The 112,796-nt window shown below is 33.8% G+C and overlaps 5 protein-coding genes across 6 annotated transcripts; 1 reads left to right on the plus strand and 4 right to left on the minus strand.

Moving 5' to 3' along the window:
• Positions 1-38,787: 38,787 nt before the first annotated feature.
• Positions 38,788-39,497, minus strand: LOC120206568 (probable calcium-binding protein CML44). The gene has a single exon (XM_039206186.1). The coding sequence runs from the start codon at positions 39,418-39,420 to the stop codon at positions 38,809-38,811; it is 612 nt and encodes a 203-aa protein (XP_039062117.1). The 5' UTR covers positions 39,421-39,497; the 3' UTR covers positions 38,788-38,808.
• A 7,858-nt stretch (positions 39,498-47,355) lies between these two features.
• On the minus strand, positions 47,356-74,086 carry LOC120207178 (UDP-sugar pyrophosphorylase-like). Its single transcript, XM_039206694.1, has 18 exons — positions 74,082-74,086; positions 73,375-73,378; positions 58,797-58,934; positions 58,607-58,711; positions 58,340-58,456; positions 57,990-58,130; positions 57,739-57,838; positions 50,524-50,651; positions 50,377-50,448; positions 50,219-50,283; positions 49,722-49,782; positions 49,521-49,638; positions 49,042-49,166; positions 48,627-48,703; positions 48,419-48,524; positions 48,113-48,253; positions 47,748-47,987; positions 47,356-47,534 (listed from the first exon to the last, which is right to left on the minus strand). The coding sequence occupies exons 3-18, from the start codon at positions 58,902-58,904 to the stop codon at positions 47,367-47,369; spliced, it is 1,872 nt and encodes a 623-aa protein (XP_039062625.1). The 5' UTR covers positions 58,905-58,934; positions 73,375-73,378; positions 74,082-74,086; the 3' UTR covers positions 47,356-47,366.
• Positions 64,435-65,279, minus strand: LOC120206314. The gene is made up of 2 exons (XM_039206004.1): positions 64,868-65,279; positions 64,435-64,668 (listed from the first exon to the last, which is right to left on the minus strand). The coding sequence occupies exons 1-2, from the start codon at positions 65,036-65,038 to the stop codon at positions 64,435-64,437; spliced, it is 405 nt and encodes a 134-aa protein (XP_039061935.1). The 5' UTR covers positions 65,039-65,279.
• A 12,233-nt stretch (positions 74,087-86,319) lies between the features above and the next one.
• LOC120206577 lies at positions 86,320-87,788 on the plus strand. The gene is made up of 3 exons (XM_039206191.1): positions 86,320-86,967; positions 87,024-87,129; positions 87,363-87,788. Exons 1-3 carry the CDS (start codon positions 86,678-86,680, stop codon positions 87,519-87,521), a joined length of 555 nt encoding a protein of 184 aa, XP_039062122.1. The 5' UTR covers positions 86,320-86,677; the 3' UTR covers positions 87,522-87,788.
• Positions 87,789-91,015: 3,227 nt separating this feature from the next.
• On the minus strand, positions 91,016-103,983 carry LOC120207187 (histone-lysine N-methyltransferase ASHH2-like). Of its 2 annotated transcripts, none has more exons than XM_039206714.1 (19): positions 103,829-103,983; positions 103,647-103,701; positions 100,622-103,481; positions 100,226-100,430; positions 99,620-99,789; positions 99,402-99,481; positions 98,552-98,683; positions 98,310-98,426; positions 97,490-97,582; positions 96,648-96,725; positions 95,866-95,922; positions 94,255-95,020; positions 94,120-94,175; positions 93,850-93,929; positions 93,666-93,748; positions 93,484-93,563; positions 92,590-92,669; positions 92,454-92,499; positions 91,016-92,310 (listed from the first exon to the last, which is right to left on the minus strand). In XM_039206714.1, exons 3-19 carry the CDS (start codon positions 103,425-103,427, stop codon positions 91,195-91,197), a joined length of 6,045 nt encoding a protein of 2,014 aa, XP_039062645.1. In that variant the 5' UTR covers positions 103,428-103,481; positions 103,647-103,701; positions 103,829-103,983; the 3' UTR covers positions 91,016-91,194. The 2 variants fall into 2 exon arrangements, with proteins under 2 accessions (XP_039062645.1, XP_039062638.1); XM_039206707.1 differs by having other exon boundaries at positions 100,226-100,442.
• Positions 103,984-112,796: the final 8,813 nt, after the last annotated feature.

Genomic DNA, 112,796 nt, shown 5'->3' on the forward strand with positions numbered 1-112,796 from the left:
GGATCGGGTCACCACAAAGTCGAATCGATATTAGAAATAATAAATAAATAAATAACAATGATTAAAGTACGATAAAATAAAAGTAATAGTAGAAATAAATAACATAGCAGAAAAGTGAACAAATTAAAAAGTTAAAATTTGCATGGATATTCGAATAAATAAAAAAAATAAGTGACTAAAGTGCCAAAGGAGTATATGAGAAATGATAAATAAATAAATAAATAAATAAACAAAAGTTAGAATGCAATAAAATAAAAGTCATTAGTTAGCAGAGTCTGAACCATAATAATGCGGATCATACCCCGGATCGGGTCACCACAAAGTCGAATCGATTATTAGAAATAATAAATAAATAAATAACAATGATTAAAGTACGATAAAATAAAAGTTAATAGTTAGAAATAAATAACATAGCAGAAAAGTGAACAAATTAAAAAGTTAATAAAATTTGCATGGATATTCGAAATAAATAAAAAAAATAAGTGACTAAAGTGCCAAAGGAGTAAAATACAGGGGGCTTAAAGGTAATATCCCCCGATATTTACCAAAGTGTAAATCATGCAGAAGTTGAGAGGACCTATGGGTAATTAGCCCCTAAAACCAATCACATAAACGTAAATAGAGTATACATAAGAAGGACTAAAACATAATTTACCCAAAAAAACAAAGGTATTTGTTTCATTTCTCTACCTCACGAACAGAGCTTTCCCAAGCCAAGTTAAGCTCGTCCACCACACGTCGGCCCTTGCACACCAGCCATTGAGTCGGTGACACAAGCACTCCAACCGGCGACCACGACCAAAGAAGGACTGACAAAAAAAAAACTCTCCCCCGTAATCTTCCTCTCTCACCCTTACTCGACGAAAAACCACAACCCCTAGGCGTCATACGAACTCCGACAGTAACTCCGACGGCCCAACTACCCCGACGACGCTCTCTCCGGTGATGGTAACTCGACAGACTGACAAAACCCCACCCCTATGAACAAAGTTTACCCAAAAAATAAAGAAAAATGTAATAAAAAAAGAAGAAAAAACAGTCTTTTTTAATTTCCAAACTTTTTGGCAAATGGGGTCTACAAAAAAAAGGAAGAGAGAGTTATAGGTAATCTCTCTTGTTTACAAAACACGGGACTTCCTAAAAAATAGGGGTTCTTGTTTTCTTTCTGGTTTTTCTCAAAACAGGGGGAGAGTTGTTTCCTGCTTTTGATTGGCTTTTAAAGCCCCACCAAATTATAAATGGTAATATTACAACTTTAGTCCATGGTTTTGTTTTCTATTTTTTTAGGACAAAATTAGGGTATAACAGTTGCCCCTATTTCCTCGTCTGTTGTATAAACAATGACAAAGCAAAGACAAGTATTGGCCTAATTTTGTCTAGCTACGATGTTTGCTTTGCATCTGGAGTTCTAATTCTTTGTCTGATCGGGCGAGTTCTTCTTATTATGAACTCTTCACTGGGGATGTCAATCAACTTCCTTCTGTGATGGAATCACCAAGGTTGAACAAATTCTTGTCATTATGAACTTCTTTTCCCTCGTCGGATGAGTTCTTCTTATTATGAACTCTCCCATTGAAAATTATTGATCCACCTCCTCCTGCGATGAAATCAAACAAACTGATGACGCTGATCAAATCCATATGGGATGAATCGAGCTAAGGTTAAACAAGTTCTTCTCATTATGAACTTCTTCTCCCTCTTCGGATGAGTTCTTCTCATTATGAACTCTCCATTCGAAATGATGATCCACCTCCTTCTGTGATAGAATCGAACAAAGATTGAACCAATTCTTCTCATTATGAACTTTTTTTATCTTATCGGATGAGTTCTTCTCATTATGAACTCTCCACTGGAAATATTGATACACCTTTTTCTGTGATGGAATTGAACCAAGGTTGAACAAGTTTTTCTCATTATGAACTTTTTCCCCCTCATCAGATGAGTTCTTCTCATTATGAACTCTCTATAGGAAATGTTGATCCACCTCATTCTGTGATGGAATCGAACCAAGGTTGAACAAGTTCTTCTCATTATGAACTTTTTCTCCTCTTCGGATGAGTTATTCTCATTATGAACTCTCCATTGGAAATGTTGATCAATTTATCTTCTTTTTGAAGATTTTCAAACCTGCAAAAGATTATCATGTGTCAGTAATAATTGTGTTTGAAGTACCCGAAGGTATTGACCCGAAGGTATTGACCCGAAGGTTCTCGAATCTTTGTTGAGATCCACTTCTTTCCAAAATGAAAACGTGAATCAATTTTTTTTCCTGAAATCTTCTTCTTCAACATAGAATTGTGAAACGAAACCTATACTAACTTTGGAATTCCTATCAAATATTCAACATTTGGATGAAAATGAATAAGAAATTTATTTTAAGAGAAGCTCTCTCTAGTGAGATAAATTTTGTTTCGAGGGAAAACTGCCTCAAGCGAGACGGAGTTGGTTTTAAGAAAAACCATCTCGAGTTAGATAAATTTTGTTTCAAGGGAAAACTGTCTCAAGCGAGACGAAGTTGGTTTTAAGAAAAACCATCTCAAGTGAGATACATTTTGTTTCAATGGAAAACTGTCTCAAGCGAGACGAAGTTGGTTTTAAGGAAAACCATCTCGAGTGAGATAAAATTTTTTGTTTCAAGGGAAACTGTCTCCAGTGAAACGAAACTGGTTTTAAGAAAAACCATCTCAAGTAAGATAAAATTTCTTGTTTTAAGGGAAACTGTCTCCAGTGAGACGAAACTTGTTTTGAGAAAAACAATCTCAAGTGAGATAAATTTTGTTTCAAGGGAAAACTGTCTCCAGTGAGACAAAACTTGTTTTAAGAAAAACACTCTCAAGTGAGATAAATTTTCTTGTTTCAAGGGAAACTGTTTCCAGTGAGACAAAAGTTGTTTTAAGAAAAACACTTTCAAGTGAGATAAATTTCTTATCTTTGCTTGAAAATGTTAAATCTGAAGATGATTGCTCCTTCTTGCTGAAGATGTATGGTTGCCTTTAATTTTACTCTTTCCTAAGAGATCTGTAAAAATGTGTATCTGAATGCAACTATCCTGAAGATTCTCATGAGAAGAGATAATGTATTTGAAAACGACATGATTTCAAGAGAAATCTTAATGGAACCCTCGTGAGAAGGGAAAAATTGAAGTTTTCATTGCATAAGATGATGGATGTTTGATGAAAAAAATGCAAATTCATATATGTGTAATGAATGCTTTTCTTGATTAATAGCAGTGAAAAGGTGCTCATGCAAACTTGGTTCTCTTCTTGATCCGCTCATCTTCATTCCTCCCACACCACGGTGTACCGTCGTATTTCTTTGTAAAAAAAAATGCTTTTCTCACTCCATAACATTCCAATTGTTTGCCCCACTTTCTGATTCTAAGCTTCTAGGTCTGAGGGACCTTTGTCAATTTCCAAGCTAGAACTCTCTAGAGAGATTGTCCTGTTTGAAAATCTTTTCTTTCTTTTTATTTGAGAAATGTGAAAAGTTTGTTGAATAAATTTCAAAAGTGTTTTCATTTTCTTCCGGCTCACAATCAAAACAAATTGTAAAACAAGAGTTCATTGAATATCAAATAAGTAAAATTCTATTTTAATCCTTCAAAAATCATATGCATTTTTTACAAGTGTAAAGATTAATGTTGATATAAAGCTTAGGTTAACTTGGAAAGGTAATGTGTTTCAAGTTAATTTGGGGAGGTAATGTATTTCAGGTTGGCTTCTTACATCCTTAATTCTGGTGTTCATTGCCCTGATGAAGCAGTCGTCATACTTCTCTTCTGGAAATGTTCACTGGTTATCAGCCCTCGTAAGGGGTGTAAACGAGCTGAGTCGAGCTCGAGTATTATTGAACTCGACTCGACTCGAAAACTCTGAAATGGAGCTCGAATCGACTAAAAAACTAGCGAGCTTAAAATTTTCAAGCTAGACTCAAACTCAAAATCCTTAACTGAAGCTTGTGAGCAGCTAAAAAGGCTCGAAATGAAAAAAAAATCTTAAACTTAACTTGATTGAAGCCTCAAACTCGAACCTGAACCTTAAATACATGAAAATCTTACTGTATTTTTAAAAAAAATCAATACATAAATGTTAATATTATTAATAATTTATTTTAAAAAAATAAAATCTTAATATATTATATTTTCGAGCTGCTCAGGAGTTTTTCGAGTCGAATATCAAGTAGTTCGTTTCGGCTCATTAAGAACTCGAGTCAAGCTCGAGCTCGAGTCGATTCCATTTGATCTGAGTATTTATCGAGCATTGATCGAGTCGATCTCGAGTAGCTCACGGTCTCATTTACAGCCCTAGCCCTCGCGAGTGTCCTTGGGTTATGTAGTGTTGTATCAAAATGTATAAGATCGTCTTCTGTGCAGTGGTTAACAATCTTCGTACTCGAGCTTCCTTTTCAGGTTTTCAACTTGAATTCTCTTTTGGTTTTCAAGACGTCATCTAAAATTTTACGTCTTGAACCCTTATTTTACTATTTTTCTATCATGCATTAAAGATTTTAAAAACCATTTTTGCAAATAAAATTAACCATGAGGGGCGGAATGAAATCCGAAGATAGTCTCTTCACTTAGAAATCCATATATGATCAGAAGGGATTTTTCAGGTACGTAATGTAGGTCGGGGCTCATGGTTATGAAAGAAAAAGGATAAATAGGCCCAAATAAGTGTTTAAGGGTTATTGAACCAAGGATCAATTCTTCATGTTGTCTTCAATCTTGTCTTGCTCGATTTGAATTTGCTCGTGCGACTTTTATTCTCTTCTTATTTCCCTTTGGTATTTCATGATATTCAGGTGAATTGGTTCTAGATCTTTGAACAGCTCGTCTTGAAGTGTTAGATCTGTCTATTTTCTTCTTTTTTTCTTTTTTCTCTCTTTTTTTTCCTTATTTTTCCTTTTTCCTTTTTTCTTTTTCTCTCTTTCTTTTTCCTTTTTTCCCTTTTTCTATTTTTTCCTATCTTTTTCCTATCTTTTTTGTTGTTGTTGTTGCTATATCTTTTCTTCTTTCTCTCTGTGTCGTCAACACGATTTGATTTTCGAGCACTTCATATTTGGTCTTCTTCAAGGCATCTTGTTATTTCTTACTTTATTTCATCATGACTCGCTTCTGTAGTGAAATTTGGATTGATGATCTTCCCTCATGCGAGCAGATGTCATTCATCTTTGCCCCCAGTATGGAGGGTGATCCTTGGTTAGGGTTGAATCAGAAGAAAAATATTATAAGCTCAAAAGGGGATAACAAGTGATATATATATATATATACACGTATATTTGAAACGATAAATGAAACAAAGTCGTTCATCATCTCATACATGGAAGTCTTTGTAAAAGAGGTATCCCCAGGGGGACGAGTATTCAAGATTAATCTTATTTACATGAAAAATGTAATTAATGCATGATAGAATTGTTTCAATGATTCTCTTTATTTCTTCTTCTTCCATTTTCTCCTAGTATGTCCCAATTATTCAAATTCTCAAAAACTAGATGCGCACCACTCCATATTATCTTTATTGCAAGAAAGGTCCTCATTATACCCCTAGGATTTATTGAGGTTGGGAAATAAATGTTGGTTTTTGGTCTAGTAAGGGAAATATGTGACTTTAAAGTCGTAATTCTAGAAAAGGTGATGTCATGGAAAGATTGTTTCTGTCTGGGAAGGTAAAAATACAAGTTTTTGTGCCTCGGGGAGGATAAGAGCATGACTTTATTGTTTCCGGGGGAAGTGATGTTAAGATTCAGTCATGTGTTGTTTCGGGTAAAGAACCAAGTAGTGTTCTTTCGGCTTTGGATGGTGTATGAAAGGCCTAATCTTGCCCCTTGTCAAATACCTGTAATTAATGAAGTAGTAAAAGAACCTTTAATTCATTCGATATTCAAAGAACTACAAGATTAAAACTTGATTTATCGCTCATAACCTTGGAAAATGACATAAGTTCAATCAATAAAATATTTATTGAGAAAACAAAGAAAGAACAAAAACACGTTCAAACAGGACAAAGCTAGTGCAGTAAGGTTTCACGGTGGGTGGAAGAAATTCTTTTTAATTGGCCACAAGATGTCTCATTTGAGTTAAAGGTCAATACCCTAGGTCAAACAAAATCTGGGCCTTGCTTCTTAATGCCCCACAGATCTCGACGACATGCTTCGAACTTCATACGACGCTAACATCACATCCATAGCTCTCAATCCTTTGCTAGGTACGTATGGGGTGGCTTCATCTCACCTTAAAACTTTTATCACAAGATTTTTCTCGTGTTACTCCCCAGGTCCGTGATCAATGCATGTTGAGATGCAATGGATGTAATGTACAATGTATATATGATAATGAAAATATGAAAATATGCACATGCAAATGCAAAATAGGTGTATTAAATGCGAGATGCAAATGAAGCAAGGAATTGATCCAAAAAATAATTGTTCCTTGAACAATTCTTGAAAAACTGATAATGACTCAGTACACTGAGGAAGTGAAGATCTGGTTCATCTGTAAGTCATATAGCTCCTGCGAGCATCTGGGTACTGCATCATCTTCAAAGCTTCTACTTTGTCTTCTACTTCTAGAAATTTATTGAGTTGGTTCGTGATCTGCAACTGTTGGCTTCAACGTCGAACCTTCTTGAATCCAACTTGTTACCTCAGCAGGTATACGTCCGTCTTCGCAGTAGGTAGACTCTCCCTTGATGCTACTCGATCTACGTGGAGCATCTTCGAAATCCTATCGATCCCAGCGAAAGGCATTGTTGTGACATTGTTTTTCAAGAACCTTCTAAACGATCAGTTATTTAGGGATCAATACATTTAAATGATATATATGCTCATGCAAAAATGTAATAAGAGTAGACAAAAAGAAATCAATGTCAGTAGAAACAAGACAAAAAGAATCAAGTTAGTTGAAATAATTAGTAAAAAAAATGTAATCTTAGCAGAAATAATTAAATTCAACTCAAAGTTGAACTGAAAAATAAATCATATAAAAGAAATTAATAGTCCTAACTGCATGCGTTCTAGTTCTCCTAGGTTATCCACATGGCTCTAGCGGGGTATGTTTACAAAATTCTCTACATGAGGTTGAGTTCTAGCAAAGGGTTTCCAAGCCATCTTTACAACATGCTAAGGTTGCCCTCGATTCTGGCCCATTACAGACTTGTGAATCGATTTCAGCTCAGGGGATCACACCGCTAAAAGCGTATCTCGGAATTGATATCTAGATAGGCAACATAGGATGCTTTCTAGAGATACTTTATCAGACCCACAAAAGGAAGCACAATGTTCCTCGTGAGGTGTGACGTTTCTCCTTACTTAGGTAAACCGGGTTTGAGCTCGGGTTTAGAGCTATGATATGCAGGAATCATAAATATTCACAAAAAGTGTAAGCATTAACCAGAGAGAAAATCTATTGTTTCTTTTGAAATAACATAATGAACCGTAAATTAAATAAGATCAAACTCGTAATTTCCAAAATCATAAATATAAGGTAACCCACTCGTGGCTCGACTCTCAATTTGTTTTAAAACCAAAATTCCCCAACGGAGTCGCCAAGCTGTCGACACCATTTTTCACCTGGGTGGGGAAAGATCGATACTGACTCGGGGGTTTCTCTTTGAAAATAATTTTTGAAATGTGAGGAGTCACCACCAATCATTTAAGGTGCGATTAGAACACCATGAAATCGGGTTCGGGAGTCAGTTATGCGTGGGGAAGGACTAGCACCCCCATAAGCGCCCAACAATTGGTACCTAGTTGATTACCCTATATTTAAAATCAAAAATTTTGAGTTCGATCTTTATTTAATTTGAAAATCATTACGGATGCAAAGTTGAAAAGGGTATTCATTTATCGAGACCGATAACATTCGCTCTCAATCGTAAATGTGGGAGATTAGCTATTGTGTCTAAACCGAATATTGCCTCATTTTAGAAATCATGATGTGGCCTTTGAAAAGTATGTCGACTTATTTCGGGAATTACCAATAGTCACCCCCGAAGCTTGATTGCGGGAGATATACTATTAATTCCTTAATAAGTAAACATTGCCTTATATTTATAAATAAAATGCAATAAGACAAAATTTTATTCATCTAATTAACTAAGGTAAATTAAAGGTTTTTTCTAGCTTACGTGTCAAATTATGAAATTAAAGGAACCTAGAAGCTCAAACCTAAAAATGTATAGGCTCTAATATTAATCCTATTTGATTTTAATCAATTATTGAATCGAATAGCTGAGATAGTCCCTCGAGCATTTAGGTAAAGGTTAACTCGAATTATTCCCTAAATTAAAGAGACTAAATCAAAATCTAGCTAAAATGGAGGCTCTATTTAACCTATTTAATTATGTCAAAATTAAGGATCTAATCAAAATTCAGTGACTAAAAATGTCAAAAGACTAAAATACCGGACTCTAAAAGACTTAAAAGAATAAAGACCTAAATCAATAATTTCTAAAGTTGAGGACTAATTTGAAACCTAAGTTTTATCTAAATTATTAAACCTAAAGTATTTTTAAAAATTATTAATTATTAATAAATTTTAAAATTCGAGCAATCGATTCGAGTAATCGGGCATCTTATGCGAAAACTTGACTCGAATTGCTCCCTAATTAAAACTTATATGAAATCCTAATTTCTAAGCTTGATTTAAATATTAATCTAATTTAAAACTAAATCTAAGAAAATAAATCATGAAATAAAACAATTAATAATAAACTTAATTAAAATAAAATAAAAAAATACAATAATAAAAAACAGTAAAAAAAACAATAAATAAAAAACTTAAAATAAACATAAATTAAAGGTGAATAAAATTACATAAAAAATAAAATGCAATAAAAATAAAATGTTAATATCGAATTTTATTATGTATCTCGTACCATAAATGATGCGAGTCATACCCTGGGGTGAATTGTGGCAAGGTCGTACATGGTTCGAACATGAAATAAAGCAAACAAATAAATAAAAGGTTAACAATTAGTAATTAGCTGTTAGAAAGGTTAGTTGTTAGAAAAGTCAGCGATTAACATAGTCTGAACCATAATAATGTGAATCATACCCCGGATTAGGTCACTATAATGTCAAATCAAATATTAGAAATAATAAATAAATAAACAAACAAACAAACAAAAGTTAGAATGCAATAAAATAAAAGTAAGAAGTTAGCAAAGTCCGAACCATAATAATGCAGATCATACCCTGAATCGGGTCACCACAAGATCGAATCAAATATTAGAAATAATAAATAAATAAACAAAAGTTAGAATGTAATAAAATAAAAGTCAATAGTTAGTAGAGTCTGAACCATAATAATACGAATCATACCCTGGATCAGGTCACCACAAGGCCGAATCGAATATTAGAAACAATAAATAAATAAATAACAATGATTAAAGTGCAATAAAATAAAAGTTAGTAGTTACAAAAAAATAACAAAGCAGAAAAGTGACCAAATTAAAAAGTTAATAAAATTTGCATGCATATTCGAAATAAATAAAAAATGAGTGACTAGAGTACCAATGGACTAAAATACAGGGGGCTTCAGCGTGATTTCCCCCGATATTGACCAAAGTGTAAATCACACAGAAGCTGGGAGGACCTGTGGGTAATTAGCCCCTAAAACTATTGACCTAAACGTAAATAAAGTAGACATTGGAAGGACTAATACGCAATTTACTCAAAAAAACGCCGGCCCTCGCACACCGGCCACCGGCCGGTGACATACGCACTCCAACCGGTGACCACGACCACGACTAAAGGAGGACCGACCAAAAAAAAACTCTCCCCCGTAATCTTCCTCTCTCACCCTTACTCGACGAAAACCACAACCCTTAGGCGTCACAAGAACTCCGACAGCAACCCCAGCGGCCCAACTACCCCGAAGACGCTCTCTCCAGTGATGGTAACTCGACAGACCGACAAAACCCCACCCCTATGGACTAAGTTTACCCAAAAAATAAGGAAAAATGTAATAAAAAAAGAAGAAAAAACAGTCTTTTTTTATTTACAAACTTTCTGGCAAAGGCGGTTTACAAGGGAGAGCTGTTTCCTGCTTTTGATTGGCAAATTATAGAATGGTTAAAATATGAGTAATTCGAAAGTTAAATGATCAAATTATTTTTTTCTAAAATTAAATGATTAAAACAAGAATAATGACAAAGTTGAGTGATGAAAAGCAGAATGATATATTATACATGAGAATTCCAAACAAAAACCGCTTTTTGCTTTGGTTCTGATTATATTCCAAAGCTCATATGCTTACTTGTTGATGTAATTGAAAATTGAAAACAATAAGTTTGAATAAATAATTATACAGAAAATACAGTAAAGAGAGAAAAAAAAGGAAAGGAAATAAAGAATAACATATGTAATTTCCTTGGATCAACTAAATAAATAAATAAACAAGTTTATAATCTCATGAAAATAATGACAGATTCAGAAATATTTTTAAGGGTGATTACACATATATTAATAACATAAAATATTTTAATGGAATAGCCACACATATATTAATAACATAAAATTTTTTAATAGGATGAACACAAATAAAACTTTAGGTCGGCACCATCACTTAAATAGGTAACTAACCAAAAGTTATAAAGAGATATTGGATTCTGGATGGTTTAAGTTTTATTTCTTAGGGTAAAGTACATAATTGGTCATTTGATTATAGGGTAATATTTTGTTGAGTCTATCGACTATTAAAAGTTACAAAATGGTCCTTTGACTATAAGATGTTGCTTTGTTAAGTCGATTGACTATTAAAAGTTACAAAATGGTCACTTGATTATTCATATGTTCCAAACTCATCATTTTCTTTAAAGAGAATTGACGGTTGTCTGAGCTGGACGATAACATGCTAACTGAGATATGATAGTCGTTTAAGATTCTGAGATCATGTTTTATCATATCTCAATCAGCAAATTAACGTCCAGCTCAGATTGTCGTTAATTTTTTAACGGAAAAGGACAAGTTTGTAACATATGAATAGTTAGGTGACCATTTTATAACTTTTAATAGTCAGAGGACTCAACAAAACAATACTCTATAATCAGGTGATCATTTGTGTACTTTATCCTAATTTTTAATAATAAATTGTATAAATTAAATAATATCTTATTAATAACATTTTATGCCAATAATGATATAATAAAATAAGACATCGTCGTTAAATAACAATTTGAAAACTGATAATTTAAAAGTTCTAAAATATTATAATTATAATTGTAAAGAAAAAATGAAATGTTAAGAAATATTATTATTATTATTATTATTATTATTATTATTATTATTATTATTATATTATTTTAATGTAAAGAGGTCAAAGGCCATTACAAAGGCTTAGAGCCTTAGATAAGGGAGACCATGAAGATCTTTATGCATGCAGCCAAGAACTTGAGGAGGAGGAGCCAAGATTAAATTTGTGGAGTGGTTGGAGTTAGGGGGCATCTTCCCAACGGAATCAGCAGCGCAGTTTGTTTCACGGTGGATAAGAGTAAAGTCAACCATCCAAGGCTTAGAGGCCATGTTTGATATTGCTCGCACTATGACAATAGGGCTAGCGTGAGAATCACTGGAGGAGACGAGCTTCGGCACAGTCGATTTGGCATTGAACATGTTCAAAGCCAAGATCTCAAGCAATGTTGAGGCCAACAAGGATGCCCTAGAGTATCGGCATGGAGAGTTTGAGAGATCCCAAAGTTGTAATTGTGAAAACTGCTAGACAAAATGTTAATTTGAGAACAAAATAATAATAAATAAATATTATTATATAATTAAATGGAAAAAATAAATAAAAAATTAAAATAAATGAATAGAATTGTTACTCGTGTGTAGACATGAAATCGATTGAGTGGAGTTAGATAAACGAAAGAGGAAATTTTGTTGAGGCCTGTATGAACAGTTTCCTTAAGACAGATTTGTCATGTCCTCGGTGTTTTGAGTAACGTTGGACATCGGTCTCCCAAGATACAACAATAAACGATCACAACAGTAAGCACAAACGTAGTGATCGTGATCAGTCGAACACATCTTTCCTTTCTCTATCACCGAAAAGAACGAATTAAAAGTAATTTTTTAAGTGTTTTCTTAATTCAATGTTGTGAATTGTGTCTCAAAGTTGTTGTTGTAACCAATTTTCAGCGGGAAGACTGATATGACTTTTTTGAAAAATAAATTGTATTTTAGGAAAAGATGGGAGTCCCCTCCAATCATTTTTAAGGTGAGATTGAAACACCTAAAAAACAAGTAATTTTAATAAAATATTTTATTTTATCAAAAATACCAAGCTTTTTTTGGTCTGTGAAATCATAAATCGGATTCGAAAGTCAGTTACTCATGGGGAATGATTAACACCCCCACAATGCCCAAAATTAGTACCTAGGCAATTACCCTATATTTTAAAATTGGATATTTTGAGTTCGAAATTTTATTTAATTTAAAACCCACTATGTATGCATATTTTTAAAAAAAATGTCGATTTACCAAGATTAATAACGATCACTCCCAAGCAAAAGCGAAAGCTTCGTTATCAATCACAATATTGCCTTAATAATTTATAAATAATGATGTTGAGTTTTTAAAAGGATATTGATTTACTTCGAGGATCAATAGCGGTCAACCCCGGACAAAACCGGATGATACACTATTAACCTCTAATAAATTAACATTGCCTTATTTTTAAAATAAAATGCAATAAATCAATTGGTTATGGAACCTAATTTTACTAAATAAATTAATTAAGGATACCCTAAGGATTAACCTACTCAATTTTAATCAATTATGCAATTCGAATAATTAAATTGGAACCTCGAGCAAAAGAGAGGACCAAATTAAAAATTCTCCTAATTTTAAGAACTAACTTTGAAATTAGGCCTAAGATGGAGGCTCTAATATTAATCCTAATTAATTTTAATCAATTATTGATTCGAATAATTAAATTGGAACTTCGAATAAAAGTGAGAACCAAATTAAAAATTCTCCTAAATCAAAGGACTAGGGACCAAATTTAAGGCCACCTATATATTACAGATTAAATCTAAAAATCAAGTGATCTATCAAGGACTATATTATAGGAATTTAAAATTAAATGCAAAATAAAAGTAATTACCAGGTGTAAAAGGCCTAAATTAAAATAAATTAAGAACATAAAATTAAAATTAAGACTTCAAATAAGGACTAAAATGAAAGAAATTAGAATATAGAACTTAAATTAAAACAGTGCAGAAAATTAAAAGCTGGAATTGAAATGACTAAAATGTAAACAATTAATAATTTTAAACAGAAATTATAATAACAGAATTTTAAAAGGCAAAATTATGAAAAAAATTAATTAAACAATCAAATATAAAATTAGAAGTTATGGGTTAAAATTAGAATTTTACCCGGACCATGAATAACGCTAATCATACCCATGGGTGGGTCATCACGAGGTTGAAAAATGATTCAAATATAAAAAGGTTAGAAGTTAGAAATTAAGAAATTAGCGGTTAAAAATTAAAATTTTGGCTGGACCATTAATAACGCGAATCATACTCCAGAGCCGGTCATCACGAGGTTGTATTAAAGTTCAAATATTTAAAAGAAATAATAATAAAAAATGACCAAATAAAAATAAAATAAAATACAATGCCAAATTCAAATAATAAACAACAAATAGAGACCGAATTAAAATAACATCAAACAATGCATCAAATTCGAATAAAAACATATGATGAGAATGCAATGAATTAGAAAACAATAGATCAAACCAAAATATAAAAAATATCAAAAGTGACTAAAATAAATAATCAATAAAATCAGTAGATCAAATTTGCAAGAAATTAAAAGAAGGAGGTCCACTGATCGAAATAACAAAACACATGTAAGTTTGGGGGCTAGGTGGTAAATAACCCAAAAACCAAAGTATTAACCTAATTTTTAAATCTAAAAAAAACCCCTAAAATTAAACCTGAACCAAACCCCCATACTCTACTCACTCTATTCCTCTCCAAATGCGGCGACCTCACCCAAAGAAAGCCAATACTCGACGACGCTACGAACGGCCACCATATATTGGTGGCTCTCCTCGCTCCAACCCTTCACTCTACTCTCTCTCTCTCTCTCCAATCTATGGGGCACCGCTCGTCCAAAGAAAACCAAGAGGTCTTTCAACGGCCGACGACCCACTTGGCAGCCACTCCTCATTCCGACAATCGCCGCAAATCGGCAGAAAACCCCACAGTGACCAAAAGTCGCGACCCTTCGACTTATCGTCGACCACATCTCCAGCGATGAGAAACTCGAACGCCCCTTAAAGCAAGGTAAACACACTCTTTTCCTTTTTTTTGTTTTTATTCGGAAAACAAACCAAAGATAGGAAAAAAGTTGCTGAAAAAAGAATGAATCACTATCTTTGGATTTTTTGTTGTATTGATTTCGTTTTGAAATAAGGAAGAAAACAGTTACACAATGCTTTGTTTTTCTAGAGAAATTATAGGCCAGAGCCAGGGAGAGAGCCCTTTTCCTATTTTTGTGGGTTTTTATATCCCTTTGTTGTTACAAGAAAAAAAATACAATTCTTTTTTGTTGTTTTGTTTGCGTGATGCTGATGGAACTCTTGGGGACCACGTTAGGCATTCGTAGCAAGGCTTAGGCATTTGGGACCATCGTTCGGTGGCAACTTTGGCGTGGACGAGCGTTGGGGAACACTAGACTGCTAGGGTGTGGCTTGAAGAAGCTGGCAGCTGGAGGCTTCATATCCCTTAGGGGTTGTTTGTTTACTTCAGAATGATTAAGCGTTGAATGATTCAAATGTTAAATGATTCAGAGGCTCTGTATGAATTAGCTCTGAATGTGACATGTTGTTTGATAATGGCTCTGAATCATTCAGAATGTACTTCTGTGTTGAATCATTCATCACTGTTTTGGTGAATCAGTTAGCACTGAATCATTCAGAGGTGTGAAACAAACGCGCTGAATGATTCCATTAAGAGGCAAATAAATAACCCCTTAGTCATTTAGGGTTAAGTTTGTTGTTGGGTTAATGTAATAGGATTGGGCTTTAACTGGTGTTTGGGTTGAATGGTTCTTAATTTTGGGTTGCAATGTAATGGATATTGGGACATTGGACTGTTTAATTTGGATTTGGTATGTAAAAATGGATTTGGGTTTTAATATGAGCATTGGTTTGGATATTTGACATAATAGGTTATATTTGGATTTTGATAAAATGCCAAAATTTAAATTTGGGCACAAATAATCAACAAACCCCAAAATTACAATTAAGCAAAACCTTCATCACCTACTAGGATCTCTTTCATCTAATTGAATTGTTTTTTAGACAAAATGAGGGTGTTATAGCTGCCCCTCTTTACTTGTTGTTGTGAAATAAGAACGAAGCAAAGACAAATAATAGACTAATTTTGTCTGATTTGCTTGCAACTCCATTCCTGGCACCAACATTCTTCTTCGATCTTTTATCGATTTCTTCCTCATTCTTCAATCGAATGCTTTGCCTCTATGCATTCGAAAATCTCACTTGGTTCGCCCCAATCTCACATGTGATCAACCTGCAAAGACATTCACCATTAATTAGCACCCTTGAGGATTCATGTTCATCTATTCATTTATTTTCTTTCTTTTTCTATTATTTTTTTTCTCTTCTTTTTTTTCCAATTTTTCTTATTTTTTATCAACTAAAAATTAATCTTTGATAATTGACTCATCCAAAAGAGAAAATCAAAAGATTTCGCTACTCTCTTCTTGAAAGATTATGCAAGTTATCCTATATGAACTGTAATTTCTTCCATAAAAGTCAAGTTGGGGTCAAAAAATATCTTATATATGAACTTCTTCTTCCCTCGATTGTTCTAATCCACCACTTTTTGTGATGAAATCTAGCAAGAATGAAAATGTTGATCTACCTCCATCTTTGATAGAATTGAACAAAATGTTGATGTCGATCTATCTCCTTCTGTGATAGAATCAAGCAACATGGTGATGTTTATCCAACTTCTTATGTGATGTATTTGAGCAAAATGTCAAACAAGTTCTTCTCATTATGAACTTCTTCTCCCTCTTCGGACGAGTTCTTCTCATTATGAACCATTTCATTAGAAATGACAATCCACCTTATTCTGTGATGGATTTGAATCAGTATGAAAATGAATAAGCGAAAAGAAATTTGTTTTAAGAAAGGCTATCTCAGGTGAGATAAAATTTTGAGTGAACAATTTCAAATTTTGTGTTCCAAGGGAAAACTTTCTCAATGAAGACGAAATTGATTTTAAGAAAAACCATTTCAAATTAGATAAATTTTTGTTTCGAGTGAAACAATTTCAAATTTTATGTTCCAAGGGAAAACTGTCTCAAGCGAGACGAAATTGATTTTAAGAAAAATCATCTCAAGTGAGATAAATTTTTGTTTTGAGTGAAACAATTTCAAAATTTATGTTCTAAGGGAAAACTGTCTCAAGCGAGATGAAATTGATTTAAAGAAAAATCATCTCAAATGAGATAAATTTTTTTATGAGTGAAACAATTTCAAAATTTTTGTTTCAAGGGAAAACTGTCTCAAGCGAGACAAAATCGATTTAAAGAAAAATCATCTCAAGTGAGATAAATTTTGATCATTGCTTGAAGATGTTAAATCTAAAGATAATTGCTCATTCTTGCTGAAGACGTCTGGTTGCCTCTAATTTTATTCTTTCCTGAATATCTGTAAAGAATATGTATATGAATGTAACTATCCTAAATGTTTCTTCGAAGTACAAATGAATTTTTGAATTTGTCATCATGAGAGGAGAAAATATCATTAAGAAATATCCTTTACGAAATTTTAATGGCATCCTTATAAGAGGGGAAATCCAAGTTTTATTTATTTATTTATTTTATTGCACATTATGATGGGTGTTTGATGCAAATATGCAAAATCATGTATGTGTATGTTGATGCATGTTTTTCTTGATTAATAGCAGTGAAAAAGTGCTTAAGTCATCTTTATTCTCTTCTTGATCTGCTCGTCTTCATTGTCTTTCTACACCAGAGTGTACTCCTGCATTTTTTGCGAAAACCTACTCTTCTTTCCCCTACAAAAAAAATGTCCCTAACATTCTAATATTTTGCCCCAGTTTCTGATTTTGAGCTTCTAGGTCTAAGAGACTTTTGTCAATTTCCAAGATATACTCCCTAAAGAGATTGTCATGTTTTGAAAATATTTTCTTCCTTTTTTATTTTCAAAATATGGAAAGTTTGTTGAAGAGACAAAAATAGTGTCCTTCTTTTAGGCTCACAATCAAAGCAAATCACAGAGCACGAGTTCACTAACTATCAAAAGAATCAACGACTCTTTTAATATTTCAAAGTTATAACTATTTCACAAGTGTCAAAGTTGATGTGTTCGTTTCAAGTTAGCTCCTTAAAGTTTCTAAGGTTTCGGTCATCAAAGATGTTCTTTATTTCTCGGTCCTTGTAAACATTACAACATGCCCTTTTTCTTGGTTTGACATTTTAATCAGATGTGAAAAAATGACACAACTAGCACAATCAATTACTAGACTTTCTAGAACACTTATACTTCGGTTCTTTAAAATCTTCCATTTGTTCAAGCTTCATATACTCCTTTAGCAGAGGTAGTGTAGAGACATCGGTCTAAAAATAGAATTCTTGAGTGCTTATGTGAAGTTGACTATAATAGATGTTTCTTAACTCCCTTAATCCATTTTCCACCAAAACTCATTATTAAATCAACCATAGGCATTATAGCCTTTATTTATTGGAATTTATTTAATTTGCCCTTATTCAAGCATAGTTAAAGGGTTCATCTCGGCACAAAGTCTTCAACTTGACAATCGCTAGAACAAACACCAAATTGCCATGTATCCGATCAATGTCATGATTTAAATGCAATCTATTCATAAAGCCAAGGCTTTTGAGTGGCCTTTATAACCAATTGCTTTAGTGGAATAGCTCAGGTTTATTATATTTAATCTATAATAATAATAATGATTTATTAACCTTTTGAGTATTCAGACTTAGAATTTCTTAAGCTCATCGAGAAGAACCTATTATAGTCTAGGTGTCCTTGATAGTCAGGAGATCCCATATTTAGAGTTCAGTTCCCAAGCAACTAACCTAAACTAAATTCATCAACTCCACCATTCCATTTGTGAAGATTAGGATCATTACTAAACATCCTCAAAAAAGTGTAGTCTAGTCAGTTTTGCAATGGCATACAAAAGAAATGCCTCATATTCTCATGAGATGAGAAGGCTATATTGGTCCATGCAAGATAAGGGTATGGTGTTCGAGTGTATCTTCTGGGTAAAATCAAAGGTAATTGTTTTATCTGTTTTCAATCTTATCAATTTGTCAAAGATCTATAACTCTAATTTTTTGAAAGATCTTCTAATTCAATTAATACTTAATGAATTTCAAGATTAAAATTTAATCATTGATCATAACCTCATAAGGTAGTATTTTATTCAATATGTTTAATTGTCAAGTGATTTACAAACCCTTAAATAGAAAAATAGAAAGGAAAACAAATTCAAACAAGGCAATATGCAAGTGCATAATGAACCTTGAACTTTGAAGGGAGAATTAGGTCGAGAACCAAACTTATATCTTTAGTGTCAAACCTATAGAATGACTCGACTATCTCCCTAGATTTTATTATCTCTTCTATATTTTTTAGTTGTTGGGTGAATCTCTCATTCTTAGCTAATTCATTCAAGTCAGGGACCTCATTATCAGCACATAAATCTCCTAGTTTCAACCCAGATGCATCAGGACAGTCAGTGGGTAATGATGCTCCAATATGATATTGTGGTGGTTTTTCAGCAGTGAAGAAAACTGGTGGTCGAATTTCCTGATGCCTAGAGGTGTACTCAGGAATACATACAGGTGTAAAACCCGAAAGATGTGTGGGGTCTTCAACAAGACTATTTCCAGTGATCATATGCCTTCTAAAAATCTCTTCCATCTTGTTCAGTATATCGAGCTGAGAGCTAGCGATATTAGCCTCAATTTGTGCTAACTAGTTCCTCACTTCTTCTTGAATCTCTTTATGTTCTTTCTTAATTTTGGCTATCATATCCTCTGTTTCTTTAGGCATTTTCCTTGTGTCGTGCGGGTGCTGAGTGTTCTTGCTACTAATAGGGGTCTGGATCACTACGATCAGAAACCTTATCTCATTAATTTATATCTTTAAATGAATGAATGTTTTAATGCATGATTTAAAGCGCATCAATCAATACAAATGCAATGCAAAATAAATTTATGTAAAAGATATTGATCCAAAAATAATTGTTCATAAAATAATTCTCGAAGAACTGACAATGTCTTTGTACAGTGGGATCAAAGATTTATAGATAAAATAGTTTTCTCCTCCAACTATTCGACTCCTGTGAATTTTTTATAAAGCATCGTTATTCGCCAAGCTTTGGCATCACTAAAATTCATAGCAAAGATTAGTTGAGCAAGCTCATGGTCTTCAGTTTCTACCCTCAGTATTGAATCGTGTTGGGTTTGGATCGTCTCTTCAGCAGATAGATTGTCTCCTGATTGAAGTTGCTTCTACTCTAATCACGGATGAATCTGTGAAATTCTATATAACCCATTGGAAGAAATTGTCGTTTCAAGATCCTTCTTATGTAAACAAATATTTTGGGTTCAATATCTTTGATGATATGTCATGTTTATGCAAAAATGAAACACAACAAAGCACATAACAAGACAAAATGAAATCAAGTTAGTATAATTAAAATAATAATCAAATAAAAGAATCGCGGGTTGGCAAAATTCAAATACAGTTCATAAATAAAACAACAAATAATCATTGAGAATAGAACACTATCCGCGATTTGTGGGTACTAAATATGGACGCGAAATATGTGCAAGTATACACAATCGAACAAATAACATAATGATGAGTGAGTATCATATCCACAGGGATTGGAGGAAATTTATAAGTTCAATCAAAGCAAAGAACTACTTTATCTGAGTATAGTTAGTGTGATGGTATGTACCAATGAGAATGCTGAGGCAATGTCAAATGTATGTTGTGATGGAATGACAGTGAAATGTGGTAGCAATTGAAGATTTCGTGGCAAAATAGAATTCTTTATACTGAAATCAATTCAGAATGTAAAGGCAAAACAAAATAAACACTGAACTTTAAATAAAACGACTTGACAATCCTCACACAACAAGCTATTACGGGAATGAATGATATGAGTCACTTAGGAAACTTAAGCCTATCTTCTCAAGATGGTCTTACTTCTATGCCTTACTTGCCCGACAGAGTTTTCAAAAGGTGCCCTATATTATCTCTAGTCAAGGGACTCGACAGGTTGAGGATGCCATGGCAATACCTCTCGGCGTTAGCAGGTGTAGGGAAATTATTGGTTCATATCATCAGAATATGTCACAGTAATACCACTCAACGTCAGCACTAACATCTAACCTCTCGACTGAGCACTACTCCTTTTAGTCGATTGAAATCTTAGCATTATGTCTAAGGGTAGATTAGGTATAGTTACTATTTAAAACTCGTTGATTATGTTGATCCTCATTAGTTTCTCTCGAACACTAAAGATGAGTTACTTAGTTTCTCTCAAACACTAAGTATTTTCCTAAGGAATGACTACTATTAAAGCTCCTACAACCTTAAGACATTAAGAATAATAAGCAAAACAAATAAAAACATAATGAAGAAATAACCATTCATTAAAGAAAAAGTTTAAGCATCCATAGTAAACTCCTACCAAATAAAACTAGTTCATGGTGGGGTTCGAATAATCCATAAAATAAATCATAAAATCTATTCGTTCCTTACAACCCAAATATGATAAGTGAGAAAAAACAACAAAGGAATGGAGGAAAAGCCTTAAACGTGCACTGTCGGGACTTCCCTCAGCCATCATGAACCGCCTTAACTCTCTAGCTCCTCTCGGATGCCTAGCTTGCCACTCCCTCGAGCTTGTTAATGGAGGAACACCACGTAAAGATGAACAGAAGAAAAAAGGTGGAACTTTTCTTCCAGCCGCCTCCCTCTCAAAAGTTTCAACGAAAATATCAAACATTAAGCTTCCCAAATATGGCGACTTCATATTTTATTTATAGTTGGGAATAAATCTAGGGTTTTGTTTCAAAATTCCCATAGTGCCCTAAAATTCATTCCTTTCACGTGAGAGATGGTAATGAAGTGGCAATGGGCCCTTACTATGTGGCTGGCAGAAGAGAACACGTGTAGACAATGACAACTGGCTAATATATATATATATATATATTTCTTTTCTACCCAAAAATGCCATCCGAGTTACCGTATCATTCACATTTTGCTTATCATTTCCAATTTGTCACGACAATTCTCCTCGCGCATCCTTGCTCCCAAATCCTACACATCATTAAACAACACACCTTCCCCATAACGCAACTCCGTTTTCCAAAATAAAATGCCACAACAAAATATATCCACCACATGCAACTATATACTCTTAAATGTATCTTTATGATCCTATATGGGCTTTTAGGAAATCAATAACTTAAGTGAAAAGACCCTAAATATAGTCTTTTTATAGAGTTATCATACCCCTAAACTTAAGCTATTGCTTGTCCTCAAGCAATGGATAGTACTAAGCAAAACAAAAATATCATGGCAAGTTCAAGTTCAAGATAGTCATATGGGACAAAATTTTTCAGCCCTTAGAATAGTTGACTTCAACACGCTAGACTAGTTTGAGGAATCAAATATTGTTCCTTAGGCCGAGATTTTTATGTGTGTGTGTGATTGTATCCAGTTGTATGCTTAACAAATTTAGAAAATTTATAAGCAAGCTCTCTTCTTTTGCCACAACATTTATTAGTCACTTAAATACAAGTTTACTCCTACAATGTTTTCTTTTTTTAGACAATGCTACGAGGGGAGTCAACTCATCACACCTACCATCCCACACTCTAGGTGAAAAGGAGCATACCTTCCATCCTCGAGCTAGTCAGGTAGAGTCATCTCGTGACTATTATCATTTACTCATATGTTGTGGCTGCCATTTATTTAAATGCAGTATCCAGGCAATGCCATGACATAGTGGAGTGTCCCTCTATATTTATGCCAAAGCATTTATTCACAATTTTATTTTTATTTTCATCATTTTTTCTTTTTCTTTTTTAAAGAAACAAGTGGGGTTTTCATCATTCAAGGACATTGTCAACGTTCTATGCCAAGACATGCAAGAGTTCTCTTATAAAAAAATTCTAAGTTTCTTAAGCATGTAAAATATACAATCGTGTATCAAAAAGTTACAAAGAAACAAGTCCTAGAGTTAGTTATATCATTCTCAATAGTCATGTACATTTAATTATAGTCATAAAGAGTTCATCATCATCAGGCATCATTAATTTATTCCATAAAACTAATTCGAACACTTACTAATGTCATGGCATATTCATTTTACTAATACTATGATGCAATGACTTCAAAACCCTACCTCCCCCAAACTTGAGAGAAACATTGTCCTCAATGCTAAATAAAAACTAAGTTAAAACTAGACTATATGTTATGCAATGCAATGTACCTTGACTATGGTAGTGGTGCTATGGCTATCGTGTGACGTGGACACTTGTGCAAAGGTTCCTTAATATTATTATCTTGTTGCAGCTCACTCCTAAGTCTTAACCGTACTGTCCTCACATTCCATCTGTGTGGGTCCCTAAAAATTCAAAAGAACTCAATTAACCAAAAAATAACTGAAGATAAAGTAAAATAAAATAAAATAAACATTTATTTATGCTCAGTAGTAAATCTAAAATGCCATGGTATCTTCAAATTGCTCTGCAGATTCCGACATCTTGCAAGAAGAGTGTTGATTTGTCGCACAAGGGAGGAGCTCCTTGGTAAGCCTTCAAACGCTGACCGTTAACTTTGAAAATGGTCCAATCATCTATATTCCTGATACCAACAGCGCTATGAGGGTAGACATGGTGTACTTCAAAGGGTCTGGACTATCGTGACTTTAGTTTACCGGGAAAGAGCTTTAGACTCGAGTTGAAAAGGAGCACATGCTGGCCAATATGAAAATGCCTTGGCAAAATCATTCGATCATACCATTTCTTGGTTTTTTCTTTGTAAAGCTTGGCATTTTCATATGATTGTGCTCTAAATTCTTCTATTTCATTCAGATCGAGTAATCGTTGCTCCCCAGCTAGTTGCGTGTCAAAGTTAAGCTTCTTGATAGCCCAATATTCCTTATGCTCTAACTCCACAGGTAGGTGACATGTTTTCCCATATACCATCCTAAAAGGTGACATTCCTAAAGGTATTTTTAATGTCGTTCGATAAGCCTAAAGTGCTTCGTCAAGATTCGGGGACTAGTCATTCCTTCTAGGATTCATCACCTTCTCTAGGATTTGCTTAATCTCCCGATTGGACACTTCATCTTGCCCATTAGTTTATGGGTGATATGTCCTGGCAATTTTATGTCGTACTCCATATCTTTGTATTGACTTGAAAATTAGCTTATTATCAAAATGAGTGCCCTCATCACTAGTGATGACTCTAGGTGCTCCAAATAGGGTGAAGATGTTCTTGTGAAGGAACTTGAGCACGATTTTAGAGTCATTCCTCGGTGTGGAAATTGCTTCAATCTACTTAGATACATAGTCTACTATAAGCAAGATATACAAGTCTCCAAAAGAATATGGGAACAGTCCCATGAAGTCAATACCCCACATATCAAAGAGCTCGATCTCGAGAATGTTTTGTAATGGTATTTTGTATCGTCTGGAAATGTTCCCAATGCACTGGCACCTATCACACGCTTTGCAAAACTCATGGGCATCCTTGAACAGTGAAGATCAATAAAAGCCTGATTTGAAGACCTTAGCAGCAGTTCTTGCACCTCAGAAATGGCCTTTATAGGGGGATGTGTGCCAATGATGTAGAATGTCTCTTTGCTCCTTCTTAGGGACACAACGTCGAATTATTTGATTAATGCGTTATTTAAATAAATAGGGCTCGTCCCAAAAGAAAAATCTGGCATCATGCTTGAACGTCTTCCTGCCCTGGTTGTTCAATTCATAAGGCAAAATACCACTAACAAGAAAATTGACTATGTCAGCGTACCAACAATTGTCGTGGCATATAAAATTTTCTCATCAGAGAATTCTTCTTGAATATCTAAAATGTCATGGCATTCAAAATTATTCTCTAGCCTAGATAAATGATGTGTAACATGATTTTTAGTATATTTTCTATCTATCACCTCTAAGTTAAATTCTTGCAGTAGTAATATCCACCTAATGAGTCTAGACTTGGTATATTTCTTGTTCACTAAGTATTTTATAGCTGAGTGATCAGTGTGAACAATAACTTTGGTGCCTATCAAGTATGACCTAAACTTGTCAAATACAAATACCACGATAAGTAATTTATTCTCAGTGGTTGCGTAGTTCATTTGTGCTTCATTCAAGGTACGGCTAGCATAATATATAACATGGAAAATTTTACCTCGGCGTTGCCCAAGTACAACTCCCACATAAAAATCACTTGCATCATACATTAGCTCAAATGGTGACGTCCAATCGGGGGAAACCATAATGGGCACAGAGATATATCTTTGTTTCAGCTCGGTGAACGTGCCGTGGCAATTTTTATCGAACACGAAGGGTTGATTTTGTTGAAGCATGGCACATAAGGGCTTGGATATCGTGGAGAAGTCCTTGATGAATCTTCTATAGAACCCAACATGTCCAAGGAAACTCCTAATGCCCTTGACAGATGTTGGTGGGGGTAGCTTTTAAATCACCTCGATTTTGGCTTTTTCCACTTCAATTCCCTTATGAATGATCTTATGGCCTAGCACGATGCCTTCAGTCACCATGAAGTGACACTTTTCCCAATTCAGTACGAGGTCGGCCTCCTCACATCATTTGAGTATCTTTTCCAAATTACCGAGGCATTTTTCAAAGTCATATCCATAAACGGAGAAGTCATCCATAAAGATTTCTAGGAAGTCCTCAACCATGTCAGAAAAGATAGTTTGCATGCAGGATTGAAAAGTTGTCGGGGCATTACATAGTCCAAAAAATATCCTCCAGAAAGGATAAGTGCTATAGGGACACATGAACATAGTCTTCTCCTGGTCCTCTGGTGTCATAGCAATTTGATTGTACCCCGAATATTCATCCAAGAAACAGTAAAATGCCTTAACTGTCAATTGATCCATCATTTGATCGATGAAGGGCAAAGGAAAGTGATCTTTCTTGGTGGCCTTGTTTAATTTGCGGTACTCTATGCATATCCTCCATTTGGTGACAGTGTGTGTTGGTAATAGCTCATTGTCCTCGCTAGTCACTATGGTCATGCCTCTCTTCTCCGACACACATTGGACAAGACTCATCCATGAACTATTAGATATGGGGTAAATCACTCCAGCATCAAGCCATTTGAGGATTTCTTTCATCATTACTTTCTTCATTATTGGGTTTAGTCTTCTTTGTGGATCTATGGATTTGTCGTGGCATTTTTCCAATAGGATCTTGTACATGCAGATAGTGGGACTTATCCCTCTTCAGATCCACCATTAATGGTGACACATTGGTCGGCCACGCTTATGGTAAGCTCACCCTTCTCACAGTCGATAAGAATACGCCTAGTAGCTAGGAAAGGTCTCCCTAATATTATGGATGTCGTGGCATCAACCTCGCAATCCAGTATAAGGAAGTCTACTGGAAACACAAATTTGTCTACCTTTACAATAACATCCTCAACTCACCCCTCGGGACGAACATAAGAGGTTGACTAGTTACAAGATAACATAGGTGGGTCTCGCATTTCCTATTCCAAGCTTCATGAAGATTGACTTAGGCATTAAGTTCACGCTTGAGCCAAGGTCACATAGTGCCTTTCCAACATAATTTTATCCTATCAAACATGGAATGATAAAGATGCTTGGATCTTATCACTTTGGCGACAGCTTGCTTAAGTCAGAGCAGTATGCTTTTACCGTGGCAACTGTCTCGTACTTCTCAACTTTTCTTTTCTTGGTAACAATCTCTTTGAGGAATTTAGCATATTTCAACATTTGTTCTATATCTTCAAGAAAATGAACATTGATATGGAGTTGGTCCAGAATGTCGATAAACTTCTTGAATTGAATGTCATAATTATGCTTCTTTAGTCTTTGTGGGAAAGGAGGTGGGGGTCTGACTTCCACTAATGACGGGATAAGAATAACATTTGTCGTGCATTTTTGTTTTCTCCCTTAGTTGCTTCACTAGATGAACCATCATCCTTATTTTCCTCTATTTGTGTCTCTTCTGGCATTTCACGCTCAGTTTGCACGGTTACATGGGATAAATCATTCTTCAGTCTTCCCCAAACTTGTCTTGTACATTGATTTGGGTGCCACTCCGTAGAGTAAGTACACTGTATTGCTCATTTCCATGAGGTGTAGAGACTTCGGTGTCACTCGACAGATGACCTGGTTGACGTTCTTGTAATGCCTCAACAATTTGACCAACCTGGCCCTCTAACGCCTTCAGATATGAGTTATGGCTTTGAAGCATAGCTCATTAGTTTTTTATAGAGGTTGCTTGGTCTTGCATCATGGTCTTCGTGCTTACTATAAACTCTTACATTATGGCCTCCAAAGAATTTATGTTGGATGAAGATGTCACTCTCTTGTTAGAATTATACCATGGCATATTCGTTTGAAAACCTTGGGAGTCATTGAAATTCTGCAGCCTAACGGGCAGATTAGTATTGTTGGTTCCTTGATTTTCCCACGATAAGTTTGGATGTTGATGTCACCCAGGATTATAGGTGTTAGAATAGGGGTTGTTGTTACCTCGATTATAGTTTCCTACATAGTTTATGGATTCCTGATTGGTCAAGCATTCACTCTCATGGTGATTTCCATTGTATAATAAACATGTTAAATTGGTTTCCTTCACTTATTTCACCTCACTTGGTCTTTTCAAATTCGTTAACATATTGGTGATAGCAGCAAGTTGGGCGGACACAGAATCCTCAGTGTCTAACTTGAATGCTCCATGTGATTTTCGTCCAATTTCAAGCCTTGTAGATGGTAATTGATAATCATTGTTGGCAATCCTATCCAGAATTTCGAATGCCTCTACAGGTGATTTATCGAGCAATGTCTCATTTACCGAGGCATTTAGCATCGTCCTCTTGGGCATTTACTCCATTATATAACATTACCACTTGAGTCCAATCTTGAAACCCATGATTTGAGCATTTACAAAGGAATCCTTTATATTGATCCCAACATTCATACATTGATTCATCATAAGCTTGACAAAAAGAAGCGATGTCATTCCTCAGTTGGGTGTTCATGTTCGGTGAATTATACCGTAACAAAAAACTTTTGCACAGATCAGTCCAAGGCTCCATCGAACCTACTGGAACACCACTCAACTAAGCACTTGCTCGTTCATACAGAGAATATGGAAATAACTTTAACTTTAATACATCTTCATGAACTCCTTGTTGTCGGAAAGAATCGCACACCTCCAAGAAGTTACGAATATGTTGTATGGCATCTTCATTTGGCATGCCCCCAAATTGCCCTATGAAATTTAGTATATTGAACATGACATGTTTAAGCTCCAAATGGGTTGCTTGAATTTTGGGTGCCACAATTCCCGGATTTAAGTCATCCAATATAGGATTTAAGTGATCACGAATGGCATGAGGCCTAGCTACATTCCCAGCATTCGAAATTGCCTCAACATTTGGATCTTCGGCTGGACCAATACCTTGATTTCCAATTTGATACATGTTTACACGTTGAAACATATTATTTGCCTAATAATCCTCTCAATCTCAAGTTCAATTGGTTCTAATGGTTCGTCAAAGTGTCTTCTAGTCAAACACCAAGAAAAAACTAAAAAAGACAAGGAAAATAACAAGTAAACTATATATAAAAAATGAAGAAGTAAAATAAAAATGCTATGACAAAATTAATTAACTTCCAGTTGACAATCCCCGACAAGTGTGCCAAAAACTTATCCACGATTTGTGGGTACTAAATATGGACTCGAAATATGTGCAAGTATACACAATCGAATAAGTAATATAATGATGAGTTAGTATCGTATCCACAGGGATTGGAGGAAATTTATAAGTAAAAACAAAGCAAAGAACTACTTTATATGAGTATAGTTAGTGTGATGGTATGTACCATTGAGAATGTTGAGGCAATGTCAAATGTATATTGTGATGGAATGATAGTGAAATGTGGTAGCAAATGGAGATGTCATGGAAAAATAGAATTGTGTATAGTAAAATCAATTCAGAATGTAAAGGCAAAACAAAATGTAAGCACTGAACTTTGAATAAAATGACTTGATAATCCTCATACAACAAGCTATTACGGGAATGAATGATAGGAGTCACTTAGGAAAATTATGCTTATCTTCTCATGATGATCTTACTTTTATGCCTTACTTGTCCGATAGAGTTTACAAAAGGTTCCCTATGCTATCTCTAGTCAAGGGACTCGAAAGATTGAGGATGCCATGGAAATACCTCTTGGCATTAGGAGATGCAGGGATCCTATTGGTTCAGATCAATAGAATATGTAAGGAAATACCACTCAGCATCAGTACTAACATCTAACCTCTTGACTGAGCACTACCCCTTTTAGTCAATTGTTATCTTAGCCTTATTTCTAAAGGTGGATTAGGTCTACTTACTATCTAAAACCCGTTGCTTATGTTGATCCTACTTAGTTTCTCTCGAACACTAAAATTGAGTTACTTAGTTTCTCTCAAACACTAAGTATTTTCCTAAGGAATGACTACTCTTATAGCTCTTACAACCTTATGGCATTAAGTATAATAAGCAAAACAAATAGAAACATAATGAAGAAATAACCATTCATTACAGAAAAAGGTTAAGCATCCAAAGTAAACTCCCACAAAAAAACTAGTTCATGGTGGGGTTCGAATAATACATAAAATAAATCATAAAATATATTCCTTCCTTACAACCCAAATATGATAAGTGAGAAAAAACAACAAAGGAATTGAGGAAAAGCCTTCAACGTGCACTGTTGGGACCCCTCAGCCACCACAAACTGTCTTAGCTCGCTAGCTCCTCTTGGATGCCTAGCTCACTACTCTCTTGAGCTTGTTAATAGAGGAACACCATGTAAAGATGAAGAGAAGGAAAAAGGTGGAACTTTTCTTCCAGCATCGCACTCTCAAAAGTTTCAGCGCAAATATCAAAAATCAAGCTTCCCAAATATGGCGACTTCATATTCTATTTATAATGGGGAATAAACCTAGGGTTTTATGTCAAAATTCTCATAGTACCCTAAAGTTCATTCCTTTCACATGAGAGGTGGTACAGAGGTGGCCCCTATTATATGGCTGGCAGTAAAGAAAACGTGTAGACAATGACAGTTGGTTGTGTTAACATGTGTATCTCTTCCATCTCTAGACTTGTATAAACTTAATATTCCAGAGTTTAGTAATTTCATCACCAGTTCCATAGTTATATTTTGTTAACTACTTAAAAGCTTGAATTTATTTTGTTTCAAAGATTGTTCTAAATAAGGTATTGCTTGTGGGAACAAAAACAACTACATATATTGGAAAACATGTGGTAACTAATGTTGTTGTACACGTTGTTGTTAAGGAGAAAGTATATAACCCCTTGATATTGTGGGTTATCATTTTAATTATACTGGAAAATTGATGTCTTCTCTTTTTACTTGCAGGGACTAAAACCAAAAGTAGTTGTCTTCAACTACAATAAGAAGAAAAATTATCGGAGAAATATTGGACATCGACAGGCATGACATTTTTGGCTTAACAAATTGATTGGTGAACTGGCTGCTAAATATTGAGTTTTGTTACTCACATGTTCATATTCTTGAGTTTTGCTTTGCACCAAGGTAGCTACGTCATCGTTTCTTGTGTTATTTTCTTCATACATCCTAATGTTTCGAGCGAACTATAGTGTTTAAGTCCATACTACTACTTCTACTTGTTTTTTGCTTGAGGTGTTGTCAGAAATCTAACTCAGCCACTCCTTGAAACTCCACTTTGTGCTTTGCGAAGGCCAAAGGTAATGTAATTTTTACTAGACTGCTTGAGAAAAAAAACAATCCTTTAGAATGTGTATACTTGATTATACATGGTTTAGACATAGTGGACAATGTGGGTTGTTTGTGATGTACTTGTTATATATCATATGTCTTGTTGGTACATAGTTATGATAGTGTTCTCATGAATTGATTTTAATTTTTCAATGACATTCACATGATTATAACCTTTGAAAAACTATAGCGTTAGATTTTGAATTTGTTTCCCTCTAATAAAATTTGGTAAGTACTACGCACCGTGCAAACCTCTATATGTTCGTCACTTCACACGAAGACGTCTTATTGTTTTATGGTCAGGTTAAGTAATTCAGACACTTTTTATATTCTTCATTTTTTCGGTGTGCTTACCTTTCAAGTGGTCCTCCTCCTCTTTCGTTGTATCTTAAACAGTCTTTATTTAGCTTCTTCTCAAATGTCTAACTATTCTGAATCATGACTTCTAACTCTTTACATGAATATTGAAAAAGGCAATAGAATTTTGTCTTGTAGTATTCTGAAGCTATAACAAATAGGTAAAATAAATGTTTTATTCCCTTATGTATATAGATAAAAATAAAATTTGAAATTGATATTTCAAAAATACGAAATGGATAAGAGTTGGATGGATTTGTCAAGGGTAAGCGACGAATATCGAAATGGAGTCGAAACTTTTCTAAATTTAGTTTTTCTGAATGCAAGCGAAGAGAATATGATTCTTTGCCCTTGTAAGAAGTGTGCTAACATTAATTGGCACATTTGTGAAGTTGTCTACGAGCATCTAGTTGTTTTTGGCTTTGTTTGGGGCTATAGAAAATGGATATTTTATGGAGAGTTTACATCTCATAGATCTTCTTCCACAAGTTATTCGACTTATCCTTCTAATTCTCACCAATGATATGTTAGAGAAGATGACATGGAAGAGCCAAATGGAGAAGCGACAAAGTTTTACAAGTTGCTTAATGAAATAATGAACAACTTTATAAGGGATCAAAATATTCAAAGCTCTCTATTTGAATTCATCTTTTCCACTTAAAATTCTTGGGAGGGTGGACTGATAACTCTTTTACGTAATTATTAGTGTTTCTATGAGAACTGTTTCTTTTTGCAAAAATCCCTTAATCATAAAAAATATGAAGAAAATGGTAAAAGAATTGGGTCTTGGTTATGAGAAAATTCATAGTTTTCTGAATGATTGTATGTTGTACTGGGGTGATCGAAAAAATAAGGAGTTTTGTCATGTATGCAGAGAATCTTAATGGATGACTACAGACGCAAAAAATGTGAGTGAGGATGAAGTTCAAGCATGATCAAGAAAGAAATCGGTAAAGATTCTACGATATTTTCCTCTAATACATAGGCTTCAAAGACTTTTATGTCCTCAAAGACTGCTGAGTCCATGAGGTGACATCATGATAGAAGAACCGATGACAGATTATTACGGCATCCTACGGATTGTTTAGCTTGGAAATAATTTGACCACAAGTTTCCAAGTTTTGCAAGAGATCCTTGAAATGTTAGGCTCGGTCTTGCATCCGATGGTTTTAATCTTTCAAAATCATGAGTACTTAGTATAGTACTTGGCCTGTTATACTTGTTCCATACGATTTGCCTTCGTGGATTTGCATGAAACGATCATCTTTTATCTTATCTATGCTAATATCTGGCAAGAAAGGTCCCGGAAATGATATTGATATTTATATTCAGCCTCTTATTGAAGAGTTGAAATAGTGATGGGAAGGGGTCGAAACATATGATGTGTTGAAGAAGAAGAACTTTATTTTACACACAACTTTATGGACAATTAATGACTTCCCTGCATATGCAATTTTATCTGGTTGGAGTACCAAATGTCACTATGTTTTTCCTTTTTGTGCTGCACAAACATGTTTGAAGTTGTTGTTTAATGGAAAAAAGTTCTCTTATATGGGACATCGTCGGTAGTTAGATGAAAATCATAGATTTAGAAGTCAAAAAAATATGTTTGATGGTACTGAAAAATTTCGAAAAGCTCTTGAGAAAACAACTGGGTCTGATATCCTCTCCATGTTGAAACATATAAAGTTAACTTATGGAAAGATTAATCAACCACCAAATACACAATCAAAGAAAAAGGCAAAGCATGTGTATGATTGTGATGTTGACCAATAGATTGATGATTAGTATAAAGAAGAGGATGATCCAAATGAGGTAAATTTATGAAAAAGATGAGTATTTTCTTCGAGTTGCCTTATTAGAAGGATCACATTTTGAGACATAATCTTGATGAAATGCACATTGAGAAGAATGTTTGTGAGAATATTATCGGGACCATTATCAATGTTAACGGAAAATCTAAAGATAATGTAAAGAGTCGACATCAGAATTCGACATGATCTTCATCCGCAATTACAACCTAATAGAAAATATTTCTTGCCGCCTTCTATTTTTGCGATGTCGAAGAAAGAAAAAGAAGTGTTTTGCACATTGTTGAATGATATAAAGGTCCCAGATGGGTATGCATCAAATATATCTTGATGTGTTAGTGTTAAAGATCGAAAACTTTATTCTTTAAAGTTACATGATTATCACATATTAATGCAAGATTTACTTCCAGTAGCTTTACACGGTTGCATGTCGAGTAAGGTGACGTCTTGTATCATTGAAATTTCTAATATAATGAAAGTTGTGTGTGGGAAAGTTTCGATGGTTGAAGAACTTGAGAAACTACAAGATAGAGCCATCTTGACTTTATGCAACTTAGAGAAGATATTTCCACCTTTATTCTTGAAAATTATGGTGCACCTGCTAATTCATCTTCCTCATGAAGCAAAAGTTGGTAGACCAGTTTTCTATCGATGGATGTACCCTATAAAGAGGCATTAATTGAATTATATGTATTAAATGACTAGTGATTATACCTTTTCATCAAACCTATTTACATAATATTTTGTTTTGTGTATATGTTCTTGTGCAAGTTGAAGTCTTACCGTCGTAATAAGCATTATCTGGAAGGATAAATTACTGAAGGATATTTGACAGAGGAATGTATGACATTTTGCTCTAGATATTTGGAAGATGTTGAAACAAGATTGAATAGACCAAATAGAAATAATGTGTTCAATACTAATGAACTTATTTGTTTGGAAGTTATGGTGAACCACTTGGCAAAATTGAAATTGCACACTTAGATTATACGTCTTGGGTACAAGCACACATATATTTTCTTTTCCATCACGATTCAATAGATACCTTTCGCACGTAAGTTTTACGGAATAAATCCCAATGTATTTACTTAATCTTTTATATTTCTCATTCTTTAACGACATAATATACTTTATAGTGAGTTTAAAGAAGTCTTGAGATCTGGTGCACGCTCCCGAATATTACATCAACGAGAGATACATAAGTTATTCACAAAAACTTTTCATGAATGGTTAGGGCATACTGTAGGAAACTAAATCATTTCACATAGTTATAAATAATATATAACTCTTGTTTAAATATATCGACATAAATGTTAATTAATTCACCTTTCACGTGTAATAGGTTTGGAGTGGGAGAGAAGTTAGTGAAGATGTTAAATGGCTCTCTCAAGGTCCGAATAGAATTGTTAAAAGATATAATGCCTTCCTCATTAATGGGTTCAGGTTCCACATGAAATCTATTGAAAGATTAAGGAGGACAGAAAATTGTGGAGTAGTTGTTACTTCTTCAACTACAAGTTATGCTAGTGCCAGGGACAATCATCATTTGGAGGGAGATGTAGAATATTATGGAATTTTTACGGACATTATTGAGTTGGATATTATGGAAAATGAAAGATTTTGTTGTTTCGGTGTGATTGGGTTGATGTAAACAATACTCGAGGCATAAAAAGAGATAAATTTGGTTTTACAATGGTGAATTTCTCTCGATTAATTCACACTGGTAAACGATTGATGTATGAGCCGTATGTATTTTCTTCTCAAGTCAAACAAGTTTTTTACTATCACGATCCAATGGATGAGGGTTGGTATGTTGTGCTCCGTAATACCTCCAGAGACTTGATAGACATCGGGAATGGAAGTAGAGATGACATTGAAACAAGATCAGAATCTTTACCTTTTTTAGCACAAAACTTAGATGAAACTATCAATAATACTACACAATTTCAATGGGTTCGGGAGGAGATTTTATATCTTAATTTATTAATTTATAATATTATAACTTATAACATGTTATCCTTCAATATATTCCTTAATTGAATTATTTTCTAACTAAAATTGTTGTTTGTTTATTACAAATATCATGCCCAAGAGAAAATTAAGTGACTTGCAGATTTTTCGAGCTTCTCAAGAGGAGGAACAAACAAATAATGAGGAATCGACTACTGTTGACTCTACGGAAGTTCCTATTACTATTAAAGAAACAGTAGAAATTGAAGGTAATGTCCGACACTTTCTTTAATTGTTGGTTCATTTTGAAAACTTACATTTAATTATTTCTTATATAGTTGAAAATGACTGAACATGTAAGACTAGAGGACATACAACGTTTAAGGTATTATATCAACTTCCTCCTGGGCACCGTGTGAAAGTTTTAATAAATGATGTCGGTTAACCTATTGGCCCAGAAGCACGTGTTCTATCCGGTTACTTAGGTATGGTTGCACGTAATGCTAATCTTTTACCAATCAATTATGAGTCATGACGTGAAATGCCAAATAGTAACAAAAATCATGCTTTGGATTTTATTAAGGTAATAATGTCATTATAATAAACAATCCATAATAGTTCAATAGTAATTTATACTTTGAACACTTATGTTATTTGTAGGAGAAATTTTCTTTAGAGGTCTCAGACGATTATTTGAAGCAAGTGTTAGGAAAGAGATGGAGAGACCACAAGAGTTCATTAGAAAAGAAATACTTCAAGAATGATCTCAGCCTTGAAGAGAAGCTACAAACGTCCCACCTGGAATGCTCAGGTATCAATGGGAAGATGCAGTCAGGTTTTGGAGTTGAGAGAAAGGACATGTATGATGTATTTTTCAAAAATAATCTAATGTCATTATAATATTGACTTTATAAGTAAATAATTCAAATTGTAGGACCGAGAGCATGTTGGTGTTGCTAGCAGACAACAACAAAAGTTTACTCACATAGCTGGATCGAAGAGCTTTGCTTGTATAGCTAATGATGAGGTATTTTTGATTATACACATAGTGATTTACAATTGGTAACACATACTAACGAAAATTAATTATATTATTAATTAAGTTTTTTCAAGACTTAATTTTTCTTTTACATTGTAGGAGAATACGTCTGGTTCTAAAGTTGGACGAATAAAGTTCTTCGACATGACACATACAAAAAAGGATGGCACTCCTTTGACTGATGAAGCTGCAGAAATTATGGTACATTTATTGGACACATGATTTGAATTATGTTATATTTATATATATATAGTATGACATTCTTATTTAAAATAATTATTGAATTGATTATTAGGAAAAATTGAGGGATAAAAAGACAGAGTATGAAGCTACGGTTTCTAGTCATGGTATTGTTAATGCGAATGACATCGAAAATCAAGTTATTAATGAAGTTTTGGGTCATGAAAGATATGGTTGGGTTCGCTGTCAAGGATCATTCGTTACTCCCACAAAATATTTTGGATCTAGTTTATCTCAATACATGTCATCACAGAGTCAATCTTCTCAATTAGAAGTTGGTCGTTTGAAACAACAGTTGGTTGAAATGGATCAAAAAATGGCTAACATGAAAGCCGAAAATGAAGCGAGGGAAGCAGAGAGAGAAACAACATATCAGCAAAAATGTCAAGAATTTGAAAATCGACTTGAAGCTATGATGCAAATGATACGAAAAAACCAACCTCAGAATACACCATCTTAGGTCTTATTTTTTATATATGTTTTGTTCATTCTAGTTAACAATGTTGAACTGCATTATATTTTACGTTAATGTTAAGTTTGATTTATTATAATGGATTTAAAGTTGGTTGTTATGGATGCTATGTTTATTGGATAATGCTACAGGTTAAAATTTTAAATTTGGGTAACAGAAAAGCGAGAAACACCCTTGGAAAAATATCTGTTAATTAGCGGCATTTGTATAGCAAACGCTACTAAATACATAATCAATACCAGCGTTTTAGAAAAAAATGCCACTACAATTCTAGATCATTTGCGACGTTTATAAAAAAGCCACTATAGACACAGTGAATTGTGGCGTTTTAATTTACAAATGCCGCTATATGTCACAACCTTTACTGGCGCTTTTGGGAACAAATGCAACTATATGTCATAACATTTAGCGGCGGTTTTTTACAAACGCCACAAAAGAAAAGGATATATAGCGGCATTTTTCAACAACGATGCTAAATATCATAACATTTAGCGACGTTTATGGAAACAACGCTGCTAAAACTCGTAACCTTTAGAGGCGTTTGTAGACAAAAAATGCTGCTACCTTTTGCGGTGTTGGTTTTAGCAACGCTTTTGGCTACGTTTTTTTCTTTGTCACAAAGGTTTTTAGCGGCGCTTAAAAATATCGCTATATAACCGAAAAAAAGACATTAAAAATCTATTTTTCTATAGTAATAGGGAGAGAAAATGAATTGAAGAATTAAGGACTTACTCTTTTTATAAAAGGGCTTAACATTTTTATGAAATGATTTAATCTTTTCATGAAAAAAATTATTAATATGTATGATTGAATGAATATAATTTTAAATAAAAAATTAAGTCTATTAACCAGATGATATTACTTATTATTAATTAGTTACAAATAGTATCTTACTTTTCCAACCTAAACCAGCAAAACAATCGCTGTCAAAGTTGCGAAGAAGGCCTCTGACAGTACCATGATTGCTCGTGGAATTGAAAGCCCCATCGGTATTTAACGTGATCTATCCCGTAAGGGCAGACTGCCATTGAATTTCCTTGGACTGGTTAAGCATATGGGGGCTCGAGTAGGAAGGATGGATCAATCCTCAATTTGATGTTACATCAATTGGTTAGTCTTCAATTTACCCCCTTTCGTGGATCAATCCTCAATTCAATGCTACAGCAATGGGTCAGTTGCAATTGAATTGATGGTACCAACGCTAGCACACAAGGACACGGTGTTATTAAAAGTCTTGAGGAACTTCGCAGAAAGCACATACTAAAAGGTACATGGACCGTACATGTACATATTCAATAATAACCCCCTTTCAATTAGTCAGCCGTCCAAGTATTTATTTTGTATTGTCCTCTAGGTTTTAAGACTTCGTCTTAATTAATCCAGAATGATCCGTATCGCACACATAGTTTTAGTAAGTGAGTATTTTAACATAGATTTTTTGCATATACAATGACTTAAAACTCGATACATTGCTTAAACTATATCAAACTACTTACCACTTAAACTAACTCGTATTGGTGGCCGTCCAAGTATTTAAATTGCTCTCATTTTCATTATTTTCTATTTATATTTTATTTAATGGTCGGTGAAGATATTTTCACAGTTTTATATTAATAATTATATATTAATGTAATCGTCTCGTAAATAGACTTATTTAAATTAATGTTCAAAATGATGAACAAAATCCCTTTGAAAAATATAATAAAATGAATGAATTAAACATTTTATGATAATCAAAGATTGATGCAAGTGGCTCAACAAAATGGACCCAAATTTAATAAAGTCAATGCAAATGTGAGGAAATAAATACAACAAACTTCCGATTATTAAAAGTTATAAAATGATCGTCGACTATTTATTATGTTTCAAATTAATATTTTTTTGTTAAAAATTTAACAGTATCCTGAGCTGAACGTTAATATATTAAATATAATAAAATTTGTCTCATAATCTAGAGTGATTACAATATAGTATCATATCGACAGCCTGAACTGTATGTTAATCATTTATATTTTTTTCATATTTCAAAAAAAAAATCATATTGATATCTAATAAAATGAATCATTTTAATATTTAATTTTAACACTAATATATTTGAGTAAAAAAAAGCCACAAATGATTGTACTATAAGTACTTGACCGTACGTTTATCGTGCCGAGTGCTTTCAATTATTTGGTAGGAATCAGTGGACCATATATTTTGAAGTACCAATATATGTAAGTACGATTATATATTATATGTAATTATATATATATATATATATACACACACACATTAGAATATATTATTCAATATTTTGAAACATGTATTTTACAATATTATTCACTCCATCCTTAATATTTTTCCTAATACAATCAAAACTATGTTTGCAACAACAATGGAATAAGAAGAAACACACAGAAATAGCTAAAAAATGGGAAGCCAGGGCAATCAAATGAGACATTTCTTCGTAAACCAATCGAATGATCACTTATTTATATAATATTTTGATCTGATTATTGATATTGATATAATAATTTTTTAAATTATATTGTTTAATTATTTAAATAATATAAATCAATTATATGTCGTTATCTAATGGAAATGACGTGAGAAATAAAAATTAATATAATTGCATATTTAATTTTTATTACTTATACATTCTATTAAATGAGGACGAAACGATGATTCTAGGGAAAGGAAAAAGAGAGTGTTTTTAGTAGGTCTAGAACTCATAACTCAAGAAAAAAAAATGAGGAAAGAAAAATGAACAAGTTTACCTACCGACCAAATTTATTTAGTATTTACTCCAACCATTAAGTTACCATACATGTGCTTCACTTTTTTTTATGTTGGAAAAAATTAAGAATTAACGGAGTGCAACATCATGTGTTTGAATTCTTGAAAATCAACCATGCCGTCCATGTTGGTGTCGTAAAACCAAATCATTTCCCTGCAATCTTTGCCACTCTTTTCGTCCCACAAACCAAGTCTTCCCAACACCTTCTCAAGCTCCTCACATGAGATGAACCCATCTCCGTTCAAGTCAAACACCTTGAAAGCCTCCGCCAGGTCACCGTCTTCGTCCCCATCGCCACCGTGTACGACCAATTCTTCCTCCTCGTCATCATCGCTCGATGTTGAAGGATTACTCGTCGCCGTCATCGTCGTCGGGTTGGAGATAGAATCGTAAAAGAACAAGAAGTCGTCGAAGTTCAAGCAGGGTTTTCCGACTAAGGGCTCCAGTTCTTGGAGGCTAAACTGGACTGATCCGATTCTCTGGAGCAACCAGTTGAGCTCCTCCAGGCTAACAAAGCCATCGCCGTTCTTGTCGAGCTTCTCGAATATCCGTCGCAAATCGTTCTTGCTGAGGGGAGACATGTAGTCGGAGAGGATATCACCACCACCAGTAACATGATGAAATGTTGAAGCTTTATTATTTAGGGTTTCTTGCAAATATGATGATGAAAACATATTGATGAAGAGGCTGGGGGTTGCTTTGTATTCAGATATGCGAATGGCTGAAGAAAGTTATTCTTCTGATTTTAATTATTGCCATTTATATGGTACAGAAATAGCTAAGCAAGCTTCCAAGAAGTTTCATGGAATGTATATTTTTATAGATAAAGATAGATTTTTTTTACTTTAGTCTTATCATTCAAATATTCCTTAAAGTTTGATAACTTAGCTTAATTAAAAAAAATCAATTTCCTATATTTAACTTTTCGGATTAGCTCGATCTCGCCTCTATAAACATACGAGAAATATTTAGGAGTGATCAATCGTCGATTTAGTCAAGTGATTGAATCAAATTATTTAAAATTTATTAATATAACTTTTTGTCTTTTTACTGTCAATTGAATTGAAATTTCTAAGAAAAAGTTTAACCGGATCGAACAAAATTCGTATTAACATAATTAATTGAAATTTATAAATAATATATATGTAATATATTATTTTTTTAATAATTTAAATTATTTTATTAATTAATTGATTTCAATCCGAATTAATTGATAATTAGGATTTAAAAAATAATTAATTGATAATTGACTAAACCTAAAATTAACTGATTAACTAATTTTTTTTATTTGATCAATTAATTCGAATTAAATCGAAGTTTAAATACCCGTAGGCGCATCCGATGTAAACTTTCCAACAACTCTCAACTGAATCTAGAAGAGAGAATTTAAATTTAAAATAATATTAATTAATAAAAATTGTAATATAATACAAAATAATTAGTGGTGAAAGAATATTCCCAATAACCCATTTTGGGTCAGTGGTTGTTGGTGTAACACGTTTCCTAGACGAAATGGCCCCAAATATTTGTGGACCCACTGTTTTGTGTTTTTCTTTATGCTTCAAGCTTGATGGGCTAATAAACTCTTTTTTTATTCTCTAGTTTTAAGGTTTTACCCTAATTAATTCGGATTGATCCGTATCGCATACTTAATTTTGGTGGATGAATCTCCTAACAAGAATTTTTTGCATACGCAATGACTCGAATTCGTATCTTACTTAAACGATATCAAGTTGCTTATCACTTAAACCAACTCATTTTGATCGATTGACTATTAATTTATTAATAGATTTTAAAATTTCTAACTATAATCATTTTATTTAATAATGTTTATAGGTACAATAATAGTAATAATTATATATAATTTTAGTGAATATAAGTTCACTCTTTATACTAAAGGACGAACCCTATAAAACCACCTATCAACGCCCCTGTAAAACCACCTTTGCAACATTAACCCTATCAATTACAAATATCTCAAAAAGGATTGCATCACAAATTATCTATTTCGAAATTTTATAGCTCAAACTATAGCTCATGATATCACTTGTTAGGAATTTGTAAGTGAAAAAATAATTGAAACTATATTAAAATAAAATAAGGCATTAAAACATAAAAGATTTAACGTGGTTTGACCTTACCTATCTTTACAGGTGAAGAATAATAATTCACTATTAATGTAGAGATCACAAATGATACAAATCTATGATATCACATGTATCTTAAAATATGATATCTATACGAAGTATCTTAACTCACTCTCTCAATATCCCTACAAAATCATATTTGCAACATAAACCTCAAAAGTTACAGAGATCTTGGAAAAAATTATATCACTCAGAAATAATTCTCTCATAATTCTAAAGATTAAAATATACTTTCTATTTATAGAATCAAATACTTAGTCACCAAAATTTTTTTATAAATTAATTAAATAAATATAACCACAAAATAATCTTTAACCAATAAAATTATAATAAAATTAAACTTAAATATCAATTATAATTTTAGTCGAAATGTAACATTATAATGCCGCATTCACCTGGAAGTATATTATTATTTTCACATAAAGTTCACCAACATTCATATATATTGAAACTGAGGTGATTTAACGACAAATCAGATAGGTGAAAGTTGAAGAGTCTTCAGCCTTTTCGTCGAGATTTAAGCATCCTTTTATAAAACAAATGTCATATTCAAGCTCCGAGCAATGAGGCAAAATCACCCACGAAATTTGGGCCCAAAAGGCCATTGTCGAGAAATTTTTTATAATAATTACAAGTAAAACAAATTTTCAATATAAATATATATATATATATAATTTAAAATATATAATAATTTTAAATTTTCGGAGAACAACTGTCATACTCTTCAATGCATATCTGAATATATAACCATCTTATATCACTTTTCTTGACAACAATTTTGACCATTGAAACTATTTCAACTATTATAGTTTAGACATGGTTTACATTCATTCACTCACATATTATTTTTCTAGGATTTCGATTCAAATTTGGAGCATTTTCAATTGGTTTATGAGACATGGCTATATATGTATGTAAACATTCAAGAGTCGAGAATCCTTCGCTATATACGTAAAGTATATGAGCGTCTAGTTGTTTTAAATAATTTCAAACATACGTGTATCCACTCTAAAAATATTTTTAGATTCATCACCGACTCTAAAGGTAATTAACATCCCCTTAACGTAATTCTTGACATACTTATATGATTAATCATAACTCAAATATATTATATAACAGTCATATCTATAAGTATTGTTAGTCTTATATGTTGCTTCTTCGTGGATCCATCCTCAATTTTACGTTACATTTTTCATTTTTTTTTCTTTTCTATTGAATTGCTGATTTCAACTCGAGCAGACACGTGGTGTTCTTAACAGTCTTGAGGAACTTCGCAGAACATACCAAAAGGTACAGGATCGTACATATATATTTAATAATGACTGCTTTCATTTTCAATATATATATATATATATATATTATTTAATGGTCGACGAAGATAGTGTCACCTTTATTCTATTAATAATTATATATTTTAATGTAAATCATCTAGTAAATAAACTCATTTAAAATAATTTTCAAAACAATAAACAAAAATTCTCTTAAAAAATAAAACGAAAGCAGTCGACATTTTAGAGTTAATAATAATCAAAGATTGATGCAAGTGGCTCAACAAAATGGACCCAAATTTACTAAATTCAATGCAAAATGGAGGAGGAATAAATAAAACAAACTTTCTTTTTTTCCCTTCCAATTCTAAGGCTTCGTCTTGATTAATCTGCATTGATCCGTGTCACACACCTGACTTGGTGGGTGAGTCTCCCAATAAGAATTTTTTACGTACTCAAGCAGCTTAGCACTTGAACCAAGCCCCGTTGATCAACAAACTTCCTAACTAGGGTTAAAAGAAATATTTTAGTTTATTAGCCCTTTCATCTTGAATCCACGACCTTATTTATTTAAAATCTTAAACATTGAATTATAACCTCTAAATAACAATTTAAAAAACAATTTTTAAATTTTTAAATCTAAATAAGACACATTCAAACAAGTAAGATTGTGAATCTAAATTTTACACAATTTTAATTTATATATCAAAATTTTGGGATATAATACCTTTCAATTGAAAAATAAATAAATTAAAAATTATAAAATTATTTATTTATATCAATTAAATCTTAATTTAATTGATATAATAATAAAATTTAATTTTAACGTGAAAATATTGGTTGCCGCACTCTTTAAACGTATTTATTTTTAATTATTTTTTGTGGTTGATTTGTTTATTGGTCACCATGAAAGAATCACGAAAATGCGGACATTAATGAAGTTGACTTTAATAAAAGAGGATAAATGGTGTAAAAGTCTAATATAGATTCTACCATGGTTTTTAGAATCGGATCGGTTAGCGAATCGGCCATGCTATCGGTTCACTGGTTTAATCGGTCGAATCGGTTCGACCCGTCAGAAGAACCGGACGATGTCATAATTATTTAAAAAATTAAATAAAAATACCAAAAATATTTAATAAAAAATAATTTTTATATCACAAGTCATATTCAAAGCAAGTCATAACATATATAAATTAAAAACCATAAAATTAAGTGAAACAAAATGATTCAAATTAACTACAACATAATATTTAAGGTAAAACATATTAAATAATAAATATAATTATATAACTATAATTAAAAAATAAATTTGGGGCTAAAAAAATCATAACAAAATGATATTGTTTGGTTTAATTTTTTTTTAAACAATCTCACATGGCTAAGAAACATAAAAGAGCATCCCAAAAATCTAAAGAGTAAAAATATGAGAACAAAACAATCCCACATTGCTAAGAAACATAGAAGAGCATCACAACTAACTTCTATAAATAATAGTGGTAATTTGACATTCAAAATCATGGAGCCTTTTGGTGAGCATTGAGTGAACTATTCTTTCACTTCAATCAAGCTCGAATTTTAGGCTTCAATTGAGCTTCTAAATTTTTTTTTAGTTCAAGCCTTTTTGAGTTCAAGTTTCAATATTATATTTCGAGTTCGAGTTGAACTTGATAATTTTTAACTTGTGAGTTTGAGTGGAGTTGAGCTTATTTAAAGTTTTCAAGTTCGAGTCGAGCTCAGTAATATTCGAGTTCGACTTGGCTCGTTTAACAAACGACTTTTGGTTTAATTTTTAAAAAAAAAAACAAAATTTTTGGTTTTTTCCGGTTTTCAACCGGTTCGGTTCAAATAGTTCAGCGGTTCTGCCCGATTCACTAGTAGCGGTTCAACCGGTTTAGATTAACCGGACTAGGCAACGGTTCCCGGTTGAACCAGTTGAACCGACTGATCCGGTCCGATTTTCAAAACAATGGATTCTACCAAAGAAGTGGGCATTAAATTTCGGTTTGGTGTAATATTTCTATGGGTAAACTACAAATTTAATCATTGAACTTTACTCTCTCTCCTATTTTGCTCAATGAACTTTAAAAGTTTCCAATGTCCTCAGTAAACTTAATACATTGGATTTTTTGGTCAGTGAACTTTACTATCTCTCCTATTTTAGTCACTACGCTGTTAAATAGTTAACGGCGTTAAAAACGATGTCATTTAAAAAAACAAAATTTTTACCAAAACGACATTATTTTGCATAAACATAACATCCCATTTTAACGCCATTAACTGTTTAACAGCTAAATGACAAAAAAAAGTCACATGTATCAAGTTCAGTGAGGAAATTGAAAAGATTTAAAGTACAATGAGTGAAATAGAAGATAGAGTAAAGTTCAGTTACCAGATTTGTAATTTACCCTATTTTTATTGGGGGCATAAATGTTAGTAATTGATATAATATAGTATATGAATTCTAATTTAATATAATTATACATATAGTTGTAATTTTGATTTAATTATAACTATAAAATTTTAATTTCATTTTAACTGTATATAATTTAAAATAAATAGATTTATTTATTTTTATGTTAAACAAATACAATTATGTATACATATAATATGTACACTTAAAATTAAGCTACATTAATAGCATGATTAGTGATGTATAAAAATCCAATATGTTGAAAACATTTTGATGTTTCGATATAACAAATTAAGTGTTAATGAATTTTAAGATTTTATATTGAATTTTAAATTATATATTCGATTAAATTATTCAAATATCAAAATATTACTCCAAGTTTTTCAAATGTCGATTTCAATCCTTACTCAAGTGTAAGATTTTGTTTTAATCTTAAAATATATTTTTAAACAAATTTTACAAAGTATTTCGAGCCTTGATCGAGCCAAAAATATTTTCTTTTTAAAGGGCTTCAAGAAAAACCAGATTGCAAAGAGGGAACAGATTCCCCCCCAGGTTTTTGGCTCTGAGAGAAAACAGAATGTCCAAAGGGTACCGATTCCCCCCAAGGGTACCGATTCTCCCTATGTAATGATCGAAATATTTGAATTTTACACTGCAGGAACTGATTCCCTATGAGAGGGTACTGATTCCCCCCACGCTCCAAGCTGTTTTATTAATTGATTCTCATCCCCAAACGGCTCCAAAACATCTCCAACGGCTATATACGACTTCAAACACATTCCAAGCTATAAATACAAGCTAAGGACACTTGAAGAAGTAAGAGAACAACTATCCAAGCAATCAAACATAAGAGAAGAGTTTTTCATTCTTATTTCATCTTTCTCTTGTAAATATTTTGTTCTTGTGAACTTAATTCTTGTAAACACCTACCTTAGAGAGGTTTTCTTGTTTACATTTCTTATCCTTTTGTAAAGGTGAAAGGTTCTAGTTCAACCTGGAAAAACTAGGGAGTTGTAAGGTTATCTCTTTGTCCTCAAAAGAAAGAACAAATTAGTGAATTTGTTGGAAAATCCTTGGTGATGAGCTAAGGTAGTTGACGTAGACTTTGGTTGAGAAAGTCGAACCACTATAAATCGCTGTGCAATTCCCTATCTTTCAATCTCCTTACTCTCTAAACACAAAACCATTCCGACTCCTCTTTGCAAACCGTTCCGGTTATCGATTCGAGCTTCCGAAAATCCCAACACAATAAAATCAAATTAAAATCTTATATATTTATATGAAACTAAAGTTTAAACATCATATTTTATATTTTGATATATAATTTTGATATTTTATCAAATTTTACTGATTTTCATGAAAGAATCACAACAAATTTAAACATCAATGAAATTGACATTAATAAAAGGGGAGTAAATTTATGAAAAGTATAATCTAGGCCGCACTGCAAGTATTTAGATAGTAGGGTGAGCGTTGGATTGAGTCGAGTAAAAAAGTTTCGAGTTATTTAAGTTGACGGGTTTTAATTTATAACTCAAAGTTGACTTGAAATTTTTTCGAGTCGAATCAAGTTTATAAAATTTGAGTCTAGTTGAGTCGAATTTTGAAGTTTCTGTTTAAATTTAATTACAAATATTTATAATATTATGATATTATTTGATTCCAATTTAAATAGATTCTTATAACCATATGTGATATACATGTGCTGGAACCATATACAATACTTTTTTTATGTTGGAATAAATCAAGAACTAACAGAGTGCAACATAATGATAGAGAACTAATCAGGAGAATAATATCAAAAAGTTTCTTACCATAAATACATGTTTTCATTTTCAGTAGCTTAGAGGGGTGTGAGTCCCAAATGTTGTGTGAACTACACCATGATGCCTACATATACTTGTGTGTTAGATGTATTTGTGTCGTTAATGAGTATACTTGCTAGCATGCTCATATGGTGAATGCATGTTGTATAGTAGAGTTATTTGTGTGGAACTGAGCTTATAAACTCATCGTTCGAAATGTGTTTTCATTCGCAGGTTCGTAGGTGAGTAATTCGAGGAGCTTATCCTCGCAATTGTGGTTCCAGATCGGATCGAGCTATCAAAGTACATAGGTAAATCACCCCAAATCAGTCATGAAAATCTTCAATGGGTAGATTACCCTTTTAGTCCATCAACTCTTAAACTCTCATAAAAATCTCCTATTTTAAAGTCTAATTGGGCCCAATTCTCACTCCCAAATAAGACCCAACATGCCTCAAGACTCCAATTAAGATCCTATACCGACCCAAGGCTATTCAGGTCAACTCATTGATTCATAAATTCGAGCCGTTGCATTTTGGATTTCCCTATTTCTTTGAAGTTCCAACATTGTCATGTTTTTCAAAAAATACATAGACACAAATTAATGATATTTTTACACATTTAAATAAAAATAGAATCATCTAAGTGCCCTTTCCTGTTTCAAAGAGACAGGTAAACCAGGAAGAATACCCTCAAGAATTATACAAGATTAATGAAGGACCAGAATATGTGTCCCACGCCTATCTAATCGTAGACATAAGATTTAATCATTTTAATATATGAACTTAGAAGAAAAGTACGTGTAGATTTCAAAAAAAATAATCTGTATATCATCATTTACTCATATTCCACGATCATTTCTTATTCCAAATAACATAGCTTTAATTATCTTACAAAATTTCATTAACACCTCATTCACTGCTAAAGGGAAAGAGACTACATTCCTGCTATCAGTTACCTAAACATTTGACAGAATAATCAAATTCACGGTTTTAAGATGAACTTGCCAGGTTGACTGTAGGTTTCCTCCAATTGCTCCTTCTTGTCGATTCTGAAACCTCGGATCCTCAGTTCCTCCGGGAAACCAGCATCTTTGTAGTCTATTCTCTCAATGAGCCATCCCTTGTTCTGTATCGGTCCTCCAACTTTCACCTATTCCAGAAACCATATTGTTATAATATTATGCTCCAACCAAACTGAGCTGGTAACCCGAACAAAAATTGTCCATCAGTCACTCAAAAATCGACTTCCACATTTACAGACATGGAGCCAAATAATAAAGCTAGAAAACATGTTGCAAGAGTATGCGAGGTAAAAGATTAAATGAGCACGTGTCTACAGTAGATTTATCAATCAATGGCATACCTCTGCACCATCAACAGAATTGATGATAAGAGCTCCGTCCATGTGTAGATCTTCAAGAAAGATATCACGGCCCTTAAGGGCCATGGTAGACCTTTGAGAAATAGAGCAACTTCCACTAACTTTGCTTTTGATCTCAGCAAAAGTCATCCCCCATTTAGGCTTCCAAGTAACACGCGGCCACACTTCCACCTCTTGCCCGTTGAAAACCTGTTGCACTGGATCCTCCACTTGGACACCCGCCTAGCAAGCAGATAAAAAGTGGAAACAAAAAGATTCAACGATATGACGAGAGATAGAATGGAAGTGAACGATTCGAAAGAAAGAAAATCTAGAGATGGAGTTTAGCAAAAGAACAAGAAGCTCACCTTCTTAAGGATGAGACTGTTCGCACGATATATGGCCATTTCACCGGAAGTTGCACTGTGATATGGGTTCCCTTTTGGAACCTTAGCAGCTTCCTCAGGGTTATTTTTCACCGGTGCATAAGCAAGCCATGTATCCATCACCTACACAATTTTATTACATCAGGTTAATGATGAGTAGTAGCAAATTCATTCACAGAATCACAAGAGAAGCTGGGTCCTATAGGATGTAAGACAGGAAGTAGGGTCTATTAAGATGAAAAAAATATCTAAGTGCAATAATACGAAAGGATTGGAACTGCCCATTACCGTGAATCCAACTCTTGCTGATGGAGGCAATGTTTTAGGATAGTCTTGCATCATACACTCTAGTCGAGTTGAGGACTTAAATGATGTTTTGCTAGCATCTTTATACCTGCAGTAACATAGGGCAAAACATATGACAGTTACTCGCTTTCTTCTTTACATGCAACTAAATATATGAAACAGAAACATAAGTTTCTGGTGAACAAATTACTTGGGGTTCACAAATTCCTTAATAGCACCTCCTGTTTTGGTGAGCTCCTCGATATATGGACCAAGCTCCAAAATCAACTGTAAAACAGACAGAAGAAGAACAGGAGACGGAGAGAGCAATTAGACAATGAATGGAGAATTTTCTACATATGGATAAGAGACTACAAAACATAAAATGGAAGGGGGGATCAAAGTCGATGAATATCACAATGTTAATGAAGGTTTCAACAGGTGTATAACTTTGTAATTTTGGTACTCCCAACCATATCAATTACAAAAGTAAACAATCCCCGCTATCATCCAATATGGAAATTTGATAAAACTTTTCAAAGGTTCATCTACTTTATTCATCACACTAGAGTAGACATCGTTCTAGAAATGAAACATCTAAATAATGATTGAGCGGGAAAAATTACTTGGTTTATATTTCCTGGAAAAGGAGAATAACCGGTCTCACAATTAACATCTCCATCAGGATGTCCAGTGGCTCTAAGCAGAGGATCAAGCTGATTGTATTCCACATTGATCACCATCGATCTCCCTGGAGTTAGTTTCATGGTGCATTACTAATAATGAAAGCATAAATCATAGGATCTTTTTTTTCCAAAATTACCTATCACAGAACAGTTGTATCATGTATGTTATATGATACAATTTATACAAGAAAATGGAAGGAGATGGTGAGAAAAAGAGGCAATTTGCACAATCCTTTACTGTCAAAAGAACTTTAACATGTACAACCACAAAGGGGGGAAATGACACTAAAATAATCAGAAATTACTGAATTTTAGACCTCATTTTAGTTGAATGTTATTATCCCTGGAGAAATAGGTTAATAAAAACATAGGCAAAGCTAGCTTCCAGGAATTAGAGTTTCTGTCCCATATATATGTACCATCACTATGAGTGAGTTTAGTGATTCCTCCAATGACTTCTTTTGCTTTCCGTGGAACAGCAAGAGAGTTGACATGGTACTCTTTAGTTGCACTGACACCCAGAGATGCTGGAATTGCCTACATAGTAATAGTAAATTTTTATTCTACAAGTTTTGATATAATAAAATTATATACAAAATCATGGAAGTTTAGATTCTAACCTTGAACAGAAGTCCATTAGTATCTTGGAAAAAGATAACCCATCTCAAACCGGAATCATGCCTAGCAAAAGTGAAGATAAAAATTCAACATGGTGGAATATAAAAAGAATTATCCATTAAACCAATTTCCATAGACTGACAATTGACCTTTTAATGCAACGTGACTGACCTAGCATAAATAAATTTCAAGACAATTATGTTGAAGGAACATTAGAAAATGGAATACTTAGAAATGTTGGTGTATGATGGCTAGTTAAGAGAGTATTTACACGGAAGTTAAAGCTTAATGTGGGTTTGGAACCAACATTTTTGTGTCTTACTACCATAAAGAGAGGCCAGGGCAGACACAATCACATAATTATCATCATATAAGGAGTTTCTGTGTCATTAAAAAATGAGTTTTTGACAACAGGCAACATCTAGAAAAAACTTGCAGACATGAAAAGAATTTCTAGATTCCAGACATCAGAAGCAGTCTGAACATTTGAGAGACATACCATACTTTCAGAAGCCCGCTGGAAAAAAGGAGTGAGTGTACATCACCATGGCCATGAGGTTTTGTCTAATAAGGCAAGAAAAGAGTTAATAGAAGAACCTAATAACTTTAGCAATCAAAACATAACCATGCTTTCCATACAGCTTTTATGGAGGCTACCTGAATTTTGTATTTGTTATGAGGGTCCAAAGCAAGGCTAGCATCATTATCATCTAAGCATGCAACTTTTTCCTGCGAGTAAATATGATGAGGTAAAGCACCTTACAACAGCTTTCTCAAACCACACATCAATGAGAGATTACGTACCTGCTTAAGAAGTTTAACTTGTGCAGATTTCATCCCAAAATAAGAATTTGATTCTAAAAGGTCCAACGTACGGCCGTGTGTGTCATCTGATGTCATGATAACAAAAGGAATCTCTTTTTGACATGTACCTAAATTTAAGACACGCACACTCAGATGGAGATTGAGAGCAAACGAAGTGTAAAATGCAACAACCAATACGATATTTTGTATAGAAGGCTAAGAGGTTTTTCTTTTCCAAAAGTTAGAGCACTAACCAATTGCCGATGCATTTCAACAAATGAAATAGACTACTACGTAGGGCTGTAAATGAGACAAGTCGAGCTCGAGTATTGCTGAGCTCGACTCGAAAACTCACGAGCTTAAAATTATCAAACTCGACTTGACTTGAAAGCTTGCAAGCTTAAAAGTTTTCAAGTTCCACTCGAAATCAAAAATTGAAGTTCGACTCGAACCTGAACCTCAAGTACATGAAAGCCTTATATTTTATTTTTATTTTTATTTTGATAGAAAATTATGCCTCATTAAAAACCCTCTAGTTGCCCTCCATATTACAATAGTAATATGAAGAACAAACGAAGAGGGAAAAGAGTGCCTAATACTTTTATTAAGCAGGAGAATAATACACTACCATCCCTTACATCAATCTTTAAAAGCCTTAATCCTAATTACATAAGACTTAAAAACTTCTTCCTGCAGAAACTTTAACACTAATTACATAAGACAGAAAACAAAATCCCTGCAGAGATGTAAGGGAGTCTAACACCCTAACACACCAAAACATAGCCTAACGATCATCCTATACCATCCTTAGCAAGTCTGTCCACTTCCCAGTTAGCAGCTCTCAAGATTTGCCTTAACATAATATCCTTCCCTTCCATTATAGAAACAATCTCCTTCACCAAGGATAGAAACATAGTGGAGCTTAGTTCCGGGTTCTTGATCCACTTCAAAGCATTACTTGAATCCGATTCTAAAATAATCCTCATATTAAGACCAACTCCTGAATCAGACAACATGTACAACCCCCTCTTTATCACCAATAATTCTGCCATAATCGGAGGTCCTCCCCCAACCTTATCAGAAAACCAGTGAATCAACACACCTCTGTTGTCCCTTATGAGTCCACCAATACCACCTTTATTCCAACCACTCTCCATCGCCCCATCAACATTAATCTTTATGAACCCGTCTGGAGGAGGAACCCAACAAGTAGGTTTGGATCCACTTTTTTCCTGTCTACCGATCGAATCAGCAAGAGTTAAGTCACCCACTAGGGAGTCAACACAGCGTCAAAACTAGCAGCAAACCAAGATGCTATTCGAAATCGAGCAATAAAGAACATCCTCACCACATCCAGCTTTCCTTTAATAAAGATAACCTCATTCCTACATTTCCATATAGTCCACAACACCGCCCTCAAGATAAATTTCCAAATACTGGAATACTGTTGTAGCTCATCCCACATAATAATAAAGTCTAAGATGTTATTAGGGATCACCAAAGAAACATTCCACAAATTTGCAAATCTAACCCACAAACCCCAAACTACCTTACAATGCAAAAAAAGATGAGAAACAGATTCCACAAACCTGCCACACAACGAACATAAAGGGTCTTCAATCCCAACCACTCCTCGCTTCAACAATTCCTCTTTAACCGCCACCCTCTGATGAACGACTTGCCATATGAAAGTTTCAACACGAGGAGGAGCTATCCCGACCCAAATATGTTTATCCCACTTAGCCTGAATCCCCTGATTACCCTCCGTGTCAAAAAAATGATTACTACAAGACTTAGTTGAAAAACAGCCCTCCCCGTTCCCTAACCAAATCCAGTAATCGTCCTCCTCAAGAGATAGTGAGATGTTATTCAATATAGAAATTAGTTGCAACCATTGTTCAATCTCCCAATCCACTAGATTTCTTCTCATTTAAATGTCCCACACCCAGCTTGCTGCATTGTTCACCCTAAACTCCACCACTTTACCCATTTTATTATTCGATAGTGCATACAATCTAGGGAACAGGTCTTTAAGAGAGACTTCTCCCAACCAAATATCATGCCAAAACTCCACAGAATGCCCATTTCCAGCTTTCAAACGCAAGTTTCTCCTAATACAATCTCCAAACTCATCACTAGAAAAGAAGTTATTAATCACACCTCTCCAAATCCAAGAGGCTCGAGCTGTCGAAGTATTCCCCAACATTTTAGAATTCAGATCCAAATTGTTCACACAACAAACCACCCTCTTCCACCAAGAATCTTTTTCAGAGACAAACTTCTAAACCCACTTTCCCATCAGTGCTCTGTTCAGAATGTCTAAATTCAGAATCCCTAGACCCCCCAACCTTCTCGGTTTACTGACCAAATTCCAGTTCACCCAATGTATGTTTCTTCTATCTGTCGAACCCCCCCCCCCATAAAAATGCAGCCATGATTGAATTTAATTTCTGCAACACAGCTTTTGGAATTCTAAAAATAGAAAGGAAATAAGTGGGAAGGGAGCACAACACTGATTTAACCAACACCACCCTACCTGCTAACGCTAAAGAGTTTGCCTTCCAACCAGTCAACTTATTATGAAACCTCTGTACTATTGGCTCCCACATTGCAACAGAGTTTCTCTTGGACCCCAAAGGCAATCCTAGATACTCTGCTAGAAAATTACCCACTGAGCAGCCAATTTCATTAGACCAACCAGCTAACACCTCCTCCTCAACATTTATTCCATAAATTCTGCTCTTGACTAAATTAATCTTCAGTCCCACCAATATCTCATAGATCAGTAAAACCCTTATAATATTCTTCAAATCCCGGATTGAAGCTTTGGAAAAAATAATGTCATCCGCAAACTGAAAATGCGATAGCTTGAAAGAACTTTCTTGAACCCCTAACTCAAAGCTCGAAAACAATCCCATATCCACTGCTTTAGTTAACAACAAATGAAGCAATTCACCACCCAAATTGAATAACAAGGGGGATAACGAGCAACCCGGTCTAAGTCCTTTTTCAGTGCGAATTCTGTCTGTAAGAGTACCATTTAGTAAAAGTGAAATAGAAGCAGTTGACATACACTGATACATCCAAGAGCACCATTTTTCACCAAACCCCATTTTCCCCATTATTTTCAACAAAACCAACCAATCTACCGAATCATGGGCTCTCTTGAAATCCACCTTAAAGACTACCCCCTCCGACCCTCTCTTCCTCCAATAATCAATTCCTTCATTTGCTATAAATGAACAGTCCAAAATATTCCTCCCTTGAATAAACGCAAATTGAGATGGACTAATTATCTCATTAATGCACAAGCTGAGTCTTCTAGCTAGGACCTTTGACAAGATTTTATATAAACCTCCCACAAGGCTAATAGGCCTAAAGTCCTCCATCCCCTCCGGATTATCCTTCTTAGGTATAAGGGAAATAAATGAATGATTCACCTCCAAGTCCCATTCTTTCTCCACATAAAATTCCTTAAAAAACATCATAATATCCTCCTTCAAAGAAGACCAGAATTTCTTGAAAAAACCTAAATTCAGACCATCCGGCCCGGGAGCTTTGTTGCTGTCCGAGTTGACAATTGCTTCCCAAACTTCCTCCTCTGAAAATGGCTTCTCAAGTGCTAAACTCTGTCCTACCGATAGTTTTAGAAAATCCAGATCTAATTCATCAGTCTCCAAAGAATTATTCTGACTAAACAGACCATTAAAAAACTCCACCACTGAAGCTCTAATTAGGATAGGATCTTCTACTACTTCATTACTCACCTTGAGGGACTTAATGCCATTTTTCCTTCCTCTAACTGCAGCACTATGATGAAAAAATCTATTGTTCTTATCACCATCCATTCTCCATTTCAGTCTTGATTTTTGCAACCATATCGATTATTCTTTCTTTTGTAGCTCCCATAGTTCTTTTTTTGCTTCAATTATTGATTTCATTGACACCGAAGGAAGACCTTATTGCATTTCCAATTCCAAATCCTGAATTTCTTTCTCCAATAATCTAATTTTTCCCGGTAACTCTAAGTAACCCCTCCCAGACCAATTCTTTTACCACACCTTTCACCCTCTTCAGCACCTTAGACATGGGCTTCCCTTTTTTCTCTTTACAAAATTTAACTAGCTCCTTCTCCATCATCTCACTAAACCCATCCTCCTCCATTACATAATTAAACAGTCTGAACGGTTTCTGCCCCTAATTACATACTTTGTTCTCTAACAAAATAATATTGTGGTCTGAAACAGACCTTGGCTGCAGTGACTGACTTATCTTTGGAAAACAAGCTAGTAATCTCTGATCAACCAAAAACCGATCCAACCTCTCAAAAGTGAGAGCTTCCCTATTATTGCACCATGTAAAACGACCTCCAGACAAAGGCAAATCAAACAAATTGGCCTTACTCACAAAATCTCTAAACATATTCATTGTTACCGAATTCACAGCCCCTCTTTCTTTCTCTTCCTGTGACAACACTGCATTGAAATCACCTCCTAAGCATAATGGACAGTCAACATTATCCAAAAATGATAACAATTCCTTGAAAAACATCTCTTTATCTGCATCCACACTAGGGCCATACACATTAATAAAACAACAACTTCCTGGTACTCCTTCCAACATCCCTTTAGTTATTACAAATCTACTATTAATGACTACATCCTTCACCACAAACTCCTTCTGATTCCACAAGGTTATTAGACCACCAGCAGAGCCTACAGCAAGAGATATTGCCGAACCAGTAAGTATTTTACCCCCCATTTTCCTTACCAACATATGACTAACAACCTCCAATTTTGACTCTTGCAAGAATACTATTGTAGGTTTCTTCTCATCAACAAATCTCCTAATTGCTCGAGCTTTCACCCTTCTACCCAACCCTCTAACATTCCAAGACAACATCGACCACTCATCCATCAAAAACATACAATAACCTTGCTTCCCAACAACAACTACCTTCCCTCTTTTGGGTTCCCTTCATTAACCATAGGAACCATTTTGTCCATAAAAGCTTTCTGTCCGCCTTTGAACTTCACACCCAATAACTTGGAAACATTCCAACATTCCAAAGCTTCTGTCGCCCCCTCTCTGTCATTCACTTCAAAGGATTCAAGCTCCTTACCATTACAACTCTTAACTTCCCATCTCCTGGAATATACATTCTTATAAAAACCTCTCTCAATTTTACTTAGTGACGCACATTTCCCATAATGACGACTCCTCACCGGTGAGACATGCCCATTCTGCAACTTTAATACAGCTCCTTCAACATTAGTAACTTCTACAGAATTAATGGCAGCAATATTTGATCTTAAATTCCCTTGAACAAGCCCATTTGTTAGACTCCTATCCATGTTGTTACTAAGCCCATTTTCTAGTGCAACTGTGTCCTGGCCCAATATGATATCTCCAAAGTTCCTCTCCTTTTCTCTCCCTTCATTAAATCCTCTGACACTCCCTGTTGACTGTTAACACCACCTACTGCTGTCTCCTCAGAACAAAAGTCAACAACCAACATTTTATTAGCGCCTACTTTTCCTTTCAAATTTTCATCGATAAGCGTATCATCTCCTTGTTGAGCCCCCCGAACCCATGCTTCGACCTTGTCCTGGGAATCTGACAAGGACTGCTGCCCCAACTGCACTTCCTGTCCATCCTGAATATCCCGCTGGCTCCAGTCCGATGAATTCTCCTCCCAAGGATCCACTGTTCCGTTTTCTTCTACCATATCCTCCAAGACTGGAAAAAAATCATCACTCCTTCCACCTTAATTTTAATGGTAAATGATCTTCCATACGTATTGACGAAAACCTGAGAAGGAATATCAAAAGGACTCTCCACCCTCAACAACAAATATGCCTCTACAATCTGTTTTCTGAACTGTTTGCTCCTGGATCTTCACAAGCTTGCCCCATCTCGCTGCCAAGTTTGTAAAGAATGGAACCGTCCAACAATTTAAAGGAACACCTATCAAGGAAACTGTACAATAAGCTAATGGAACACTATTCTCATCCACAACAGATTCCAACCTTTCGAACCAGAAGGACAATTCCTCCCACTTATCTTCCATCGCTGCTTTTTTCTCCTCCACTGAATGGAAAACTATCAAACATGCATTTTTTGCATATCCCCATCTTGCCACCTTGACATTGAAACCTTCAGTCCTTAAAGCCCCCTGCACAAATTCTACTTCAAAAATCCCCTTACAAATTCCTGTTAAAGACGACCTTAGCCATACCCTCTCCTCCATTGGAATAAACACTTGCAGAGACTTTTTCACCTCTCTCTTGTCTCCAACGTTATTCATCTGCTGGCCATCAACTTTTTTCACCCCCAATATTGTATCCTTATATGTCCTACCATCATGAAACTTGTTTAACAGCTCCTTCTTCCCTACATCATCCATTCTGGGTATTGATTTTTTCCTTTTGGACTCCTCTGCACCCGCATCTCTTGACCCCACCACAACATTTCGCTTCAAGTTCCTCGCAGCACTATTCCTCTGATATTTTGCAATCGACACCAATACCCTCCTCCCATCGATCACCACGTTATTCATATGCTCCACTGCCTTCAGCAAATCTTCCTTACTTGCAAAATGCACAAAGGCAAACGTACTGACCTTATAGTTAGGTCTCCTATTAACAAACGGGATAAACACCTTAATCACCTTACCATGAAAACTAAAATGTTTCCATAAAGCACTTCTATGCACTCCCTTACTGAGATTATCTACGAACGCTACCCACGGAACTCCTCTTGACTCTGTTCTACCTCTGTCTAAAGAAGTATTCCTTTCGCACTCCACGTTCACTCTCTCTCTAGCTTTCACACTCATTCTCTCTCTAATCCGAGTTCTTTATATTTTATTTTTTTTAAATGTAAATTTTAATATTATTAATAATTTAATTTAAAAAATCTAAAAATTCAATATATTATTTTTTTTGAGTTGCTCGCGAGCTGTTCGAGTGAGTACCAAGAAGCTCTGTCCGGCTCGTCAAAAATTCAAGTCGAGTCCATTCGATTCAAATGTTAACTGAGCTTTGACCGAGTCGATCTCGAGTGGCTCGCGATCTGTTTCGTCTCATTTACAGCTCTACTACTATGTAGTGATCAATAATCTCCCATTGGCTGCTGCAATCCATGGTACTGAAGGAAAATAAAACTCAAGTCTTTCATGAAGGCCTCGACGAACAAATGAGAAACCACACAAACCTTGTGTGAGCCGATTGCTAGTTTCCTGAAGAGCCATAATAGACTCGATGTACAGTTGTAAGAAACATGTTCCAGTTGTGGTCTCTGCAGGAAGTGCCACCTACAAGGTATCAAGAGTAGCTAGTCAATATTTTGTTTCAGGAGCAAAAATAGTCAAGAGTGTTGGAACTGGTCTATTCAGTACAACACGAAAACTGTGATCAATTCTCCTCAAAAGCAAAATATTAACTGTGTGTCTATAGGTTATATACCTTAATTCTGTTGTAACCAAGGCGTTCACCAAGCCCACCCGCAACAAGAACAAATGCCGAATTTTTGGCTTCTTTGACACCGGCCTCCTCAAATTTGATGAAACTATCATCACCAAGAGAGAGAACTTCTCCAGTTGGGACCTTCCAAAAAAATTACTGTGTTTAAGACAGTTTCATAGAAGATAGTGAAGATAAGAACCTTACACGAGTAAAGAAAACTTTACCTTAATGTCAATTTTGACTAATAATAATATGAATCAAGTTAATTTAAAACAATTGAATATTTATTGCAGTACAACAAATTGTATAAAACTTAAGAAAATTTCGAACTGAAAGAGTGATTTCCTTACAGAAGGTGTGAAGCCATCATATGGGTTCTTTCCAGCTTTCGAGTCAGCTAGGAGCTCCCTAGCGGTTTTAATATATGATGCCAAACCACCAGGATAGCTTGAATTTAGCTTTTCTACCTATATTAAGGAGAAACATCAGTACATATACTCTCGGACATACATTACTGAAAATCATTTAAATACAACTCAAACGTAAACAGTGGACCAAAAGAAAAAAATCTAACTAAAAAAGTATACTGTAGAAACTCAAAAGCTTATAACAAAGACCTGAGAGAAGAAAGCCTTCTTTTGGTCGTCATCGGCGCCAGGATCTGCCCAATGCTGAAACAAATGACTCTGTCCCATCTGCAACAACATCTTCCCCAATTCAATCTGCCAAAACAAAAATAAAATTCACATACACACACACAAGGTATTTGAATCCTGTAACAAGTACGGAATTGGGGACACGTAAGACCTCATCCGGAGAAAGGAGATGGAGATTCTTAACAAGATTAGGAGGCCAATCACCGGCGTTGATGTTGGGGTCGGAGAAAAGCTTCGCCGTTGAATCTGCCGTTGCCATTCTCGCCGGAATTATTATTTTCGAATAAAACTGATTTCTTCTAAATAAGGAATTTTCAATGTCTGCTTAGTATTTAATAACCGTCTAAAGGAAGCACACCTCGATCGGAAAAAGGATTTACAAAGAGTTAAAGTTAAAAGATCAAATTAAATAAAACACAAAATTAAAATAATAAATTACAAAAAGAAAATTTTATTATAAAAAATAATTTGATTTGAGAAGCATATGATCTAAATTTAATCCAAATGAACTTAAAATAATAAAAAATAATATCAAATTATTTAGTTAAGAACAAAACGATGTTGTAAGTTTTGCTTGTTCGATTATTCAAACTTTATAAAATTAAATTTGAATTAAACTCTAAACCTTAATTAAAATTCAAATTTATGTTAATAACTCTACTAAAAAAATAATTCTTTAATCAAGATAAATTTTGCTCACCTTAAGCCTCAATTATATCTTGAATCGAATTAATTTGAATTTTAGAAATCAAAAATAAAATTATTCTATTATAAAATATAAAACTGTTATATAAATAATACTATTGAAATTCTTTATCACTAAATTTAAATATGCTTAGACTTAATGGTGACGATTGGATTGAGAGGAATTGTGTGGAAAAATTTAGAGTTGGTTAAGTTTGTAATTTATTATTTTATATTTAAATTTCATTTGAATTTTTTTTAATGGAGTTAAGTTTTATAAAAATTTAATTGAATTAAATATAAATATTAATTTTTTATTTAAATTTAAATATAATTATTTATAATAGTGTAATATTAATTTATTTTAGTTTAAATGATCCGTTCTAATCACATATAATATGTATATATTTTTATATTATTTTTTATGTATATATATAATTTATCATATTATATAATAAATTAAATATTATCTAAAATTATATAATACATTTATAATATTTTTCAATGTTTAAATATGACCTCATAGTAGTATATGCTCTTTTTTTAACCTCAATAAAACTCATGATGTCATCCACACCTTGATGGGAAAAAGGATTTACAAAGAGATGAAATTGAATAAAACGCAAAATCGAAGTAATAAATTACAAAAAGAAAAATATATAAAAAAGAAATTAAAGTTGTACGTGTATTCTAGAGCGGTTGAGAAGCATGTGATATAAAATTAGCCAAAATAAACTTAAAATGATGAAAAATGAAAAAATAATAACAAATCATATAATAATCAAATTATTTAGTTAAGAACAAAACGGTATTTTAAGTTTTATTTTTTCGATTATTCAGACTTTATAAATTTAAATTTAAGTTAAACTCGAAACCTGAATTAAAGTTCAAATTGACTTTAATAATTCTACTAAAAATAATATTTTAATCAAGATAAATTTTGCTCACTTTTAATTACATTAGTTTTTGTTTCATTTTAATACTCACCGTTAAAAAATTAACAGATGGTCTTGTCAATCGTCGCGTTTATAGTCGTCGGCCATCGCATATGTTTGTTGATGAAGCCCAAACTTTTCAGCCTGTATCTTTTTCAACCCCTTAAACGCAATTCTGACCTCCATTTCATCGAGAAACTTTTCAATATCCCCAAATCGAAGATGGACTCATCGATATCTTTATCCTTTGATCTTCATGGTCCACCGTCCGATGGGCCTCAAACTGGACCATATTGTTCGACTCGTTATTCTCTCATGGTTCACCGTTCAGATTGGTTGTTTGTCTATCGAAGATATGCCACATCAGCCCATCTGTTAAGTTTTTAATGGTGGGATACTAAAATGAAATAAAAATTAAACGTTAGGTATGATTTTAAAAAAGATAAAAGTTTAGCTGTTAAAATATATAAAAATTGATAATTTAGACACCAAACACATAATTTACCCTTAAATTTTTTAACTCTGCCTGTCACTTCCCTTCTCAAGTAAAACTCCACGCTCCACTGAAACAAATCCTAAGATGAAACGAAATTTTAACAGCGATTTTTTTTATTAAGATAAAGTTGATTATAAATATTATATGTTTTAAGTATTTTAAATTATTTAATAATGATTGAAGCTTAATTAATTTTATATTTATTAGTACTCGAATTTGTAACCGCTTAGGTCCCCATTTTTTTATAAAATCCTTATTTTTTATATTTATAATTGATATCTCTAAATTTTGTAATGATACTTTCCATCTTTATAAATAGGACCATAAATTTTTTTTTCAATTCCTCTTTTTATATTTATAATTGATGACTTTAATGTTTTTTCAATCCCTCTTTTTATATTTATAATTGATGACCCTAATTTTTTTCAATTCCACTTTTACTTTTATAATTGAAGCCCCTAATTTAATCAATTTTCTACGATTTATTAATTTAATTTTAAATTAATTGTTCAAGATAATAAAATATACCTTCATTTTATAAAGTCCTATTTTTTAATTTCGCTCAGTACCTTGAAAATATTCGAGACGACTCTAAACTATAATTCCTTTAACTACTGAGATATGTTGATTCGTGCAAAAACGACACTTTGTAACTATGTTAAACTACACTGTCACTATGATTTAAATGCTCCAATTTTTACCCTCTATTATGAACGAAAACAAAATATTTAACTTCTAGGGTAAACTATATGTTTGATACCTAATTTATTACTTTTATTTCATTTTAGTATCTATTTTTTTTTCAAAACTATACCTAACAGCTTACTTTAATACCCTTATAACCTTTTTTAAAAAATATTATTAAGCTCATAATCAAGTGATCTTTTACTATAATTTATCCTAAAATTAACCCACTCAGTTGACTAGATCTGATATAAAAAATCGGTTGTTTCGAAATCCATTAATTGACTAAATGGTTAAAGATATTCATACTATCTCACATCGTATGAATTTGAATCTTAACATTAATTTTTAAAGTATAATAACTCTATTTAATAAAAAAATGGTTGCTTTCATCTTGGTTATTAAGATCGAAGAGGCAGACAATCAAACAGAAAGATTTTCATACTTTTAGAAGGAATCCAAAACTTTCTGAAATTAAATGGAGAGTTTTTTTATATATACGTCATCTAAAATTCAGACTCGTAATTTTATATTTTTGAATATTATTTATTTCAATTAGAATTTAACATTTAAATATTAGAATGTAAAGATGTAGGATTAAAATAAGTAAGATTATAAAGTCTAAACTTTATAGTCGTAGCAAATAGTTTTTTATAATAAAATATTTCAAAATATTAATAAAATATTTCAAAATATAATATTCATTATTAATTTTCAAATACATTGATTTGTTTTTTTTTTCCCAAAGCTATCCACTGGAAAGAAAATTCATATTTTTCGTAATATTTAAAATTCCTAAAATATTTTTTAGACTATATAAATCCATATTTTTATACTTTTCAGTTAGCACATATTATATTCAACATTGACACTTTATCCATAACATAAACATTTCATTCTTACCATCTACATAGCAAGTGAAGTTTTAATCCAAATTTTCATATTCATAGTTTTCAAAGAAAAATACAACAAATCAAATACTAAAAGTAGAAACAAAATGTGTGTCCAGTGCTGCATTTGAATGCATAGGTAGGGGTGTTCAAATTTTTGAACTAATTCGGTTAACCGATCGAACCGAATTAGTTCGGTCGATTAACGGTTAAGAAAATTTTTAAAATTCGGTTAACGGTTAATTCAGTTCGAAATCGGTTAATTAACCGAATTAACCCTTAAATATTTTTTATTATTTTTTTCACCCTATAATATGCTGCCCCCACTTCCTGCTACTCGGTTACCAATTATTTTATGCCTTGATTTGTGTAAGGTATGGGCACGAGTTTGGGCAGGTGGAGCACGCGTTTGACAGCATAGGAACTTGCAGCCATTTCTTGAATGTGTAATTCATTAATCTAAACTTTATAATCTTCCCATAATGCATAGTAGATATATTTGCCTATAATTTCCCTAATGCATCCAAAAGATCAAATAGTGAATGATAGTAGTTCTTAGCATATCTCAGAAGTGGGAAAGATAAAAGATACAGTGCTACAAACATTTCCAACCAGTAGCAGAGTGAACCTTCCTCACCCACATTGCCACTGCATTAGCCCAATCTCGGTCGCCACCCAGGTTTATGCCATCTCCGATCACAACTTTCTTGCCTTCATCATCCACTTCATGTTCAAGAGGCTTGTGCAGTAAGTCCTGCACAAAGGAGCTAGCTATCTTCCTGATTGTAGCATCAGAAAAATCAAGCATTTCACCTAGCAATACTGCAATAGTAGCTGTCGAGTTGCAGTTAGCACAATGCACCATTTATTTTGTAGAATTTCAAATTTGTTGGTTTGTTTGAACTAAATTGATAGATACGAATATCTTATTTTAATATAATGTTTGAATCAAATTAATTAGATATTGTAAACTGATTTTTTAATTAAAAAAATATTAAATTCTAAAATTCTAAAAAATTTTGGTTAATTCGAAAATTAATCAAATTAATCGAAATTTATTCGGTTCGGTTAATATTTTCGAAAAAAGTTTGGTTAATTCGGTTAATGGTAGTTAGATCGGTTCGGTCACCGAATGGACAGCCCTATGCATATGTATAGCATTATAAGGCTGGGGTATATATATTGCTAGATTTAAAACAAAACCTTCGTGAGCAGTATTCTGACAAACATGCACAAAAAGATGAATTTAGAAGCTTTGCTACACATATATATAAGATCTTAATCCCAATTCAAGACCTATGCTACTCGGACTAAGGTGAATGCCGGATATGATTATGTGTCCCAAGACAGATATACTTCAATTTTTCCAAGTTTTCCCTTGTTTTTATAAGAACATATCCCATGCTCGTATTTGAATATTATATGTCAAACATGCATATTTTTAAGAAAAATAAAGAATTCGGATTTTAAATTGGGATCAAATTGCATTATGCCCTTTTTCCCCTACTTCAAAATCCACCCTATTTTTCCCCAGCTCTGGCTTTTCTAGGAAAATATCTTAGAATCCAAGAGGCATTTTGGCAGGATGAAAATGGATGAACATGAGAAGATACTCCAATGATATAGAATACTACCTTCAACCAAAAGAAAAATCCACGTAAGAGACTTAAAACTTTACATGGATCACAACCAAATTCATCGACTTTCGCTTTTAGATCTGCAGGTGTAAAACGTACGAGTAATGAATAAACACGCTTAATAATAACTTGCAGAAACAATCCATTCTATGAGAGCTGCACTTTGAGGAATACCAGACAGCAATCTTGTCATAATAAACATAAAATCTTATTACACGGCAGTGGAAATAACGAAACCAGATAAATAAGAAGAAACACAAATTTTGGAGAACGAATTTGATATTCCAGATCATCTACAACTCAATAGCATTACCAACAAAGGGCAAGATCACATTACTCTTTCTAGACTAGTAAAAATAATTTTGCATCAGGCTTTTAATAGAACTACACAACTTTCTAAAGTATACTTCTAGACAGAGGCAATCAAAGTATACATAACTATAATGCAAAGCACATAAAAGAATCACTCATATTTGTACCAAACAAGGTATGGGTTTCCATCAGTGTTCGTTGAATATAGTTTCGATATTCCTCGACATAACTCTCTAGCACCTTCCACTGGTGTTTTGCTAGTTACTTCTTGCCATTGACTTTCAAACTCATTATGGTCATAGAGAATTTTAAGAACATCCATAAGCTTCTCCCTAAACTGAGACTGAGCAGAAGTTCCGTTGCCATCCCAACTATCTTCGTCAACCTTTTTCGGACAACGCACACATAAAACCAGAAGAACAGTAAAAGGATCAGCAACATGCAAAATTAAAATACAATCATATAATAGCAATTAAAAAAAAACTTTCAATGGCATATAGATAAGGGTAGAACCTATTAAACTGTCTGGGCAGAGAAAAAACTATAATAGACGGAAAAAAAAGATGAAAAGAAAATATGTTTACCAGTGATTGATGACATTTTGATGATACGAACGGAGTATGTTGTCCTTCGTGATAAGGACCATCATCCAATTCAAGTATCTCCAAATCAGAACCACCATCATCATCCGTCTGACGTATACTCGTGTCATCACTTTCATGGCTAAAACTTTCTATATCCTTGCCAGAACTCATCTTCTTAAAAGGCTCTCTACTTTGTTCTCATCGAGTAGCCTCCTCCTTTCTCCACTAGCAGCATTTCTTACTTTATTCTCGTTTCCTTCAACTCCAACTTCGAACATCGCTTCACAGTTTTGGCATCCTAGTCTCTGCTTTCGTCGAAACCCCATCCGAAGTTCCGTGAAACTTAGTCTTTACTCTTTTGGAATCAATCTTAAAATTTCTCTTCCTTTCCGAATTCCTAAAGGACCCTTCTTTGTTTATATACTCAAAAGAGGATGATTCCCCAATCACATTATCATCATAGCCAGGTTTTAGACTACTCATATACATCTCATAATCCGAGTCCAACTCCAACTCCAACTCTTCCATTTCAGTTTCGTTATAATGTTTGCTAAATCCCTTTCTTATTTTCCCCCACTATAACTAACAAAGCGAGGCCTAAAACTTTCCAACATGCTGCGCGACGGATTATCAAACCCTAAATTCACCAAAATACTATCTTCTCACTCATAACATTCAATAATAAAGAAATAGAAACTCTCTTTTTTCGCTCTCAGCCTATAATAAACCAACACTGTACCTGCATTATAAATTTTCTAAACTGAGAGTATATTAGTTAAGCGATAGTTTTCTTTAAGAAAATCGATGAACAGAGTAACAAATAGTAGAAAGAATTCTTAAAACTTTTATGGTGCGTTTGGTTCACGGAATGTAAAGATTATCAGGGGAATGTAAGATTACCAGAGAATAGGATTACTGGGAATGTTGTATTTTGTGTTTGGTTGGTTTAACAGGAATGTAAGATTACCGTGTTTGGTTAAAGGAATAAAAAATTATTGGAATTTATATTTGACTAAATTGTCTTTATTATATATTTGTTTTTTTAACAAGTTGTAAAATATTTATATATATATATATATATATATTTTAAAAATTTAAATTCATAAAATTTATATATATTTTTTTTACAAAATTGATAATATAAAAAGATTTAATGAAAGGGTAAAATTTTATATAAAATTTTATTTTAACCTTTGAACTTCATATAAAATTTTCATTATAGACTTTTTTTATAAATCTAAAATAGTTTAAGGATAAATTTGTAATTCAACTTTCGTAGAATTTTTATTATTCAATGACAGAAGAATAGTATTTTTGAAAGAAAAAAAAATTAAGGGCATTTTAGTCTAAAACGCCGGTAATCCAACAATACCTAAGGAAATAGAGGTAATGACATTCCCGGTAATATATCCAAAAACATCTACTATTGGTAATAAAACATTATCGGGAATGAGATTCCCGGCCAACCAAACATGAGAATGTGGATTCCATTCCTATGGGAATGTGGATTCCATTCCTATGGGAATCCTACATTCCTTGATCCAAACATCCCCTTAGGGTTTTAAAATTTACCTTATTTTAATTTCTCGGTTCTATTCTAAACTTGAAGGCCAAGAGAAAGGGTTAGGGTCAGAAGATTGATTGTCTTGCGATGGCGACGTATGAAAAGAGCTGAGTAGGTTCAGAACTTTAAAAGGAAACTAGAATGTTTTGCCCGCGAAATTGCCGGGCTTCAATCAGCTATCTGTCACGTCCCTTAATTGTAGGGACTATACCAATTTAATCCCTATATTATAAGGATTAGTTCATATTAGTCCTTATATGATATATATTGATTTTAATCCCTATATTATAGGGATTAAATATATATTAGTCCATATATTGCAGGAATTACTATGGCATAATCGGTTTTGGCTGCCATTCCCTCATACGCCATGCAAACATGTTGTTTTCCTAAAAGGTACGTGTGATGAAATTAAATATCTAATTATGGGTTTCATTTAGGGTAGTATCGAAGTCAAAAGAAGCATTCATCTAGTTCGATGGGAGGATGTTTGCGATTGTAAGGAGCATGGGGGCCTTGGTATGAGAAACCGTCCTCACCAAAATGAGGCTTTAATAATGAAAATAGCCTTTCATTTACTGTCTGATAAAAATCAGTTATGGGTGAAAGTGTTGAGAGCAAAATACAAAGTAAGGGATGTTGAGTTGAAAAGTCAAATAAATAAAAAAACTTTCGGTGGGTTTTTTTAACAACATGGGCGGCTGGCAACATGTGCTGCTATTAGGCAGCAATTTTTGATTTTTTAGTAAGGGTAAATTACACTTTAGTCATTGCACTTTAGGATATTTTCAGATTAGTCCCTAAGCTTCAACTATAAATACTCTAACTCATTTAGCTTCAAAATCATCCCAAATCATTTCTTTCTCCCAATACTAGAGAGTTTCTTATGAGTAGTGAGTGTTTTGTAAACACCTATAATTTTTCTCTTTTAGTAAAATATCTGTAGCGGTCCGGAGACGTAGGCATAATTGGCTGAACTCCGTTATCAATTTTGGGTATTATTTTTCCGCTTTTATTTCGCATTCTCACTAATCTGGTTATAGGGAAATTACTCGTACTCGGTTTATTTCCCAACAACTGGTAATCAGAGCTTTTGGTTGTGAATTTTGTCAATTTTTTGCGAGGTTACTATTAATTACTATTCACATGAATAGTGAATTTTATGAATAGTAAAAATTTTGTCGGCAATACGAATTTGTCGACGGAGGTGTTCTAATACAAGGTAGTTCGCAAGAATTGTCAGAAACGATCCAAACGAAGCCAGATTCACGTGGGAACGATGGCTGCAGACGAATGGAATGTGAAAATTGAGAAGTTCGATGGTGCGGACTTTGGCTTTTGGAAGATGCAGATTGAATATTTTCTGTACCAGAAAAATCTATATCAACATCTCTCAGGAAAACAACCAGAGGGCATGAAGAATGAAGAGACTGGGCTCTTCTCGACAGACAAGTCCTCAGAGTTATCCGACTGACGTTATCCCGCAATGTTGCTTTCAAGATAGAAAAGGAAAAGACCACAACGGGTCTTATGACGGCTCTCTCCAGTATGTATGAGAAGCCATCGGCCTCAAACAAAGTTCACTTGATGAGGCGATTATTCAATTTGTGGATGGCGGAAGGGGAATCAGTGGCTCAACACCTGAATGAACTAACACAATCACAACCCAGTAGAGTTCTGTGGAAATTGAATTCGATGATGAAGTTCGAGCTTTAATTCATTTATCATCTCTACCTGATAGTTGGAATGCTATTGTTACAGCAGTTAGCAGCTCGTCGGGAAACAGTAAATTGAAATTCGACAATGTTCGGGATCTGGCATTGAGCGAAGAAATTCGACGGAGAGAATCGGGTAAAGCATCAAGGTCCTCAGCCTTGCACACGGAGTCTAGAGGGAGAACTTCATAAAGAAATTCAAATCGTGGCAGATCGAAATCCAGAAGGGGAAAATTAAGAACATGAAAGAAAGATTTTACCTGTTTTAATTGTGGCAAGAAGTGTCACTTTAATAGAGATTGTCGAGCACTGAATAAAGATACCGGTGCACAAGAATCTGCCAATATGACAGAGGAGACAGGTGATGCCATGATTCTAAGTGTCAACAATCTGATTAAATCATGGATCATGGATTCAGGGGCATCTTTCCACTCCACCCCATTCCAAGAAATCATGGAGAATTATATCAGTGGTGATTTTGGGAAGGTTCATCTGGCTGATGATGAAACCTTAAAGATCGTCGGAAAAGGAGACATCCGATTAAAGTTGCCAAACCAGACCACCTGGAAGCTGACAGGAGTGAGACATATTCCTGGCCTCAAAAGAAATTTGATTTCTGTAGGACAGCTTGATGGAGAAGGTTATAATACAACCATTTCAGGCTGTGAATGGAAGATTACCAAAGGAGCACTCGTCATTGCTCATGGTAAGAAGATTGATACTCTCTATGTAACCTCAAATTTAGAGAATATCATTGCAGTAGCTGATGCTGATGGAAAATCAAACCTATGGCACCAAAGGCTTGGCCATATGAGCAAGAAAGGGATGAAGACACTTTTGTAAAAAGGGAAACTGCCGGATCTAAAGAGTGTAGATGTCGAACTATGCAAGGATTGCATCTTTGGCAAACAAAAGAAAGTCAGTTTTGCAAAGATTGGCAAGACACCCAAGGCAGAAAAGTTAGAGTTGGTTCATACTGATGTGTGGGGACCATCTCCAGTTCATCTCTTATAGGCTCACTATATTATGTCACCTTCATCGATGATTCTACAATGAAGGTGTGGGTTTATTTTCTGAAGCAAAAATCAGAAGTCTTTGATACATTAAGAAAATGGAAGACCATGGTGGAAAATGAGAATGGTTTGAAAGTCAAGCGGTTAAGGTATGACAATGGAGGAACGTACAGAAATAGTAGATTCAGAGATTTCTGCGCAAACAATGGGATCAAGATGGAGACAACAGTTCCCATGACACTGCAACAGAACTTTGAATGAACGTGCCAGAAGCATGAGAATGCATGCCAGATTGCCCAAATTTCTATGGGCTGAAGCTATCAACACTGCAACTTACCTGATCAACCGTGGGCCCTCAGTTCCTTTGGATGGAAGAATACCAGAGGAAGTTTGGAGCAAGAAAGAAATAAACATTTCACACTTAAGAGTGTTTGGTTGTATTTCTTATGTACACATAGACTCTGTTGAAAGAAGTAAACTTGATGTTAAGTCCAACAAATGTGCCTTTGTTGGTTTTGGCTGTGATGAGTTCGATTACCGGTTTTGGGACTATGAAAATTGGAAGATCATCAGAAGTAGAGATGTCATTTTCAATGAAAATGTGATATACAAAGACAGGTCAACCATAGAATCAAGTAACTCCAACACCGAAGCTGAAACAAAGGAATTTGCTTAGTTAGAGGAGATTTCTGGAAATGATGTTCAGATTAGTCCAGAAGCAGTTCAAGAAGAACCAGGCATACCAGAACTGAGACGCTCCACCAAAATTCCTAAACCAACCCAGCTTTATTCGCCTTCTTTGCACTACTTGTTGCTGACTGAAAATGATGAACCAGAGTGCTATGATGAAACAATGTAGGTGGATGATTCAGTCAAGTGGGAGTCTTCCATGAAAGATGAGATGGACTCGCTTATGTCAAATCAAACGTGGGAATTAGCTGAATTACCACCTGGCAAGAAAGCGCTCCACAACAAGTGGATTTATAGGATCAAAGAAGAGCACGATGGGAGCAAACGTTACAAAGCGAGATTGGTTGTCAAAGGTTTTCAGCAAAAAGAAGGTATTGACTATAATGAAATTTTCTCTCCAGTCGTGAACTGTCTACAATCAGACTGGTGTTGAAAATTGTAGCGCAGAGAATCTACATCTTGAGCAGTTAGATGTGAAGACAGTTTTCCTTCATGGTGATTTGGAGGAAGAGATCTATATGAGGCAGCCAGAAGCCTTCATAGAGGCAGACAAGAAAAACATGGTATGCATGTTGAAGAAGAGCTTGTATGGTTTAAAACAAGCTCCTAGACAGTGGTACAAGAAGTTCGATAGCTTCATGAGTAGCAATGGTTTTACCAGATGCCAAGAATATCATTGTTGCTACATCAAGAGGTTCGACAACAGCTTTATTATTTTATTATTGTACGTTGATGACATGTTCGTTGCAGGCTCAGACATGCAAGAGATTATACACCTGAAGCAAAAAATATCGAAGCAGTTTGCTATGAAGGATATAGGCGCTGCAAAGTAGATTCTTGGGTTGAAGATAAAAAAAACACAAAGTCGGGGAATTTGATGTTATCACGGGCTGAGTACATCAACAAAGTACTCTCCAGGTTCAACATGCAAGATGTTAAACCAGTAACTACACCTTTAGGTGTTCATTTTAGACTCTCCAAAGAACAATCACCAAAGACGGAGGAAGAACGTGCACACATAGTGAAGGTGTCGTATGCCTCAGCAATTGGAAGTCTGATGTATGACATGGTTTGCACCTGACCAGATATTGCCAAGAGGGGGTGAATTGGCAATAAAAATTTCGGTGGAAGCTTTTGCAGAAAATTGAAAATATTTGCACAACGATTTAGAGTGGTTCAACTTTCTCAACCAAAGTCTACGTCCACTACCTTAGCTATCCACACTAAGGATTTTCCACAATTCACTAATTTGTCTTTCTTTTGAGGACAAAGAGTAACCTTACAAATCTCTCAAGAATTATACCCCAAATTCTTGAGAACACTCTCTCCCAAAGAGAACAATACAAATTTTGCAAACTTACAAGAAAATCCTCACAAGGCAAGATGTTTGCACAATTCTAGAACAAAGAAAGAACACTCAAGAATAATACAATTGAGGTCAATAAGTGTTCTTGAAAGCAAAAATGAATATTGAATAAAATAGGCTTGAAAATGCTCAAACTTGAGGTTTGATGCTTTCTCTGTGATTCTTGTTGATTGTTGTTTCTTGTTGTTGATCAATGGCTTCTAAGCTTGTTTAAATACTCCTTCAATTGATTCTGAACGTTGGGGATGATTAGTGGAGTCAATGGAGCCGTTTAAGTGTGAAAACAATTAATAAAACTGCATGGAGCGTGGGGGGAATCGGTACCCCCTCATAGGGAATCGATTCCCTTAGTGTAAAATTCAAATATTTCGACCATTAAATAGGGGGAATCGGTACCCCCTTGGGGGAAATCGGTTCCCTCCGAGCATTCTTTTATTTCTCGGAGCCAAACCATTCAGGGGAGAATCGGTACCCCCTTGGGGGGGAATCAGTTCCCTCTGGGCAATCTGCCCATTTTGGTTTATTTTAATTAAGAAATGATTTTTGACTCGATTAAGGCTCGAAATACTTTGTAAATTTGTTTAACATATTTTTGCACTTTAGTAAGGATTAAAAAGAATTTTGAAAGACTTAGAGTAATATTTTGATATTCGAATAATTATATAGAATATACTTTAGAAAACCTTTTGTAAAATCTTAAAATTCATTTAACTTAATTTGTTATATCGAAACATCAAAATGTTTTCAACAATCTCCCCCTTTTTGATATAACAAAACATTTTAGTAATTTTAAGATTTTCTAATAAATTTTGAAATCGGTTTTGAAATTACTCCCCCTTACTATAACACTTATCCCCCTTTTTGTTAAATCAAAAGGACTCTAAAACATTTTTAAACAAGGTTTTGAAAAATTAGTCAATTAATATTTAAGCTGCTAAGATCACAATCAAGAGAAGATGTTAGCCATTAGTTTCATAATCAATATTCATAAACGAATGTGAAATGGTGAAATTGGTCATATATCTAAAATGATGCACAAAATTAAAATTGAAGCAAATCCACATATAAGTTCAAATCATCCATAACATCCAAAACATAAATCCAAACATATAAGCATCCAAATTCAAACATCCAAAATGTTAAAACAATACTTTCTAAGTCTCATCTAAGTGAAGTAAAGAACAACAAGAATCAAACATCCGTAGGAGGATTGGGAGGAGGAAAATGAGCTCGCATAACGACCATCTCATGTGTGAGCGCATCAATACGTTCATTGATAGTGGCGTTGTTCGCGCGCATCTCTCGAAGAATTTCCAATTATTGAGCTCCCATTATAAATAAATGAGACTCTATGGAAGTGAAGCGTGAATACATGGATGTATATCAGAAATCAAATGTCTCCATAAAGGATTGAAAATATGGAGGTATTTGATCCTCTAGTCATGCTTGTTCTTCGTGCTACTCCGGCTCATCGTCAGCGTCGTCAGCTTTCGGAGGTTGCTCTTCAGTACGAACCCATATACCAATCTCTTCATTGATCTTCCATCCCGATTTAGTTAAAGAAAATAGATTGATTTGATTTTTGAGTGGAAAAGTGGCATCAAGACCAACCTTAAGCTCAGCTTTAGAAAACAAATTACTCAGAATACAACCGTAAACTAGAGATGAACAGAGTTTCTTATTAGGAACAAGATTTACGGTTTCGATAATTTCAGCAAAGATAATCTGAGGTAGGTTGATTTTAAGATTATTTTGGACACAATGTAGCCAAAATAGATCCAAGGCTCGAAGAGTGGAGTAACGGCCTCCGGATGGTCGAAACCACCAAGAGATCATAAGATGAAAGAAACGATCATAGAGATCTAGGACACACAATATGCCTTCGTTTATACTGAGAACCTACCGTTTGTTTTTCATTTTCTAAGCTGTCGTTATCTAATCCTAATGCGGTGGCTATGTATTCCAGGCCAATATAAAAGAATCGTCCTAGAAGATAGGATCGAATTCCTATAGTTGCAGTTTTATCCCGGTTTTGGATGCAAACAGCATTAGAGTAGAAGATACGAACAAGTTGGTGATAAACTATTGCTTCAAGTTCACAAAGTTTATCAAATTTCCACTCTCTAACGGTATAAAGATATCTAAAATTAATGTCTAACATGGCTTGAATAGATGGGATTCGTTCTTCCCAGATTTTATAAGACTCAAAGTATTGAGAATACCTAAAGAGTAGATTTTGTCTACGACCTGGTTCATTGAAGCACGAATTAAGAATAGTCATAAAAGGATCATCGGGATTGGGATTAGGAATTTGTTGGATAGGAGGTGGATTTTGAGGTTGGTTTGGTGGTTGGCTAGATCGACTAGAGGAAGATCTAGAACATTTGTGAGACATGACGTAAGATAATTGGAATGGAAAGAGTAACCTGCAATTTAAAAACACATGCATGCAACAAATATCAATCCCAAAACTCAATTGAGTTCGCAATATTTCAAGGTTCTCTAAACCGAATCCTAATAGGCAAAGTTTTGAAAAAATTATGTTTGAAAAACAAGTTTTGAAAATTAATATGCGTATAGTTTTCATAGTAACAACATAATTAAATCAAAAACACACATTTTGAAATTAATTAAAGATTTTCATTTTTTTATTTCGAAAATTCAAAAATCAGTTGAAAATTTGTGAGATTTTGATGAAATTAGTTGTAAACTTTAGTTTATAAACATCAAATAATCAATGCCCGATATATATTTTAACCTAGAACTAATTAAAACTAGTCTTAAAATCAAAATTTTATAAAATAGAAGTTTTAGAAAAATACCCTGAAGATTTTCGGATTTGAGTGAGATTGGATGAAGTTTGCACGATTTTAATGATTCTAGCATGTTTATGAGATGAAATATGATGAAATTCTTACTAGAAATCGTTGTTTTGAAGCAATGTGGAGATTTGGGGAGATAGAGAGGTTAAACGGTGTGAGAAGAAGAGAAGAGAGGGTTTGAGAGAATGGGGTTCTTCTGGCATTTAAAAACCAGAACCCGTGGGGGGTATCAATTCCCCTGGGGGGAATCGGTTCCCCTTCAAAGGGGGAATCGGTTCCCCTTCAAGGGGGTATCGATTCTCTCTGCACCAAAATGCTAAAAATCTGATATTAAACACTCAAAATGTTCAATTAATTTGTTCTAGTGGTATTGGCAACTCATATATTGAAAATTAATCATATTCAATCAATCAAATTTATCCTTAAACTGCATTTGAACATAAAATTAATTTTTACTAAGAATCATAAACTCCCCCTAACTAATAGCAAAGAATGCAATCAAAAATTATTATTATTATTATAAGTATTTTTTATTTATTCTTAAAAGTGCTAAAATAGATTTAAACACTAAGTGAAGATAGGTCAGTTAAACCTAATTCTCTCCTAAGTGTCCAAAATCTTTCTTTGTCTAAAAGTTTTGTAAATATATCCGCTAATTGGTGCAAATTATCAACAAATTCTAGAACTACATATTCCTTAGCAACATGGTCTCTAATTAAGTGATGTCTAATTTCAATATGCTTAGTTCTAGAGTGTTGGATGGGATTTTTAGTGAGACAAATAGCACTAGTATTGTCACACTTGATAGGAATGGTACCTATTTCAATTCCATAATCAAAAAGTTATTGTTTCATCCATAAAACTTATGCACAACAACTACCGGCTGAAATATATTCCACTTAAGTGGTAGATAATGCAACACAATTTTGTTTCTTTGAAAACCAAGAAATCATCACATTTCCAAGGAATTGGCAAGTACCAGAGGTGCTTTTCCTATCTAATTTGCATCCTCCATAATCCGCATCAGAAAAGGCATGCAAGCTAAAGCTATAGTCTCTAGGATACCAAAGTCCTAAACTAGGAGTGTCCTTAAGGTATCTAAAGATTCTCTTAACAGCTAGTAAATGTGATTCCTTAGTACATGATTGAAATCTTGCACATAAACAAACACTAAATATAATATCCGGTCTACTTACGGTTAAATAAAGCAAAGAGCCAATCATTGACCTATATAATTTAACATCCACACATTTATCTCCTTCATCTTTGTCAAGCTTTGTATATGAGCTCATTGGAGTGTCATGAGGTTTCCCATTTTCCAGTTCAAACTTCTTGAGCATATCCTTGACGTACTTAGCTTGATTGATGAAGATGACATCTTTTCTTTGCTTTATTTGGAGTCCCAAGAAAAAAGAGAGTTCCCCTATCATGCTCATATTGAATTCACTTTGCATTAGCTTAGAAAATTCTTGGCAAAGAACATCATTAGTAGAACCAAATATTATATCATCAACATAAATTTGTACTACTAATAAATCTTTACCTTTATGCTTTAAAAACAATGTAGTGTCAACCATCCCTTTTGAAAAACTTTTTTCAATTAAAAAATTTGACAATCTTTCATACCAAGCTCTAGGAGCTTGTTTTAAACCATAAAGAGCTTTTGTCAATTTAAAAACATGATCTGGAAATTTTGAATCTTCAAAACCAGGAGGTTGTTCCACATACACTTCTTCTTTTATAAAACCATTTAAAAATGCACTTTTAACATCCATTTGATATAATTTAAATTCATTGAAACATACAAATTCTAATAACATTCTAATTGTTTCCATCCTAGCTACGGGAGCGTATGTTTCATCATAGTCTATGCCCTCTTCTTGAGTATACCCTTGAGCAACAAGTCTAGCCTTGTTTCTCACTATATTACCACTTTCATCAAGCTTATTCCTAAATACCCATCTAGTACCTACAATATACTTATTACTATGCCTTTCAACTAATGTATATACTTTACTTCTCTCAAATTGATTTAACTCTTCTTGCACAGCCATAATCCAATGTTCATCATTTAATGCTTCTTTAATATTCTTAGGCTTTATGCATGAGATAAATGCAATATAATTACAAATATTTCTAACAGAAGATCGAGTTGTTACCCCTTTGGATGGATCACCTATTATTTCACCATCATTGACATAGTTGTATTCCCTTGGGTAAGAGACTTCCCTTTCTTCAATGGTTGGATTCTCGAGAGGATCTTGAGTTTCCACATCTTTCGTTTCTTCCTTTGATGATGGTTCTCCAACGTCATGTCCAACGTTATTTATGTTTATAATACCTACATCATCATTCACACAATAATCCTTCGTCAGAAGGGGATTATCATCGAAAACAATATGTATAAACTCTTCTACAACTAAATTTCTTTTATTAAATACTCGATAAGATTTAGAATTTAAGGAATAACCTAGAAAAATTCTTTCATCACTTTTAGCATCAAATTTGCCAAGATTGTCTTTATCGTTGTTTAAAACAAAACATTTACATCCAAAATGATGAAAATAACTAATATTAGGCTTTTTATTTTTAAAAAGTTCATATGGAGTTTTCTTCAAAATAGGCCTAATCATTACTCGATTAATAACATAACAATCGGTATTTATGGCTTCCGCCTAAAAATATTTTGGCAAATTATTTTCACAAAGCATGGTTCTAGGCATTTCTTCTAAAGTTCGATTTTTCCTCTCAACAACTCCATTTTGTTGTGGGGTTCTAGGTGCTGAAAAATTATGGCTAATACCATTAGAATTACAAATTTCAGTAAATCCAAGATTTTCAAATTCAGTTCCATGATCACTCCTAACACTAGTTATAGAGTAACCTTTTTCGTTTTGGATTACTTTTGAAAACGTGATAATATTTTCTAATGCTTCATCTTTAGTACTTAAGAATAGAACCCAAGTATATCTAAAATAGTCATCTGCCAATACAAATGCATATTGTTTTCCACCCAAGCTAGTAGTTCTAGATGGCCCAAAAAGATCTAAATGGATCAATTGTAATACTCTACTAGTGGATACGTCGTTAATGGATTTAAAAGAAACTCTCTTTTGTTTTCCTTTAGCACAAGCATCACAGATTTTATCATTATCAAATTTTAGTTTAGGCAACCCTCGAACTAAATCTCTTTGAATTAACCATTGCAAAACACTTATATGAGTATGTCCTAATCTCCTATGTCATAACCAACTATCATGCTCATCCTTAGCAACTAGGCATAAATTAGTCATATCTATAGAATCTAAATACACCATGTAAATGTTTCTTATTCTATGACCAACAAGAGTAATCCGATTAGATGCAATGTCAATGACTTTACAACCATTAATATCAAACATGACTTTGAATCCCTTATCGCACAATTGACTAATACTCAATAGATTATGCTTTAATCCATTCACATATAAAACATTATTAATTTGTATGGAAGAGGTATTACCTATAATGCCTATACCTTCAATGTGACCTTTTGAGTTATCACCAAAAGTCACCTCTCATCCATTTTTGGCGTAGAGCTCTATGAACCAGCTTTTGTCTTCGGTCATGTGTCTTGAGCATCCACTATCGAGGTACCATGAGTTTGAGTTTGTTTCCCGTGCCTTGTAGCAATGCTCCTTTTCCTACAAACATAGATTAATTTTTGATTTTTGGTACCCAAATTCTTTTGGGTCCATATTCATTAGTTTCCAAAATCCTAGTCCCCTTAGGTATCCATTTGTGTAGGATATCCTTATCTTTAGTAGTAATGAGTTCTTTAGGAACACATATACTTCTAACGATTTTTCCATTAGAGGTTCTTCGGGGACCTCTATAATTGTAGTTTTTAAAACTTTTTCTAACAAAGTTGGATTTTGAATTTTCTCCATTTTCAAAACGTTTTGTTCAAACTTTATCAAAAGAAGCTTTAAGATCATCAATTTTCTTTTGATGATCATCATTGACCTTTGAAAGTAAATTTTGCAAATCAAAATTTTTCTTTTCAAACGCTTCTAGTTTGATTTGCAAATTTTTTATTTTACTTTCAAGATCATTGTTGGTTTTGGACATAAGACTATTTTCATTTTTTAATTTTGAAATATCATTTTTGTATTTTGAAAATAAAGTCTTATAATCCGAAGCCAACCCATTATAATCGTCTAATAACTCATCATAAGATAATTCATCCAAATCGAATGAGTTAGAGGTTACCTTAGAATCTTTCCCGAATGTCATCAAGCACAAGTTTGCTACTTCTTGTTCCTCTTCATCGGAACCTTCTTCATCGCTCCATGTAGCTACATGAGTCTTGTGCTTCTTCTTTGATTGACCTTTTTTCTTCAATTGAGGGCAATCATATTTGACATGCCCCGGCTTTTTGCATTCATAGCAAATGATTGGGTCATTCTCCTTTGGTTCATTTTTGAAGTCTTCATTTCGTTTGAATTTTCTTTCTCGGTTTGGCCTCATCAATTTTCTGAACCGTTTGGCAAATAATGCCATTTCCTTGTCATCTTCATCTGAATCACTCTCATATTTTGTGGATTTGAGAACAACTCCAACGTTCTTCTTCTTTTCTTTCTCCTTTGGTTTCTCATCAATCTTATCGAGGTCTACCTCATCTTGAAGCATCATTTCATGAGTGAGGAGTGATACGATTAGTTCTTCAAGGGTTAAGGACTTTAAGTTCTTAGCCTCGATAATTGTCGTCTTCTTTGATTGCCATGATTTTGAAAGTGGGTAAACCAACTTCCTTACAAGCTTTTCATTTAGAATGATCTCTCCATATGATTTGAGACCATTGAAAATCGTTGAAAATCTATCCATCATAGCTTTGATATCTTCATCCGGTTTCATCCTGAAATTTTCATAGCTGTGAGTTAGAAGACTAATTTTAGATTCTTTTACCTCGTCGGTGCCTTCATGAGTGACTTGTAGTTTGTCTCATATCTCTTTGGCGGTTGTACAAGATGAAACTCTCCCATATTCATCTGGTCCAAGAGCACAAAAGATAATATGGATGGCTTTGGAGTTGAGTTGGAACATTCTTGTATCTCATTCACTCCACAGTCTTGGATGAGTGGAAGGTTTGATGTATCCATCTTCTATAATATTCCATGCTTCCATGTCACTTGCTTGAATGAAATACAACATCCTATTCTTCCAATAAGAATAATTATCTCCATTGAATAAATGAGGCTTGTTAACGAACAATAAATCAAGACCGAAGTCAGAGTTTGAAGTGGAGGACATTGATGACTTGATTATCGATGTAACTCTTCCCTGATCTACTCAAGAGACGATTAAACCTTCAAATGAGTCAAGCTTTGAAGCAGATATGTTGAGTTAATCAATCGATGGAATAGGCCAAGAGGGGGTGAATTGTCAATAAAAATTTCGGTGGAAGCTTTTGCAGAAAATTGAAAATATTTGCATAGAGATTTAGAGTGGTTCGACTTTCTCAACCAAAGTATACGTCCACTACCTTAGCTATCCACACTAAGGATTTTCCAAAAATTCACTAATTTGTATTTCTTTTGAGGACAAAGAGTAACCTTACAAATCCCTCAAGAATTGTACCCCAAATTCTTGAGAACACTCTCTCCCAAAGAGAACAATACAAATTTTGCAAACTTACTCCTCACAATGCAAGATGTTTGCACAATTCTAGTACAAAGAAAGAACACTCAAGAATAATACAATTGAGCACAATAAGTGTTCTTGAAATCAAAAACGAATATTGAATGAAATAGGCTTGAAAATGCTCAAACTTGAGGTTTGATACTTTCTCTTTGTTTCTCTCTTGATTCTTGTTGATTGTTGTTTCTTGTTGTTGATCAATGGCTTCTAAGCTTGTTTAAATACTCCTTCAATTGATTCTGAACGTTTAGGATGATTAGTGGAGTTAATGGAGCCGTTTAAGTGTGAAAACAATTAATAAAACTGCTTGGAGCGTGGGGGAATCGATACCCCCTCATAGGGAATCGATTCCCTTAGTGTAAAATTCAAATATTTCAACCATTGAACAGGGGGAGTCAGTTCCATCCGAGCATTCTGTTATTTCTTGGAGCCAAACCATTCAGGGGGGAATTGGTACCCCCTTGGGGGGAATCGGTTCCCTCTGGGCAATCTGCCCATTTTGGTTTGATTTTTATTAAGAAATGATTTTTGACTCGATTAAGGCTCGAAATATTTGTAAATTTGTTTAACATATTTTACAATTTAGTAAGGATTAAAAAGAATTTTGAAAGACTTGGAGTAATATTTTGATATTCGAATAATTATATCGAATATACTTTAGAAAACCTTTTGTAAAATCTTAAAATTCATTTAACTTAATTTGTTATATCGAAACATCAAAATGTTTTCAACAAGGTACATGAATAATCCGGGCAAGGTACACTGGGAAGCTGTCAAATAGATCCTCAGATATCTGCGGGGTACCAAAAACAAAGAACTTTGTTTCAAAGGTGGAGATACGAAACTGACATGCAATGTAGATGCGTACTTAGCTGGAAATGTCGACATCAGAAGAAGCACTACAAGCTATGTCTATACTCTAGGAGGAAATGCAGTGAGTTCGGTTTCTCAACTACAGAAGATAGTTGCTCTCTCCACAACTGAAGCAGAATATGTCGCTGTTACGGAAGCCAGCAAGGATATGGTCTGGCTCCAAAGTTTTTTGGAAGAGTTAGGCAAGAAACAAGAAAACAATGTCTTATATTGCGATAGTCAAAGTGTTATCCATCTAGCAAAGAATCCGTCTTTTCATTCCAGGACGAAGCACATACAATTGCGATATCATTTTATCCGGTCTCTTCTGGAAGATGGGATTTTGAAACTTGAAAAGATTAGTGGAGCTCAAAATCCGACAGACATGTTAACAAAGACGGTGACTAAGGACAAACTGAAGTTGTGTTCAGCTTCAGTTGGCATGCTGGAGTAACAAGACCAGAAATGTTGCTACATTGATCAAGGTGTGAAGACATATTAAAATCAGTATTCAAGTGGGAGATTGTTGAGTTGAAAAGTCAAATAAAACAAAAAAACTTTCGGTGGATTTTTTTAGCAACATGGGCTGCTATTAGGCAGCAATTGCTGATTTTTTAGTAAGGGTAAATTATACTTTTGTCATTGCACTTTAGGGTATTTTCAAAGATTACTCCCTAAGATTCAACTATAAATACCCTAGCTCATTTAGCTTCAAAATCATCCCAAATTATTTCTTTCTCCCAATACTGGAGAGTTTCTTGTGAGTAGTGAGTGTTTTGTTAACACTTGTAATTTTTCTCTCTTAGTAAAATATTTGCAGCAGTCTGGAGACGTAAACATAATTGGCTGAACTCCGTTATCAATTTCGGGTATTATTTTTCCGCTTTTATTTCGCATTCTCACTAATCTGGTTATAGGGAAATTACTCGTACTCGGTTTATTTCCCAACAAGGGAACCCATTCTTGTTTCGATTGCTAGACCTGGCTGCTCTCGGCTCTTGAGGGGTTTAAGTGCTATCTGGGATGACGTTCGAAAAGGTATTGTCTGGAATTTGGGTGACGGATCCAAGGTTGATTTCTGGAATGATTGTTGGCTCGGGGACTTGGGGCCATTGCGAGAGAATGGATGTTTGCTAGGTAGTGTTATCCAGCCAAATGCTACGGTGGCGTTCATGGTTGACCCGAGTGGTAACTGGAGGTGGGAAGAGTTTGAGGATTTGTTATCTTCCTCAGCTCGCCTTTGTGTTGCAGCCATTCGACCACCTCTCCCTTTGGGTGGTGAAGATAAGCCAGATGGAAATGGGAAGCCAATCGGATGTTTACTACCAAAAGTGCGTATGAGGCTATGAGCAACGAGCAGGTGGACGTTCTACTCCGTCAAGTTCGTCGAATGTTAAGATATAGAACTTGATTTCAACTTATAAACGGCTTCCCATTGTGAAAACTTTGTTTTGGATAACCTGTCGAGGGAGTTTACTATCCATTGAGGAAAGAGTTCGAAGAAATATTTCTTCGAAGGTTAGTTGTGCCATTTGCGGAGCTACAGTGAAATTTGCCTCCCATATTTTTAGAGAGTGTCCTATGGCGAGAGCAACTTGTTCTGCTATTATTAAACCTGATCACTTCGGAGAACTTTTAGGTTTAAACTTGATTCAATGGTTTGAACGAAACCCGGACAGTCCGACCCATTTCCCATTTGTGGCTCAAGACTGGGATCTTTTCTTTGGTTCTGTGATTTGGTGTATATGGGTTAGACCCAACAAAACGTTGTTTGATCATGAGTTTGTGGTTAGGGAAACCATCCTTCATCAAAGTAGTGGATTTGTTCAAGAAACTGTGCATGCCAAATCGAGGAATTTATCTCTGATAGGGAGTCGGTTAATGGGTAACAACCATGCAACTCTTTGGTTTCCTCCTCCTCGGGGGTGGTTCAAACTTAATTTCGACGAAGTGAGATCTAGACGGATCCAAAATTAAATATTTACCGTGTCGGAATATTAGATTATTTACAAAAAAAAATAATATAAAGACTTATTAGGTATTTAAATTCGAAATTCAGTATGAACAAGCGATCTTAGTGATTAAGGGGATTGTTGTTATCAGGGCCGTGTCTAGGTTGTTGGAGGCCATGTGCAAATTCTTGTTAAGGGACCCTTAGATCTCGAATTTATTTTTCTGAAATAATAAATGACTAATTTCATTAACTTAAAAACTGATAGATATACTCCATTCTGGGGCCCATGTGTAAATTTGAACTTGTTTTTCCCAAAAATAATTTTACTTGTTAACGAGATTCGAATTTATGATCAACAAAGTCATGGACCCAATGATCTAACCACTGCTCTATACCTATTTTTTTGCTTCTTAATGGCAACAACTGATAGATATACAATATTTCGGGGCTCCTGTTTTTTGAGGTCCTGCGCCGTCGAGCACTTAGCGCATGCTCATCCACGCCCCTGGTTGTTATCCTTAGGTCTCGAGTTCAAGCATTGCGTATGTAAGGTATAAGCGTTCGTTGTCAAATAGTTGAAAGTCTTTGTACATATACTACCTTGTATTTACCTTAAATTTATAATAAAAAAAACTCAAAATTCACAAGACAACTTATAATTTGTCTAATATTTAAACTTACAATGACCTAAATTATAATTAGACTAAAAATTTGATAACACATACTTATCATTCTTTAATTTGACCACTACTTGATTAAATATTTAATAACTTTTTATATTTTTTTAAATTTAAATATTTATTTTTACATGAATCAAAAATATTATTAAATCAAAATTATATTAAATTTGTAATATTAAATATACAAATTTTAACACTTGGCCCTAAGGGAGCTCCGTCCACGAGTGAGACGTACGAACTCAAGTTTAACCGCTTGTAGCGGGGTTATTCAGGATCACTCTGGTAAATGGGTTCTAGGTTTCTCTAAACCCATAGGTATTTGTTCCGTTATCGACGCAGAGCTATGGGGCTTATATGGGTTGTAGTTGGCTTGGGATCTACAAATCCAAGTGATTGAAGTGGAATCGGATAATAGAGAGGCACTCGTCGTGGTTGGATGGAACGAACTGACTCGTCGATTGTTTTGCATATTACGGAACTAGTTAACAGAGACTGGCAGATAAAGTTCGACTGTGTGCCTCGTTGTTGCAACAGGGCGGCTGATGGTATAGCGAAACTTGCTTGGAAGAGCTCTTTTGATCTCACAGTTTTTCATGAGGTTCCAGTTGAGATAGTCAAGGACTACCTGGAGGATGCCGAACACCACCAACTTGTGGAAGAGTAGTATTCCCTACGACCGATTATTATCCTTATTATTCAGGAAAAAATTAATCACTTTACGATTAAACGTGTCAAATTAATCTTTATATTTAAAAAAATCAAGTTTTGATAAATTTAAGGATTATTTTATAATAGTTTAGTAAAATTAATGATTATTTTTTAATAATTTAATAAATTTAAGGACTAACCTTTTAAAAATTTAATGATATTTATAATGTAGAATCAATATTTTAACATAATTAATATTTTTGTCCTTGAATTAAAAAAATTGTCTTAAGATTATATTTATTTCACTTAAAATATTTTTCATATATATATTTTTTATTTTTTTCAGTATTTGGTTGGCGGAAAATAAGTTGTTCAATGTATTCATTTTCCTTGTCTCTTCTGTAAAATGACTTATCGTCTGATTTTTTTATAAATTATTTTAAAGTTTTTCATTTCAAAGCATAAATAGGCAAAACAATATTATTTTATGTATTTAATATTAATATGTCTTCAAAAAATATTAATATAACATTTTAGTATTGTTTTAAGAAAATTATTTGAAATATTTTTATTAATAATTTTAATAATATAATATTTTATTTATTTTTTAATATTATAATAATATATTCAATTATATTATAGTAGTATATGATATTATATTTTTATTTTAAAAATATATAATAAAATAATTTATGTTTAACAGTATATAGAGTATATGACTAAAAACTATCGATTGGCATCTCCATTCTCCTTCAGGTTATGGGTTCATAGTAAAAATTTTCTTTCCTAATAATTGTTAAAAAAATTAATTTAATATATAATTATTTATACCATTTTTAGCAAGTAAAACAACTTTTTTTCTACTAAGCAACGGTATCTAGGGGTGTAAACGAGCCGAGTCGAGTTCGAGTATTGTTGAGCTCGACTCGACTCGAAAACTCTGAAATAGAGCTCGACTCGACTCAAAAACTCGTGAGCTTAAAATTTTTAAGCTCGAATCGAACTCGAAATCCTGAACTGAAGCTCGTGAGCAGCTCGAAAAGGCTCGAAATGAAAAAATAAATCTTAAACTTAACAAGATTGAATCTTTAAACTCAAACTCAAACCTGAATCTTAAATACATGAAAGTCTTATTGTATTTAAAAAAAAAATCAACACATAAATATTAATATTATAATAATTTATTTTTTTTTAAATAAATTCTTAATATATTATATTTTCGAGCTGCTCACGAGCTTTTCGAGTCGAGTATCAAGTAGCTCGTTTCGGCTCGTTAAGAATTCGAGTCGAGCTCGAGTTCGAGTTGAGTCCATTCGATCTGAGTATTTATCAAACCTTGACTGAGTCAATCTCGAATAGCTCGCGATCTGTCTCGTCTCATTTACAGCCCTAACGGTATCAATAATTTGAAATCTTACCGACTATATTTCATCTAAATTCTCTTTGACAAAATTAAATGTACAGTTTTTTTTAAAAAAATTATTATTATTATTAATTATTATTTAATTAGTTTAATAAAATGAGACATTAAAATATTTAAATAAAATAAGAATTACGTAATGGAAAAAATAAATTAAATAGGAGGAATTATCCTTATAATATTCAATTGAAATTAATAAGTTAACAAATCAAATACTAATAGTTATATTTTTAAAAAATATAAATAAATCAATAAATGTTTTTAATTAAAAATTAAATATAAAATATAAATAAATCGATGTTGGTTAAATCTAATATAATAAATATCGCATATCATATTTTCTCTCTCTTTCTCTAATGTGTGTGAAGCCCACTCAATAATTTTTTTTATTAATCTCGAGTAAGTATAAGATAGTATCTTTTTAAAAATAACTCAAGCTCACACCTCTGGTATTTATAATATTCGAATCTGAGACTTCAAAAAATAATAATAATTTATTTATCACTGATATTATTAAAGTATTGATTATTATAATTGGGCCAAATTAAAGGTGGTGTAAGCCCATTAGAAACCAATGGAAATAAGCGGTTTTTTAAGTTCCAATTTAATTCACAGTTTCATGCCTATTTTGCTGAACAAATGCTAGAAATGAGAAATCCAAAGTAATCACTCTCGACTTTCCGATAAGTTCGTCTGTTTGTTTCCTGAGAAAGCATTTGTCTAGACAAACTAGTTTCTTTACTACGTTTGTTCTTGCATTTTTCGATTTACTCGTAGCAGTTTTCAAGGGAAGAAATTATTTCGTTCTTCTTCTTCTTCTTCTTTTGATTAGGAAATAAAATATTCACTCTTTGGTTCTTATAGCGCAATGTATGGCCTATTTTCATGTTTTTTTTTATCATAATGGATGCACAATGTGATCGATGGAAAGAGAACTAAGAGCAAACCGGATAGGTTCTTTATTTTTCTTTCTTTTAATTTTTTTTATTTTTATTTTTATAGGGATACTGAAGAATGTTACATGTTATGATGCTTGATAGTCTATTGAAGAAAAATTCTGGCATTTTCTGAAGTCGTAGGACTGATTATAGTAGTATTAGTAAGGAATTTGAAAAGAACACTGATCACTATTGTGAAATTGACATGGAAGATTCCGAATATGGACAATATTTTAGCAACTTAGAGCGGTTTCGTTATCATCCTGGTGGTGATGCTGATGATGATGAGGAGTTAAAGAATCCTGAGTATAATTGTTTCATTGAGAATTTAAAACAGAATGAGAATGGGGAATCATACTCGGTTGAATTTGCAATTAATTCTGATATCTCAATTGTACTTAGGTATTAGGAAGAGGAAGAGGAAGAGAAAGAAGAGTCTTTTGAGAATGTGGATGGACAGAGGAATTTTATGAGTAATTCGAAAAGAGAAAAGGCTAAGGTTCTGGAAAATTCAGGTGGCTTTTCGGGGAAAGCAAGAGCTAATATACTGAAAACTAGAAAGAAATCTTTGGAGATGGGAGATAAAGAGGGCAAGAAAAGTTTAGGAGATGTTCCTGGTCAGAAAAGAAAGAGAGATGATGAAAACGAACTAGAAGAGGGAGCTGAGGCTGATCCAGTTTCTTGTAAATCAAGTGCAGGATCTTCGAAGTTGATGAATTGTGTTGTGAAAGCTGAAAACCAGCCTGAGGTTCCAGATTCTTTTGATAAGTCTGGCATGAATCCTGAACTGGGAAATGAAGTGTGTCATACAAGTTCACATCAAAAAATGATGGAAGTTGTCCTGAAGTAGAAGTATTTACATTGGATAATATGCCTTTACTTGAAGGAGATTATATGCCATTTGTACCATCAAAATGCTTTGTATGCATATTATGTTTTCCTTTTGATCTTATTTCCCTTTATTTTTTGGGGTAAAGCAGAAAAACTAAAACGAACATAACACCAGATACATCTAGGCTAAGATGATTTGGTAGGCTCTAACCTCATCTGGATGTTTGAGAAAAGGGTTTTCTAGTGTTTTCCTTTTTCCTTCAGCTTTGCATGTTGCTGATTCTGTTACTTTTCTTTCTTGTTTTTATTAAAAAAAAAAAAAGGCTGGTGAAGGTTGTGGGGATGGTATCAGAGATTCTAGTCCGTCTCAGTTCAGGGAGAAGCTCATGGATCTTCTTAAAATTCCTTATAACAGAAAGGAGCTTGATAATCTTCGGCGAGAAGTAACCAAAAGAAAACCAGTGCAGGGTGTTAAAGAGTAACTCCATGGAAGAATGAAATCGTATTCAACCAAAACTAAAGGAAAATCATACCTCGATTGATACCAAGGTAAGTTTGATTTCTCCAAATTTTTTGTTTCATTTTATTTATTATAAAGATGTAAATTAAATTTATGATCTGTTTTAGTAACTGAGATCAGTGCCACTTTCTGACAGAATTTGTTATAGGTAGTACAGTTTTGTTGAAATGATTCTACAATGTTTCCAAACAAGAAGCAAATATTGAAAGGAAAGATTGACGCACATGTTTATCCTATTACTCATCTAAAATGAGCATGTTGTCTGCCGGTGTAGTAATGCTATTTGGTTCCTGAAATCTTAAATTATGATCGATAAGATCTTTTCTGTGCATTCTCAATTGATTTTTGTTGTTGTTCCACTGCCTTTAATACAATGTTATGTTTACTTTTACGAGACTGCCATCTGATATTCCTCAACATACAGTGCACATCAAAGATGTTGTTTTAACAAGTGATTTACAGTTTCGCTTCTGATTTTGCAAGACCATTTTTGTTTTGGTTACTTACGAAGTGTTGGTTGAGCCAGACTTATTTAGCTTGATAAATGTTTCCTTCTGTAGTTTCAGTATTTATTCAGCCATCATAAACGTGAAATTCTTGGAAAAAAATATTTGCTTTAATTGTCATGTTTGTTACTCTTGCTTGCAGAACTTAAAATGAAAGCTGAAGAATTGAGAGAAGATCGACGTAAAGTTTTATATCTCTTACGTGGATTTTTCTTTTGGTTGAAGGTGAGTGGTTCATCAGCATTTTCATCCTGCCAAACCCTTTTTTAGATGCTAATATTATTGTTCGTAGCAAAAACCAGAGCTGGGGAAGAAAGGAGGCACTGGCTTAGTATCAACATCTATAAGCAAAAATCTGTTTCATAGTTTGTATACGAACAATGAAACTAGTGCTTTGTTGAGCAAAGCTTCTAATTTGTGTGGTTGTGTTTGTGTGTATATATATATATATTCTTCCAGAATACAGCTCATGAAGGTGCATTTCAACCATGGATGGACTCGTTGTAATTGAAGGGCTTTGACCGACCAGAGATCGTATAGCATGCCTAGCAGACATACGTATGCGACCTCAACTGACTCACAATGAGTGAAGGGTATGATTCCAATCGTTTTTTGATGAAACATTGTGAAATGTTGCCCTTGTCCTGTCTATCTGTTGTGTTCTTTTGCTAGCCATAGCCGATGTTGTCGTAATGTATTCGGTTTCATGTCCGTAATTTCATTCGAACCTGAAAATATTTGATACTAATCTAGTTTTGATGGCGATTCCGTTTAATAGATGGTGCATTATTCGTTCTAATGTGTATTCTTTTTATTATTATACGTGACTTGTAATCTTGTAGATTTTTCCATTTTAAGCTTAAACATTTACTTTTTTTTTTCATAATCTATACTAATACTTTATTAATAAATATAATTTATTAAAATTTGAAATTATATATATATATATATATATATATATATATTCATTACAATTGTATCTTTTGCCCTTTGATATTTGTATGCCTTTACAATGTTACCCTTATTTTTTTTTATTTGCACCTTTATTGTTTTAATTTGGCTTAATACCAAAATAAGTGTTCAAACTATATCATTTTTACCCAAATAGGTGCCTACAATATTTTTTGGACCATCCAGGTGTCTAACGTTATAAACGTAATCAGTTTAGGTTCCCAAGATGTAACGGTCGTTAGTTTTCTCCATTAAGTGATAGTTTTCTCTATTAAGTGACATGTGTTACAATATAGTAATTTTGAAATTTATTTTTTAAATAAAAATATTATTATTATATTTATAAAAAAAATCTTAATTTCTTTTAAATTACAAAAAAACCTCAAAATCCCTAAAATTCTCAAATCCTAATGTTAACCCGACGTCGTCGCCCTTTTGGGTCATGACCACCATCGTCTATGTAGTATCTGCCATCATTCTAGTTATATGTCGTTGTAGTTATCGTCGATTGGCTTTCGGAATCGCATGAGATTGTGATTTTCATCATAGGATTCGCGGAGTATAAAACTTCGATTCGTCGTTGATCGGTCACGATTTCATAGGGGTTTTGGTCGTCAGGGAAGGTGAGGTCAAGTGGAGTTTCGTCGATGGTAAAGGGCGGCGAGCGACATGGGTTTAGGGTTGAAATGAAGGTTTTCAAAGTTTTTGGGTTATTTCAAAATTTGAGTTTTCTTTTTAAAACATATATAATTTTAATTTTTCAATTTTATATAAAAATTAAAATATCATATTGTGACACGTGTTAATAGAGGAAATTCACGACGTTGACGGCCCGGGCACATAAAGTGATGACGTTTGTAACGTTAGGCACCTTAATGATCTAAGAAATACTGTAGACACCTATTCGAAAGAAAAAAAATATAATTTAGACACTTATTTAAGTATTGACCCTTTTAATTTTCTCATATAAATTCAATTTGCATAGGAGATGTTAATCAATGTTTTTTTAAGTGTTATGATATCTTTTATCATGTAATTATTGAGGTGGAATATAATAAGATGTTATTTTATCATATATGTCAAGTTAGTAAATAATTAAAAAATGAAAAATTACAACAAATTAATTACTATTAAAATTTGTGTTCCCTAAAATTTAAAGGTATAATATTAAAATTAACTTATAATATTTGATAAAGTAACCATTTTGATTTTATTATTTTTTAAAGCAATTTGGCTCTCGGTTCATTTTGAGGCAACATAACTCTAGTTGAATAGAATCTATTAGTTGATTAACGATCAATGCTTCTTGTTAATGTGATTTGTTCATGTGGACTTTAATACTGAAGTAACATGTCCATATAGAATGCTACATCAACAAAAATTATTTTTAAATTAATTATTTTTTTGTTAAATTAATAACACACAATAATAACATGTGTAATCGTCTTATTGGTTTAAAAAGATAATTACTTTTTAAAAATTTAGTTAACCCCACACAAAGGGTGCAATGAGAATCAATCTTGGGCCAGGCCAACTCACTTAATTATTATATTTTGATCGTATAATATAATTATAATTAATTATATATAAATTTATAAAAAAATATATTAATTATAACATAAATTAACTAATACTTATTTTTATGACATCAACGTTAAATTAAATACTACGTCTGTCTCGTTAAAACTCTACCTTATTGATTTTTTAGTTAGTTTTTTTCAACTATAACTCTTTATTATTTAATTTTTTTTAACTATAACTCTTTATTATTTAAAATTTATTGTTGATAAAAAATAAAAAAAAAAATATTTTAAAAACCTTCAATCAAATTGTTTTGAAATATATATTTTCTTCCTGTCTTGGCAAAGCTTTCGAGACATGTGAACTAAATCTCGAGTTCTAACCGAACATCCAATAATGATAAGATAAACAAAATTCAAGGCAAACACCATTATCACAGAAAAAAAAAACCCTGAGATTAATTACCTTCACAAGTTGGTAATCGAATAAAGTTACATTTCCACTGGAACTTAAACCCAGGAAACAAAGAATTGAGGGAAAATACATCAAATGTATGAAATAAAGTGGAAAAAAATCAGTTATCAGAAATTTTTTCTATAAATCAATGTTGATTTGGGTGGGCAATGATTAGAGACAAAAATCATTGCGCCTTCAACTCTACTGGTTTATATCATCTGAATAACATGAATTTATGGGCTCTTGTTCTACATCTATGCAGCAGCCTGTCTCACCTATATGGTTGTTTCCCGTGATTTCGGATTTATCCCACGGTGGTCCTTTTCTTTTCTGTTGTCTGAAGTACTTACCCAAATCATAGGAGGTTTCTCTTGTTCTTTTGAATGTCTGTTGGATGTTAGTACCTGAAATATCAGACTCTGGGTGGTTTCCACCAGTTGTGCCTGGAATGCTTTCATCAGGATAACTAGTGACAGGTCGACGACTGTCCTGTTGCCCTTCTTTTATGTCAGCACTCATTCCGATGGAGTTAGCAGCAGAAGAAGGTTGAGTGTCTTTCTCATCAGGGGGACATGGAGGCAAAGGCGGAAATGGGTGGAAAGGCATGCCAGGGGCTATCCTCCAAGTTTCTAGACTTTTATCTTGCTGCAGAAAGGGGAGTGGTATTCCATATGAAACCGGCAAACGGGAAATGAATCTCTTCTGTGGATGAGCAATAACCACATCAGGAAACTTCGACGGACAAACTTTTGGTTGAGGGAAACCTGTAGCAGTTGATGGAGCAGCAGGTGAAATCAAAGATGTATTAAGAGGAGAGGAGAACCCTGGTGGAGCATCCTGCTGAAAACTTTGATTCCCATTATCAATATTAGTAGCTTCACCTTTGCAAAAGTTTACATAGCATTTGTTATCTCCACTGTTCATCCTCTCTGTATGATCTGATGTTGCTTGACCTAAAGGGGATAACGTGCTACATTCAAGTTTCTTTGGTGACCATGAATCAATTTTCTCTGGATCCGCTGGCTGATCCCAACGGCTTTTACGCTTCCGAATTCTGGCACCATTGGCTTGGGAAACACCAGCTGATGATGAGGAACCGCCCTCCCTGGTGGAAGTATCTGTTGATGTTGTTCCAGCCACAGATTGTGCGACACAATTAATAGCTTCAGAAGATCGTATGGCCTGATCACGCCAATGATTGTGAGATGCTGAAACCCTGTGAAACTCCATCCTGCCCTCATCCTTGTCCCTGTAGTCATGTTTTCTGACGGGTTTTCGAATCCACTTATCTCGAAAATTCCGGGCTATTTGATGGACCTGTAAGATTTGACCATAGATACAAAATTCACCCAAGAAAAAGCCATTACGAAAAGTAGTATAGTCCACAAATAACAAGATACAGAATCTATACTATTAAGTAATTAATAAAGGGGAATATTAAATGAAATGTCAGTCGATACCTGTTTGTCATCATGCTCTGTGAATGACAGTATCGAATCCCTAAAGCTGCAGAAGAAAAGACATATTTTTCATGTAAAGAGATAGAAAAGACAGAATCAATTTCAATCAAAACAAAACTCAGTTATATTCTCTAACCTCTCCCTTCCAGCGCAATAAGGACCTCCATTAATATGGTCCTGTGTAAGTATTCCCCGCCCTGCCAAATACTCTAAAACCTGCAGAAAAAGTAAGTTGCAAACTGTAGTCTTGTCATATTTCCAGAGAATTTTGCTATTTAATTTTAAGTTTTCACAAACACTTTATCAGCATAACTTTAAGTTCCATATACCAGCTTAAGAATGACAACACTGTGCTGGACCCAACTGCAACCTTCTTGTATTATACAAAAAAAATGAGATAAACAGATAATTCACCCTCACACACACACACACAACAGATACACAATGCACATATTGCCCTCTGTTCTTTTTTTTCAAATTTTCTCCCACATAAAGAAACCTTGCCCTTGGGGATCACCATTTACCATCCTGAAAGAGCAGCATACGTAATATCCTTTTTGCTTAAATGAAGGTGAAGATTATCCACAAAAGACAATAATGCAAAAGAGGTACACTAAAGGATGGTCTCACTGCTCTATCACTGACTGAACCAGGCAGAAGCAGATTTTCATAACTCAATCTAGATTTACAGGTGAACTGTCTGCTGCCAAAACCATTTTGCTTTTTCCTTCAGAACGAACATCAGAATTGACGCCATTTCATTGAGAAGTAAAATGCAGCTAATTCAAATACTATTGTTGAATATAACTATAAGAGAATGCACTTAACACATGATAATGAATGTTTCCCTTAATACTTGATTTTTTCAGAAAATAGAAAAAAAGCATATCTTTTTACTACCAGTCAGTTCAAAAACTATGATACACCTGATATTCCAAGAATCAATAATAGAAATGACATGAATATTCACAAATATCATTATATAATCACCACAACATAACAATGCAACAACACAGTTTCCACACTGCACCTTTAGAAGCTTCCGAAGAATCGGAATCTTTTTGAAGTCCCTTCTATATTTCTTCAATATGTTATGTAGCATCTGCAAACCTGAAAACCAAAGAAACAGTCATGTATTTGAATGTCAACAGAGATGCAATTGCAGTTAGCATTCATCATTGGATTCTGTGCAGCAAAAGTTTGGAAGAATACCATTCTTGTTAATTATGTCAGTTAGCACATGTCCTGATTTTGTTTTCAAAAGTGCATCAAGAATCATTGAAAGCTCTCGATTGCTGCATAATAAGAAAGCTAGAATCAAAGATTGGAAACTTATATAGCATGAGCTCAAAATTTATTGTTACGAGGCATCTAAATGAAGCGAAACTAAGTTGACCTTTGAATTGCTTCCCCACTGCCACCATCACCAGAAGTAGCTGTGAGAAGTAGAAGCTTCAAGTAGCCTTTAGATGCATCCTGTCACAAATCAGAATGTCCAATGAACTTGATCAGGTATAAAGAGCAGAAATAAAGAATTATGATGCAATACACAAAAAGTCCACATAATTTACTCATCAAAATAAGTGTCATCTTAGTATGACTTGATTATGAGAAACAAGAAAAATTTCTCATCTAAAAACTAAATGTCTGACATTGAACTACTAACCTTTCGTTTTGTTATTCCCCCTTCAGAATCCAGCAACTCATTAAGTTTCTCTTCCACTGCAAGCATCCAATTGCATGCATCAGTAAAATAGAAAACTACAGAACAGTCTTGTTCTAAAATAAGAGATTTCTTAACCTGCTTCAAAACGGCCAGTACTTGAATTTTCTGAGAATTTTCTGGGCTTGACAGTTGGCACTTGAGATTTGTTGGATGTTATCTGAATCCTATTTCCATGCAGAGAATTACTACTAATTTTCCCCTTCTTAGAGGAACCGGATGAACGAGATGTCTTCATCAGGGTGCGTGATTTTGCAGGAACCTTTTTGCCTTCTGGTGTATCAGACTTGGACTTCTTATTAGCATCAATAATATCAGAAGATAATTTGTTATCTGATATATTTAGGGAAGCATCTAATTTCTGAATGGAACAAGAGATGTTGATAGCCTTCTGTTCCTCGGTGCAATCTGCCTGAACAGCTTCACTAGGAACTGCCACAGGCAAGGCTTCTTCTGGTGGAATGGCTAAATGGATTTTCTCAGTTTGAACTGAACTGTTCAATTCAGATGTGGCAGAAGCAGAATGGCTCACGGAGTCCTTGGCTTCTTTCACATTCTTGAACTTTCCTACACCATCAGTTATTACACTCTCTACGGATTGCATTGCTGCATCATCAAAGGAATTCGATCTAGATATAACTTCTTTAGAACCAGTCCAGGTTTCACCATCTTCAAACATCATAGGTTCGGGAGATTCTTCATATGAATCATCATGAACAATTACTTCAGCACTAAGTGGATCACAGCCTATGTAACCCCGACAATGAGGAGAACCACAATGACATTTTTTTGCAGCAGCTCCAAAAACCCTCACATAGTTGTAGTCAAATGTAACCTCTTCCCCCTAACAAATATACCAAGCATATCACATATATAAGATGATTTCTCATGCATGTAACAGAAAAACGACACACACATAGAAATAACACAGAGAGAGAGAGATACAGACAAAAATACATATATGTATATTATGGTACGAGATAACATAAGAGCAATTTCTTCAAGGTCAGGTCTTGTGCCCCCATACCCTCCAAAATTTTCTGCTTAAACATCAGATTCTGCTTGCTCGAGTGAGGCCTCAAGGCTACTCTCTTGACTCTTGAAGCTTTACTTTTGTTTTTGGTTTATCCAAATATCCAACAGAAAGGATGCTACAAATGCAATAAATTTTCTGACATTTGGGAGTTTCAAGAAATGAATCATGGCTACTCTGATGTTTACTGATCAACTTATTAAGTATTTCTGTTTCGTTATGAGGACATGCTTCTAGAATAGGCACTTTAGCATTAATCTTTTTATTTCATTCTCCACCAAGTATTGTAGCATGAACTAATCATAAGACTCAATAAAAGGCTGGCCAACTAATATGTGGCATAACCTTAAAAAAACTAATATATGGCATAAATCTATTAATAGGTCTTGCAGGGGACTAAGTAATCAGGCTGAACAAAACTACATTTTGGGGGTTTATGTTTGAAAAATAAACAAGTTAAAACTTTTTAAGACGCGAGCAAGCAAATTGGACCAGGAGGTTAAGGTCTCAACTGTCTCAATTTAAAGGAACTTAGCAGATCAGTTATATGATATTTGAGTTGTATGTATGAAGCAAACCAGAAAAAAAGAAAAGTAATTGCAAGATGTCCATATAACAGGTATGATTGGCATCAACAGCAGACTTTGCAAGCTTACCTTCTTTATATCTCTCAAAGCGAATAGTCCAATACAAATTTCACCGTTCACCATCCACTGCTCATGAGATGGACAAAAACAATGGAAACAAGGTTAGCCATATTTATACTCAGGAAACATAAACAATAAAAAAAAATCAAAATATGATTGACCAAATTACCTATGCAGACAAACCCCAAGGTAGTTGGCCGTATCAGACATAGAAAGGTACATAGGTCAGCAAGAGAGAAAGACAAATCAAGCAGCTAGTTTATTGCACCCTTATAATCTTATTGATATATTATTAATATCAAAAAATTGTTTGCTGTCATGATCAGTAAATGAACAAAATTTAAAGGGCAAAGATGGCCATGATAGCAACAGATTTGGCAAATCAAATTCCAAACGAAAAGTTTGTAACAGCAATCCACAAAATAAGTTTATCAAACTAGTTTTTTTTAACAACGTTTCATATAGTGGAGATTTTTTTGCATTACAAAAGGAGGTGGAACAATGTTGTCAATGCGTGTCTTCAAAAACTCATACATATTGCGCTTCACTTAGGCTAGCGTTTTTTTGTGCCTTGTGCTTGAGCCAATATAAGGGTTTAAGTGCCTAGAATGCGCAACCCTTGACAATAAGGTGGAAAGGAGACATTCCACGAAGAGATTCTATCATTCATCTCTCATCCTAATTATGGTAACACACATTATAAGAATCATATTTAAATTAATTTTATTGGGAAAGAAATCAAGTTATCTTATTAAATGATATGAGAACAAAAACCTCAGATGAACATTCACCTTTTCGGTACGACAATTGGGATCACAGCTATGGTTGATGAAGCGCCCCAAATTTCCTTTGACATATGCGTCTATTACCTGGAAGAAAGAAAAAAAATATCCTTGAAACTGGACAATCAAAGTAATAAATTGACAAAAAAATACAGCATAATAGCTTTAATTGTTAAACCGAAGAAACTGGGGAAAACTAAATGAAAACATTATTCAGGACAGATGGATAGTTACAAGCATGAGTAAACATGGGGCTGCAAAAGAAGATAAAGTGTGAATTGAAAAGGCAAAGCTAAAGCAGCAAGGAAGCACCTCTGTTTCTCCAAAGTAATTTCAGAGATACAAGGTTTCACCATGAACAATAAATAAAATCGACTGTGTAATAAGTCATAAACTTATGTTTCTAGCTATGTCCACGTACAGTTAGTATTTAATAATTAAATAAAAAAACCATATACAGGCGGGAAACAGCTAAACTTTCTTAAAGCCTTTTGCACTATTAGTGTTGTATTCTATTGATAGTCATAACATTTGGGTAAATAGAACAGCTAATATAGAGGCTGATAGCTTAGCTAAGGCTGGTATTGGTTAGTTTTTTGATGTATTTAGGTTGTGTGGTTTGAGTGTTTTTTGGGCTGATATTTGTAAGGGGGCTTGGCTGTTTATAACTTTTTGTAATTTTATGTTATCAATAAATTTTGAGGCACTCTTTTCCTCCTTCCGCTGATTAAGGGGCACCTATTTGGTGTTCTATAATCATGAAGGGGGGTTTTAACGAGGCCTCCACTTCTTATAAAAAAAAATAGTCATAACATTTGTAAAATAAGAGTGGTAAAGGATATTATCCAAACCTCACTGCCATTCAATGTCATGAAATAGAAATGCCTTTGACCCCTAGAAGCATACTCCTGCTGCCGAGCCTCATAAGTTTGCATATCAAGCACCTGATGAACCAAATAATTCAAATACCACTTATAATTATACATATATATAAATAAAGTGACCACAAATATACAATCAGCATAACATACAGCCCCATTCTACATGAATTATGGATTAGACAACAACTAGCCTTCAACAAATATGAATTTTCTTTTTTGTACAACTCTCGCTTCTGAAAGCAAAAAAACTTTGAGAAACTTTCAGATGGGTATGACAAGAATCAGTCAGCTTGCTATTTGGATTTGGAAAATGGCTTGCAAAAAAGACCAACAGTCAACATGATAATAAATGACTTGAACAAGGGAACATAATAAGAACTAGATATACCCAACTCTAGTCTCTATCCTTCCTCTATGATATGATCACTTAATTCCCATTGATTGAAGAATGTTTAAAAGAAACAAACTTCACTGCTTCAGACAGTGCAGCGCACACATTATATAAACTAAATAATGAAGCTCACCCATGACAAGGCATAACAATGCCTTAGGCATACTTATTCAGAAAATCCATTTGACAATACATTAGATGTTTTTACCCAAACAGTTTAGTAAGGGGGGAAACCTCAACAACAGTGTTCATTATGACTGCAGTTTACTTTAAAGTCCCATTTGCTTAAACAATTATAAAAATCAGACCAAAATAGCCATAACATGAATTTGATTATAATTTCAACAAGCCTATCATGATCAAAAAGAATGAAGTAATCGAAAACAAATCGTATATTACCTCTCCAACGTATTCAATAAGGAAATGACCAGCAGATATATTCTCTAGCATCCTCAATCCAAAACCCTTCTTACCAAATCTGTCCCACTTTATTTTTGCATATTTTCGCTTCTGGAACTGCAAAAATAGACATTTGGAATAAAATAACATTCCCTTCCAAAAAAGAGTCCTCTTAGATGTTAGAAACACACAACATAAAATAAACTGCATAACTATTGCATCTACTAAAAGCAGTGAAGAACCTGTTGATTTGAACAGAGGTCCCCGCAAGGACAGGTGCCTTTGACACATTCAATATTCAGCATCCGATTTAGGCATTCATCCCCACAACCAAACTTCCCGTCTGGAGGTCTTTTGCACTGGCAAACCATTATCTGCTTAAAATTTAACTGAAATGTTAATAACCGAAGAAGAAAAACAAGCCCAAACAATATAACCACAAAAGCTATCAACCTGACAATGAAGAATGGAATAAAAGGTAAAAAAAAAACTAATTTATATTCCTCTTTTCTCCAATTCAACTGAAGTGTGCATTATATGCTAAATCTTTTTCCACACTGAGGAAATAGGGGAATCAACCAGTTTAACTTGTAAAGTTTATCACCCAAGACATGGGATACCTTCAACAAGGAATTAGAAGGGGATATTAAGTAATTCAAAAACTTTAAACTTATTTGTATTGGCTAGACCTAGAGCCCCAGACAATAAACAATAACTGAAGAAGGTGACAAAGTAGTGAAAAACATAGAATGTACTTCGCAACACAACCCCCTCCCACTAAAGTAAGAAGAAGAAGAAAAAGAGGATCCCACCCATCAGGAGTGCATATGCTGACACAGTGAACTCATGATAATTTTAATGTAGTTTCAATAAATAAAAACTACATTATAATATCACACAAAATCTATAGGAAGGCAGAGGTGAGAGAATAAAACAGATTTACAAGATCTGAAAAGATTAATAAGCTTCCACTCCCAGATAAACTCATAGTGCCCCTAATCATTATTACCAATACAACAACATATAATGAAATCAAGTTAGATTCAGACTCTACCTGCAAAAAGAAAGAAAAAGCTAGATTCAGAATCAAACCTCATCAATGGTTTGTGTTTTTCGGCCACGGTGCAAAAATTGGTTACTATTAATACGCCAAAAATGTGAAGGTGCAGATGCTGCAATAAATTAGAAAGCGAGTATGAAAGGAATATCGAAAAGGAAAGAAGTGAGCAAAAAGATAATCATTAAACTTAAACAACATCTCTAGCTTCCACTCTTTCATGCAGTTTGGCCATAAATAGTGAACATTATACCTGTCATACGTTTATTATCAATTCCCTTTTCCAATTCCTTATGATTGAAACCATCACAACCATCTTCCTCAGCATCTGATATGCCCAACTCAGCATTAATATCTGCATTGGACTTCTCTTGTGGGATTGAGCAATCAGCAAATGCTTTATCCACGTTGTAGCCACAGACCCTTCCAAGTAAGTGACAAAACAGAATTAACATTATGCATCAGACTGCCTAAGCTTATGAAAAGATACAAAATGATAACACATTTGAAATGGAGAACATATTATATAACATAGCTCAAACAGAAGAAAGCATTTGATTAGATGGTAAGATGTCATGGTTTATAAAGACTGCAACCACTAGAAGAACATCAAATTAGGTTTCCACAGGTTGGAGTATTTCATTAGGCACTGATCATTGCAGTTCATAAGATATGGAGATAAAAACTAAACAAGCAACCCTTCCTGTATCAAATATGTGGTATGTGTTTGGACAAGCAATTTGACTATTCTCAAACATTTAAGAGCAAACTAAACAAACATGGAAAAACCAGCATTTAATAAATAACTCACATAAATAGCATTCTAAGATGATAAAAAGATGTATGAAATGATAGATACCAACGATATGCCTCATCAATTGACTTTACAAGTGAAACTGGTATTCGACGCCATTTATGGCAATCATCGCAACGCACCCAAGCATTATCAGGCTGTGTATGCTGCTGCATGATGCCATCTGGTACCAAGTCACCATTAACCATGTCTGCAGGTACAATATTGTTGCCAGTATTTGAGTCCTCATTATCATCTGAAATATGATTTCCTGCAGCACCAACTATTGCAAAAATAATTATAATAGTCTCCATTTTCTTCTATTCTGAATCAATTTATCACAATGGCGAGGAATAAGAATAACAACTAATGTGTGAAAATTGTAGAAGTGATCAATAAAAATAATATGATAAGAACAGAGAAGGGAAGAAATAGTTACACATATCCTTAAAGTTCCAGTACCTGTTACTGCGCTCTTTCCTCCTCTGGCTACAATCCCTTCATCGGAACATTTCTCCTTTACTTTGCTCTTACTAACTGTCTTTGACTCATCTCCTCTCCGATTAGAAGCACTTCCTTTCGTGTTCCTTGCAGAATCAGAGATTCTGAGCTTCCCCTTGCTCACTACCTGAGATTTTGAACTTTTGGAAAGTTGATTACACTTGTGATTAGAAGAAGAGATAGGCTTAGTGCTCTTTGCGTCTGGAACATCAGGACTGAAACAAGCTTTATCCATACTTCCTATAGCCTCTTTGGAAATTCCAAGCCCATTCTCTCTTGAAGCATCTGCAGCAGGGGATATAGTAAGAGCCTCGCAGGAGACAATTCCATTATCTACTGTTTTTTGCCTGCCTCGGTGACTCTTTGATGATTTAGCTCTCCTAATGCTGGCTGCACCAGGAGATTTATGATTATCCTTTTTCTTTCCTCTCTTGCTACCCTTACTAGCCTTAACACCTCCAAGAGAAGCAAGAGCTCCAGTAGTATTCAAAAGCATATCATCTGACTCTTCTTGGCGTATTAAACCAATTTGTGTATCAGGAATTGTATTGATTACTTCTGAATCTGGTGAAGTTCCAGGATCCATGCACTTGTTCTCTATTGCTTCTATAGATGCTTCACCCCCTGCATCAGGCTGACTTACAAGGGAATTATCTGCAGCATATTCAGCAATCTTCTCAAGTTTTTCAGCACTCCCTACAACTTTGTTTGCTAGTTTTTCTTCAGTAACAAAAGCATCTGAGCATGTTTTCACCATTTCTTGGTCTTCCTTGGAATGAAACAGAATTTCACTACCGAGATCTCCTGCTTTATCATCAACAACATTTTCCTTCCCATACTTACTAAAAGTACCAACAGAAAGCGATGGATCAACCACTTCTGCAACCAAAGTATTCAGATTACTTGGAGCAACATCCTTGCCCACTTTAATCTTCAGACGTAGGCAACTGGTTAAAGTGTTATTTAGCCCACTTGGTTCTTTTCTGTTTTGACCAGCTCGGTTTTTTCTTTGTTTTCGAATACCCTTATCTTTGGGAGGTTCTTGATTCTGCATTCCATTACACAAAAGATCAGGACTTGGCTCAATAAATTTTGTGATATTATTCAACAATCCCCAAATGGAAGAACGAGCTGGTTTTGATGAACAGCTTCTCTTCCTTCTTGAAGCTTTGGAAAGGAATTCAATACTTTCAAGTGGAAATTGCAGATTTGTGCTACTACAGTTCCTAGAACCCCTTTTCGCAGGAGCCTTTCTGCTCGATTTACTTTTCTGTCTGCTCCTTCGAGAAGAGGAAGATGTGATTGGACACTTTTTAGTTTCTGAAACACAATCAACCTTGACAGTATCCTTTCTTTCATTCTCTCTCTGTCCAGAACAGTCAATTGAACTGCTAGAACTAATTGCAGCACATGCCTCCTTCCTAAAAAGATCTGGTGCATCCAACCTCGCAGCCAAGCCATTTTCAACAACATCAATGGCTTGACATGACAAAGAAATTGATTTATCAGAAAGACAGTTTGCACCTTGCTCAAATGAATCCCTGTTCAAGTTGCAGGCCTTTCCTTTAGCATTTCTTATTTCACTGGATATCTCAACCTTTGTACCCGGAAGAACATTAGCCCCCTCAGAAACCTCTGCAACACCATCTCCTGATGGACTACTAACATTCTTACAATCAGTATTTTCATTCTGCTGTGTGTGCAATGATATCCGTGAAGCCAACAACTCAATACATAAATCATCAGTACTTCTAGTTTCCATAGGTATAGTAGAACTCTCCAATGAGATATCACTGCTACTCAGATCTTTCTGGTTATGCCAGTCACAGCTACCTAATGATACACCAGTTTGTTGTAAGTTGGAAATTGTCTCAGCACAAGCTGAAGTCCATATCTTGCTGCACATATCAGTTTTTGAATCATGAACATCAATGTTTCCCTGATTTTCATTCAAATAGAGCCCATGATCACATACCCTATCACCCTTCCGTTCATTTGAACTAGAATCTACATTTTCACACTGAATTTCATTCGAATAACCCTTACTATCAGAATGACCCATTAATTCCATTGGCACAGAATGATTAAGACTTGCACCCTGCTTATCATTTAAGCAAACCACAGTATCACCAATTAATTTGTTCAAGACAGAACCATCTAAATTCTCACTCTGATTTCCATTAGAACAAACTGTATTATCACCATATGTATCAACCCTCAACTCCTTTGGAAAAGAATCATCCACTTTCTCACTTTGATTTCCAATTGAGAAATCAGAATCATTCACACTTTCACCCTGATCTTCTAAACAAACCACAATATCATCATTTTTATTGCTCATCAATTTCTTCAAACCAGAATCATCCATAAGTTCACCCTGATTATTTTCCACACAAACCACACCATCACCGAACATATCACTCGTCAATTCTTTAGCACAAGTAGCATCAGCTTTTTCACCCCAATTTTTCTTCAAACCAACTGAGTTTGCACGCCATTCACCACCCATCAATTCCATCATACCCGAACCCACAATTTGGACCTCACCCTTTATTCCAACTAGGTAATCAATATCTCCAGACTTTATGCAACCAGTGTTTTCATCTTTACCCGACTCACCAGCACAATCCCCATTAGAATTAATCACAACACAATCCCGTTGCTCAGAGACAAGTTTCCCCATTGACTCAGAGCAGCAATGTTGTACTGCAGCAGCAGCTTCAAGCGTAGGTTCGTTAACCAAAGCCATCTTCCCAAACGAACCCATATCAGTTGTTTCCAAACAAATTATCAACAATGCAGCAAACTCATTACTCCAAACCTAGATAAAAAGTTAAAAAAAAAAGTTGACCCAATAATTAAAATCAGGCGTATCCAGTTCACTAATACAATGCACCCTCAAATTCACCGCCAACATATCCCTAGCTACCTTTAATCACACCGTTCCCAATAAAACCTTAATAAAAATAAATAAATAAAAACATACCTTGTCAAAGCTCTCTCTGAGAAGAAGCTCGGAGAAAACCCTAGAATCCCTTTCTCTACACAATCCAAAAACCTTCATCTCAGAATCTAAACACTAATGCGTATAAAAAAACATAATCGAAAAAAAAAAGATAATACATTGAAAAAATTAACCAACAAGAAAGTAAAGGAAAAAATATATACTTCGCCAAAGAGAAGAGAAACCAGGCCGTTGAAGAAAGGAAGAAAAAGGTCGATTTATAATTTTTTCTAATTTTTTATTAGAAAAAGAATGGAATTTTTTTTAATAAACCTGTTTGGGGGAAAGGAATATGAGAGAGAAAATACGAGGAGAAAATAAAAAGGGGGAAAAAAGAAAAAAAGGAAGAAGGAAGATGAGATATTAAAATATCAATTTTGACCTTTCCTCCTTAATTTTGTAGGTCGAGTTTGATTTGGACAACGATACTCTTTGTTCACCCATTTGACACGTGTGTTTCTTATGGGTATTGTTGTCATTTCCTAATAGAATTTTGTTTTCAAGTTTTTTTCTTATTATAATTAGACAATGTGTTGAGGTGAATTTGGATTAGAATATTAATAAAGGTTTGATGTAGAAAGTATAAAATTTACTATCGCATTTACCAGTGGATAGTATTTTATTATTTTTTATATTAAAAATGCTACAAATTTATACTATCATGTATAAGGTTGTAAATGAGCCGAAACAGATCACGAATTACTCGAGATCGACTCGGTAAGGCTCGATAAATACTCGGATCGAATGGACTCGACTCGAATTCTTAACGAGCCGAAACGAGCTACTTGATACTCGACTTGAAAAGCTCGTGAATAGCTCGAAAATATAATATATTAAGATTTTATTTTTTTTAAAATAAATTATTAACAATATTAATATTTATGTATTGATTTTTTTTAATACAATAAGGATTTCATGTATTTAAGGTTCAGGTTCGAGTTTGAGGATTCAATATTGTTAAGTTTAAGAATTTTTTTTTCATTTCGAGCCTTTTCGAGCTGCTCACGAGCTTCAGTTCAGGATTTCGAGTTCGAGTCGAGTTTAAAACTTTTAAGCTCCCAAGTTTTCGAGTCGAGTCGAGCTTCATTTCAGAGTTTTCGAGTCGAGCTTAGCAATAATCAAGCTCGACTCAGCTCGTTTACACCCCTGGCCACGTAGGCCTAATGATATAAATGTAATTTATTAAGTGATTAAATAGAATATTATTTTTTGGGTAAACTATGTGAATAATATCTTTTGTTTAAGTCTGATTATTTTGATCACCAATTTTAAAATTAAGGGTAAATGGTCTCTCACATTATCGGTTTATCTGATTTAAGTTCATCTGCTATTAATTTTCGTTGACCCCCTTTTGTTTAAGTCCCTTTGTTTAATTCCCTAACATGGTTGAGGAACTAAATTTGAACATGAGTTAATGGCTGAGGGACTAAAATTGAATGGATCAATAATATTAGGGACTAAATTCGAATGGATTGATAACATTGGGGGACCATTTCCCCTTGATTTTTAAATTGGTGGCCAAAGTTGATCAGACCGAAAACATAGGGGACTATTCGCATAGTTTATCTTTTTTGTTCGAGCATTTGTTTTTATAAAATGTGTGTTGTAACATCCCAGAAATTTAATTAAAAGAAAGTTGAGGACTAAATTGCAAAATTTCAAAAGTTTGCAACTCAGTTTGGTAACCTTTGGGAAGTTTAGGGACTTAACCCTGAATTATCCTATTTTTCTGGTCAATTGAAAAAAATGAGTATTTAGTGGCTGAGGGGCCTTGAACTCGTGAACTTAGAGTCATGGGTGTCCATGCCTAGCCACCAGGCTAGGTTTCTATTGGTGATTTATTTAATAAAATATATTTTTATATCAATGTGGTTTGGGTTATAACCCATTTTCATAAAACCCCCGTACGTGAACCAATCCAAACTCAAACCCATTATTTTACCAAATAAACAACCCCACCGTCGCCCCTCCAGCCAGCCACCTCCAATCGACGGTTGAGTACATTGTTGTTGTTATCGGCCTCAGCAACGACCGACGATCCAACCCTGACCCTTAGATCACTGGTATCGACTGTCATTCATTGCGTAGAAGAATGAGAAACCCATCGGCTCGCCCTCCTCGTATGAGAAACCCATCGACTCGCCCTCCTCGTTTTGACACCACAGTCCGCCAGTGGTTATCACCGTCTAGCCTAACGGAAGAGCCATCAAGCTCCGAACCCACCCCAACCGATCACTCACCAAAATACCCAACCGTCCGCCATCGATGAGCGTTGAGAAGTTCGTCGGAACCCGAAACATCGTCGCCTGATTTTCCTCATTTTCGGTCATTCCAGCCGTCGTTTCTCCTCACCGCCACCACCACCACCTTCGCACTCCCCAAGGGATTCCGACCAAAACACTATCGAGTTTTTCCGTCGAAAACTATCCCGTCGCCGATCGTCGCCTTGGGTAAGCTTCGGATATTTTTTGCATGGTTTGGCTCATATTTGGTTTAATCTCAATTATAATTGGTTAATTGAAGCTGTAGGAGTACTAGGCGGTCGTCCCCGACCCTATCGTCGTTGCCACGCACCACTATGCACCGTCGCGTGCATGTGGGGCTCATTCCTAGCCTTAGAACATCCTAGAATCGATTCGAGTTGACTCGAATCGGTCTGAGTCAACTCAGACCTAACTAAGTCAACCTGAAATGACCTAAGTCAACCCGAACTAGTCTGACCTGTTGAATTTGATCCAAACCGTTAACTTTGACCTTCTCGTTGCCCGTTGACTTTGACCAAAAAGTCAAAATTTTTGAAAAGTCATATTTTATGTTTTTCAACGTCCCGAGTCTGAATCCGAAGTCTGTTTCACCAAATTCAATCTTGGTAAGCTGTTTTTCATCATTTTATCTCCCGATTCAATACGAATTTTCAAGTTTAAGTTTCGTTTCTAATGTAATTGGTTTTGCCTTGTATCCAAGACATTATGGGACGTGGAATTAAAGTTCGAGGGCGATCAAATAAAGTTAAATTGGTTAACCTTTATGGCTTAAAAATTGAGGTAATACATTACCACTTTATGTATGCTTTATAGAACATGTTGTCATTGGTTAATGCATAGACGAATATGTTTGGATACATGTTTGTAATTAATATATTTATAAACTCGATCCAAATGCGATGAAAAGTAATTAAACTGAATAAGACTCAAATTACATGTATAAGACACCAGAAATAATTTCAGGTTCATTAATTAATCGATAAAGCAATCAACCTCAGAATCTTTAAATTCTAATTATTTTCGTTAAGTTTTAATATAGGAATCACCTGGTTAAGAAATTACAAAATTACCCCTATAAAGTAAAAATGGTCTGAACTGAGTACCCTGATAATTCGTAGTTAATTCAACAAACTATTGATTTACCTGTTAAATTTTTGATCAGCTCGGATAGTCACTGATAATCAGATCCTAACATTCGAGAATGTACAAGACCAATAATTATTGATTTATCAGTAAGCACCTAAATACTAAAAACATCAAAAGTACTATTCATGTTTGAATTATTCAGAAAAATTGAATTAAATGGAAAGAATGGACGAAAGGAAAGAACTATAATACCCCTGAACTGTAAAATGCCCCTGGAGTGTAAATGACTTAAGATACCCCAAATCATGGAATGACTGAATATATGTTTGTCTCCTCAAGGATCGTTCGATGATAATTTTGAAAGTGCTCAGCTCAACTCAACTCTATGGTGCAATTAGTATTAAGAAGTGAATATTTGTGAGACTACTCTACCCGCAAACTCGGTAAGTACCGCATTATTGGGATCTGATCAGTTCGACTGCATTTGGAAGCTGGATAAGACACATGAAATCTGAAATACTGTAAATCACTGCTTGCCTTTATTAAACTGAATTGCCAAAAAAAATTAAGAATTTAAATAACTATAATTCCCTTACATGTGTATGCTTTACGGAATCACCACGGGAATATTCGAATCTTAAATAATTCTGATGTAGCAGTTTCTGACACATCCTAGGGTTATATCCGAATATTATACGATACTAATGTATCACTTTCCTAATGATTGATAAGTCTGTTACTAATCCAACTTTTTAAAAAAGTGATATCATTCCTCAAGTTCGATCAATTGAAGAAGTTTCATGTTTACCTCGTTGGATAATTACCAAGCGATCATCTAGTGTGTTCCCTATGTGTTATATGATTGTTTATCTGTTTTGAAATGCGTTTTAGTTAGATTTCTAAGTTACTGAAGTTTTACGCCTGCATGTCCGATTCATGATCTCTAGATATTGTTTATATTGAATTGATATGTTTGAACTCTGATTTCTTGACTACCGAATATATTGTCTGAAAACTAATTTCTTCGGGGTAATATGGGATCTGGTATGAAGTCTTTGTAGGTTCAGCTTTGATCAAGCGGGTAATTCCTTATATAAGTTCAACTCTGATCAAGTTGGTAATTCCTTATACAGGTTCAACACTGATCGGTTGGTAATTCCTTATATAGGTTCAGTACCAATCAGCTGATAATTCTTTATGGATCTAAGGCGACCCTTGGGTGGGCTCCTAGGCCCAATGAACCTCTACTATGTACTTTGGGTAAGTTCTTATGGACCTGAGGGCACACCCCTCCGGAGGGCACCTACGCTTTGGCTAGGGTAAGACCTTATGGACCCAAGGTGCTCCCTTAGATTGTCATCTATGCCCAATGGGCCTAGGGTAAGTCTTTATGGATGTAGTTCTGGGGAACTGCATATTGGTGTTTGGTTGGAGAGTTTTACTATTGTCTTAAAAATATGTTTTAAACTGTTACTATTTTAAAAATATATATACCTTTTCACTAGTTTTGGTTGGAGCATACTAGACATCCTATTCTGATCTCTTGAACCTGATCCTCTAAACTTTTTCTCTGAACTATAAGTTTCATGTCTTTTACTCTAAGAAATATCAATGAAACCTCAACTCATCTTAAAAACCTGTAGACATCTAAATCAATAAGGGAGAATTTATGCTTTTCCATTTATCTGCATGTCTTTTCTCATCACTTGGTAGTTTTGTATTACTAAGCTTCCCAAAACTCACTATTTTACTCACAATTTCAGGTTAAAAGAATTGATCGAGCGCAACTATTGACATTTGCAGTGGGAGTTCATATGGCTTGGGTTGAAGAGTATGATACAAGTGTAATTAGGGGGCATGTAGATCACATTTAATTTTTATACTGAGTATGAAATTTGTATGATTTTAATTATGTTTGTAATATATGAATGATTTTCTAAACTTGTAATTTAATTATAAATTATTTTATGATTTTACACATTTTAACAAAAAAATTATTTTTTCCTGGATTTTTATTGTTTGTCGATTCGGTGGCCCTAATGTGGTACATCAGATCGGATTGGGTCACCCGCATCGATATGAGGGCGCCACATATGTTGTTAATGATGAAGTAAAATTATGAACATATACTATCTTGTAATCTCCTCATACTATTCAAAAAAATATATCCACGTATAATGAAATTGTTTATAAATCGAATTTCCTTTATGTAGGTTTCTAACTTTTATTTCTATTGGATAGAGGTTTAAATACATAAAATTACATTTATTCTAAAGTTCATTAAGAATCTATTGAATGGACTTAGTGATAAAAGATAATGTTACCTTTTTTAGAGGACTTGAGTTCGAACACTTATGTCTGTTGTATGTATGTGTTGTCAATTATTAATTTTATTGAATAAAAATAAATATTTTAACATTATAGGAAAGTTTATTGAAATAAATATAAATGGATCGCATAAGTTAAACATTTTCTCTAACATCATCAAAATACACAAACTAACCACTTAAGAGTAAAAATGATCTCACAATAAAAAGATTAAAAAACAATCAAACAACTCTGACAAATAAAAATACAAATCAATATCATTGTTGACGATAAAGAATAAATATCATCATACTAATATAAAAATACATAGAACAATTATGACTTGTTAACAAAGTGACATTTGTGAGCTAATCAATATCTAAGGGTCCGAAAAAAAGATGGGACAACATGATAGTTAAGTAAGCATCATCCGGATACGAATATGTAAAATCAAATTTGACCCTATAAAAATGTACTACGAGCGTAGATAAAAAACATGTTATAAAAGCACATAAAATCAATTATTATTTTCATACAAAAAAGAGATTAATTAAAAATATAACTGGATTATACAAGAAAATAAGAAAAAGAAAAGAAAATATCAATGATTAGTTTAAAATTAATGTCATCGTCAATGATAAAAAAAAGGAAACAACACAAAAATAAAAGGGAGAGAAGAACTAATTTTTTTTATTTTAAAAATAAAATAAAATAATAAATATCTTTTATATAATTTTAAGTATTTTTATCTGTATATGACGAATTAATTAGGTCTCAACACAATTGAGAAACGATGACACATAATCTTTAAATAAAAAAATTAAAAATCATTGTTTGATAATTTAAATTCGTTTTAATAAGATTTGTAGTATATAAATTCTTTATCATTCTACTTACAATCATCATTTAATAAATTTAAATTATATTTTTACTTAAATATTTTAATGTATATTATGAATATGACAAATATAATATATTTTAATATAAAAAAATAATATAATATAATATAATTATTTAAAATCAAAATATAATTAAATTAAAAAAAATTGAAGGAAAAAATAAAAATTGTGGGAATTAGGAAAGTGATATAAATTACAAAGATATAAACACAATCTTTTTTTTTTCTTTCTAATCTTTAAATATTTTTATATTTGGATTCATTTCCATTCATGATGTATTTTCTTTTTGTTCTAAAGTGTAGAAGTTACTATTAGCAGAATTGATACAGATTTTGTTCTTGTTTTTTTTAATATGAAATAGGATTAATTATGCAAATGGTGATTCAGATTTGAATCATTTTTATTTTAATCACTAACGTCATCAGTTTATTATATTATGATCACACTATTATTAAATATTATTAAGAGTATTAATATCTAATTTGGTCTTTGGGCTATGAATAAAATATTAGTTTGTTAACCAATGGGGTTGGTTTAAGAGATGAACAACTTGATATTGCTTAAGCGAATATAGACGGAGTCGAGATTCCATCTCAAGGGGGTAAAATATAGTTAACCAAAATATAGTATAATTACCATATACAATGAGGGGCAAAACCAAAATAAATTAAAATTAGTAGTTTTAATTTAGGATTTACCCATCAATATTTTTAATTTAGGATTCCAACTCGAGTTCGATGCCTTGTGTATGCAGAAAATCTTTGTTGGGAGACTCACCCACCAAACGAACATGTTGATCCATATTAGTCATAACAAAGACCTAGAAAATTGAGAGGGCAACTAAAACAATATATTAATTTGTTAATTTTACAATATTTTTAAGGGTTAATTAATTTTTAGCCCTAAACATGTCAATTTGGTGCCTAAATATTTGATAAGATAGCATTCTCATTTCTCAATCAATTAGTCTATGCCACGTGTATTAGGAACTTCTAAAAAATAGACATATGTATTTTATAAAATTTAAATTTATTTACTTTTTCTTTAAAATGCAAGAAAAAATATAAAATATCAAAACATTTCTCTCTCTTTTCAATGGTTGAATGTTCTAATTAGATTACCATAATATGTTAATTTGATAATATTAGTGACCATATCATAACTTTCAAAATATTATCGATTAAAATATAAATTTACTCAAACATAAATGATCATTTCTATATTTACCCTATTTATTAAGCGGCTGAATTGGTATCTCAAATTAGTTCAGAATAACTCCAACAAAATCACTTGAAAATCATATATAAGTTAACAACAATAAAATAAAGAGATAAACATCCAAACTACACATAAACATTTATTAAATGTGCAACGTCATATATAAATTTTGATTTTGTATCATATATATATATATTGAAGTTTTGATTTTAATTTTTATAAATTACAAAAACTGTTATCGACATAACATCATTTTATTTTTATACATTATATATATTCATACTTTAGGGATAAAAATTATTTTTATACAAAAACTATTTGATTTTGTATCATTATATATATATATAAGGACTAATTTAAAATGATAGTCGTAATTTAGAGATGAAATTGGATTATTTAAAAATTTAAGATCCAATTTATAATAAGAGTCATACTTTGAGGACGTGTAATACAATTAACTCTTTGAAAAAGTTTTTTTTTCTACTCTTGTTTTCATGTATTATTTTTTTTTATCATCTTTTTGTATTTTTTTTAATCATTAGTTTACAAACAAATAATTCTTCAAAGGTGAAAACTAGCTTTTTCAAGAAGAATAGTAATACCGGATAATTTCCACTTCGATATATGGATGTACAAATATTAAAGGACTGTGTTAATTTCAGGGATAACGTTCATTTTAACGGTTGCACCAATCATGACATGTTTGTTTCTAAGAATGTGGTTTATGTCATGATACAATTAAACTTCATTTTGATTTCTTTCGAATTGATTGTATAGTCAATATTGATTTTTTGTTTTACAACAATCATATATTTCCCAACATGAAATTGGTTTTGCTAATTCCAATCAATATTTTGATGATCAAGATCACAAGAGAAATTCAGTTGTCCGATAAATCTCACAATCATGTGTATTTAATATGATTGCTACATTTAGAAGAGTCAACATGAACAGCTGGAGATCGATTGTCTTAACATTTCTTTTTAGATAAATGTGTAGATTGATCCATTCGAACAAGAACACCATTAACAAATGGCCGATGCTTCTAAAGTCATGGGCTTGGTATCAACTATCTTTTCTTCATCCATAAAATAATGTTTCAATCTCATTCTCTCTCATCATCAGGTAATTTAATTTCTATGTTATGAGTAAATAGATCAATAATTAAACGATAATTTCACTCGTGTTAACATAAATTTTCTCCGTTCGATAGATGCTTCACTGATTTGAGACATAAATGTATTCCAGATGAACTTGAAATAAGTTAGTTAATAACTAAGCAAAGAGTAGGAGTAGGGTAAATGTTTACAAATTTCATAATAATATAATAATAACTATAAATTTGTTTATTAATTTGC

Source organism: Hibiscus syriacus, unplaced genomic scaffold (genome assembly GCF_006381635.1).
Source record: "Hibiscus syriacus cultivar Baekdansim isolate YM2019G1 unplaced genomic scaffold, ASM638163v2 tig00000477_pilon, whole genome shotgun sequence".
Classification (NCBI taxonomy): Eukaryota; Viridiplantae; Streptophyta; class Magnoliopsida; order Malvales; family Malvaceae; genus Hibiscus; species Hibiscus syriacus.

What these genes read in the sequence shown, in the direction of transcription:
- LOC120206568 (XM_039206186.1), bottom strand. Translation starts at nt 39,420, where the DNA reads ATGTTTTCATCATCATATTTGCAAGAAACCCTAAATAATAAAGCTTCA.
- LOC120207178 (XM_039206694.1), bottom strand. Translation starts at nt 58,904, where the DNA reads ATGGCAACGGCAGATTCAACGGCGAAGCTTTTCTCCGACCCCAACATC. An exon ending in ATGATGGCTTCACACCTTCT is followed by an intron (nt 58,131 to 58,339) that starts GTAAGGAAATCA and finishes TTTTTTTGGAAG; the next exon opens with GTCCCAACTGGAGAAGTTCT. An exon ending in ATAACAAATACAAAATTCAG is followed by an intron (nt 50,284 to 50,376) that starts GTAGCCTCCATA and finishes TTGCCTTATTAG; the next exon opens with ACAAAACCTCATGGCCATGG.
- LOC120206314 (XM_039206004.1), bottom strand. Translation starts at nt 65,038, where the DNA reads ATGAGTTCTGGCAAGGATATAGAAAGTTTTAGCCATGAAAGTGATGAC. An exon ending in CAAAATGTCATCAATCACTG is followed by an intron (nt 64,669 to 64,867) that starts GTAAACATATTT and finishes TGTCCGAAAAAG; the next exon opens with GTTGACGAAGATAGTTGGGA.
- LOC120206577 (XM_039206191.1), top strand. Translation starts at nt 86,678, where the DNA reads ATGAGTAATTCGAAAAGAGAAAAGGCTAAGGTTCTGGAAAATTCAGGT. An exon ending in CAGCCTGAGGTTCCAGATTC is followed by an intron (nt 86,968 to 87,023) that starts TTTTGATAAGTC and finishes GTCATACAAGTT; the next exon opens with CACATCAAAAAATGATGGAA. An exon ending in TTGTACCATCAAAATGCTTT is followed by an intron (nt 87,130 to 87,362) that starts GTATGCATATTA and finishes AAAAAAAAAAAG; the next exon opens with GCTGGTGAAGGTTGTGGGGA.
- LOC120207187 (XM_039206707.1), bottom strand. Translation starts at nt 103,427, where the DNA reads ATGGGTTCGTTTGGGAAGATGGCTTTGGTTAACGAACCTACGCTTGAA. An exon ending in TTCTTCGGAAGCTTCTAAAG is followed by an intron (nt 92,670 to 93,483) that starts GTGCAGTGTGGA and finishes CTTTTTCTGCAG; the next exon opens with GTTTTAGAGTATTTGGCAGG. An exon ending in CAGAGCATGATGACAAACAG is followed by an intron (nt 92,311 to 92,453) that starts GTATCGACTGAC and finishes CAAATCTTACAG; the next exon opens with GTCCATCAAATAGCCCGGAA.